Source organism: Drosophila sulfurigaster, chromosome 2R (genome assembly GCF_023558435.1).
Source record: "Drosophila sulfurigaster albostrigata strain 15112-1811.04 chromosome 2R, ASM2355843v2, whole genome shotgun sequence".
Classification (NCBI taxonomy): Eukaryota; Metazoa; Arthropoda; class Insecta; order Diptera; family Drosophilidae; genus Drosophila; species Drosophila sulfurigaster.
The window spans coordinates 7,141,414-7,242,724 of NC_084882.1; the positions used below are offsets into that span (position 1 = coordinate 7,141,414).

Consider the following 101,311-nt stretch of genomic DNA (forward strand, 5'->3'; position numbering starts at 1 on the left):
AACTGATATGTAAAAGCTAGTCGATGTAAAATAAAATACGGCACTGTGTCGACTTTAGAGAAGGGAGATAACGCATGTGGAAAAAAGTTGATTAATGCAATTAAAGAAAATTGAAAAAAAATAGATAAAGCAACATATATGGAAAGCTAACCTCCTGCCAACAGAAAAATCTTACAAGATTTGAAATGTGGATTTCGTGACTCGTCGGATTTAAACATTCAAGGGATGCTATCGTCGAACCTGGGCCATGTGTTCTGAAAACAAATTGACATGATAGCATGCTTTTTGGTTGAATGCGGCAATTCAATATAAGTTGTTAGTTGAAAAGCTAGTCGGGGATTTGGCTGAAACTAAACTAATTTCGCCCAAATCGAACAGCGTCGACACCCGTTTGGCTGGAGATTTTCCGCGTGTGTTCCGATTTTCCGAGTGTCAATTTTACTTTTTTTTTGTGTTTTCGCTCGTTTGTTGTCGAAACTTTGGCTCTTGCCGTTGTTTTGGCCTCGTCGTCAAAGCCGCAGTCTGCGTAACAGTTAAGCCAACCAGATGGCCCCAGAACCACACTCACACTTCCATTCACCATTCACCATCTACTGTCCACCTTCCACCATCCAGCATTCACCATCCACGTGGACACACATGATGCCCAAGAGGCAGCCGTGACCGACATTCGATGAATTGACCAATGCAACTTGTTATTTTTGTGTGCAACAGTGCGTTTCATTTGCTGCCCAGTTAGTGAAAGGGGATGGGAGAGGGAGGAAGGTTGAGCAGCGTGGAGCACGGAGAATGGTGAGTAGGTGAATTGAGGGGGCGAGGAGCACTTTAGAAAGTTTTCCGTTCACTTTTTATGAATTCTATTTGCCTGTTAAAGTAGTTTAAAGGTCTTTCAGTTATTGGTATGTGATATTGACTGTCCTCTTGAGCACTATGTATAGTCTAGTTTTTCTGCCATTCGACAGCCAACGTCTGTTTCACCTGCTTTGTTGCTTTTGCTGTTTTTGTTGTTGTTGTTTGTTTGCGTATTATTGCCTCTGGGTGGGAAATTGTTTGTTTGTGTCTTGTGCGTGTATATGAGTGTACGTGTGTTTGTGTGTGTGTGTGTGTGCGTGTTTTTATATTCGTGTGCGCAGGTGAGCATGAATTTAACGCTGACAATTGTGATTTTCATGTGGATGAAAGAGGCAATGGTGGCGTTGGGAGCACAGGGAGCCGGAGGCCCAAAGGTTTTAATTAGATTTTACTTCATTTTCAGCTGTCATTTAACCCAACGCGCACAACGTCCTTCCAACCATTCACAGTGCCAGGCTTATTCTTGTGCCTTTTGTTGTCGATGTGGTTTTTATTGTTAATCTTTTATATGCCGTATGTATAAAAATTGATTGAAAGCGGCAGAGTCAAAGAGAACAAGAGAGAGAGAGAGAGAGAGAAAGTTGAAGACAGCTCTGCATGTCATGAGTGAAAAGAAATTAATTATGTAAACGAAATTAGTTTTTATTTGCCGCTTTGCGGATTCTCTTATTGTGTTTTTGTATCCTATACAGTAAAGAAAAGAATGAGAGGACACTTGTTCGATTGGAATCATTGAAATTTCTACGATATTTGATATATTTTTTAAATTCTTTTAAATAAAGCTTTACATGTGTGAAGACTATGTTCGATATGAGCAGTTTTATTACCTGACATAAATTATGTAACACAATACAACGTTGCACAACTTTCCAAAGGGTCTTTCAAAAGCATATCCAAATTAAAAATATAAAGTGTCAAAAATAGTGGGATGCCAAAGATAAATAGAAAAACATTTTTCGAAATAAACCCTTACAAAAAATCATTTTTATGATTGATTAAAGATTGTCAGAACATTAATATATATGTTCGTATTGGATATATTACTATATATATGTTCGTATTGGCACAATTACGTAAATTATGTTTTGTTTAATTTGCAGCGTTCCAGAGGTTTTCGCTTAATCCGAATAACGTTTTATAGAATACAGAGGAATTTACATAGGTACATTATATAAAATATAATATTTTTAAGCACTTAAGAAAGTTGTCTTTTCTCACAAAATTCTCTAATATTAATCATAAGTTATCTGACACCCGACAAATTTAAATGGATGACTAACTTTTTTGCATAATTAATGGTATTGTATATTGAAAATATATTATTTTCCACTATGTAGTAATAGAATAACAATAAAGTTTTAATCCAGTGTGCTCGACTGTGAGATACCAGCTACTTATTTAAAATAAAAGCAAAACAATATACCAAATAATAGTTAAATATCCCATGGAGTACAAAATATTCCAGATTGTCAACCAAAGCAACTAAAACCCGGCTGCAACACCCGTTTTTGTCATATAAAAATATTTCTTAAATAACTTTTAGAATTTCTTCTAGACTTAGGTTTGAATAAATGCAAATAAAGTTTCATATTGTTGTCAGTTTTTTGACAATTTCTAATATTCAACGGTTAAATAAATAAAACGCACTTAAAACTCACATAGAAAATTGATTTTCTGCTGTTAATTTTCCCTTTTGTGCAGAAACTAACGAGATCCTTTCATAATATACATATGCTACAATTTCTAAGTAATGGTTTTCAATTTTTACTATCAACATAATCAGCTTCCGGTGGGCCTCTTAAAAGTCACATTAAATATGTTTGTTGTTAGCATTAAGTTCAATTATGAAGATGAATTGTTGCAGGTGCATCTGAGCCTGCATTGTGTGTGTACCTTAAGCGGTTGGCGTACTCATGAGTTTACCAGTTGAACTTTGCAGTCCACTCCTTCTTCACCATCCCCATTACCTTTCATGTGTTTGTTTTGCTGAGCTGCGCCCTGGGTTAAGTGCTCCTTAAGCTCTTTTGTAAATGTCAACCATTGTGAACCGCACATTGCCATGGGCAGCTGCTCCTCCATATACTAACAAACTGGTCTTCAATATGGGCTAGACGAACCTAATTAGTTTAATCGAAACTAATCTGTGCAGCTCACCATTTGAGGGGTTAAATTATTCTGAGCCACAGTTTAGTTTGGCTGAGATTTACTTTCTAGCCTCTGCTACCAATGGAATAACATTTAAATGGGAAGGAAAGATGGTTATTATATTTTATTCATATTAGAGAGTGATGTGACTGCTGCTACGTTTAAGCTTTTCGTAATATAATAATAGTCATATATACATGAGTAACGGGTATAATTATCGAATAACAAGCGTATTGAAGCTATACTCGATATTTTTGGTAAATACAATAATAACTACAATTTTTACGATTTCTTTTTTGTTGGTATTATATAAAAATTGTAGAAGTTATTTAAGAAATTCTTTTTTAAGGACAAAAAAATCTATGGACTTAAAATCTGGCATATTTTGCACTCTATGGTTGTAGTACTATATCAATATATAAAATGTAGCCTTTGATATAATAATGTATTTTATGGTATATTAATTCGGAATAAATACCGCACTATTTTGATAGCTGGTATCTCACAGTCAACGACACTCGACAGTAGTTTTCTTACTAGTTATTTTATTTCAATGACCAATCTATTTTTATTATCGGAGAGAGCAAATTCACATTACAACCTATTAACCGTATTTATTTTATACAATGCGATTTTTGAAATAGGTAATTTGAATAATTGGAAATAACATAAAACTGATCATATTTCGTATGAATCCTTATATAACATTGAACTATTACTTGAGCTTCTACCTCTAAATCATTCACAATTTATTGAACAATATTTGTAAAATATCAAAGTAGTTTTCTCTATTGAACAAAAATAATAAAATACAAACAAAATTGTATTGCAGTAATTTTATGTCGCTAGTTATACTACACTAATCTTTAATATAGAATCCAAATTCTAGCCTTCTTACAGTGATGGATAAGCAAACCTCTGCAGTTACTGGGCCAACAACCTGCAGAGCCAAGGGTCTGCCCTTGTGTGAGCCAAAGACAACCACATTAATCGAGGAAATAGTACCTTTTGTGAAAATTGAACATCCAGCTCCGGCGAAAACCTTTTTTTGTGATTGTGCGTTAGATGACGACTCAACAGCGTTGGAGGATGAGGATGAAAACAGTTTGAAAGAACCGTCGACCATTGACGATCAACTTCAAGTCGAGAATATCGAAGATGAGTTATCAAAACAGAAGCAGCGGGTTCAACTAATCGATAACATTTACGACTTGAATACACCATATTGCCCCATTGGGGATCCTTGTGTGGACATGGAGATTGAGATTAATAAGTTCAAAGTGCACCCAGAGATTCTTGAACTGCAGCGAAATAATCATAAGCTTCGACAGCAACTGAAGGAAATGCAACAATGTTGCACAGCATCGGATATCATTGTTAAAAGCCTACTGAAAAGTATAAGTAGAGACATGGAGACGGTTGCCCAACTGAAAAGTCGCTTTGGTAAAGTCGACTCCTTCAAGCGAAACTTGGAGTATGAACGGATGCTTTGCGGTCAGCGTTACCGGTACTTGATGCGAGAGATGTACGACTGGGATGAATGTAATTGGTATATTCAGAATAAACTGAAAGAAGCAGAGAAAGAACACGTGAAGCATGTTGCTCGGATCGATTACAAGGATCCGAAACATGAAGCTATCAATAGGCTCAATCAAGCGAAGCTGGACATCAAAGAAGTGCATGATGCCATGTACAAAAGTACATGGAGTCCAAGGAACAGAGAAAGCTCTGAGGTCTATCCCCAATTGGGGTCTGAAATTTCCGCGTTTCTACAGCGCAACGAACAGCTCTTTAAGGAATCGCATTAAACCGAAATCTGTTTGAAATTGTTCAATTTGTCATGAGATATAGAAGGGATGGGATGTAATGTGATGGTAGGGAAGAGGGGTTGGAAGACCATAAGGCGACAACGGTCGACCTACCGTTTTGGAGTTCATTTGCATTTGAGAATAAGTGTGTTGAAAGCAACGTGGGAGGGAGGTTGGTAGGGGGTACGACAGATTTTGGGGCAACAACACGAAACGCCTTGATTATCTTGTTGGCTTTGCTGGGCGTGCTTGACCAGTGGTTGCTGTTCGAGTCTCATCCACGTGACAGCAGCTGTTCCAAATGGCGGTTTTTATTTTGTTGTTTTTGTCGCTGTCCTCTGTCGGCTTGTGTTTGTGTTTCTGTTTGTGTTTTGTGTGTGTCTTTTCGGGCCTTACAGCAAAATGTATTTAGCATAAAAATTTACGATAATGATGCCAACATCAACATCAATGGACGCAGCAGCAGACGCAACCTCAAATGCCGTATGCCCCAATAGACAACAACAACATTGGCCAAAAATGGGCACAAAAGTGGCAACAGAGAACAAAATCTAACGAGGTACTCCGACTGCTACAAGTGAGCATTGTGATTGGGGGAACAAGCTGGAGAAGGAGGTTACAAGTGGAATAGTGGGGTGTTTGTTGCGGTTAGGGCAAATGTCATTGCTCTGTTAACGCAAAAAGTTAAATTAATATTTTTCACACTGACGAAAAACTTTGCGCTGATTTTTTTCCATTTAAATTGACGAATTTTGCGGTTTAACCGCCGCGTCAAAGTCAACTGTTGTCACTTTTCCTATTTTCATATTTCATGTTAGATTTTTGCTGTTTGCTGCTGTTGTTGTTGTTGTTGCTGTTGTCTGTTTGCGGATTTTTAAAGTAGATTAGTAAAGTTTTCGTACAGAGTCATTTATTTAAACTTTCCTTTGATGGCACCGCAAAACCAACAGAGCACACGGCATATCCTGTTAAATTTTGTAAACAAAAATTTTGATATCGAGATAATCTCATTGATATGTCGAATGGGTCGTTGAATAAACCAAAAGTGGGCTGAATAAAGTTTAAGCCCTCAAAGAGGGGCTGGGATTTTAATAAATTATTATGTAACGCACAGTAAGTGTAAATAAATGTGAGTGAAGAAAGCCAAGGTAATGTAAATATGAAAGTATATAAGGGAAACATGAGGAATTAAGTGTCTATCATATTCATAAATAATGTGCATTGAATTAAGTGTCAAACATATTTAGAGAAAAAAAAGTTATGCATTTTACATACATATGTATGCGATTATAAAAATGTTAAACCACTTTACGATATTTGCTAATCGTTGTAGTTGTTTAAGCATTTCAAAAACCAATCAACAAAAATTGATATTGGACAAAGAGAACTTTTACTAATGCTCATACTATTTTGCTACTTTGTGAGGATTGAGATGGGTCTTTTGATGGTAGTTTAAACAGCGCGCTGCAGCGGTCAAAATGAATGATAAGTGGCACTTTTTTAATCTTGATATCGATATTATCGATATGGGTTACTATCGATATTACCTTTTTATATCCGTTACCCATAGGGTACAAGGGTATTATAACTTTATGCCGTCAGGAAATGTATGTAACAGGTAGAAGGAGGCACCTCCGACCCTATAAAGTATATATATTCTTGATCAGTATCAACAGCCTAGACGGTCTAGCCATGTCCGTCTGCAGGTCTGTCTGTCTGCCCGTCTGTCCGTATGAACACCTACATAAATCTCAGAGACTATAAGAGATAGAGCTATAATTTTGTTTCTAGAGCACTTGTTATGTTTGCACGTAGATCCACTCCCGCAAATAAAAAAAAAAATCAAATAACAAGTTTAATTTAATGCAAATTTTGATGTTTACAATAATAACTATAGTATTTATGATTCCTGAAAATTTGCGATCAGATAAAAATTGTGGAAGTTATTAAAGAAATACTTTTGTATGGACAAAAACGCCTACTTACTAGGGGCTTTGGCCGATAATATATTGTGCCGTCTATGGTATGTTTTGAATATGGTACTACCATCTGGTAACGTTTGGTATATTTTTAGTATTTTTGCAGCATTTTCGGTATATTTTGAAAATAATACCAGAATATTTTGCTTTTATTCAAAATGGGTAGCGGGTATCTGGATGGCAAGCTTTATCATACAAATTATAAACATATGTGGGAAAGTAAATATTATTTTATTATTTTCTTTCATATTAAAAGATTGAAAGTTTGATGGTTGCATTCCACTTTTTTCATAATCTTTAGCTTGAGAATTACCCATTTCCAAAGCATTGTCCTATGGACAACGTGATAAGATTATTGCAAGGCAATATAAATATATGTATCACTAAGGATGCAATGGCAAAACGCAGTACTCTGGCATTTTATTTATTTGCCAATGCACCTGCATATCTGCCTTATATGTGTGGGTGAGAGATTGTATTTGTGCATGGCTTAGATACCATCCTAGTCTGGTCGTTCAGTTGAGCTGCAGTCGGCTTACGCGTCTTGTGACAGTTGCTTTTCCCCTTCCTATCTGGATGCGTCTATAAATTATTCATTTACTTCGTTTGAGATGTTTGATGTGCCCTGCCAGAGACTTCTTAAAGGATGCCCTACACGTATCCTGATCTTGGCTTGGCGGGATTGTATCCAACGACTTCGCAGCAGTAAGTAGTGTGGCCATGTGTAAGGGATGCGTGCTACTACCCCAACTCCACTTCACCCCACTTTACCTCACCACACCTCATTCAATTCATTCATTTTTTAGCAGCTTTACTGGCGTCTGCCTTGCCACTCGGCATTTGTCTTTCTTTACATTTTTCCATTGCTATTGAGGTTGTTTGTGCTGTTTTTGTTGCTGCTGCTGTTTGCCACAGCTTTGCATAAATAAGATAAACACAAGTATGCGCACACACCATTCAATGCCCTCTCTCTTTTTCATTCCGCACCTAAGACATTCTACTGCAGTGCCTTACAAGTTGGACTCGACTGCTGTGATTTATTTTGCACTCAGTGTTTGCCAAAGTAAAATTGATTGAAGCGTTTGTTGGCGTTCCAATTGATTTTCACTCCATCCCCATTGCCGTCCTCATCTCTATCCCAACCATCTTCCCATTTGACTCTACAGCTCTTCTTTGTGCACAGCATGTATTTCGTCATGTCTTAGCTGGCGTCTTGTCTGCATTCGAGTTGGACAACGCCGGGTCTTGTCTTGTTTACACTGGTTAAATTAACTTTGGTCAATTTGGTTTCTGTTTAGCTGTCGACGTTGCGCTGAAGCAAGTTTGTTGGTCTAGATTATTGTCCTGGTCTGGTCTTCGTGCTTTTCATGCTTTTTGTTGCAGCACAACTAAGCTTTGCTGCAGTTTGCGCTGTGCAACAATTGCATATCTCGACTATGAAACCAGGAAGACACGAATTTATGAAGTCTTATCAACCATTTAATTTAACAATTCAGATTTTTGGGAAAAGTACTCTTTTTTGTGTAAAAAATGTAAATTTTTCCATCGCTAAATCTTAACATTGAACGAAATTATAAGAAATTATAATTGCTACGGGCAATATGATAATCTTTGTGGGTTAAGATAATCTTTTATTGCTATTCAAAAATAACAGACTGCCGCTGATTACGTAAGAGGTTTATCGGATTCGTGTTTTTGATGAACTTTTAAGCCTACTTTTATCAATGATTTCTTTAATGCCTAGAACATTATTAATGGCAAAATTCATTATTAATGATTTAAATAGAAATATTAGAGTGACTACTTACTGACAAATAGAAGGAGTACGAACAAAAGCTTAAAGCTACAACATAACTTTCTGAAACTCTGTCTTATTATAACACTATCAGATTTTTATACCCGCTACCCATAGGGTAGAAGGGTATTATTACTTTGTGCCGGCAGGAAATGTATGTAACAGGTAGAAGGAGGCATCTCCGACCCAATAAAATATATATATTCTTGATCAGCGTCAACAGCCGAGACGATATAGCCATGTCCGTCTGTTCGTCCATCCGTATGAAACACTGGATCTCAGAGACTATAAGAGATAGAGCTTCGACAGCATTTGTTATGTTTGCAGGCAGATGAAATTTATTTCAAAATGTTGCCCCACTTCCGCCCCCGCAAATCAAAAAAATCGAATAACACTCGACCGTAACTTTCTTACTTGTTTAAACTATGTTGTTTTTAAAAGTGACTAAAGTAATTGAAATACTCCAAATGTACTGTAATGTCCAGCTCATGTGATGGAAGGGTATTGTAGCTACGCAAAAAATAAACTTGATGAAATGAAGAATTTTTTACTTGACTTTTTATTTCCAACCACATAAAGCATGTACATATATTCATAATAAGCATCACAGCCGAGATGAGATAGAATGTCATCTGATTGTCTGACTATCAGTCAGAGCTACAATATTTTTTGACAATACTTGTTATTTTGTTTTAGATTTTTCCACGTCTAATTCCGCCACCACCAATAAATGTCATTTATATATGAATACTCCTAAATTAAATCAAAGTACTCGATCATACTGCAGAATGTAACATATAACTTAACTAAAAACAAAAATAATTATTTTAAAATACTCGTATCTAGTTGTTATTCGTTTAGAATAAATTCTGTAACTTAGCATAATAGTAATTATAATGACAACTAAAAACCAAATAGCCTACTATTAAAGAAACATTTTGTTGCAGTTTTGCCTTGGCATACATTTCATATGCGGATGCGACTATCTGTCAGTCGAGTCCTCTCAATTTTTGACGAATGCCCAATCATGTTCAGACCCCATTATGTCTGTACTGATTGTGTTGGCAATAAATTTCAAATTGTTATTATAATTACAAAATGAGTTCAAGAAAGTCAATTTGTATAAGGAATGTACAGATCAACTTAATTTTCAATTATGAATACAAATACACTTGTCATTGCTCTATATGATGGCTACAGGGTATTTCGCAGCAAGTACTTATCCCCTACAAGATTTTTTCGTGTTTTTATTGGTACTGTCAATTGGTTTGTATGGTTCGGATAGTTGGGACTTAATTGCTGTTCGAGGCTTGTTAAATGCTTTCCACTTAAAAGCGTTGGCCGTCCGTAGCAAAAATGGCTACAATTCATCACATGTCGTGCTGTGATTTTATTAAGTGACGCTGATGGTGATTGAAGCACATCTGGCACATCAACACCTGGCAACGGCGCCAGTAGCCGCATCCCAGCAGTAGTTGATGCGACAGTAAGAGCTGTGAGCTGTGCAGGCCGCATAAATCTTGGCTGTCATGTGCAGAGAATCTAAAAAAAAGGGGGCCAATAGAACCAAGACAAATGAATGTAGAGCAATAAAGTGAAGAGTGAAAGAACAAACAGGTTACAAAGGATTCAATGGGTGGTAATAATTATGCAGCCATACTCTTAATCGCATACGATATGTAGATTTGTATTAGATATTTAACTTATTAAATTGGAATACAAACACGCAACAGTAATGCCATTCGTTTTTATGAATGAACATTTATCATAATTAAAAATTCTATTTCACCGGCAAGCAGTAGCAGTAAGTGGCATGTCGCAGCCACGGGGACCTAGACGGAGACGGAGACGAAGGCGACGGCAGAGACGGAGACGGCAAATGTTTCTGACCTAAGATATGCCGCAACGAGTGCGTCACTGGCACAACAACAAGGACGAGGACGTGCACGAGGATGACAGCCGCGCATTAACGAGGAGCCATTGCTCCATTGGCTTCATTTCGCACCGTTCAACAGCTGTTTGATTGGGACAGCTTTGGGACTCTGCATATGGCATGCAAATGAGCACACAGCTAACTGTGGCATTGGAAGACAGTGGCGTCAACTCGGCAACTTGACAACTCGGCAACTCGACGGTTCGGCAACTCTCGCTCTTCTTTTCTCTCTTTTGGCTCTCTTAAGCAGCCTGTTGGTGTGACGCTGTTGTTGAGCACAGAGCGCAGGCTCAGTCCCAAAGTCAAAAAACACACCCAAATGTGGACGCGCTCTTAAGTATGCTATGCTTTTTGCCATAAACCTTTGAGTGTCGCTTCTCTTTTACTCGGCTTTGGCATTCGTGTGCAACAGCTACTTCGGCGGCTTTTGGCACAAAGTGTGGCCGCTGTGTTTGTCTTGCCACTTCGAATGCCGTTGTCGTTGGCTTCAGTTGTGTCCAGGACTGTCGCGTGTGATTCGTTTGGTGTGTGTTTGTGTCTGGCGTTTAACTCGTGCCGTAGCGTGGCGTATGCTCAATTTAATCAGTGATTAAGATGCCGCTAATCGAATGAGCTAAGTGAATGCCTTGCGCCGAGTCATCCCACAAATATTAAGTGGCGCATGAATATACATATATGTACATAACTGGCTGATTGCACATAGTTCGCGGGCGAACATCGGTGAGGGTGAACGGTAGTCGGTAGTCAGCAGTCAGCAGTCAGCAGACGGGTGAAGGATAAAGTGTGACGTGAGCTTGGGCAATCTGAATTTTTTTGCCGCGCATATTCAGTCATGTGAATTTCAACAATAACAACAGATCCCACAGTCTCCCCATCAGATTATTGCGAGTTTGTGTGCGAGTGTGTCTGTGTGAATATGCGTGTGTACGCGCGTGTGCCAGCGTGTGTAATCCAAGAAAATCTGTCACGTGCTTTGGATATCTCTTTGTTCTACTACACACGCAGCGAATTTATTGAAAATAAAAGGTAAGCATCAGCAACAACTTGGATTACTCCTACTATACTCATGACTATGTACTATATCGTACATCCACAAGTACGGTATATAAATATCATATACTATATGCATGCAAATAAACGCGTACACATTTAAATCATTGCAATGCATTGGACCGCTTACGAGACGTGACATGTAAGCTCGAAAGACGGGAAAACGCTAAATATGAAATTTTGAAAAGCATAATTGTAGTAATTGGGTCAAAAAAATGTCCAAGCCAAAAATACTCTAAAATAATACAATTGTCAATTAACCTGTTGTAAGATCAAAGGTATTGTATTTATGATTGAATTGTCTTAACTATAAATCAGGTTAATTCCAATATGTATTTATACTTCTGCCTATTATTATTTAATAAGCTTAAGCTTACCTTAAATTATGAGCCTGAATTTAACTCGAAGTCTGCGAGGCTAAGGTTAGCTGTATTATGAGCATTTAGCTTTCATGGGCTTTAGTTGGCACTCAAATTAAATGACAAAATTTGATTATTTTCATACACGCGACAAACAAATTGGATGCCCTTTTTCCCTCTTGTGAAAATGCTAAGCCCAAGAGCATAAAAATAAAATGCTTTCCTCACAACGTACACAAATATGGAGAACAGGTGCCTGCCAAACTGGTAAAACTTTTTCCCCCAATTGTTTATTTAACAGCTATGAAAAAATCATTAGGAATTTTTATCATAACTTCAAAGGTGAAATTTCCATGAAAATGTTGAAAAAAGTTTTTAATGCAGCACGCTCCTCCTTCCTTGCCCTCGCTCTTCAAAAAAGAAAACTAAAACAAACCAAAAAAAAAAAAAAGAAAAACACAGATGATTTTGAATGCAAAATGAAATGACAAGCGAAAGTGCCGTACGCAGTTCGCCCTCGAATTATGCTTTATTCGTGCTTTACTTATACTTTACTTTATTATGAATTTGTCTCTGTTTTCCTGTTAGCCCGTTGTCAGTGCCGTCGCCTTCGCTTCAAGCCACGTTAATGAAATTTACGCTCGCACATTTTTTAAATTGGCCATGTTTTCTGGTTTGCCGCGTGTTCCAACTTTACTTCAAGTTCGTTGTGCATTAATAATGCAGTTGTCATTGATGTTGCTCTTCCGCTTGTTGTTGCCATGTTGTCGATATCATTGGCAAAACTCCTCTTCAACTCGTCCTCTCAATTGATTGCCACTTTTTTTTTGTTTTTCGTTTTTTTGCATTGTAATTTGATTTTGTCAAGTTTGGGATAGTGTTCGACTGGTCGATAGCTGTTTGGTCAAGAGTATGTAAATTGTGGCTGCAACTCTATCCATGTGTCCTTTTTCATGGTGCACTTTTTTGTTTTCCACATGAAATTTCAGTTGTTAATGGTCGTGTCTGGATACATATTCTCGTACCTGACACACAGTACAACAATATAGCTGCCCCGGAACATTCGACATTGACCACAATGCTCAATTTTATTGGTTAAAACAATTGTCAGTGCTTGATTCAATTAATTGTTGTACAGGTTCTTTAAATAACTAAGGTGTCAAGAGCCAATTTAAACATCGTTCAGAGCAGATGACAGTAACAAATATATTCATATTCAGTGCAAATCTAGTTTGACATTTGGTTTCAAATAAATAAAACAATATTCTATTCTTTCAATACATCGGTTTTCGCTTATAACTCTTAGCAACAGTAACAATCTGGTATATTTTGCATTCTATGGTATATTTTGAATGTAGTACTACATATATTAATATATCGAATATAGTCTTTGGCATATTTTTTGTACATTTTTAAATTATTGCCGCAATGTTTTGCTTTAATTCAAAGTGGGTAGCCGATACGCTAGATTGTAGCTTTCTTACTAAATTACTAAATTTATTATATACAATTGATTAGCTGTTAGCTTTCTTATTTGACTTGTTTCGTTCACAAAAAAGTATTTTTTATTTTACGATATGTTTATGCACAAATAAATAAATTTGCTAATAGTTGTAAGCATTTGTGTAATAATTGCGCTATCTCTATTGTTAGTTAAAAATAGTGTTCGTAGTTTTAATTTTACAATGTTCAGTTAATGGGTTTTCAATTGCAAGTTTTTTACTTATGAAATTGTTTCATCATAACATGACAATGTCGACAAAGGAGTAACAAATTTCATGAAAAATTATGTTGAGTACCGCTTTCTCTATTTCTCTTTTTGTGTTCATGTTATTTCCGAGTTAGTTTTCATTCTTGATTCTCGCCCTGTCAGACAGCTGCATTCATCTATCTTCCGTCAGGCGTTGTACAATGTTCTTTGCTTTGGACTTAGAACTGCAAATGCGAAGTTTTCAAAACAGAGAAAACGCGAAATGCACAGCAAGAGTTCTCTATTGCTGGGAAATTCAGAATAATGAGGAAACTAACGAGCCAAGACTTTTCCATTGTTTACTGGCGCAAAAATTGCACGATTATTAATTTTCTATGCTATTTTGTAGCTCTTTTGCCTGCTGTCTGCTGCAGCACATCCTGCCTTCGCCTTGTGCCTTATGTCTGTCCTCTGTCCCACAGACGATGTCGACACTTCTACTCCGTATTATTCGTACTTTGCCGTCGCGCCGTTTGGTCGAGTTTGTTGGTTCTATTTTTGCTGCCTTTGGCAACAACATTTTTAATATTTTGCAATATTTCCCACGATTTTCTTGTTTCTCTCTTTGCCTGCTCCTGCTGCGTCCTTCCGCAAGGCGGCGCACAAGTGCGAAAACTCTGTTTTCATTGCCTCCGCTTCAGCACGCAAATGCGCCATGCAGGATACCAGGATACCAAAAGAGGTACAGGCTGAATCTAGCCAGTGTTCGCCAACAGCTGCGAAGTGTTCTTTTTTGGCGGAGTTCATTACTTGCTAGTCAGCGAAACTCGTACTCAAATGCAAGGCTTGATGTCCTCGTAAACATAATTTTCGTAGCTTTACTTAAACTGACACAATTTCTCCATATTTTCGCAGCAATTTTAAAGTAAATAACTAGCGAATCGTTGTGAAACTTATACAAAATAAATTGAAATAAATGAGGCGGTTCCGTTGTCTGTTTTCGCCTTAATTTCTATGCTAATTGCTTTGACCTGCTCCCCAGAGCACGCTATGAACAGTTGAATGAATAAAACATGTCGAAATATCTAAAAAAGGGAAAAGGGACGCTATAACACAATTGGAACTGAACGTTTGGTTTATGTGAAACTTACAATTGAAAGTTATTGAATGAGAAAATTAATTGAACCTTTGGGTTGACTGCACATTCCCATAACTGAAATAAATTGTAATGTTAGAAGGGATACCTCGATCCGTGGGGCATAATACATACTGTAGAACAGCTGTTTTTTATTCAAACAACAATGGTCATAAATTGTTCTCTCTTCGTCGCATACTTTTCAGGTGAGTATTGCGGGGAAATATTGCCAACCTGTAACACAGAGATACACACCCAAACACAGAATCAGACCCAGGCTCAGATAAAATATATGTATGCACAAACAAATTGTCATTGGCGAACGTCCTTTCAATGTCCTGCGGCGGTCACATTCGTTTATTTGGCATTTACTTGTATGTAAATAAATTTTTAATTTAAAATAAACATGGTTATTAAGTTAGGCTTGGTGTGCGCGACCAGGTGTGTGTGTGTGTCTCTGTGTGTGTGTATGTATATATATATTTATGTATGAGTTCCAGGGTCAGGCAATATCCGCAGTGCTGCGCAAAAAACTGGGAAACTGGCATCAAATCCAATTAGTTAATATGAATTTTTGATGAAATCACTTCCGTTTCAAATGCAAAAAAGTTTTTACTTTGCCAGCGCTTAACATCATCATCATCGAGCACATAATCATCATGATGATGATGGACATCAAAATGATCATTACAATGCTGATGACAATGACTGTGAGTTTCACTTTCGGGCTGAAAACTTTAACGCATGCCCCTTTTTGCTGCAAGTCATCGAGTTCTTATTTTTTTCGGCTTTGGTATGAAATTATTTATTGTGTGTTTGGCCACAATAACCGCAATTTGCAACTTTTTGTGGCATTTTGTCGACGTGTTGTCAAAACGTTTGTGTGCCCCAAATATTTAAATATTTCATTTGTCGCACACTCACGAGCCACATTGGCCGTCGGGAGTATTATTGGGGCCAAGAACAAATTAGAGTACAGCTAATGTCGTCTATCCTTTTGTGCAGTATAAACTGCATTGGGTGGAGAGTTTATATAGTAAATATATTTGTACATATATATGTACAATACGGAATATTCCCATTCCGCGACAATTTTGAACCACAAGTTCCGTCAGGTATTTTATTCTTAATTTTCCTTGTTTTTCTCTGAATTTTTAACTCGTTTTTTTCCGACTGAATTTCTTGTTATGTTTAACTTTTTTAAAATGTTTTGCTTTTATTGTTTTCGTTCGTTGTGTATGCATACAGCAATTGATATAAAATTTTAACGAGCTGCGGATTGCCTTTTGTTTTTTGTGTTGTTTTTTGCCTTTTATTTTACAGCGTTTCTCTTTGCTTTCGCTTTTTGCTAAAAATGTCACGCGTTCTTTCATGTTATTTTTATACATTTTAGGAAAAATTGCGAAAAATTAAGGAATTCGAGTTAAAAGCAAATAAGATAGCCACAGCGGATTGAGAACGAACGTTAGCTTTTAAATTCTTTCTGGCTTTGGAGACTTAAAATTTGGATTTAACACGTGTAATTTAATATTGGTATATGCAATTCTACTAGCATATAGTATACATAAATACTAGTATACAAAAGTTACAGATTGAAAAATTGTGTAAAATGATAAATATTTTTTTCTAACTCAAAACTAAATTATTCTATAATATATACATTTTACTTTTTAATGTTAACTCATCCATTCATATTTTCAATTAGAGTTAACGCGCGGAAACTTATGTAACAGCCACAGAGGCCATCTCCGACCCTATAAAGTATATATATTCTTGTTCAACGTCAACAGCCGAGACGATCCAGCCATGTATGTCTGTCTGTCTAGTTGTCTGTCCGTCTGTCCGTATGAACACCTAGATCTCAGAGACTATAAGAGATAGATCTATAATACTTTTTCGATGGCACTTTTTATGTGTGTTTAAAATTTTTGACACGCCCATTTCCCACTTCAATTGGAATTAGAAGCGTAATTTTAAAACTGATGTCGATAGTTACAATAACAGTGATGAAACAAAAAGAAGTTATTTAGGAAATACTTTTGTATGGACAAGAATGCCTACTTACTATAGGTCTTAGTTGCTTTAGCTGACAATCCGGTATATATATTTTGCACTCTATTGTATATTTTGAATGTAGGACTATATACCTAAAATAGCCTTTGATATATTTAAGAATTCTTGCGGTAATACCGAATTGCTTTTATTCAAAATCGATAGCGGGTATTTCACAGTTGAGCAGTCGACTGTAGTTTTTTCCTTGTTTTTAACATACATGAGTAACACAAATTACAGTCGCTGTTCAGAACCATTCGTGGTTACGGTCAGAAACCACGCCCAATTCTATTTTAGAAAGGCAGAAACAAATAAGAGAACATTATTGTTACACATAATTTGCAATGTTGTTGAACATGAAATTAGTTAAGCTCATTAAATGGTAAAAACTATTTTAATTAAATACGGAAAATGTAACGAACTTTCTGCTAACTATTATTTGCTGAATATTCACGGGATGCTCGAAAGTGAATTTTAAAGTATAGGGAAGTATTCATTTGCCTGGATGCTTTGAAAAAGTATGCCAGCAAAATGTATGCAAATTTATACCATTTGTTGAGTTGAAATGCCAAGTCTGAAAAAAAAAACCAAACAATAAATCACCATTAAACAAATTATGTACTCTACTCAATGAATTTAAATGTCTTTCTACAGTGTTCATTTTGCACGAGTACAGACGAGTTATTCAAAAGAAAATACAAAAATTATGAACATATCGCTAAGTGAGAAAAAAAGGAAACAATGTGAGGAGTAAAGTAAATGAAAATAATGAAACTGTCGCACAGTGGTATTATTATAGATAATAGATTTATTCCGATAGTATAGGAACTGCTAAGTAATTTATGTATGTAATTTTTAGAGTATAAGATTATCATTGATTGTTTGTAATTAGTACTAATTTATATATTGTAAGTGGAACTAAGAAAAAATTCTTTTCAGTTTCATCCAAGTGTGCGGTTGAATGCACTGGTGTCCATTATGGTTATTACAGTGTCGGTTATCTGCGATGTCTGTGCGGCATCATTGACACGTTTTCTTGGCTCGTGCTCCTGTTTCTGTTTCTGTTCCTTCGCGAAACTTCCATCTCAGGTGCGACTACTAACCATACCCTCTAACAAGGTGTAAACATTTATGAGGGGTCTTTTTTGTGGCAACGTTGCAGGCGACACAAATTTATTTCTAAACATTTACGGCGCTTACTTTGAGCTTGTTTTTTTGCGTCTTGCGTCCCTTTGTTTTCATGTTTGTTGTTTGTTCCCTATATGCTGCTGCCACATGCCACATTTAGTATCTCACAAATTTTGGTATCCCAGCGCGACGGGGGAGCAGTTTCCAGGTCTTCTGAACGCCATCCTTGCATCACCTCCGATGCCACCAACAGAGCAACAGAGCAGGCACATTCTTTAGCGACCACAAATTTTCGTGTTGTTATTTTTCTTTGCTTATATTTTGCGATACCCTGCAAGGAAACACACAAAGACGGAGGCATGCAAAATTGTTCTTTATGGGGATTTACTTTTATGTAAAATAACAGTCGAAAGAACTAAAATTTCAATGAGCATATTTACAGGGTATCTGCTAATCAGGCATACCAGCAAGATGAGCGAGATCTAACTTGCTGTATTCTCTGCTTCTCGCTTAGTTGCAAATGTGCTATGTTTTATTTTTACAACTTCCTTTTGCGCATTGCCACGCCCTGCCCCAACACTATACCCGCCATCCCCCAGCTCCGCTCTAACGACGCCCCCAAGTGAAAAAGTGCCAAAAAGCAAAAACAACAGCTAAAATAACAACACAACAAACACACAAAAAAACAACACGAAAGCACAAAAAAAGTTTAGCTGCTTTTGCTGTTAAAGTGTTTCAATTTTTTGTCTTGTCTCTTCATCTGCATGTGAGTGCGTATGTCTGTGTCTGTGTGAATGTGAGTGTGTGTGTGTGTGTATGTTTTGCTCTTTGAAATACGAGTGTATCTCGATGTTGCTGTTGTTGCTGCCATTGGCACATCCGTCCTTCGAAGTGCGTCGTCTTCCGCTTTTGCTTTGGCGCAAATTACAACGCATAATTTTCACATTACGTCAGCGCATTTTGCATGAGCCTGTGAGTGTCTGTGTCTGTATATGTGTGTGTGTGTGCATATCCTGCTATTGCCTCATGTTTTTTTTTACCCAGACGACAATGCTTCGTTGGCCTCCGACTTTTGTAATATTGCGATATGGAAATCAATATTCCTAATGGCTGTCATGCGACGCATAAACATCGATACATACCTCAGTACATACTGGTACATTAAATTACATTGGACGCTGACATACATACATTCATTACGAATGTCAGGAAAAGCGGAGAATAAGCCTGAAGCATACTTCAACTAATTAAATCGTTATCGATAGAAACGACAGCATAATTATCGCTTATTATTCACAGATTTTATTTATTATTATCGTGATTCTTTCTAAATATACATTACACAAAAAGAGTTTTGATAATACTGAACTTCGATTCTCAGTTGCGAATAGTTGGGATCAATAGACAGATAATGTATCTGTTCAAATAAGCAATGCATATATGAAATGCCCCACTCCGAATGCTCAGCATTGCTCGATTAACGATTGTCAGTTACGATTAGTTGGGATCAATAGATAGATAGTGTATCTATCTAAATAAGCAATGCATATACAAAATCCCTCACTCCGAATGCTCAGCAAAGTGTAAATCTTCATAGTTATGAAGATATCAAAATTCGTCAATGTAAAGAGACACACGCGTTTGTCAGAGTCGATTTACGAACCTTCTCAAATGGTGCTAAACTTTTTTGTGGGTAAGCATATGCGCCCAAGTATGACCCACAACACGCACACACACACGCTCGCTTATTTGGTATTCCATAATAAACAAGTGGCAGAGTGGAGTCTGTTTGGTTGGGTATCCGAATTTGGTTTTGGTGCTGCATGTCGTAACACGCTTATCCGCTGATACCGAAGAGCTAACAATGATGTGGGCAATGGCAATGGCAGAGGGAATGCCGAATGGAGGCCGAGGCCGGCCGGAAAAGCTGAAAAGTAAACTGCGAGTCAAAACAAAGCGAAAAATCGCGGTAATTTGAACCTTTTTCCATTTGAGTGATTTTAACTGTGGATGCGGGTGCCGCGACAGGCAAAGTAGTAGTGCTATATGGTAGTGGGAGTGGTAAGCTTATAGCCAGCATAGAAATCAAATATCAAAGCTAAACTTTTGCTCTCTATGTGTGGGTTCGTTCTGCTTCTTCTCTAATGCTTTTTCTTTTTTTTTTCTTTTTTTTTGCGTGTTATTTTTATTTTTTTCTTGCATTGGGAGCCCCGGGTAATCCCCTAGCAACAGGTTACCAAGCTTTTATTTTGACAAGCCGCCTGGTCTGGCAATAACGAACCAAAATAAAGACTGCCAAGTTGTGAGGGGGACTGCCACAATCTTTGTCCCAAATTTCTGGTGAGTTGTGGAAGGGAGACTTGCAGTTGATTTACCAAATCAAAGTTGCATGAAGCAATGCCAAACAATCCGGTAAAGACATAGATAAAATAATGGGCAAAGGGCAATCGCATTGACAACACAATAAACGGCAACTTAGGAGAAACTTTCGAAAGCGTTAAAATAAAAGGATTTACACAATTTAAACAACGCAACTTAACGATTTCGATTGAAATAAGCTACTTTTTGCTGACTTTATCTGTCGCACAGTCAGACTGCCTGATGATTTGGGAATTGATTTTTATTTAAGGTCTCGCAAAAAAAAAGCCGGAGACAACGTACATGACGCACAAGCTCGACGAGATGTAATCTTTCATCTTAACTGAGATTTCTTGACTTCGTTTTAGTTTCTTTCAATCTCTGTTTTTTTCTGTTTTCATCTGAGTTTTCCGCACTTAATTTTTGCAAGTTTCTTTTCTTTCGATGTCACTTTTTCTATTCGTTTACCAATGCAACATGAACAGTACGCTACATTTTAGAGTTATTTATTCGAAAGTCGATGGCAAAAATCCTGCTTATATAATTATTTAAATTTTTATACGGAGTTTGAAGGGTTGTGACGGCGACAATTGTAGGCAAAAAGAGACATATCCGACCCCATAAAATATATACATAGATTCTAAAAGCCGAGACGATATAGATTTTTGCTACACATACTGCATAAGTTTGAGTCACGATTTTTGGTACACGCAATATTAACTTCAGAATTTATGATTCCTGATTGGTTGGTTTGGTTGCGATCACATAAAAATTAAAGAAGTTATTTAAGAAAGAATTGTATATGACACAAAACAGTAGTTTACGTTTTTATTACATTGGTTGGTAATCTGGTTTATGTAAACCTCTGTGGTATACTTTTAAAGCAATAGTATATTGATATACCAAATTAGCCGTCGGAATATTTCGATATATTAAATTGGTGTATTTTAAAATTAATACCGCAGTTTATTTGTTTTTTTTAATACGGGTATCGGGCAGTCGAGCATACTCGACTTTAGCTTCCTTATTTGGTTTTAAAAAACCTTTTATTTGTTTTTAAGAGTACATACAATATCCAATTGAAGACCAAATAAGTTTGCCCATTTTAATTCTCATCATTAATATTTAAAATTTGATTTAGATAAATGTACATAACAAAGTCAAACATTAAACAATCGATAATTAATTCGTGATGTGAATTGCTTTGGTGAGAATAAATTTGGCTTTACATATGGACTTATGATAATAATTTCATAATTTATAATAATAATTGTGGTTAAGTGTGCTTTCAGATTCAATTTCATAAAGATTATTTTTTTGCCTTCAATTACTAAAATCTGAATTTTTATTTTGTTGAATATATGCTTTGCTGAATTCTAAACCAACCAGCAAATAAAATCATTGAATTTTTAATATTTATCAATTAATTTATTTTCGCCAACAATTATAACACTTTTTTTTAATAATATTTTCCATTCTTTAGATATGTTTCAGTATATGGCTTATCCCACTTTAAATATGGGTCGAGTGTACTGCAAACAATATAGTGAATGCATGAGACCACTTTATACAAACACGCACACACACATACTCAGTCATTTACCTTTATTATGCATACATAGCCATGGCCATGTGTATTATTGCCATCAACACGTATGAAAATGAGTGAAAATAAACCAAAAATCCACGATGCAATAAAACCAGCAATGAAATTAAATACGTTTTCCCAGAATGAACGTCAAATAAGAGTGCGAAGAATGAAAAAACCAACCTACAGGTCCCCTCTCTCCGTCTCTCCATCGGTAGAGTAAATAACTAAAACATCCCTTAAATGCCGCTGCCTCCCACTCCCCACCTCTTCGCGCTCTTTTGGACAGCGGGAGAAAGACCCATTTAGGAGCACTCGCAATCGCACTCACATTCGCATTTGCATTTGAAACCAAAACCAGCCACATGGAGAAAATGAAATCGACGCTCGGCGAAATTCATAAAATAAAATAAAGGATATCCTAATTGCCAATTTGCATGCAGCCGCTTCTAATTTTTGCCCATTCGTCGGATAAATAAACTTCATTTTGCGCTCGCTTTTCTCTCTCTCGACTCTTCATGTCTTTTTTATGCTGCATATACCCTGTATTAACAGGGAAATGGGCTGGGTCACTTATGAATGCCTCTGCAGGATAATTTACTTTCTTTACAGTCACTACATATTTGTCCCACAGTTTACACACACAAATACGTTAAATTACTTGTATATTTTCAACTATTTTCTTTCAACGTTGCAAATCCCATATTTAAAAGAAGTTTTTCTTCTATTTTATTTCTATTTTTTGCAGCTAAGCATACATGTAATTGCAGGAAATCTTGCAGTCGGCTTCACTCGATTTGCTAATTTGTTTTCTTATTCTTTTTTGCTGCCTGCGCTCTTTGTTTATAAATTTGTTTATTTAGTGAGGTGGCTTTGCTTGCTGCTTGCTGACTTGCTGCCGTGCTGGTCGAATTACTGCTGTTGTTTTTGCTGTTATTGCTGTGTTCGCATTTCAGGAAATCTTATTTGCACAACATACTCCGGCCGCTTTCATGTTGATGGGGTCTTCGGATTGGGTTACATGGAATTCCATGCTCTTGTTCGGTTCGGTTCGGTTCGCTTTGGTTTGGTTTGGTTTGGATCGGTGCGTTGCATATGTAGCATATAGTATTTCTCGTAAAACGCTGGTGTTTTTTAATTTGCCCAATTCCGAGCAAAACAGTGGGCCACATGATAGGCCTGCCTCATTCATACATGCGAGATTATATATTTGCCCACTTCTCTCGTGTGTTATTTATGCAAATGTCAAACATTTTGAAGTGCCGCTGCCATGTAAACGAACGAAAGCAAACGGAAGTACATTATAAAGTTTCTGCCGTGGACGGTTCACCTCGCCAATCCACTAGCACTCTCTCTTTTCGCAGTCCATGCCAATGTTATTTGGCCAACCAACAAACCGAAATGTGCCCTAATACGACCAACCCAGTTTCACCCAGTGACCTGATGCCACCGTGCCTCATCTTCCCTTCCAGCAACTGCTGTAATTATGGTATTTTTGGAATGCCTAACATTTTGTTGTTGCTCATGCATTGGGATAGGTGGCAAGTGCCTAGTGGCAGGTGGCAAGCGGTAGATGGCATCAGAATGTGGGTGGCAGCAGGCGAAGCTTGTGATATTAACATCATCGTGTGCTCTGCTATTTATTCAGGAGCCCACACAGTGCATTTTTTAAATTATTGGCACGTTAGGTAAATTACTTCGCAGGAAAACATTTTTAATTTCAAATGCTAGTGGTTACGTGTCGTACGATGTATTTTCAAATTGTCTCGATTTCTGATTATTTACATTGTTTAAACAAAAATTAAATGTGGGTATGCATCTTTACATTGTGTTTATACCTCTGCCCAAGGAACAGATGAAAATAAGAGATAGAAATACAATTTTTGGGAAAATTATTTTTATTTTATAAAAATTGTTTTTTATAAGTCATAACGATAAGAACATCCTCCGTAAAAAAACATATTCCTAAAACAAGAATGTAAAGAAGGGGAAGGTTAACAATGAACAGATAATTAAAGCCCTCTACTGCCTTTGTCGCCTTTAGATGGGCAAAGTTGAAAAAACCTTTAGCCGCTTTCATTCCTTTTTGCCTTCAGCATTTTTATACCCGGTTTTCAAATGGTATTATAACTTAGTGCCGGCAGGAAATGTAAGTAACTGGCAGAATGAGGTATCTCCGACCGCATAGAATATATATGTATATTCTTGATTGGATAAAAAATTATAGAAATATATGCCAGCTGCAATGGGATCTTAGCTGTTTAGCTGACAATCTGGTATATTTTGCACACTTTTCTGTATTTTGAATGCAGTACTATATCAATATAAACAATAAGAAAGCTAAAGTCGAGTGTACCCCGCTACCTATTTGAATAAAATAAATATATTTTGCGGTATTTTTCTCAAAATATACCAAATATACTGCATGAATGCTAAAAATATACCAAATGGTATATTTGGTATATCAATATAGTACCGCTTTCAAAATATACCATAGACGGCACAATATACCAGATTGTCAGCCAAAGCAATTAAGACCCCTAATGAGTAGGCGTTTTTGCCCATACAAAAGTATTTCTTTAATAACTTCGAAAATTTTTATCTGATCACAACCAAATTTTCAGGAATAATAACTACTATAATTATAACACTTTTTTTTTAACAATATTTCCCATTCTTTAGATATGCTTATCCCATTTTAAATATGGGTCGAGTGTAATGCAAACAATATAGTGAATCCATGAGACAGACCACTTTATACAAACATGCACACACACACATTATTTTCAGGAATAATAACTATAGTAGTTATATACCAAAATTCGCAACTCTAGCTTTAAAATTACGCTTGTTATTCGATTTTTTTGAATTGCGGGGGCGAAAGTGGGCGTGGCAAAAATTTGAAGCAAACTTGATCTGCGTGCAAACATAACAAATGCTGTCGAAAAAAAAATTGTAGCTCTATCTTTTATAGTCTCTGAGATTCAGTGTTTCATACGGACAGACGGACAGACACACAGACGGACAGACGGACATGGCTAGATCGTCTCGGCTGTTGAGGCTGATCAAGAATATATATACTTTATAGGGTCGGAGATGCCTCCTTCTACCTGTTACATACATTTCCTGCCGGCACAAAGTTATAATACCCTTCTACCCTATGGGTAGCGGGTATAAAAATTAATTGTATAATTTTCAGTTACATTTCACAATCACTGATTTATATATTAATCGAGGAATCTAGGACCTTCACCCACATACGAAATAATTCACGACAATCTATACGAAGATTGAAATTTAAAATCGCGTTTCTTTTCAAATTTCAAATATTGTTTCAAAATTTTTTTCTTAAAAAGAAAAGTCTCGTAAGTTAAGATTTTAAATCTACAAGTTTTCATACTCAAGATTTGTTATTTAGTTCTAATGACAATATTTTTCCTTCTGTGTTTTCAATTATAAATGTGATAAGCATTTGAAAGAGTATTGTTATTTATGTTGTTTTTTTCAAGAGGTCTTCAACACTTGATTTAACAATTTGTTGGTTTCTTAACGCTTCATCAAGCATTGAACTCTTCTTAGTAAGTTTCACCGTTACCTCAAGTTAACTTTTCCGAGAAAGGATTTGCAGCTGATTCAGCCGCTTAAGCCATACTAAACGTTTCTGTGGCTAACATTCAAGCCACATTCCAACTTAAAACAGAAGTAAACACTCACACTCGCACACACCTACATACAAACATACATATATATGTGGTGTGGGCATGCGTGCGTGAGTATTGGCCAATTTTTTGTGGCGATTCGTTACGGCCGGTTTGCCATTCTATTTAAGATAGGCATCATGTGCAGTCATTAGATTGCTTTCGATTGACGTGACATGATAATAAATTCTTTCGTCTCTCTTCAACCCAATTTTTTCCTTCCTTTGACCAGTTTTTTCGCACTCTGTTGCCTACTTTTTGAGGCAGCCGCAAAGAGCAATTTGGAAACTGTGAAACATGTAATTTGACCAAAAGTGTTGACTGTTGATGGCAGTTGGCAAGTTTCGGTTGCTTGAATCATTTGTTTATGGCTGGCCATAATTACCAATGAAGCGGCCAATGTGCAGGTTATGGTGGAAGTTTTGCGCTCAAATTAACGCGAATAGCAATTAAAATCCACACGATATTTGCAAATCAACGAGAGTTGGACGACCCATAAAATAACTGGTTCTTCACTTTCATTTCAATTACAATTCCTCGAAATGCTACCACATAATCTCAATGTAATTAGTGGCAAAAAAGAAACTCACAGCCCGAAAGGGTCATAAAGACTCAACTGCTCGCGACGTTGTTTATGTCTATGCAAATACGAAAATGTTGCCTTCACTTAATGTTGATTTGTGTCCTTGACAGGTTGAAAAGGGACAACAAAGGTCATAGCTGAAATAACTATAAGATAAATAGGTATATCCATAAGACCTCTTTAATTATTCAGAGTGAATATTAAATTCGAATATCAACAAATAATGTCAGAATGATGACCATAGAAAAGAGGTAACAGAATAAGAAAAATTAAGTATAACACGTATCACGTATTATTACGTTAGTACATATCCAGTTGTCTACGTTTATCTATGAGAGTGAAATGAGTACGCCGGGCCAAAGCACTTTGACAACAAAATTGGCTGAAAGCACGCATTTCTTCCGCTCCTTTTCTTCCTCGGCTTGTCTGCTCGGGTGCTCGGCTCAACTTGACGCGCCTCGATTTTGCTTTTGTTTTGGCTTTAATTAATACGCGTTTTTGTGCCGCAGACTTATACACGCTTGTCAGTGTCCCTCATTCCATTTTCCATTTCCTTTTCCCTTCCTTTTATACACACTGTTGAACCCCGTCTACCAAACCTATCCGGTTTCGCCCCGCGCCTCGAGCAACTGAACAACTGACACGCAAATGCAATTTGTGTGCCTAGATTATATCGTGTCTCGGTATTTATGTCGTGGGTGACATAAGTAAAATTCTGAAACGTCTCATTTGTTCACTTTTTGCGTTTTTCATTTGGTCTTATAAAAATTTAATTATTGCTAACCGCATATTAGCTTCAGACAAATGGAATTAATTCTCTTTTAAAATTCCCGGAAGCAAAACACCCACATTAATTAAATACGGCAAAAGATCTGAAGTCTGCGGCCACAACTTTACTTTTCTTTTTAATATACTGTGGGCCATTAATCTATTTTTAGACTGCATTATTAAGAATTATTGGGTAAATAAACTAAAACTGCTAGGACAGAAAATATGATCTTTAATAAAGATTTACAATAAAATATACGTATAAGCAGTGCATTATTCTGGCCATCGTATACATATATAGCTGACCGGAATTCCGGAAATATTCGTGATCCATGTAAATACAAGTAATGAGATGTTTAAACCATTCATTGTTTTAAATTTCACATTGTGCATGGCCGCTGCTTTTGCCTTATTATGATTGAGTCCGTAATTTGTTGTTACATAATTAAAAAGAATAATGCTGCAGGGCATAAATATAATACAACAACTCATTAAAATTGTTATTATGCTGTGTGCCAATAAAATGGAGAAACAGCAGCTAGTTAATAAAAATAATTATAAAGGCAACCGAATACGTTATATAAGAATTATATTTAAATGTTTAAAGACTGAATTTCACTATAAATTCCACATTATTATGGTTGCAAAGAAATGTATTATGTATGAAATTACAATTCCAATGATAGGCTAACAATGGGATTTAAATAAATGAAATTATTAATTTCTAATCTGCATTTATTCATCTGTCGACACAAATTCACAACCTCACGATTCATTTTAAATTTCATTTATTTAATATCTCGCAATAAGATAGTCAGCCACTTGCCGTACATATGTACATACATATATCAAATGTATGCATTTCCGCTTTGACGCGCGGCTCTCATTTCCTGTCGGAGCTTACATATTTACATATGTATGTGTGAATGTGTGTCTAATTGCTTAGCGTGCTTGCTTGGCTTCTGAACATATTCATACATAATCGTATATCGGCTTGTGAATTTCATTCATGTTCAGTGAATAAACTGTTAATTGATTACCGCTTCCTTGTCTCTTTCACTCCTTTGCCATATGCGCACATCTTTCTGCCTCCCTTGCTCTCTTCACTCCTCCACAATGGCGACAAAATCAATTTATGTCTAATTTAATTAAAATTCTGATCTTATCAAAAGTCGAAACATGACAATAAATTGTTGTCCCATACGTTTTTGAATGTATGTAGTCAACTGAAAGGCTTCTCTGCTTTCTAGTAAAGTTTGATTTTGTAAAAATATTATTGTAAATCCAATGCATCTGAATATTGTTATAAGTTTGTTCCTTCACCCACAATTCCACCTCCGCCAATCGACAAAAATCGAATAGCAAACATTACTTAGAAGCTACAGTAATAACTAAAGTATTTATTGATTCTGAAAAGTTGGTTGCAATCAAATAAAAATTGTAGAAGTTATTTAATACTTTTGTATGGACAAAAACGTCTACTGAAAATATAATATATATTTGCTCTAATATAAATAATCAGTATGATAAAGATCGAATTCACAAATTTCTGAAAATATGAAAAAGTTAATAGTCAAATTGATTTGCTTCCAAGTGTAGCTTCATATTTCATGGAAAAATAGAAGCTAAGCTAAGAAAGAAACAAGATGGATAAATGGATAGGAATAATATGATTCTAACATCTAAATTTGAATTTTTACGGAGGATGTATACTTCAAATAGAATCTGTACGCCGGAAGCAGTAGTAGAAATATGCCAAAAGTGGGTGTAAGAACCAAGTCCACGTGCATGTAGAAAAATGCGAAAATATTGAAAACCCTTAAAAGATTTTCAGGCCAGAACACTTACAACGACTTTCGCTTTGCGAAATCTAATACGCTTATACATAGTACAAACAAGCAATTTGGATTCGCGGAAAATTTGCCGGTTGCTTAACAAACATTTTAAAATGCATTACAAAATAACAAGATAACGGGCAGAGGGAGAAAGGCTCAAAAAAAAAATGAAAAGCAACGCCCGAGCTTAGCATAAAATATTTCATGAATACAAATTAATGGCTAGAATTGGTAATACTCGCATGTGAAAGCAACAGCCAACGGCTTAAGGACAGTGCAAACATTTTCGCATGGATTTATGTAAATTTGTAATATACACATGTCGGCTTTTTCACTGCGTCAGACAAATGCTTTTAGCTTGCTTTAATTCCACGCCTACGATGTTGTTTGTGTAAGCAGTAAACATAATATTACGTATACGCACAACAAATTGCCATAAAATGCAAGAACAAACGGAAATTAAAACAATATGACATTTCGCTATTTAACAAAGTTATCGTTTGCAGCTGGCAAAATTAGGATGAGTAAGTGTGCAACCAAAATCCCAATCAGAAACCGTGAAAATGCAGACTTATCGCGTGAGCAAATAGTTGACTCTTGCATGGCTTCAATATGGCGTGTCCAGGCAGATGGTGTCCGTATTGCGTGCTCGCATGCAATCTGCTTGGGAAAATGCATCATTAACGAATAATTAAGGCTTTTTCAGCGTATTGACCGTTGCACATGAAGTTGACGTATACGTAGAGCGTAACCAGAATGTATGAGCTGTTAAATGAAATCAGTGTGTGGCAGACAAATGTGGCACGTATAGTGCAAGTGTGTAACATGAAACAGAACGCATTACGAGGCAGCTGCGACGCATTCCCAGTCTCTGAGTAAGGGTACATAATCCTCAGCCTTGGAAGTGCATTAGGCAGTCAAGCATTTGGAAATTAGCGTGCCACCAATGGCACTCGAGTGCACCGTTAAGCTATGCAGTCATAAATGGTCCACGTCTGCCACAGCCACAGCCACAGTTACTGCCACGACTTGTGCACAGCGTATAGCGCACAGAGCACAGTATGGTTCAATCTTGGCCATGGACGTCCGTTGGCCGGGGCCAAAAGGCCACTTAAAGTATTTATGCGGCGCGTGCTGCAACGTTAAGTTCAGCGCTGTGGCAGCAACGGCGACGGCGACGGCGACGGCAACAGCATCAGCTGGTCATGACTTTACCCTTCGCTTGTTGTTACTTTTATTTTTAAAGTTACTGTTGCACTAAGCGTCGGTGCTATCATATATGAAGTATTCGCAATAAAATTCACTGCAATAGATTATGACACGTTCATAAGTTCAAACCGTACATCGATTACGGTCTTTGGAGTTGACTGTCTTGTGAGTACAGCAAAGTTGCATACCCGTATAATCCGTGGAATGCACAGCACGCGCATTAAGCCAGCAGTAAACAGCACATTTTCAACGTCACTGGACTGCTGCATAGTGGGGCAACACTGCTAAAACTATCAACAAATTTTATTTTCTTTTTATGTCCATATTAATACAATAATATTTTTATTGTAAAACTGTGTGAGTTGATTTAAAAATTACATCAATTAATATTATATATATTATTTATACTATATTATTATAATTATTACTATTATTTAAAATATTATATTAGACATTTTCTTAATTTTACTTATCTTGAATTTATTACTTAATTCTTTAATTTCTGATAATAATTGCCAAATTGTCAAATCCATGCCGCAATTTCCTATATCATTTTTTGTTAACTACCAATAATCAATTTCACAACAGTTATTTCAACACTTCAAAATTCACTTTCCATTGAAATACTGAATGCATTTTCTAATTACTGCGAACCACTGTGCAGTGAGCATCTTCAGGAGTTGCTCGTGCCGTTGAACATTCTGCGGTTACCCCAGTGCGTTTATTATGCCATTCGCAGTTTAATAATGATAATAACGGCAGGATATTAAGCTTTTCCTGCCTGGTCTGGTGAGCAGAGACGACAAACGCTGCGCTGCGACTATGGCCTGGCTGGTGAGAAGACTAAAGAGTAGTGGGAAGGTTCTGGGAGGCGATGCGATGCGGTCGCCTGGGCGGCATTAAAACTATAATCAGTTTATGTAATAAAGTAAATTGTGTACGTAATGCGTGGTGATGCTGTCTTTTATTTATTTATTTTCTTATACGCTACTTTTTATTATTATGGGCCAAGCTTGCTTAGCGCAGTTAACGCCTTGGCGCCTTACAAGTTCTGTCATCGGCAGAACTGGCGGAGAGAGCATGGTTGGCTTTGGCTCTTCGGTTCTTCTCCGCTGGCTGAGGTCACGGGAGGCAGCTGGCGTCCCGCAATAATGTTCAATATTAATAAAAGTTTGGGCCAAGTTAATTAAATTTGCTTTTTAATGTGCAGCCATGCATGAGGCAAGCGCCAATGTAATAAATTGACCGTGCTCTCCATAATGCCCATATCCGGCACATCCTGGCCAAGGCTGACAGCAGCAGAAACTCAGAGGTCGAGTGGTCTTTTACATTTCAGTGGCCCAAAAAGTTTTTATTCAATTGTGAGAACCGCAAAGAGAAATGAACAACGCACTAAAAATTACTGATTTATGTTGCACCTTTCTTCAAATAATAGTTAATACAGGTTTCTATTGATGTCCTAGATCTTTGTATTAATAAGTTTAGACGAAGATTAGAAAAATTCCTCAATTTATCTTCTTTAATAAAGTGGTGCTTAGTACAGCTTTTCCACTTAAGATCTTTGCAAATATTCTAAAGTTTAAGCAACCGGCGGCCATAAGAAGCAAAGTTTTCTTTTTCAAAAGAATTTAATTGGGCGTTTTAATGCTTCACCTGGCACAAATTCGCGTTTGATGTTGTTCGTTCAACACACTCAGCACTTACTCCACCTCCTCGTATTGTGGATGTCTCGACTTTGGGCTTAATAAAGCACATAAAGCGGCATTAGAGTGGTAAAGCGACGATGGCAACAATGTCGCCATTAGAAGTTCTTTTGTGGCCTTTGGACCTCTTTGGGCGCGTCAATATTTAATGGCGCCCCGAGCAACCTCCCAGCGCCAACTGAACCATTGTTGGCCTCGTTGTCCCGACGGTGGAATGAAAGAATTTTATTTTTTATTTAATAAAGGTTCTCTTTTGAGTCCCAACTTAAAGACAATTTCAGTCGGAATTTTAAATATCGCTGATATTTAAATGGCGCCAATTATAGGACAACTTTCTGACCATCGGTTGGATTTGAAGTGTTTGCAAAGTGTCAACTTTGAGTGCACTCCAATTAATATAAATTAGAAGCACTTTGTCTATCTATTGGCCGCGCCCCACTCTCCGTGCACTCTAATCGCAAAAGTAATCCCTCCAACCCTCGATGTGAAGCCAAGTAAATCGAAAACAATCGAGGCAATCAGTCGAAATCATTGCGACTGGAACGAAGCGTGCACGGGATTTCCTGTGAGTTAAAGTCTTAAGCACAAGTGGGCGGTCGGATATTGTTGGGTTGGGTAGGGCGTGACCCAGCTAAGTTTCTGCTCATGCGGAGGGCAACGTGGCGTATGAGCGACGCAAGATGCAGGACGAAGGACGCAGGGCGCTGGGCGCACACGACATACAACACACGACTTTCTAAACATTTCAATTTGATTAAATATCTGTGGAACGGAAAGCTAATCCTCGGCCTGTGGCATCCAGAGTGCATTAGAGAGAATGCAGGAAATATGCGCATTTAATGCCGGTTTTAAGTGAAGCAAAATATAGTTTGTGAGCTGAGCAGCCCGAAATGTCGACAGATTTATGTCAAACTGGCCACAGTATTCTTGGAAGCCTGACAGCAAAACCGATCTGATAACATAATTTAAAGCTTCTTTGCCCACATACCGAGACGATAGCGAGTGCTGTTTGCATTGTATATATTTTACCATTTGAATGGTTTTAAGTAAATTACAAGCAGCTCTGACCACAAAGCACATTCTCTGCCTTCCTGCCAGCCTGGCGTTTGCCTGCCAATGTCAATGTATTGCACAGGATACACGGGCACACACAAGAGCGAGACATAAAGCTAAAGAATGCTTGGCAAAATTGTCTTGGCCCAGCCGCAAAGGAGGACACAGTCAGCCATGCGGCAAAATTATGTAAAAAAGTCAACAGTAAACACTGTCCAAAAGAGAGCAAAGAGACAGCAGAGTGAGTGAAGTGGAGTGGAGCAGAGCAGGGCAGAACAGGGCAAGGCAATGCTGTCAGGGCAGGTCACTGAAATTGTCTGAGCAGCGACAAAGTGAAAGCGAAAACCCCAAGAACATGACCTCCGGGGCTTCTGGCCCAAGTGAAGACGAAATTGTAACAAACTGAAAATGAACATGCGATAAAATACACACAAACACAAACACCCACACATAATACACAACAACAGCTGCCGAAGAATTTAACAAAATTGTTTGATGCCTGAGTGAATATTGAAATATATTTAAAGGCACAACTATCGCAAGTAAATTCGTAAATAGATATAAGGTTAATGGGACTCAGTTTGAGATTTCTTGTGAGATTTAAAGAGCTTTTAGACTTCTAAAAGGAAGGAATTACTTTGTAATTCGTCATTACTTGTTGAATTTCCTTTTATACAATATTCGATGGAGTAATCTAATTAAAAGATACTTGCAAGTTCAGAATTACACAAACAGGTTACTAAAATTTCGTTTATAATTTCCCTGTGGCTGTGTTTCGATTGCATATCAATAAATATCCAACCACAAGCCAACTCAAAATTAATTGTGCGCCTGTAGAGCATGAGAATAAGATATTTTATAGAGGTGTCTGGTGGAAGACAAGCACAAGGAAAGGACTTACAAATGAAAGTGAATTATGTGAAATGCCGTCGAGCGTCGAGTAATCGCAACTTGCTGCTAAATTATTAATACAGAAGCCTGCTAAACACCGAGCACACAGTGCGAACAACAAGAACAAAGGCATTTGGAATCTGCCAGTCATTCAGTTGGAGGATATGGCTACGAAGCGAAGGCAGCTTCAGAGCAGCCGCAGTTCAACCTTGACGCGAAGGTGGTTGAGACCCTAGAAGTGCCTTCCGTTCCAGAAGCCGTTCTCTCTCTGTTTCTCTCCCTCTACCTCCCAACGTCCTGGACTGTTAACAAGCGAAACGAATGACTAAACAGCGGCCTCAGCCCCAGTACTAGGCCCTAGACCCAGGCCTACCGACCATCAAATAGGCAACAACATGGCTCAGCTCAGAATGTATGCGCCAGTTGGGAACAAGAGAGAAGGGGGGAAAGGCGGTTGTCTAACTTAGACTGCATAATCTGCTGATGCTGGTGGTGGTGACTCTGCTGAGGTTAAGGTGAAATGTACATGGAATGAAGTGAACAAGGATGTTCGTGTGTGCGTATGTGTGTGTGTGTGTGTGTGTGTGTGAAAGTAACTTAAAGTTTGACTACGCAGCTGCCTTTAATTCATTATGTATGCTTAATGTTAACAATTTAGCAGCCATTGGTTTATCTTAATGAAGCTGTCTGCCCCCGTTAGCAGTTATCCAGCGAACGAGCCCAAAAATACAGACACACACACAGACATATATGCAAATACACGCTCACACACGCAGACACGCACACACGCAGACTTAGCCATTGACACAGTTGAGCGACCTTCCGGCCTGTTTGCCTGTCTTTAACTTTTATGACGCTTTCCAAATCCGCTTGGCGTCGCTTCTCACCATTAGGCGGAGTTTCCTTCTCATTCCCCTCTTCTCTCCTCGCACTCCTTTCATCTTGGCAAGAACATTCGAATCCCTCATCATATTTTACATAACGCTGTTAACTGGGCTGCGCTTCAGCTTCGTCTTTTGTCTTTAGTCTTTTGTGTGCCGTTTTGTGGGCCTTTTGTCTCGTTGTTTTGTTTGTTGTCTTTTGCATTTTTCAAGCAGTCTTAAATATTAAAGTGCTCATTGCGGTCGCCCCTCTCCACCCGCTGTCCGGCTAGCTGCCGCTTGCCCCAATGGACGACCGCCGTTGAAAAGTGTTGACACTCGTGGGAAAATGATTTAATAATTCGTGCAAAGCGTTGACAATGTGGCCCGAAGAAGACCCTCAACGCGAGACGTGTGAAAGGCTAAACTTTTATTTTCAGCACAATCAGTTGGTTACCATAAAATATGCAAATACCAATTTAGAATTCGCTCTGGACGACTGCACATACATACATATGTACTACTTATGTATATAAATAAATGTTAATGACATTTTATTGATAGCAGATTGACTTGTTTTAAATTTTTTTTATGTAAGTAAGTAAGATAGCTACCGTCAAGTGTGCTCGAGTACAAAAAAGCAAAACAATGCGGCACTATTCTTCAAATAATATAAATTAATATGCCGATATATTAATTTCGTATATCGATATGATACACTGTATGTAAGTTTTCATGCGGACAGACGGCAGGCGAAAAAACAGACACAACCACAACTTGGCTATACAAAAATATATACATTATTTGAATCTTTTCACCTACTACATACATATATTTCTTACTGACCCAAAGGTTTAAGGTTTCCATTCTACTATATTTCTGTAAATTGATTTACAGAATAATTCAACTAGACAAATTGACGAACTTTTATGTATTTTACAAATATACATATTATTAAATTCGTTAAAGTTAAAGAATTACTCAATACTATTATAAAATAATCTATTTTAAGAACTATATTTCTAAGAATTTATGAAAGAGTATTTTATAGTATAGCAACATTGGAAAGACTGTAGACATTGGAAAGACTGTAGACATTATGTTAAAGACTATTTACAGGATAAAAGAAAAATTAAATGCCTAACTCCAAATGTATGTAAAATGTTGTTGAAACTTGTTAAATTTAACTGATATGAGTGCTTATTCATTTACAGATGAAGGGAGGGAAACAGAGAGGCTTGGCAAATCCAGCAAATAAACACATAAATAAACACTGAGTGAAGCTATTTAGAAATTTATTAGCAAACAAAAGATTTATTAATGTGAAAATTTGCAGCATCAGCGCACAAAGCTGCCTCACTGCATTGCAATTTCTATTGCTGTTGCCGTTGTTACTCGAATTACCGCTGCAATTGTTGGTTGCAGCTTTGCCAAGCCTATTTGCATATGATATTGCCCCATTGTTGGCACTATTGCTGCTATTGTTGTTGTTGTTCTTGTGTCTGTTGTGCTAAGCACACAAATAAAGCTTAAGTTGCATCTACTTGAGCAAACAGTAAAGTTACACCCAGATGCATGCAATAAGCTGAATGTGTTTGTGTATGACTTGTCTGCATGCAAAAAGGCACTTAAATTAAAGTCGGAATTTGAAATTAAAAAATAGAAGTATTTATTACAATTTTCAGAATATACATTGCAGTTATGCTGCACTTAAATAGATAGCCGAAGGAGGTTCCAAAACAAATGGGAAAACTTCAGGTGAGAGAGTTCAACTGTGATACTCCAACTTCCAATTATTTAAAAATATAAAACACTTATATGACTGATGTATCCATTATTGTCTCTTTTAAATTGCTTCCTGTACAAGCAAACATTTCTAAATAGCCTATTTTATAGGTTTAAAACTAAATACTTTGAATTTTATTTTTATACCTGTAACGCATAGGATAGAAGGGTATTTTAACTGTGTGTCTTTAGAAAATGCAGACCCCAACAATACGTCGAATAGCATGCATAATTTTGAAGCTAGAGACACGATTTGTAGTACACACATTCAATAGTTTTTAAGATTCCTGCAAACTTGATTAGTCCAATGAAAATTTTAGAAGCTATTTAAGAAATAATTGTATACAACATAGGACGGCTGATGACAGGTCTTATCTACTTATGGTTGACAATAGATAACATATTATGACAATCAATATTACTATGTGTTTTGAATGTAATAATATTTTGATAAAATTTAGTATTTTTCCAGAATATTAAATTGGTAAATTTTAAGAATTAAAATTCAATGGATTAGTCGAGCACACTCGTGTGTTACTTGTTTATAACAAACTTTATAAAGCAAACTTAATCTGCGACCAACAGTATCAAGTGTTGTCATAAAATTCTGTTGGCTTTAGCTCTTTTAATTTCTCAGACCTAGGTGCACATTAAGGCAGACAGAATATATTTTCTGTTGGCACTAAACTGTTCCGTTTATAAGAATAAAGCTACAGTTGAACTGTGGATATACCCATTTTGAATAAAAGAAATGAATTTTCGGTATTATTCTCAAAATATACCAAATATACTGCAAAAATACTAAAAATACCAAATGGTATATGTGGTATATCGATATAGTACCGCATTTAAAATATACCATAGATAGCTCAATATACCAGATTGTCAGCCAAAGCAAGACCCCTAGTAAGTGGGCGTTTTGCCTATATAAAAGTATTTCTTTAATAACTTCGACAATTTTTATCTGATCGCAACCAAATTTTTAGGAATCATAACTACTATAGTAATTAGTACATACCAAAATTCGCAACTCTAGCTTTAAAATTACGTTGTTATTCATAAAATTGAAACAAACTTGTTGGTCGAAAAAATTATAGCTCTATCTTTATAGTCTCTCAGACCTAGGTGTTCACGGACAGACGGACGGGCAGACGGACAGACATGGCTATATCGTTCGGCTGTTGACGGCACTTTATAGGGTCGGAGATGCCTCCTTCTACCTGTTACATACATTTCCTGTCGGCACAAAGTTATAATACCCTTCTACCCTATGGGTAGCGGGTATAAAAACATGAATACATTGTAGCACAGACGCCGGCAGTGTTAATTGGTAATTTAATTGAGGCATTGCGGAGTCAGTCGAACTACACTATGCATTTCGAAACTAAAACCAAATTGTATTCCAGCACTTCAAAGGTGTCCGGCACAACTTGCGTATACGTAATTTCTATGGGTTGCCGGAGCACATAAAAAATATGTTTTTATTAAGCTGAAGCTAATAATTCATATTCATCACGAGTAGGGTTGTCAAATAAATGGACAACACTGATATTGTGCACAACATACACAGCAAATAAAGAATATGCTCAGTACTAAAGTCAAACTTTGTTAGCTACAGCCACCTGAGATGATTAAGTACTGGCAATTTATTAGCAGACGCACATTCACGTCTGTACATCCTGTGAGTTATGCGAGTGACAGGAACTTTAACAACTTTACCTTATGATACCCCACACAGTCATTTATTATTTGTTTCTAACAAACCCATAGATACCCGTATCTATTATTGTTTCTAACATCGGCAAAGCAACATTCGTATGAATGGTCACAAGAATAATTTTGGAAAATTATGTCGATAGCATAGTATATGTATATCTGTTGATTGCACTTCATTTGGGTAATCGTTGTCTAAGAAAGCAGCATCTTTAGCTGGCGGACCACTTTAGTCACAGACAGCAAACAAACCACAAACTGTCCCAAATATATATGTATCTAAACCTGAGATTTTTGTACTAGACTTTACACTGTTTGCTTTTGCTGTTCTGTTGCTCTGCTGTCAGCTGGCCGGGCTATTGTTCGTTAGATTGTGAACGTTGGCAGGCAACTGGTTTGTGGAGTCAATGGAGCAATATTTTCTTTTATAGACTTTACGTTTTCTATCCCAGTTGTATACATTCCAGCATTCCCCTTTACCTCTTCGGTTCTCTTATGGGCGCCACAGACATATTTTCGCTTAACTACAAAAGAATGTATTGCATTTATATTGGTCATTCCTATACACTATGCAAGTGTGTGCGTACGAAAATAAATATGTGTGTTGCAAAGGTTTCGAAAACGTGACCAAGGTTCAGCTGTCTGTGACCTGAGTTCAGTCATATGGATTATGAGAAAAGCATTCGTTCCCACATAAACAACTTGAGTTGGTTAAAGTATTTTTCCCGTTTCCTGATAGCATTGGTCGCGCTGCAGCGCACTTGAGACATTAAAGAAAATGTGCAATTTACTTTAAAATCTAAAAGAATATGAACTCCTATATAAAGGAAAACTTTAATCTTTGAATTTTTTTAATTGATAATTTGAGACAGTACAATGGGAGTCTGGAATAGAAGAAGCCTTTAAAAGAAGCAACACAACGTGATGACAGACATAGTGAAACACAGATAGTTGGACAGTCGGACAGATTGAACAAAAAGGATGTTAGATGAAGGAGGATGAGGAGTTGGAGAAGTGTCTTCTGCACATTGTTGTCTTCTCGTTGATGTCGTCGTCTCATCGGACAGTTGCACGTGCCAAGAGAGATGAAGGCAGAGAGAAGCGGGTTGGAGCGAGGATGCCCAAGAATAAAGTTTGAACAAAATTCTAGTTTGCGAATGGTCAGTCGTGCCAACACATGTCCACATTTACCATCAAATATATACATTCTCGTGTGTATGTAGATGTCTCTTTATACTCCTAGATGCGAAGATACTATACGCATCTCGTGGCCCTGTCAAAACAAGTTTCTTCTGCTGCTGTTGCTGCTGTGGATACGGTCGGGTCACATGGTGCGTCTGTGAGCGGGACGGAGGAAAGAGAAGGAAGGAGGGGACAAACATTAATTCAGTCGATGGTCAGGACATGGGGCTCTGGCTCGGGCTCGTTGTGGGGCAATGGGGTGGTTAGTCGATGGGTCTATTCGGATTTTTGGGCTGTCAACGCTCACTCACACTGCTTTGGCTGCCACACCTACTTTTGCCCCCCGTCTAACTCTCAGCGAAAACATAAAAATTTGTTGTTGTAAATCTGCTGAGGCAGTTTGTGCGTGAGAGTGGTAGAGTTTAATAGCTACTCACACACACACACACACACAAACACATACACTCTTACAGACTCTTGGTTAACTACGGCCCTGTACACGTAATCTGTTGTGTAATGTCTTTAGTTGTGTCAACTGCGCTGCGTGTTCTGCCACTATAGCAAATTGGGTGCGAGCAGCAGCAGCAGCAGCAGCAGGGTAAAACCCTGTGGTACAAGCCATAGCCAATATACGCTGCAAAAACAGATTCTGAGTGAGTGCGAAAAATGGATTCATGCAGAGTTCTCCCTCTATATACAGCTCCCCCTCGGGTTGCACACACACACATACACACAGCCAGAGTTGAAGTTTTGAAACAACATTTAGATAAATTTCCCAAGAGACCTGGGCAAAGCGTTGAGCAACAGCAACAGCACAAAAAAAAAAACAGCTTCTTCTGAAAGAATGATATAGTTTGTTGCGAGAACAACAATAATAACAGCAGCAAAAACAGCAACAGCAACAACAATGCGATTTTTCGATTGCAGTTTATATGTCTGTGAGCACTGTCAGTTGTTGAAATTGAGTAAACAACTTTCAATATTGTTTGCAAAATTGTATAAAATCAAGGAATTATTCAGTTCACTCCTGAATTGTTGCTTGTACTCGATTCGATTAAACAAATTACATTTACACTAAATGTGCATTTAATTAAGAATTCCCTTTATCGTATTGTATTTTATTTGGCCTTTTCATTGTCGGTTGGATAGAAGTGGCAAATCAATTTAGCCAGCTGTCAAACTTGATTAGAAATTCAATTATAACTTTATGATTATTAAAATTTCACTCAAATTATGGTCAAGACCATTATTTATTAATCGGCCTAATGGCAATAGACAATATTTAATTACAAACCTCAATTAACCTAAATGGCTCCGAGTAACTTTTGAGAATTCCTAAATAAAAATAAATTATTTAATAACATTTCATTAATATAATTCGATTATATCTAGAGATATTTTTATCTCCCCCAACTTTAAACTTTATAATTCTGTTTTTTTAATTTGATTTTATAAAATCAAAAAAAAAAAACCTGTGACTAATAAGTTTGTGGATGTAACTTTTTTGTTCAATGGGTTTTTGCATTCGCATTCACCGATGACACATACATTGCTACTTTTCAATTCACAAACTAAAAAATAGAGACTGTAAAAGAGTAAGAGATAGATAAAAAGAGCGAGAGAGAGTTCTACACGATGTTGTTTCAACTGGAATAAGTAAGAGCTGCTCAATTTGGTAGCTCAACTATGTACTTGGTGGTTTAGTCATTAAGCTATTATGGAAAACTGTGGTGGGTAATGAAACTGCTTGTTTTGATGGTATTTCGTTTTACCGAGCAAAAGGAAAAGGAAAACCAATGACACGTGGAAGAAGAGCGAGAGAGATGAGATGAATGAGTCAGAAGAGGAGGAGACGAAGGAAAGCATAACCAAATTGAGCAACATTTGTGGCATTTGGCAGAAAGTTGTGCAGCTCGAAAATTTCATCGAGCCAAATGTCAGGTCATTAATATTCAAACCGTAAACCCCACATTCCGGAACTCATGAAACTGTTTCGACTATTCCATGGAAGCTCAACAGCTCAATGTGTGGGCGACCGGCAAATAATATTTAATTAGAGAATTGTTTAGACAAACTTTTTAATTACGTTCATCTTCATACACGCATATGCGTGTGTGGGTGAATATTTGTGAGTGCCTCTGGATATCCTTTGGGTAATATGTATCTGAGTGTGTGTGTGTGTGTGTGTGAGTTATTAAGCGACCCGCATAAATCTTCAGATGTGGTTGGTGCTTCAAATTTTCGTGAAAAATGCACGCTTGACTGCCTCCTGCCGCCTCCTCGAGCATCGCCAGCTCGCCTACTTGTCGTTGCCCCTTCCATGAAGTAGAATGGATGACGTCGCCATTTCCATTCCACCCCACCCCACCCCACTTCCAGCCCTCTGTCGCTTTCCCTCTCGACTGGAATGACAGACTGAAAGACTGACAAGCCTGACAGCCGGGACGAGCTGTGACCGTCAGCTGCATAAATTTTAAGCGACAGCAACATTAAAGTCAACATTTTGTCAGTGGCCTACATTCAAGGCGTGGCACATCCTCCTCACAGCTGGAGAAGGGAAATAGATGGAGAAGGGAAATAGATGGAGAAGGGCAATAGTTACGTGCATGGGTACTGCAACTACTACTGATATGGTATGCTACTGCCATTTGGTACTGCGCCTGGGAGTGCTGTCCTCTTAGCACTCTTCACTTCGCTCTCTATCTCTCCACTTTGCGCCTTTCACTTTCGCTGACATTCTGCTGCTGCACTGCACTCACAAACCTACTTGTGTCATGCGTGCGACCGTGTCTATGTGTGTGTGTGCGTGTGTGTGTGTGTGTGTGTGTGTGCATATGCAGATGAGTTCCCAGTAACGTGTGGAAAATTATAAAGATGAAATTGTGTTTGTCTTTTTTTTTGGCTCTCAGCAGCAAAAAGCATACAAAAATAGCAAAAATCGTCAGCTACTCAAAGAGCATTCACTCTCGACATACAGACATACACAAATAGTAGACCGTTGGACAAATGGATCGACGAAAGTAACGTCAACTACAGTTGGTCAACAGCTGTTGTTGGCAGAGTAATAGTAAAATGAACAGAAGAAACACTGGAAAATATCACCCAGTTAAGTTAACAAAAATCAAGTAAGAAAGCTTTCCCCAAGCACGTTCACGATTCGAAGATAAATATCCTGGCCAGGCATACATACGTACATACATATATATATTTTCACTACATTATTGTAAAAACAAAAGAACAAACTACTCTCTTTAAGAGTATATATACATATATATATATATATGTAATATGGTATACTTTAAGATACTGCATTTATAAAACAAGTAAGGAAGTTAAAGTCGAGTGTACTAAACTGTGAGATACCCGCTACGTATTTTTAATAAAAACAAAACAATAGGGTATTATTCATAAAACGTACAATTAAAATATTAAGATATACCAAAGGCTATATTTTGTATATTAACATAGTACTACATTTAAAATATACCATAGAGTACAAAATATACCACATTGTAAGTCCATAAATGTTTTTGTTCATATAAAAGAATTTCTTAAATAACTTTTACAATTTGTCTCTGTTCGCGACCAAATTAGGAATCATAAACGACACAGTTGTTATTCTATGTACCGAAAGTCGCGACTCTAGCTTAAAAACTACGCTTACCCATTCGATTTTTGACAAGCCTGTTCTACGTGTAAACATGAGTGGTGTCGAAAAAAAACTATATCTATGTCTCACAGGGACAGATAGACTGACGTCTAGACTGTTTACGCTGATGAAGAATATACATATTTTATATAGTCGCAAATGCCTTTTTATGCATGTTACATACATTTCCTGCAGGCACAAATATAGCACCCTTTTTCCCTACGGGTGACGGGTATAAAAAGTCGAGCACAGTGTCGTCTTAATTGTTTTTTGTTTTTAAATACGAATAACTTGCAAAATATTCATTAAGATTACTCTAAAAAAGATGGATCAATATCCGATCACAGATAAATCACTCACTTGTGTCTGATTCAACTGTGATCAACATTACAAATAGTATTCATGTTTAATTAGATGGCAAGATACGGGGGATAGGAATGCATTTTGCTGATACTATGGACTGTGGTATTGAATACAAATTGCATTGGCAAGGACAGTGGTGTAGTGGCAACAGGAGTGGCATGTGGCTCGGCCAATTGGGGGCACTAAGTCCGCAAATGGCGTAACTTGAGATAATTAATTGAGCGCAAAACTAAACACGAAAGCAGTAAAAGCAATTATCTACAATAACAATGGCATCCTGGCACATGCATGGAAGCTGATTACGCGCACACAAACATACAAACACACACAGACACAATCAGAGAAACACACACAAACATAGTAGAAAACGCCCAAAAGTAATAGTGAAGGGATAACAAAGAAGAGGGAATCAGTTGGCATTTAGTAGTCGAATATAAATCGATTGTCTATTAACGGAGCATTAAAAATCGTGATTGCCTTTTGTTTCATTCCAGATAAATGTGCCTGACCCACAACACAAATAAGAGAAGTTCGCACCAAAAACCAATACGAAGACAACAACAGTAACAACAGCAGCAACATCGAAACCAACGGATAAAATCAAACCCGAAACTTACTGCATACAACTGACAGATGTTGGCGTTGTTGTTTTAACTGCTGAGTGGCTCAGGGAAAACACAACTCAAGTGAATCGAGGAAAGTACAAGAGAACGGGCCAAGGGACTGGACCAGAGACTAGAAGCATGGCAAATAGCCAAAGGTTGTTTATGACGAAACAAGAGGAAAGCTCATAAAAATACATGAAGAGCTAAGCAAAACAAACAAGCAAATGCATCATCTACTCAAACTTAAATAACTCGATAGATAGTTAAATCAAACGATTGAATATGCAAAAATCCAGTGTGAAAACATTTCGCGATCAAATTGGCAATAAAAACCAAAACCGTCCCACATAAATCGTCGATTATTGCAACACAGAAGAACTCCATATATTTTATTTGCCCCGAAAAGTTGTTATCTAAAGAAGCAACGGATAGTAAAATTGCAAACGCTTGCAGAAATCGAGATTAAAAACAAACCAAATATATCGCACCTCGCATTTATAGCGTTGCGTTGCGTATACGTCACATGTGCCCCAGTGACATCACGTAAAGGCGTCGTTCACTTTCAGCAAAGAAAACAAAGAAGGGAGAAAAACACAATATTAGGGTGGTGTTAAATGCGTTTACATATCTGCGACGCGGCAGCTGCCGCTCCCCCTGGTGGTGCATCGAGATACCAGTGAAAGTGCTGAGTCTCGCATTATTTCTGCGTAGGTGAACATTTATCGCTCTGAGGAAGCGCAGCATGCGCTTGTGGAAAAATCGATCAAAAATGCGAATAGACAGAACAGCGAAGGTGCACACCGCACCGCACTACCGGCCACAATTGGCACAGTTACTTATCGGCGGCATTCTCTACATGACAATTGGTAAGTACTTTTATTAAATTTAGCGAAAAGGTGGAAAATAGGTCAACCGCAGATTGTAAGAGACCCGCCGCATTAAGTCCAAATTATTATAGTACAATACATATTTAAAATGATTTCATAAATAAATTTAGTGGACTGGACTGCATTGGGTATTTAATGTTCTACCTTTCGTACAATTATACCATGCTTAAAACAAAGTACTTTGGTAATTTTAGTCAAACTCATACAAAAATAAAAATATTATACAAGGCAACCAAAATAAATAAAACAGCATCCAGTTTTAGTTGTTATCAAAAATTCTACATTAAAACAAAAAGAAGGACATGGTTTGATTTACTCGTCTGGTGATGCTTATTCAGAATATGTACATTTGCAATAATAACTCATTCTTATTTTTAGCTTGGTGGAATATATCGAACTATAGTTATTTTGTCATTGCCTAATTAGACTATAACTTAAAGATTTTACACAAAATGTCAAATTAAATTATTAGTAAAAGATTGTAGCTTATAGCTATTAGCTAAATCTTAACTGTAGTGATTAACTGCAAACCAAGTGCAACAAGATGTTCGCATATCTTTCGCAAGAGTCATGACTTTTACAATTTACCTCACGAAAGTTTTTTCAAATTTAGTTTCAGTCTATGCTTTTGGGTTAACTTTAACTAAGGGATACAAAAAGCCAATGAACTGGCTGTGAATTCAAATAAACTAGGAGTCCAATTGCCAAGTGAAATGCATGTGTAATTCAATGTACATTAAAAAATGAATGAGAATCTGTCTGACGCTCATGAGTTTGTTGATATTACCGTTGACATCGACTGATGTCCTGAAAATATTCAACCAGTTGGATATGTGATATTCTGAATCTAGCAATTTGAGACTGGTAAATATTCATCACAAACTTTAATGATGACAAAAATTGATCAAATGCAATCCAAATATTTTAGCTACATGTAATATATTTTGAAATTCTGCCATGAAATTCATTGTTGCATACATAACATATGTACATCCATATTGCAAATGACTGAATATACTAAGTGTATGGACCTGACAGCTGAACAAGGCACATAATTAAATATACGTTGGTTCAGTTGCCACAGTCGATTTACATATTATATATGTATGTAGATATACAAATCAAGTATACTCCCCTTGTGCATCAGCCTCTCAACTGGTTTTCAATGCAATCACGCACACTTATGCGAATGTGTACTCAAACACACTTATAGATACTTAATGTCAAAGCAGTTAACTCGCCTAGTCGACGGTCGAGAGTGAAGAGATTGAAAGACTCGTGTGCTTTGTGTGGCTTTTCACTATTGTAATTTCGTGATTACAGATTATTTTGCTAATTTCATACAAGGCCAAATTGCAATGCATAGAAAAGCTATAATAATCTATAATAATACACCTTGTATTGTAAACTTATATGAATACCATATATCAAAACAGGGCTAAAAATAAAGAAGAGAAAAGTATAATAAAAGGGAAAAACTAAATGAAATAAATACAATAATGTTTGCTTGATTTCGCCCCATTGCTGTTATATGTTATAAGAAGCTATTAGCGTATTTCTTGCTGTCGACATCGACTTGAAGCGCTTCCACACAAATGGAAAGGAAGTGAAAAAGCAAAACATGGAAACATAATTCATGAGCTTGGAAAAAAATGTTGAATTGTAAATGATTAGTCAGAGGCAGATAGCCACGAGGCAAAAGCAAACTTTAAACCCTAAAGAGCACACGAATATATTGTAAAACAAGTAAAAGCTAAATATGCTGCTGAAAATTTTGAATAAAAGCAATATAGTATTATTCTCAAAACATACCAATTATACTACAAAAATACTAAAAATATAGTATTATTATTAAAATATACCAAATATACTAAAAAACTAAAAATACCAAAATATGACCCCTAGTAAGTAGGCGTGTTTGCCCATACAAAAGTATTTCTTTAATAACTTCGACAATTTTTATCTGATCGCAACCAAATTTTCAGGAATCATAAATACTATACTTATTATTGTATATACCAAAATTCGCAATTCTAGTTTTATAATTACGCTTGTTATTCGATTTTTTTGATTTACGGGGGCGGAAGTGGGCGTGGCAAAAATTTGAAACAAACTTGTACTGCGTGCAAACATAACAAATGCTGTCGAAAAAAATTATAGCTCTATCTCTTATAGTCTCTGAGATCTAGGTGTTCATACGGACGGACGGACAGACGGACAGACACACAGACACACAGACACACAGACGGACAGACGGACATGGCCAGATCGTCTCGGCTGTTGACGCTGATCAAGAATATATATACTTTATAGGGTCGGAGATGCCCCCTTCTACCTGTTACATACATTTCCTGCCGGCACAAAGTTATAATACCCTTCTACCCTATGGGTAGCGGGTATAAAAATATCTGCTGAAAAGAGAGCAGAAAAAACATAAATATGTTAAGCCCAGTGATTGGGGGTTAAAAAAATTCCGTGTTGGAGCTTAAGCTTTAACTATTGTAGCTGTTGCTGCTGCTGCTGCTGCTGTGTTGTACCAAAAAGAAAGTGTAACAGTTGACCCAGCTAGCAAGACTTTCACGTACTTATAGAATATTATATTGATTTTCTCCTACTGCATGGGGCAGTAAGTTTTGCCGTTGCTCTTACGAGTACATTGTACTTCAACTACCGTCGACTGCCTCCCACCCAGCCAGCTTCAGTGACTTTTACGCCTGCTTCAGTTACTGGTCTGGCGTAAGATTGATTTATTTGCCATTTCGTTGGGAGCTTCGTTTTATTTTTAAACATTATTCATAACTTTTTCATGCGCTGCGGCTTTGTTGTAATTTATTTCGAAGGAGCGTAAAATAAATTGGCCGAAATTTGTTAGCATTTAAAAATGATTTGCATTCGGCTAAAACTTTGGTCTTTTTTTCGCTTCGATTCACTTTCTTTCTATTTGCTTTCTCCTACTCTATATTTCTTTGCTCGTTTGATTGGCTCGGCATTAAACGGCTCTATTGGTAGTCGAAGAAAAAGAAAGTCCAAGACTATGTCACTTAAGTACTCTAAAAGTGCTCCAAATGTCTTGTGTATGTTGTACCTTATGTACGTTACGCATACGCAATATTGTCCGGCCAAGGATGCGGATAGCTGCTCGGCTGCTGCACGCATATAAATTATGTCAATAAAAATAAAATCAACAACGCTCTCTTTCTTTTTTGTGTCTGCGTTTTGCTTATAATTTTTGACTTTTTTGTGTTGAAAAACTTTTCACTTTCCTTTTTAGGTTGGGACATTATTTTTCTGCTTTCATTTCCGTCTGTTTGGTTTTATTGCAGTTTTTAGATGTCATGTTGCTGCTGCCCCGCACTCCGACTCCGTTTTTTCTTCTTGGTCATCCACTTACTGTTAGTGCGCTCGCATTTTTTCGCGAAATAAATATAAAAAAAAATCCGTTTCCAGTTCCGTCAGCCATTTTCACGAATTTTTCTTGTGTAAGAGAGAAAGAATTTTGTGACCGTTGCCTTCTATAACTTTGGCTTTTCGAAGGTTTATCCATTGCATTCGCGAATTTTCCCACGACGCCAAATGAATACTGAACAAAAACGTGGAAAATAACAAAATAAAACAAAACAATGAAATGAAAAATTATAGCTGACACCCTGTGCCCATCTTTCTGACTGCAAATGTGTTTTTGCCATCAATTTTTATTGCGAGCAGAGTGTATCAATAAATTTAACATTAAGTGCAGATTTAAAACCAAAACTGAATCATCGTTTATATCTCTTTTCAAGCATAACTCCTCTCACATGCTTGGTGGCTATCTGGAGCTTATGAAGCCATTTAATCAGTTTATGAGATTTAAGTTTGCACACAATTTGGTTCCACTTTTTCTATATTGTTGCTTAATTATCTAAAATATAACGATAAAGTTATTGAACTCTTAATTCTTCAGTTAAAAGTCTTATGATATAAATCGCAGTGTCCTTTGATAGTTCAATGAGTGGCTTCCAAAAATCAAAGCCCGCTATATATATTATATGAACAGCATAAACAACATCAAAATGCTATATATCAATATTAATGAAGTTTCAACACACATAGTACAGTACAGCAGAGAACAGCACACCGGTGAATGTAAAAAAGAGTGTTGACAGCTGCTTTTATTCACCTGTCAGACACAAAAGCCGCTAAACTGTTGATAAGCTGAAGACAGGGTTGGCATCATCAGAGTGCTGGGGCTGGTCCACACAACCATCCGACACAACAGCAGCCAGCTATGCATTCTACTATCTCAGTTAACCAGGAGGGTTTGTCCATGCCATCAATTCCAGAGAGCCAAGCTGGAGACAAGCCTTTTGACAGTAAAGCCAATAAAAATCCTTCACAATCATTTATCAATAAGTTTCAGGACAGTGCGGCGATAGAACGCCCTCAAACAATGGCCATCCCTCTCTTGACGGCGCCGTTCAAGGCGAGAAGTATGAGAATGTATAAAAAGAATGGAAATATCAAAGCAGTATGTATAAGTATGTATATCTGTAAACATATATGGGATGTCCTTCCTTATTTGGGGCGCCTTAGGCTGGTTCATGTCCAGAGTGGTCAGTCCTGTTTTCTGTCAGCCTCTATAAATGTCATAAAGTTCGACCGATTACAAATGACAGTGAATATTATTATTCAGTGAAAAAAATACAACATGTGAATCAGATGTGGAAAACAGCAAATTGTGGTAGCTTAATTCAGGAAAGTTGCTTTAACAGCTTTACATAAACTTATTGATTACTCATTAAACAAGTCATTTAAAGAATTTTAGTAAAACGCAGAGATATGAAACAATTCAATGTACATTAACTTCTCTAAGTTAGCTACAAAATTTTCAACATTTAATCAATACTTTAAGATGCAGACCAAATGTAAATATTTGTTGAAATTAGTTGAATGGTTTTAGGGCTCCACTCGTATTATCTTATAATTACAATGCAATAATATTTTGTTGGCTTTACGCTTAAACTGGCATCCGAAAATCGCATCTTCTTTGTCACAAGGCCGACAAAGAATTCAAGCGTGAATAAAAAAAAAACTACTCAAAGCAGTTGAGCAATTTTTGAGTCTTAGCCAAAAATAATAGAACGAAGGAGAAAAATTGAAAATAAAAAGTAGAATCTGCGGCAGACATGGATAAAAATATTTAATTAATTTTTATCTTTGCTGTCTGTCTGTCTGGACTCTTGGCTTGTGACGGGCCTTTTACCATAAAGTACTCGTAGAGCGAAAATGTAATTCAATTTCGGCGGGCAACAATGGCAGCGGCAGCGGCAGAGATGAGGAATGAGAGATGAGTGTCGAGGGGTGAGTGGCAATGGTTGGAGGTGGCGAAGCCATTGCAGCTGACAGTTCAATTCGGAACAAGTTTTTCTGAGAGTTATTTGCTGTCGCCTTACTTTTGTTTACAACGATCCTGAAGCGGTGAGCGTCCATTGCTTTGCAAGGCAAATGAGTGCCAAGTGGCGCACTCTCACAGCCAGAGCCATAGCCAGAGCGAGAGAGAAAGCGAGACCGAGAGAGAGAACGACAAGCAGAGTCAGATCCAAACTCTCAAACAATATCTGATAAGCTGCATCATGTATTTGCATACTTCCGGCAATTTGTTTTTGTGCGAACCAAACGAATCGAGACAAATGCAATAAGCGTTGAACAACAAAAAAAAAGGAGAGCGCAAAAAAGAAAAGAAACAAGGAAAAAATGACACAAGGCATAAAGATAAAACCGAACGAGTGGGTGAACTGCCGCATGCTGCATGCCGCATCCTGCTGCATGTCTCTGCATTACCAAGCAGCACACATAACAGAGCACGAGCTCCGCTTGCATTGTGCATTCAAATTACGTTGCCGCATTGTTCCCTTTCCTTCCGCAGCAGCTCCACAATCTACAATCCTCAGTCCCCCAATCCCCGATCCCCGATCCTTTCATGCATCCCAAACTCCGGCCATGAGTAACGCGTTGTTTATTTACGTTGTTTGCCATTTGTTGTGCGTTTTCTCTGCTCTTTTTTCCCCATTCGCCAACTTTCGTTATGCTGTTTCTTCGACCCTGCATAGTTTTCAAAAATATTGTTAGCCATAAATTTGGCGACACGAGAGCCAGCTGAATACCCAGCGGCAGCCATCGAAAGCTGCATTGCATACTCCCAAATGCTGGCATTTGTTTTGAAATAGTAACTTGCCATTTAACATCAACTTGGTCTCAGTTACATGACGTTTCCCACCGGTTTTTCAGCTTTGCACTTAAAACGATATTTACAAATTAGTCAAGAAATTCATTTAATTCATTTAAAAAAAAATGAAACACAAACGGGAAAATCATTTGAAAAATTATGGTTAGTCATGAAATTGTTGGTTACTTTAAATTAATTTTGATGTATTTTTTTTCAATGCATAATTAATATATATTTTTTTAATTTAATGATTTTTTACTAGTCTCCGCCATTTGAATTGTCAAGTATTAATTAATACATAGCAAATTTAATTATAATTGGATACATTAGTATTTCTGGGTTGTTCTTGGCATTAAATAAAAGCTATGGTAAATATTTGATAGTACAAAATACCAATTGGCTTTTCTAGAATCCACAACATTCAATGACAACGCAAACGAATAGATAAAAGTTATTACAAATTGAAACTGGAAACAGTCGAATAGAAATACGTTCAAACTGATGCCTCTAATAAAAAAAGACATTTCCATTACTGCGATTAAATCGTCGGGCAGTCAGATAGATAAGAACAGCGCTGAGACCAAGGGAGGACAGGAATAAAAGTGAATATAAAGAGAATACGGCATTGGGGGATTTGCATTGTAAGCCTTTCACATCAACGCCGTTGACTGGACTGCAAGGATAAAACTGAATACGCTTTTGCTATTATTTCAATTGTTATTGTTTATATGCATTGGTTCCGACAGCTACAGTGTGCTTTTGTCCATTAAAGTAAAAAAAATAATAATAAAAAAATGTGTAGACCAAAAAATAAGCGAAGGACAGACAAGAGGGCAAAATCAAAATATATCCCATAAAACATTTTGGTTTTGATGTACATTTTTATGGCGCATAATATTAGCCTGACATAATTATCAATCTTTACGGCCAGCTCGAATGGCCTCATAAAATGAGAAATAGAAAGACACGAAAACATAGGGCGAAAAACGTTGCGTATGCGCAATGCCAAAAAAACGTTTTTCGGCGTAAAGGAAGAAAGGATTATTACACGTGCACACACTGATCAAATTAGCAATTCTAAGCCATTTGGTGGGCAATATTAGCAGCAGATATATTCATGCCGATTGCCATATGGAGCACAGGGCGTATGAGTGTTGAATACTCGTACATATTCAAACACACACACACACACATTCACGTACACCGATGCAAGCTGTAATGTTGCAGCAGTGAATGCTGCTGTCAGAGTGTTTTGTGGTTTGGCCCTGCCTTCTAGAGACTGCTGTCAATGGCAATGTACAAAGAGCTGTGGTGGGCGCGGGTGTCGGACAATTCCTATTGCCACTCCCACGCAACATGCACGTTGTGCCTGTGCCTTCGCCGCTCTGCGCTCGCTGATGCTGTGGTGCAGACCTCAGGACGCGTGTCGAAGCATCTCAGTTGGAAAATGGGTGACAATTCATGACAGAGCAATGCGCGCAATTTGCATATATGGTCGGATGGTTGGGCAACTCAACTCGTTGGCTCCGCTGGTCGTTTGGGTTCCCAGGTTGCTCTTTTTGTGCCAGGCCGCAAAATTCTCTCTAGAATTCGTTACCCGCTTCGGTTTTGACTTGGCTCAAATACCCAAACACACATACACAGCCTCACTTACCCGTTTGAGTGTCACCCACTTAAGGACATTATGCAAAAATTCATTTTCAGTGCATTTTAGCATCAAAATAAAAACAAAATTCGTTCGAATTTTAAATGCAAATGGCACCCAATGGATGCTGGGGACTGGCTGTTGTCTATGGTATATCATGGTTGTCTATATCTAAGCAAGAGGTCAAAGGCAAATACCATATGAGGAACATTGACAAAGTTAAGCACACAAAATGTGGTTCGAACTGCTGGACTTAAAACAAAATTGGATTTCTTTCAATAATCCTATGCAAGCTGGTAAAATCATTTAAATCGAGAGAACTAAAAATGAAGATGAAAATATTTTGTGAAAATGCAAGTTTAGTCTATATTCACATAAACTTCGAATCTTTCCTCTCTTTAAGAGAATATTGGCACACAAATTGCATTAAAACGTTTGAAGCTGATTGGCTTGAACGGATTCAAGGTATCTGAGGGAACTTCTTCAAACAATGAACGTTTCGGATTTTGGGACTTGCTAATGCAAATTTTATTTATATTTTTCACCTTCTTTTATTGGAAGATACTTTTTCGTGTCCGTTTACGATCAAATTAAAGTTATTGTTAAAATAATTTTGTCTTTGTACTTTATAAACAATTTTTGGAGCCTTGGTTAAGTAATGAAATAATGAATAATTGTCTGACAAATAAATAAAAATTTTAATTTTCTTTTGATGCGTTTACTACTTTTACTTATCAACTTCTTCAGAGAATTAGCATACGTTAATTATTTTATGTGTTTACAAAATATATTAACATATTTACTACTGAATCACTCAAAATACTTTAAAATATTATTATGGTTAAGGGCGGAGAGTGTATTTTGCATGAGTGGTGAAAGCCTGCAGGAATTGTGAGCACAAATTTTAGTGGGCTCACTGCACAGTGAAAATAATGGCACTCCAAAGAGTTGGCGGGGGAAAACAAATAAACACAAGCACGCGATGCGAAGGGGTTTAGTTTTATTCCTTTTATTTGCTGGCAAACAATGTGAAATACTTGCGGTCTGAACGTAAGACGAAACTCGCTGAAAAGTATGCTGTACGAACCGGATATGCTGGCCGTTTTTGACGCTGGCTTTGAAATCTATAGGTAAACATAAAGGCAACCCGCGGCGTATAATAGCAACCCAAGGCTGCGCGAGCAACCAAGCAGTGTTCCATTTTCTAAGAATTGACAAACAAAAAACGAAAAGCGAAAAAAAGAAACCCAAGAACTTCAGTAAAGTAACAACAAAAACAACTGCAAGGCAGCTGCTTCTGCTGCTCTTTCTGTGGCTGCAGTCGATTCATGAGTGCAGGAAATGCTTTATGAGTTGGTCGTCATTTCCCGTGCCCCATAAACAGCATGCAGGCAAATTGAAATTTCTCTTTGCCTCCCCATTGAGTCTTGGTAACAAAGCTGCCCAAATTCATAACCAAAATAGAAGCGAGTGCTGCTTTTTGCTGGCTCTCATCGTCAAGACGATGCGCAGCCAGAATGGCGTCGTCTTTGACTCAATGCGAGCACAGCAGCCAAAGGCTCTAACTGCTCATAATTTATGCTAACGGCAATTTAAACTTCGCCCGTTATTTATTAAAACCACGCAAAGTTTCCCCTTCACTTCTCTTCACTCTGGCAATATAGTACAATAAGGTCGCGTTTTCCACTGACAACTACCAAAGCAAAGTTCGCACAGTGGATTTTAGCTCATAAAAAAGAGTTGAGAAATTTGAAGATATCGTTAATCATTTATTATCTAGTTATCTAAATAGTTATTTTTTACTAACGAAATGCTTTATTATTGAATCATATGCTTCGAATTTATATATAAGTGTTACATTAAAGAAAAATTTAAATGTTGCCAGATACATAAATTACATACATTAAATATTGATGGAGAAATTTATAAATTTGTTAATAGTTTGTTAATAGTTATACAATAATATTAAAGTATAGTAAATATTATAGATAGTAAATATTCCTATCAATACACAAAGAAACAGGAAAGAAAAATTTGAAACACATTTGATCTGCCTGCAAAATAAAAAAGTGATGTCAAAAAAGAATTTCATGTTTATCTTATATATACTCTATATGAGATATAGGACTGTTAATAAGAATATATTTACTTTATAGGATTGGAGGTGAAGGGAAAATTATTTTAAAAATTACATTTGATTAGTTTTAAAGAATAAGCTTAAAGATATATTAAATTGTTGTTAAGCTCTTTTCGATCAATTGCAAGTACATTTTCTTTCTTTAATGAGACAAAATGGGGACAAATAGAGCAAAGGTACAAATTTATTTTAGTCGTATTTATTTATCCTTTTTCCACTGTTTGTTATTGGCACCCAGATGGAGTAGCATTTGGCTACTGTCTGTTGCCAAAAACTGACCCAAATTTACAGCCAGCCAGCGAACGCTGTGCCCTGTCTGCTCCTGCTCTGTTGCTTGTTTGTTTGCCTGGTAGTCTGTCGATCTGTCACTTCGACCGTCGGTCCATCAGCCGGCTGGTCGGGCAGTCAGAGTGTCGCACAGTGCCATCAAATTGAAGCTGCCACAGGGCAAAGAAGAGCTGAGATGGGCCAAGCACTCTGTCTGGGTAAGTAAACCATGTGTGCGTGTGTGGGAGTGTGTTTGTAAGTTGTGTGTATTTTGGTTTGGTTGGAGGCATCTCTGGTACGTTCCACGTTCCACAGTTTGAATGAGTCACCGTCAACAGCAGCAGGGCAGCAGGGCAGCATCATGAGGTTCAGCTTCAGCTTCAGCATCACCATCGTTGGATGCCGTCGAGTTAAGTGTTTTATATTTTCGTTTAGCAGTTGAAAGTTGCATCCTTTGCTGAAGCTGACGCTGATGCTGACTCTGCTGCACTAACTGCTGCCGGCTTCGTTGTTTTTATGCAAAAGTTAAAAGGCAGTTTTGTTGCTCCTGCAACAACATCAACACATTCTACTCGAAGCATATATTGCAGCATCCTCGAACTTGGCCACAATATGGAGTTGCGACGCTTTTACTATACTTTGCCATTGCAGTTTAAAGCGCTTTCGGCTGTGATTCAGCAGCAGTTTTATTGGTAAATTGGACAGATTGAGGTAAAGTGATATTAATGTTGACTCCACTGAGGTGAACCGAGCTTCAGCAAACTGAGCGAAACTTTCGTGTCTGTCCATAAAAAGTTCACATGCGCAGTTAAATAAATTTGTTAGCGCTTTGCATTTTTTATGGTACTTAAAGGATGTCATTTATCTTTTAATATCTTGCACCTAAGTAAATTAGACGACAACCTACGTGCCAGCATTCTTGTAACAAAGTTCAAAGCTTTCGAGACATAAAGACAGGATGTGTCATATAGAAATAAGTGCAGCTGGGAAGACATGCTCCATGTATTTTTAAACTAAATTAAAGGCTATCTCTCGAGTGCACGTCAACTACTTTGCATTTGTACAGCACTTGTCCTCGTGTGTATCTGCCAGATACTTTTGCAGCAACAGCAATTATCTTTGAGTTATTTGCGCGGTAGTCGTGCAACATTCTACACAAAGTAGTTATGCAGTCCGCATAATTGACATAAGAAACAATTCCCTTTATTATAATTTGCATTTACGTTTGAATTTGCATTTGCATTTGCACTTTCTTTTTAATTTTATTTTTATTTTTTCGCAAAACGTGTTTAGAGCGCATTACATTTTTCCTCATGCATGCTCCACGGACTGCAGTCGTAGTTGCATCATTATGGGAGCATAAAAAATATAAACTACTCTCAAATGAAATTTCAGCTGCTATCAACAAATTGCGCTACTTTACAGGTTAACTGCAGCGGAACAGACAAGGTGTCCGTGACGATGGCGAGATGAGACGAGACGAGACGGGACGGGACGGGTCGAGACGAAACCAACTAACAACTACAAAAGCAACAATAACAACCACAGGCAGCAACAACTTCACTTGATGTGCATGACTTGCAACAAAGCGAGTTTCTCTGCCTGTGGCTGGTCATATCTTTGTGTGTGTGTGTGTGTAGTTGATTTCTGACTGTTTAAGGGGTGCGAAGAGGGGATGCTAAAAGCTTCGAGTTTACGACGTGTTGGAATTTTTATGCGTTTTAAAGTATTTGCAGAGCATCCGGCAATGTTGTCGCTTCTGACTCCTGACAGCGGAACAAGAAACCGAGGGGGTGACACAAAGAATGAGAGGGAGAGAGAGAGATGGTATACTCCGGAGTCCGGAGTCCGGATGCTGTGCAGTGCCCGTAAAACTGTATTAAGCATAGAAAACTAAGTTATGCGACATACAGTTGAGTTACGGCCAAAGTCGGTCAGCTACGTGTGAACATCGCATGCCCACACAACCAACCATACAACATCAAATACGAGTAATGTACACTTAACTATTATGATATGGAATACCCTGGACTATTATTAGCAGTTGGGTATACCAAACTTATCATTGAAAAGTTTTTCAATTGACTTTATATTGTTATTGATAATATGCAGATATCAGAATATGGCCAACATTTTTGTAGAAATTCTTTGCTGGCAGTTGAAATTAAAGGGTATACATGTATACGTGTTGGCTGAAAGTTACTATGCATTTTATGATCAGCAGATGAGCTGGTAGAATGACGGAAGGGAGGCACTGTATACGAGCGGCTTGAATGGCACGTTGCGGAAGTTGTGGCTTAGTTAAAATGTTTGTAAAAAAGGTGACAGCCTTTGCGTCGGCAGTCGGGAGTCGACAGTCGACAGTCGGCAGTCGAGAGTCGACAATTTATGTCCGCAGTATGTGCTGAGCTTAGCTCAAAAATACGCCAACTTGTTTGCTCAAAAGGCATAAAACATAAAAAATACTTCAACCCCGGCAATACCTCAATTTCCCCTCAACTGCTGGTGCACACTCTACACTTCACTTCACTTCACTCCGCTTCAAGTGGAAGGAGAGGTGCGTGCTTTTATGTCACCATTACCGCATCATAAAATCCTTTTTTGTGTTGAACTAATGATGGATGAATGTAGCCACAGGTGGAGATTTACACCTACACATGTACGCTATGTACTATTCGCCGTACTCGTAAGAGTGGGTGTTATATTAAACGCGCGGCGGGAGAGTGCTATTATGTCTGTATCTAGAGCACTCACGTCAGTGTCCATTAGGAAATTACATAACGTGGAGCTCAACTCGAATTCTAATACTAATTCGCCCACAACTACAACAACAACGAAATGAGTGGTAAATGCAAAATATTCTATTTCATTCGTTTCATTCATTATCAAATACATTATGCGGATTTGCCAAAAATTTAGTTAATTCCACCAGCATTCACATTACAGCAATTTGTTTGCCACTTGCAAATTGAAAACGAATGTTTTTTTGCTTGCAACATGTTACCAGCGACAAATCGGTGAAATTAACGTTGCATTTCATTCATAATACATCATTTCCACCTACCACAAAACACGAGAAAACTGTATTTTTCAGATAATTCAATTTTGAATACAAGAGCGAGAGAGAGAGAGAGAAAGTAATAATAAAATAGTGTACATTTCATAGCTAATTATATATACCTAAAATTAACCATTCATGATTGGTGGCAAAAACCGCATTCGGAAAATAGGAAACAAGCGGAGCTGAAAAAGAAATTTAAGCGAGCGGTCAAATCTGTTTGCATACTTGTGTGCGGTCAAGACTGTCAATTTTAGCTGGAAAGCGATAAACACATAATTTGTTGTATAATTAATAAATAAATAGCATAATAAATGGATTGAAACAAAGCGACAAATGCAAAATACGTGATAATCGATGCTCCAAATGCATTTCTGATAGACACTCTTTCAGTCTAGTGAGGCGCACAAATGGCAAAAACCACAGACTATTTGAGTTTATTAAGCATGACCTAATGGTTGTCAGTGTTCAGTGCTGCAATGTTGTTGTTCTTCATGTTTTTGCTCTCATGTACAACTCTGTGGTTTTTTGCGTTTCATCATAAATATATTTATTTTATTATTTAGTGCGCTTTGCCATTGAAACGCGTCAAACGCAGATGGGCGTGCAATGTGTGTTATCGTAATATAAACCCAAAATATTGGTCATCACGTTTATCTGAAGTATAATTAAAATTTGTTGCTAGCGCAAAAAATGAAAACATTTTAGCATTTGGGTCATGCTGCATTCATATTAATTCGCAACAAATCAAATATTTATGGAAACTTGTGGCAAATGTGTCTGTTAAAGTTTTTTTTTTTTGATTTCTGAACCCAATGCAACTATAAATCATATCTGTATATGTCAGACTTTCTTAATAGTTTGAATTCGGATCGTGAATAAATTGTATTAAATCAGTATGGAATCTAAATTAATTGGATTTAATATATGCAGTTGTATTTATTAGTAAATTGGATTTTGCTATAACTCAAATATTCTAGTGTTAGATATATTTGTTAACAACTTTAAGGATTTCAATAAGTTCCATTCATAAAGGACTTGAAGATTAAATTTGATTCCATCTTTGACCGAAATTTTCAGTCAGAAGTTTGTCTTTTTTGTCAAAGTTGTCAGCACCCTTTGGGGACAGCAAATTCGTTAGTCTACGGCCAAGGTGAAATAAAATAAAATACATTCGAGGTACACATTGAGATTGAGTGAACTGAATGGTAAGGAGCTACCTTAAAGGGGCCGTGCAGGCCACGCCCCAAGGCCACTGTTGAGCTGACACACAGTACATAGCAAAAGAGTGCCTTCGTGGGGAGTGAGGAAAAGCAGACTAAATTGGATTTGCCATGTTACATGGTGTAAACATACGCAACGTACACAAACATGAAGACACTTTTTGTGCTTTTCCTTTTCACAAAGAAAGGGATTCGAGGCAGGCGTTGGATGATGATATGCAAATAGGTTTCTGGACTCACGTCTACCTATGGAGAATGTTGAACGAACTGATACGATAGATTGCCAATGCGAAGCGGCATCTAATTTGGACCCCATGCGAGTGTATTAGCATGTCAGCATTCAACAGTATTATAAAAAGAGTAGAGCAATTAAAACTGTGGTAAAAATAGGTGATAACTATAGAGTGGCAGAAATAGAGGAAGAAAGACAGAGTGAAAGAGTGCGTTTATTACAGAGTTACTCACATAATTGCTGCCTTCCGGGCTTTTGAAAACTCATTTCCGGTTTGGCTGCTCCAGCTGATGCTGCCTCCATTTGTGCGTCGCAGCAGAATGTAAATTGTATGCCAATTTGTCGTTAGTCAATATCTGCGAATGTGAATGTGTCTGTGTGTGTGCGTCTGTGTGTTTTTCTAACATTAATTAACCCTAATTAAGTTCGCAGTGGCTGGACCCTGGCATTCGGTTGAGAAGAGTGCTATGTGTATCTGGAGAAGTCATCTGCAAATGTATCTGTATCTGCTGGATCCGTATAGTATATGCACAGAGAATGCTTATGGCCATTTTTCAGTGAAATTGTTAAGTAACTGCCGCAGAATTTCAAACGTAGTTACTTAGTAAGTGCTGGGAAAAGTCTGCGGGCAATTTTGCGACATTTAACAAGCATTTATTTAAACTTTTGCTTCGCTTGCTTTGCTCTGTATCTGTATCTGTATCTGTTCAAGTTTCCCTCTCGTTCTGTATATGTAGATACATATTCGTATATCCAACTGTGTATTTGTATGTGTGTATGTACATCTGCAGTGTAGAATGTTTAATTAAAGTATGCAAAGTTGTGTCAGCTGCCGCTGACTGCAGCAGCTGTAAATAACATCCGGTTATGCGAGAATACGAGCATCTCACAGAATCTTGTAGTTGTCATCGTTGGCTTTGTGCGTATCCCCCGAAAAAGCTTGTAAGTATTTTCTGGTACTCATCTTTGTATTTGTATCTCGAATGTGTATGTGTGTTGTATTTCCTTTCGGCTGCGTGTAGATGTTGTTCGTTGTCGTGTAGTGGCCCTGTCATGTTGCTGAAATTGATATTTTAATTAATTTTTCGTACACAAAGTTTTGTTTACTAATTCACATAACTTTCAAATGACCAACTTTTACCTGAGCGAAGGCAATGCAAAATGTTTCATCACATTCTTTCATTAATATCCTGCCAGAAGCATTCCCCCAACAACAAACAACGTTGAGCAAACAAGACTGTCTTCAATATGTGGGACATTTCCTTAAAAGCTAAATAGTTTTAAGTAATTTGAAATGTAAAGTTCATTTAGTATTATTTTTCTTTTTTAACTGACTTTAGTTATATGTTGCCACAAACTAAAACAAGTAAGGGAACGGTAGTAGAGTATCCTCGACTTCTAGATACTCGCTACCCATTTGTATTAAAACTATTTTGTAAAAATATACCAAATTAATACCGAAGAATACTAAAATATACCGAAGATTATATTCAGTATATCGATGTAGAAACAAATTGATATTGTCAACCAAAGCAACTAAGACCCGTTTTCAATAAGCGTTATTTGCCATACAAAAGCATATCTTAAATACAACTTAACTTTTATTCAATATTTATCTGATCGCTATCAAAATTTCAGAGCGCATCAATACGATTGTTGTATGCACTAAGAATAGCGACTCTCTCTAAAACTACACTTTCTATTCGATTTTTTTTTTTTGATTTTCGGGGGTTATAGCAAAAAATTTAAGCAAACTTTATCTGCGTGCAAACATTACAAGTGATGTCGAAAACAAATATAGCATATAGACTCTTAGGTCTAGGTGTTAATTCAGACGGACGGACAAATCGACGGAAAAAAAGAATATTCACAAGTTCTTTGAATTACAATTTTCTTTTATTGCTCAAAGTGTGGATGTCTTATATCAATTCTCTAACGGGTCATAACGAATATATATGTATGTATATATATAGATCAGTAGTATTTAGTAGCAGGACTTGAACAGTTGCTTAACCGATTGACGACGATCAGTGGGTTAGCAGCATTTGGATCCGCAACATGGACTGCAGCAGGGTCCACAGCAAGGACCACAGCAGGAGCCGCAGCAAGGACTGCAACAGGGCCCACAGCATGGTCCACAACATGGCCCACATTTTCCACAACAACTGCCACAACACGGACCGCAGCAGCTACCGCAGCAGCCGCTGCAACAGCCACCGCAGCAACCTGATGAGCAACACGGTCCACATTTACCACAGCAACCACTGCAACAGCTGGGACTACAGCTGGGACTACAGCTGGGACTACAGCAGGGACTACAGCAGGGACTACAGCAGGGACTACAGCAGGGACTACAGCAGGGGCTACAGCAGGGGCCACAGCATGGGCCACAGCAAGGGCCACAGCAAGGGCTACAGCAGGGTTGACAGCAAGGTACGCAGCAAGGTTGACAACAAGCGCCAGAACTGCACATCTTTAATCCGTCAACTGCATAAGCGATTATATCATTGTGAAGGATTCTGATCAGTATAATTCAATGGTTTCTTACCTTCAACCCGTTAGAGAATTGAGTACAGCTTTCAAAATTTTGAGAGTGTGTATATAATACGTTATATAAACTGATTAAAAGTACTGAATTTCATTATGATAAGTGAGAGAAAGACACATTGATTTACAATTTTATCATACGAATGTTTAGGCATGAAGATGAGGAACTTACGAAGGGACACCAAGTTAGCCTTAGACTGATTTAATACATCACCTAATATATGGTTATTTATGGATCATAAAAGCACATGAATTGAAATTTAAGATACACTTCATACCCCAAGAATGAATGTGGAACATGAGCGTCACATATAAAAATAGAAAGTGTTCCTCCAACCTAGGAAGGTCTGATAGAATTGGGAACTATTCTTAGTTATAAAAGTTTAGGATTTAAATAAATGAATATAAGTTATTTTCGAGAATTTCAAAAGTATAGTTGAAATAGAGATCCAAATAGTTTTTTTAAGGCATGTCCTTTATTTACACATACGAAATATGTAATTTCCTATATTTATTTTCGATGGTGATAATATTTGAATCAGACTTAAAAGGATACTATTATTCATCTTGTTCCTCCTTATTGTATTCTTTTCCGTTGCCCTTTGCCTGATTTCGCTTGAATTCTATGCCAAATATGGCACATTTTCTCTCTTCCATCTCTTTGCATAATTGCCAGTTTCATTGTGGAAACTGCAAATGTCACAAATTTCTGCCAGCGGCACAGTTCTAGCCTCAGTCATAGCTGAACAGAACCCAGCAAAAATTTTATGAGTGCGAACTGTCCCAGGGGCAGGACAAATCATGGCGTGCTTTGACAAATCACACGCTGCTCCTATGTGTGTCGCTCATCCAAGTGCTGCGAACCCGCATTTTAGCCTCCCACATTGCCATCCTGCCATTCTTCTATAGCCCCCCACCCTCTCCCAGAGCACCTGCGATACTCTCAAGCTTTCGTCACTGACAATTGAACGGCTTTGATCTTTTCAACGCGTCTCCAATTTTTGCGTGTCGATAGCTCTGCATGTGTGACTGTGTGTGTGTGGGGGGTGTAAGTGGTTGTGTCGCCGATGGCTGTTCCGTGTATGTGTACGTGTATGTGTATGTGTGTGAGTGTCAGTTGTGTATGTGAATGTTATGTAGGCACTCGTGCGTATATTTGTCAGTGAGGCAGCAGGCAGACAGACAGACAGAGAGTAGAACGTTGCGATAGGACGCTTGCTGTGGCATTGGTTGCATAAAACCTTTTGTCAATTACGTTGCTTCCACTTTTTGTGGCACTGCCACACACTGTCAATGACAGAGCGTTCATTCCTGCTAAAGGCTGAAAAGCAACGCAAAAAAAATGGGCAAAGATGAAATGATTGCTGATTTCTGGTACAGACGGAGTCTCCTCCCTCTATCTCTTTCTCTTGCTCTCTCTTCGCTCTCTATCTCTCGGGGTGTCCCTCTTCAGTCAGCTGCCGGTAGCCTGCCTGGCATATGACAATCTCTGGGGCTCTAACCTGACGTCCTCAAACCGTCGCAGTTTTCATCAAAAGGTCGTTGCAATTAAATTGACATGCGAGTTGTCAAGCTCGAAGTCATTCGCCATTTTAATTGGAGCACAAGCTCAGATCAAATCATTTGCCCAAAAGGCAGACAAGCTTAAATTTACAGATCTTTTCAGTTGTTATGGTAAATTAAAAAATAAATTGAGTGTGAATAGAAAATTAAATTACTGGAAGTCTGCCAAGTAGTAGACATATAATAATCTGCGAAGTAAAATGTTGAAAGAAGCGACACTCATTATACTCACAGACCACAGATACACCCATTCCTCGCTTAACTACAGCTTAGCATTTTATATTTTTCACTTAGCATCCATTATATATTTATAATATATCAAACATTCGCTTTAAAGCATATTGTTTAACGAATTACTTTTTTGTGCAGAGTAGAGTGTTAACTGAGATGTAGGTGTACAAAACAAGAATTTTTGTACCCGATACCTATAGGGTAGAAGGTGATTGTAACTGTGTGACCCTGCCAATCGTTATAAATCGAATAACAAGCTAGATAATTTCGGTACAGACAATGATAACTGTAGTTTTTATGATTCCTGAAAATTTCGCTGACATACAATACTCGTATGTAGAAGTTATATAAGGAATACTTTTGTACGGGCAAAAACGGATCTTAGTTGCTTTGAATGTAGTACTATATCAAAATACCAAATATAGCTCTTGGTATAATTTTAGTGTTTTCCGTATTTGGTATAAAATTTGGTAATTGGTAATATGGTATATTTTAAAATTAATACCGCACTGTTTTGCTTTCATTAAAATGGCTAGCGGGTATTTAACAGCTTTCTTATTTGATATTAACTGAAATGTTTGCGACAAATAGGCTAATGGAATTTGTATTGTTGTTTAACATTCAGTACTGAATTGATTTTATAGTACCCTGGGGATCGCGGAATGAATTACTCACTGGTTGGTTAAATACTCCAATTAGTTTCAGCCGTTAGTTCAATGTACATTTCAAACCGCTCATCAAAGATTATACGATTACAAAACATATACATATTTATATATTTCTGTGTGTGTGTTGGCAAATGCAAAAGCAAATATTTTTCCCACAAGTTTTTTGATTTTTTCAAAATTGCATTTCCAGGTGAATGGGCATTGGGGTCAGGGTAGAATAGATCCCTATTTCAATTGCCATCCAATCGAGAGATTCAAAAGTTGATGGACGCGTTTTCAATTTAAACAAACGTTCATCTCGATTCACAGCTAAAAATAGAAAAATTAAAATAAAACTAAACCCAACTGAACTGAACTGAACTGAACTGAACAAAAAATCAAGTGAAACTGTCATCGGCAGGCGACAGACGACAGTCAAAGTCAAAGATGGTAACAAAAGCCCTGTTTGGGGCCTCGGAGCATTACGCAAAATTCGAATTTATACCAAAAAGTTGCGCTGAGTGCGGTCGGAAGTAAGCAAATCACGGCGAAATCGCGTAAAAATCAATGGAAATTTTAACGGAGAGAGAAGGGGTGAACAAGTTGATGGGCGATTTAGCCGAATAGCATTTCATTTGGAGAAATTGCTGGTTAATTGGCGATTCAGCAAATATCATGCGTAGCAACAGCGATTGCCAATGAGCCTCACTACTGACCTCTCAACCGTTCAAGCGCTGAGCAACTCATCCGTCTGACCCGCCACACAGATGAGTGGATTGGGTCGGAGGCGGACTGAGTGGAGAGTGCGTATCGCCAAGTCATCGGCTGTGGTGACGCCGCAAACAACAATCAATTTTAATGAACGCCATTCATTAAAAAAAAAACCTTTGCAGCGCGAAAATCACAACACGACTCCTAAAGCAATAGCTGCTTCTGTACGAGTATGAGGGCGGTGCTTGATGTGTTGTGCTGTGATGTGGTGATGATGATGATGGTGTTGGTGTTGGTTGATGCAAGTGGTGACGACTCGTAGAAGCCACTTAAACGCCGTTGATTAATTCGAAACCAAAAACTGACAGTCGCCACAAAACAAAAGCAGACACGCCATCTGCCGTCACCAGCAGCTACGAGTTGCGAGCTGTGTGTGTGTTTCTGATGTATGAGTGAGTGTACGAGTGTGTTTGTGCGTGTGCGAGTGTGCATGAAGGTGTGGCAGGTCCTCATGTCAGGCTGACTGACTTGGCGGTATAGCTGTTAGCTCACGCTGCGGGTTTTGTGTGAATACGCGTCATGCGCATATTTGCCACATCGTCAATTAATGTTGTTAGGTTTTCGGTATTGTTTATGTTGTTGTTAAATCTGGGGTGTTTGGGTGCTTCTCCCGCTGGGAAGTCATCGAGCTCATTTTGTCAATTTCGACAACGAACTGTGAAATTATTTATGCATTAACGTCAATAAAATTAGAAAATGTATAAAACGAGAGCCTAATGAGCTTTAACGATATATTGGATATTTATATTAAAATTATAATTTATTTTGTAGTGAGTGCTTTCAACAAAATAAAATTTATATGTATATAATAACGAATCTATTGATGAAATCGGTAACTATTAAAATTCTCAGTTAAAAAGAGAGTACTAAACTTTAATGTTGAATTCAATTCATATTAAATTTTTAATATATTCTGTTGTGAAGAAGTTTATCAAGATTATATTCAATGAGTAATGACTAAGTAATAAAATAAGTAAGCAAATAGTTGCGGATATAGTATGAAAATATGATAATAATAAAATGACAAAAATGTCAGTAAAATTAGAAAATGTATAAAAATAAGGGAGACTAATGAGCCTTAACGATATATTTAAATTTTCAAATTGATAATTTATTCTGTAGTAAAAATGGTAATCAAAATATAATTAAAGATTATCTTCAGTGAAGTAAGTAATCAAATAGTTGCACAAACTATTTGAAAATCTTAGCTTTAATGTAGACAACCAAGGCAGATCCTTGGCCTCCAATAACCCACACTAGCACACACACCTTTGAGTCCCACGTGTGACATGTACGTGACAGAAGCTTTGCCGAATCGTAGCTCAAATTGCCATTTCGATTAACAAGAAAACAACTTTCTTTTCTCTGTGGCCAAATCAATTTCAGCATCACATCCACAGACGACAGCAGCCACAGCAGTCACAGCCGCCGCCAATTTCGATGAGAGCGGCATGGATTCATCATCCTCATCCTCCTCGGCTTCGGCTTCGGCTTCAGCTTCAGCTTCGGCGACATCATCAGTGGCGTCGTCAGCGGCCGCAGCAGCATTTGCGGCGGCTCAGAGCTCGTCTCTAATGCCCGAGGTCGGCGCCCTGCTGGCGAGTGGTGTGCTGGTGGAGCCCTATCTGGATGGCTATGCCACATCGAATGTAACCACACAGATCGGTACACATGCTTATCTGCCTTGTCGGGTGAGTTCAACCCTAATCAGTCGCCTTATTATCTGACTGCTTATGCGGCACAAATAATTCTCCATAGTTTTGGCTTTATTTTATTTTTATGACCAGATATTTCTATTGCTTTGCGTGCTTGCTGTGCTTTTGCCCTTGCGTGCATGTTTTTATTTGTAATTATTGTTATTCTCTATCCTTCCCTCGCCTCTACTTTCCTCCTCCCTTCTCCCTCCACCCACCACCATCGACCATCGACATGCCATAGAAAATACATTAAATTTTATTGCGTAAATATTTGCGAAGCAACTCGAGGCTCTCAACCATGAGGTGTGACCGCATCGTGTATTTAACACAAAGCTCAAAAACAAATGCCACCAAATTATGCCCCTCGGTCATCGCGTGGACACAAAAAGGGGAAAGGGGTGTAGCAGCAGGTGGCAGGTTCGTTTTCTGTTTGCGCAGGTGTTTAAAGGTCAACTTTGACCGTCGAACATGCAAATTGTTTGCTCAGAAGTTGTAAATATTGTATTGCGTTCGCCGAAAACCGAAATTAAATTTAAACAAATTAGTTTTATGGCATTACGTGCTTGCCACATCTCCTCTCCTGTTCGCCTCTTTCCCTTATTATCACGCCCGTAAAGTCGACAAATGCTATAATATCCCTCGAGAACTTTAAAAAGAGGCTCACGTAAAGCAATTCCAATGGAATCCCAAATGTATTTCACTGCCCAAATTGAAAATAAAGCTTTGGTTTGCTGAAATATTAATAATGAATATTCACGAAATTATCATATTGCTTTTTAATTGACTATTGTTTGTGTGACCAACATAACTACAATTCATTTTCATCTTTTAATATTGACTCTTAAATAATACTAATGAAAACATACTCAAACTAAGCTGTGCCGAAAGCTTTAATCCTTATAAGTAGGAAATTTGAAATTTGATTTATTAGCTTTCTATTTTTGGATCCCAAAATTGACAAAAGTTTTCCGCCATGAAAGAAGAGAATTTTTTTAATTTTGCTGTGAGAAGTGCACTTAAAGTTGAAGGATATTTCAATGTGTCTCTGTCAATATAAGAAATTTGCAAAATGTCTGCTTTCAAAGCCAATTATCACGCCTGAGTCGCATTTATTTATGGAACAAAGTCTTCACTCTTTAAGACATTCTAATTTAGGCATTCTCTTGATATTCGGAGCAAAGAGCATGCCCAGTAATTGGCCAAATAACACACAGCTCGACGGCAGAATGAAATTCAAATTCTTGTGTGGCTCAGACACAAAATTGTTGGGCCATAGCTATTAATCGCATGGCAGCCAGCAGGCAACCGGCAAGCGGCAGCTGGCAGCTGCTTCAGCAGAGAAATATTAAATGTATGGCCGTCGTCTCTTTTGCGCTGTAATTTCCCCGTTTACCATTTTTCCCCAACTTCCATTTCCACAAAAGGAACAATGTTAATTTTTCGTTGTCATGGTCAATTAAGTGGCACAATTTCAACGGCAACGGCAACGGCCGTTGCTTCCTCTCCCACCTGCCGCCCTCAATAGTGAAGAGGCAAAGTGAATAGCTTGCAACTCAATGTTTGTCAATTACGAGTACTCATAGTCGTACTCATGCTCGTTCCCTTTGCACTTTATGTCCAGTCCATGCTGCTGCGGCTGGCATACCGTGCAGCTCTTTGTCCAACTGCCGCTTTAAGTGGCACAGTTGAATGACGACTTGGCTCGGCTTGGCTTGGCTCGGCTTGTCCCTTTTCCATCGCCATGCCAAATGCCTGGCACAGACCCAGGCTCAGGCCCAAGTGAAACTGACCGAATGGAGCTCTTTTCAAAATTGGTCTCACTTGTTCCATTCCATGCTAACGTCGTCAGGTGAAGGACGTTGAGCATCCTTTTGACTTCGTTGCAGTTGGCAATTGGCTTGTTTAAGGCATACCTTCTTCAAGTTCTTTTCAGCAATTGTCGAATGTATTAAATTAAGGAATATATTTTGCTGCTCCTGATGTTGCTGCTGCTGCACTACCATAATTAAATCTGACACATGCATCGAGTGCCTAATGAGTCCATTACATTCAAATTAGAAAGCAGCGACAAGCGCATTTAATGGATCAACTGCAGAGCCAGAAATAGTTAGATATCGGGGTTGCGGGGTATGCCGAAGGGAAAGCTAGTTCAATCTGTTCCAAAGTGTTGAATACACAAAATAATTTTCATGTAAATGTGGATACCAGAACGCATTCACAAACGACTCTCTCTGTGTGACCCCGTCTGTATGTCTGTGTTTAAATGTATTTTAGATTTACTAACTACGACACATTTCGATTATATCAGCTAGAGAAGAGTGTGCGTCTATGGATTTCCCTAACTGTATGTGTGTGTGTGTGTGAGTTTCTGCTTGATAGGTTCATGTTCATTTTGGTATTTAATTACATTTCAATTTTGTTTCGTCGTGTGCGTCTGTTTGCAAAAGCGTTGCATACATTTCGGTGCAGTAATTTGCACTCGGTTAATCTGTGGTAACTTTGGTATGCCTCCATTTGACTTTCTTCGACCCCGCTCCTCTTGAGCTACTATAATTGTCACTTGTTGATTATAGTCAGTACTTAGGAGCATTGAAATTACATTTTCGGTTACCCATCCGGGCAAAATCTTATATACATTGTATAAGAAGTAAAAGTATGTAATATATATTTTAGTTTCAGACATCAACACATACTAATTGCAAGATTTACTGCTTTTTGAAAGTTTATTAATTTAATTTTCTATTAATTTTCATAATACTACATCATACATTTACAATTTAAAAGTTAGGTTTTAAATTTTAGTTTTATAACTTCATAAATTGTTATTATGTATTTATTGAACTGCATTACTAGTAACTGACAACTGACTTTTGTTTGCCTCAGGTTAAGCAGCTTGGCAACAAGTCCGTGTCCTGGATTCGACTTCGTGACGGACACATACTCACAGTTGACAGGTAAGACAACAAATGATACATATGTTATAATAACTATTTTACATGCAATTAAAACGTAAATTAGATTTTATTGAGTGGCAATGAAATTTGATTCATAATAATTACTACTGTTTAAAATACAGCAGAACTCCTTTTTTTGACGTTTCAACCCAATGTTAAGTTTCTTATGCTAACAACATGATACTTGCAAATTGTAGCTTTTAAATGACAACATCATTCTTTAAATTGTTTTTTCATGAAGATGGATACGTAATAACACATAATTAAATACTTTGCTATTATATTTCATCAAAAATAGAGAGTCATCGCCATCTTTATAAAGTTAATATTCATTATAATAAGTTGCCAGGGATACCAAGCATGGGCTTGTTAAACAAAGCGAAATAAATGTTGAACAGCACTCATTAATCGAAAACCGCGAACACTTAATAATACGTTGGAAAACTAGCGAAATAAATTTAATAATACTATACCAATAGAAACAAGAAAAATATTTAAATATATATATAAATAATATATAAATATTGTGGTATTAACGTTTTTTGGATGGTTTTTTGAATGTTATTATAAATCTCACACAGAGTGCGGAAGGGATTATAGCAAGCATAGTTATACGTGGAATAAAAAGAAAAAGAAAGTTCCTAGTGATGCTGACCGAAACAGCCAAAAATTATTTGGCTTAATAGGCCCGAAGAATCTATTTTATCATTAATAAGTCTCTGAATAAAAACATCACCCTGTAGGGTTCTAGGAAGGAAGGTTTACAAAGTGCGTTCCAAAGAAAACAGGACTTTTTGTATCTACCGCCCCCTGGTGTCTTCATCTAGATGTCGACTGGTGTGTTAGAATCTGCTGTCTTTTGTCGATTGTTCAGTGAGAATTTCATGACATTGAAAGTGAAGTTATTTAAGTTATTTAAGTGCCAGTATGTTTGTGTTATCGATGTGTTTGTGTTATGTTGAGCTTCGAACAAAGAGCCAACATTAAATTTGGTTTTAAAATTTATTTACCGAAACGTTTCAATTGATGAAATAAGTTTATGGCGATGATTGCCTATCCCGTAGAATACTGCATGAGTGGTTTCCACGTTTTCAATGTGGTCGTAAGGATACAAATGACAATCAACATATAGGCCAATCAAAATTCGTGGTCATTACATAGAAACTTTGCGTGGATTCATCAAAAATCAGCCGAAATTATCACTAAAATTGATGGAAATGAAATGGAACATCTCCAAAACATCGAATTAGATTTGAATATACTTCAGTTGCTTCTATTTTTTGTATCTCTTAGATGACCAATCTCCACTTGAGCGCCGCCTCATGTTAAATAACTTTATTTTAATTGTATGTTAGTAAGTAATCATTATTGATCGTAAGCATTTAAGTATGTTTGAAAGATAATCGGCTTGAGCAAACATCTTCAATGTGAATTTATATTTTTTCCCTAGAAATTGGATGTTGGTCATAAGTTGCTCAAACGCTACGTTTAAATAAAACGACATATACGGAAGAAACTGAACTAAAGTGTACATATAAAAAGATAGGTAAAAGCTTAAGCTGACAAAGAATACTCAGAAGCTACCTGACAAGACTGTGAAATCCTCTTGGAGTGAAAACAATTTACTTGAAAATGAATTAAGTGTGCCAAGTGGCAACATGTATTTCAATTTCAATCTGCGTGTCCAATAACAAGCTAACCATTTCGCCAGGTGGCTTTCTCGCTCAGAAAAGTTGCTTGCTGCCTGCTGACTCTGTCCTGTCCATATCGAATTTGTGTGTGTGCGTCTATGTGGCATGTGAAGCGTAAACTCAAGTCTGCAATTTCATTGCATTTTTGTGAAATTCTGCAAAACTTTACTTGAGAGTGTGTCGCATGCTCGTGTCTTCTTCTATTTTTATATATATTTTTTTCTCCAGACTCTGTGCTGTTTTAGCCAACGTTTGCCATTTGTGCTGTGGGATGAGGGTACAAACATTTCCAGCTTATTACTTTGATAGAAAAGTAAAACCAATGAACCTTTCACATTAGATAAGGCGCTGCCTGTTTGTCTGCCAAACGGATGAATGGCTGGCCCGAATGAATGACTGTCAACATAGGAAGAACTGCAGCTGCAAAGGTGTAGCGTACAATATAGTATTGGAGTTGAGCTTGACTCTGAAGATGCAGCAGGAGTGGCAGGTGGCAGGTGACAGGTGCACCTGCTGCTGTAGCTGAAGTTGAGGTTGAGGCTGAGACAAACAAAGTACCATTGAAATTAAGCCCAGATAGTGTCCTTACTGATTGCTTCCTGTATGCTAGCCATTGCAGTCTGCCTTCCTGCACAGCCACTTCCGTTGTCTTCTCGGTGCTCGCTGCTCGGTCTCGTCGTGTCAGTTGATTGTGTCTCTGTGTGTGTGCGTGTCCTTCCAAGCTCCAATGTCTTACGTCACATTTATCTAGAAAGTTTTCTTATTCAGACTCCCTAACGAAAGATGTCCTCGACATCAAACATACACACAATGGCAATAGATTTCAAAAACTTTTAGCTACTGCACGTTGCACTGTCCACTCCTCAAGTAGGGAACAACAGAATAGGGGCTTTGGGCAAGGGAATGTGTATTGTATAATAGCTCAAATGATGTGTTTACACTATCATATAAATGTCACATGCTTGGCGCCCTTTGTTTGCTATCTGTTGGACGCAAAAGCAACCCTTTGTATTTATAGTCCCGCTCACACAATAGATTATTTCTGTTTGCACTTGGCCTCAAGTGCGGTCAAGACAGAACACATACAATGCTACAAACATCTCGCTTACGTCCTGTGGGCAGGGTAATTACGTCAGGTGTTGCTGCTGGTGTCAACTTGTTATCTATTATCTTTGCACTTGGGATGCGTGTCATTTATTACCAATGGGAGCACTTGCTATAATCAACCCTCAAATTTGACTTTGACGTTTACCCCCAAGGCTATAATATCTCTTTCATTCGATTCGAATTGAACAGTTTACAATAAAATGTTGGGTCATTGACAGATTGTTCAAAGCCCTTAAGTCAGAATTTTAAACATAAATATTTAATTGGGATATTTACATATCTAGCTCACTGATTATTTTTCATGAAAGCAGTGTCACTGCTCCTTCGTCAAAAAAGCCACACAATTTAATACCACTCCTAGGTTCGGACGTTTCACTTCCTGACGGTAACGTGCATTTAAAACCAGTCCATAACAATAGAAATATTTATGGGAAAATGAGGGGCAATGTTATGAAAATATGGAAAATAATGTGGAGAAAAAGTCAACAGAATAAAGCGAAACTTAAAATGAGATGAAAATTATAAAGTAACTACAAAATCTGGATAAGAAATACGGCCAAAGCTCGGGAGTTGGTGTAAAAGTTGAATAGTGAACAATATGGATGGCGGAGAGGTGTAGAGAAAGAGAGCAGTGCAAAGCATTGCAAAAAAAAAGGGGAGCAAAGGAAATGGCAAAAGTCATAAAATGTCGAGTTTTACGAGTGCAAAACGCAAGGGTCTAATCTGGGTTTAGTATCAAAACTTGTTAGTGCAAAAGGAAAGTAGGGGTGGAAGTGGAAAATGGGAGAGGAAGGAGTAGGGAAGAGGGTAGCCAAAGAGGTCCTTTAATAAGCAATGTCAACGCATACATATGTGCGGGGGTCAGGCGGGGGAATGGGCTTGGTTTTTAGTTGCTGCACTTTTCTGCTGGAGACGGAAGCATTTTTGCACTTTGTGCAAATGGCCGAGGAAAATTTTGCAGCAAATGCCGTACAAAAATATCGCAACAATAACATTAAATGCAACTTATTTCAGCAACTCCGTTCCCTCTCTCTCTCTCGTTTTTTTCTCTCTTGCCGCACTTATTTGCATGGCGTCACTTCCCACTGTTGTTATTGTTGTTGCAACATACACAACATTGTTGTCGACTCGCTGGGAACTCTTCCTGCCACCTCCCCTTCTGCCGTCTGCCACCATCGCTCGGTCACTAAAGGGGAAAGGAGGTTGAGCTGTTTAAATGCCGCAACTAAATAACTTTGAGTGGCCATTAGCAACGGAGCTTAGCGCGTAAGTGGGCCTGTTTTTATTGCCACTACTGTTGCTGTTACTTTTTTGTTGCGGCCATTGCAGTTGCCTTGAAAAGATTTCCTCGTTGCAAATGAACAAGTTGAAATGTTACTCCCATCCCCATTTGAGCATAAATTTACCAGAATAGTCGTTGCATTTTACTTTGTTGAAGCTCTGATTACAAAAGATATATTCACTTATCCTACAAGAGATGAGTAAGTCTATCTTTTAACAGGACTCCGAATATTTGAAAATTGTATTTACACGTATTAAAAAATAGTACTTTAGTTATAATGTTTTTAATTATGTTAATACCCGATACTGATAGAGTTGAAGAGTATTATGACATGATCCTTCACTAAATGTATGTAACAGACACAAGGAATTAACTTCAATATTAATATTAGAGCATCGATTCGATGATGATATCAATATATAATTTTATGTAATGTTTTCAATTTATATAATATATATATTCTTCAATTAGTGACTAAAAATCAGGCAGGAAGAAGTAGAATATCAAAGGCAATAGAAGCAAATCAACCAAATATTAGCAATTTAATCAAATATGCGACACTGAGGTCATTTAAAGAGGTATAAGTATATATCAATTTTATTTATTATTCATCAATTTACTCTTCTTATTTCCGCTTCACATCATAATAAGCAATTCCATCTGCAACGATCATATTCCAGTACAAACTGGTCAAATTGATCGTCTTGGCTATTTTCCTTGAACATTTTCTACTTCCTTTCATTTTTTGACATTTGCTTTTTTAGAGAATTGGAAAGCAATTTGAAATATAATATTTTGAAGGCGCCAAAATTTGCAAGTGGTATTATTAGTTGATATCGCACTTTTTTCGATAAATATACCCAATATTAGCCAAAATACGTCAAAAATTTCAGAATCATTGCCGTATGATCTTACACCCAACCGATCGAAAGATAGAGCGTATAACGAATTAATACGATTCGATATTTGTTAATATTCAAATAATAATTAATGAGCGAATCTAAACCAAGCTTATTCAGTTTGCAGCATTTATTTAAAAATACTTTGCACTCCTATGTATGTACATCTCAGAGACAATTACAGATATAGCTTTTGTTCTGATTGCACCCAAATAAAATTGTATATCAAATTTTTGACACGCTTCGAAAATCGAACAAACATCAAATAGCATGAATAATTTTGTACCTAGAATCGCGATTTTCGACACATACAATAACAACTACAGTATTTATGATGTATTTGTGTACGTTTGTGTGGCAATAAAAAACGGGTCCTTTGACAAAATGGGTCTTAACTTAACATATACCAAATTAAACCTTCGCTATACTCAGTATTTGTGTAGTATATTAATTTGATATAATTAAGGAATAATACCGCACTGTATTGCTCTTATTAAAATGGGTTAAAGATATCTGAGAGTCGAGCACATTCGAGTGTCTTGGTTAATATACAAATTTATATACAAATTAAAAATTGCTTTAACCCATCGATTATAATTAAATACTAAACTAATTACTACAATATTTTGTCATTGCAATGTATATCCAATAGTTATTTTATTATAATATGGAAAATGTTTAATTTTATATAACTTTATTTTAGGGCTGTCTTCATTGCGGATCAGCGTTTCCTCGCACTCAAGCAGCCAGACAAGTACTGGACACTTCAGATTAAATATGTGCAGGCGCGAGATGCTGGCACCTACGAGTGTCAGGTCTCCACGGAGCCCAAAGTGAGCGCGCGTGTCCAGCTGCAAGTTGTTGGTAAGTCACGGTCAGGAGCAAGGATAAGAGCGTGAATATGAGACTAGTCCTTGTACTGCAACATGGCCAGAGCCTTTGAAGTGCATGCAATTAATGCATAATGTCAAAGGTCAAGTGGCAGTAAATGGATATACACACACACACTCATACACGCATACACCCACACGCACACACAAACGAACACATAAATGAATAAGAAGCATGCATATGTGAAAAGTTTTTAGTCAGACAACACAACAGGGGGGGGAGAAGGGCATATTTGCATACGTGTAGAACTTTCATGCGGTCGCTTTGCTTTTGCTTTGGCAATTGCTCACAAAAATTGCATTGAAATTGTGGTTTTGCTGAATGTTCATTGAAAAACATCTGAAAACTCTTTCTGACCAGCATAAAGAAAAATTGTACTTCAGCTTTAGCAAAAGTTTTTTTTTTTTAACGAGAAAACTTTTGTGTATGTATTCTTAGTTGGTTTTGTTAAGGCTGAATTCTAGTTTGCTGGCCAAAACGAGTTAATTAAATTTCATATTTGCCCGCAAAATATACACACATCCAGAAATTACCTATTTGGACTACAAACTTCATTTGTCAATTACGTTATTTTTGAACACACTCGAGTATTTTGGTGAATACGAAACATTAGCTGACCAGTCTTATAAATATCTAGAACTATAAGCTTCCTAGTATTATATTTCGTTTGCCAACTTGTTCGTAAGCTACTAGTTTTTGTGATGTTTAACAAATGCTGAAATTGAATAGAATTTCAAGCGAAAACTCTTGGATTTGTATGGCAGATAAGTAAATCAGTCTTAAGACCAGAGAGAATGTGTGGCATGCAGCTGGGTGGGAGACGCCACCGCCTGTTGCGAGGAGAGCGCAAACTCGATAAGGCGCTGCCAAAAAGTGATTTTCGCATATCCGCTTGAGCTAATTTGTATGCTAAGCACTCGTGTGTGCATGTGTCTCGTCTGTGTGTTTGTGTGCTTGTGTGCTCGTGCTCATGTGTGGGTATTAGGCATGACAAAGAGCAAGACGGCACTGTAATGTTGAATAGCAAGAGGCGACAGTGACGTCCAACAGGTAGTCAACCGAATGAGAAACTTGTATGAAATGGTAACAAGGGGTTTGATTGAAGCAGGGGTGAGAAAGGCACAGCATGTCATGGAGGGGGTAAATTACGTATGCGCGGCCACAGTGTGCGTTAATCTAACGACAAGTTGAGGAATAAAGGATTTCAATGCGTTCGTTGCCAACGGAGAATTCGAATACAATAGATTTTTGGGCCCAGGGATATTTTTTGTCAGACGGCGGCTGCGGCGGCCTGCAGGCGTTTCTCCATTTTTATTTTCGAGATTTTTCTTGGCCAGAAACAGCATAACCGTTATTTGCAGCCATTTGGCACACTGCGCCGCCAACTCGAAGTCTCATGTCCAACTTTGGCTTTGTCTGTTAAAATGGTGTTGGGTTTGAGTTCTGAACTGAATCTGAAGCTGTCGCTGAAGCTGAAGCTAGAGCTGGTTATGGTGTTCACTTGGCTGCCATAACCATTATCGGCAGCACCTAGTTTCCCTTGCCTCCGCGGCTCCCCACCTCGAGCTCCATTGCTATTCCATTTTCAGCTTCCTTTTCTTTTCTCATTTTTGTGATTTTGTGCCCTGCCATGTAATTTGTATTTATTGCATCGTTTTGTCTGTGCAAACGACTAAAACTCCCTTTGCATGTTGTCGATTCTCGCCTCTCGTCCTCTCACCCTTCCCCCGCCTCCTCTGGAGCCCCTTTCGCAGTGTCCTGCTGCCTGCTGCCTGCTCCATGGCATCGCTGTCCGATGCCAATGTATTTTATGTTAGGCTCTGCTTCTGCCTGATGCTTGATTTCTGAGCCCTCTTGGCCATTGCTCGTTGGGATAATGGGATCGTAGTTTTCGGTCAATTTGTTATGCCAATGCGTGCTTCCATGTCTCTAGAACAGTGTGTGTGTGTATTTGGGTGTGAATGTGTATTTGTTTTCTTTGTTGTTGGTTAAAACGTCAGTTACTCTGGTTTTTGATCATTTACTTGATGTTTTGCTGCACAATGGTAGGAAACGTCAAAAGTGGCAAATGCTAATGACACGAACTGCTTCAGCTAAAATAAGCTAAAATATATGTTCTTACATAAAGTATACAACAATATGCAGATCAAACAGTTGAGACACCAACGGCACTAAAGCTGCACATTTTTAATCAATGTAATGCTTTAAATATACTTAAAAGCTTTCTTCCCAAAATAATCAATTTTCGACCATTGTCAGTTCCACACATCCAGAATGAATGAATTTATTTTTTTCTGCATCATTGAACGACAAACTAGATTTGGTTTTATGAGATTTGTTTTCTGCTCGTCTCGTTTGATTTCGCTCTCCATCCCCTCGCCTCATCCTTTGCTCTGCTCAATTCTCATTCATTTACAGGATTGAGCTCGGTTCGTCTGCTTATTTAATTTGCTGCTAATCTTGTACAGTCAAAGCCCATTTGTTTTTTTTTTGGTTTGGTGTGGAAAGCAGCAGTCGATGGTCGGTTTTTCTTTTGGCGGGCGCTTTTACGTTTTATCTCGCCATCAAAAGTGACAATTTTGCTGAGATGTTTATACGCAGCCTCTGCACCCTGGCTGCACATTTGAAACTTAACTAATTTCCCTAAAAGCATTTTGCCATAAACCCAATTAATTTAAGTTGCCCTCATTTGTTTCACACTAATCCCCATCCACGCTTCCATTTCCTTTGTCCACTTGGCCGCATTCAGCTGAGAATTAGCTGAAATTGTGGTTACCGCATTGAAAACTTTTCGACTCCGCACTTAAAGTTTCTATGTGGTTTTATTTTATGCCATGCTATCTTGCACTTTTATAATTTGATCAAAACTCAACCTTGATTTGCTTCAACGGAATATTTTATAAATGCCATACGAAAAGAATTATTTTCTCTATACATTTTTGTATCTTCCACCAACATACAAAAATGTTTCCAAATCCAATTTAAGCTGTCACCTAATACTAGCCTGAAGTTTTGTTTTTTTTGGCAAAATATTTGAAAATAAATCGAGTATAGTAACTGGGCGAGGGACCATGGTGACAGAGGTGGTGTCAAAGAGGTAGAAGCAAAATAGTAAGGGGCAAGGGTATTGGCTAATAACATTGCATACGCGTTTTGGTGCCGCGTGCATCGCGCATCCTTAGTCAAGCAACTGGAAAACTAACATGCACAACATGACGATTTTGACAAGCTGACACAGTTTGGTGTCAAACCAAAAGCGAAGAGGCTCACACACATGCACAATTGTGCTTTTACATAGAGACACATGCGCGCTGAAATTTTGTGCAGAGTTTTGTGTGTGTAACAGAAGGGAAAACTCGTCGTATACGTGATTTTGTCGAATTTGAAAGCGCACGTCGCACGTCGTACATCCAACATCGCACATCGCACACTTCTGGCCAATGGAAGAGTGGGTAGAGTGATGTGAGAATGTGTGCGTGTGTGTGGCAACAATTTCAACTTTCGCCCATGTATTTTTTATAAAGGTTCTCGCATTTTGACACAACTTGTAACTTGTAAATTGTAACTGTAACTTGCAACTGACTGAGGCATACATAGTTCGTTATGCCAGCCAGTGCGTGTCTGCGGCGGCAAAGACAGCCAGCCAGCTGGCAGGGAGATGGAATCAGTAAGTGAAAAATTGAAAAGTGGATTTTGCTAGTGCCAAGCGAAGCTCCGCTCTGCTTCGCTCTTCTCTGATCCCTCCCAAAAAAGGTGCACAGATTTACGTGTGCGACGTGACTAGCAGCTGTTAATTCAATAGATTAGCGCCAATGTCACAATTTCACACAGACACGCGCAGCGTTTCCCATCGAATTTCCCTTATCAACATCATCATTATCACCATCATCATCAGCAGTACAATTATGAACATCATTATGTATGTATGTCTTTGCAGTTCCTCGAACCGAAATTCTGGGTGAGCCCGATCGCTATGTCAAGGCTGGCAGCAATGTCGTCCTACGATGCATTGTGCGTGGTGCCTTAGAGCCTCCGACGTTCATCATGTGGTACCATGGCGCCGAGCAGTTGGCCGCCGATTCGCGTCGCCATCGCACACAATTGGATCCGAATTTGCCAGAGGCGAGCGGCGAGGGACAGAGCACGGTGAGTCACTCCCCAATTGTTCCCTTGTTGATTTTAATTTAATTACACTTGATTTCGAATTGCGCCTCGCATTCGTTCGTGTGCCCACGTCCGTCTACCGTATCCTGTACGTTCTGTGCCAGGACACAGCACACAACACACAGCAGACAGCACACAGGACGCGTCAACTTCGCCAAATTATAATATTGTTTCATGCAAGTTTCATTTGCGAGGCATTTCAGTTACCAAATTGCCGGAAACGAAGTTCGTGCCGCGCCCAATAAAGTCCGGCAAAAGTCTTTCTGGGCAAATATTCATAATGTCTGGCCATTGCAAACGTGTCACAGGCACACGATAAATATTTAGTTAATGTGCCACAGATACATACATATATTGTAAATGAATATCTTCCTCACCCACTTGCTCGATGTTCTTGTACTTGTTTATCTTTTGCCTCGAGTTCTGAAAAGTTGTTGGCTTTTTGGCAACATAACAACATAAAAAGCACTTTAGTTGACATTTTCTTCTTGTTCTCATTCTCTCTCTTTCGTTTTTGCTTTCTCTTTCTCGCCCGTCATTTCTTTCTGCATATCTTGTGAACCTGACTGAATCGCAGATCGGCTCATTAATCATTGAGTCAGCCAAGAAGCGTGATACTGGCAATTACACTTGTAGCCCCTCAAACAGTCCCAGTGCAACTGTGACGCTCAACATAATAAATGGTAAGTTTATTAAATAGTATAACTTTACACAAAATTTCGATAAATTTATAGAAAGTGCATCACACACTTGCCTTGTCTCCAATTCAATTAGATATTAAATTTGGATTATGTTTCGTTTTAGGGGAGTCCTCCGCCTCGGCGGTTACGTCATCGGCTCCTGTAACTCGGGCGTATACTTTATGTGTCCTGGGATTGCTGCTGAGTGTCATTGTCATCAGTGTCGGACACAGGACATGACATGTTGAGGCTGGGCAGAAAGAAAAGCTGATTTAATGGAATGGATGTGAATGGAAGCAGAGCCATTGGTTAAAGTAAATAAAATACTCGGCCAACAAGATTAATAGATGCATTGAAAAAGACACAAAAAACACAAGCAAATTGATAAGATTAATTTAAACAAAAAATATATATTTAATTAATATGCCATACGAAGTATAATCGAATACATGTTGTATGTTATGTGTAAGCTAGTTGGTTTTGTCTACTAGCTAAATTACTTAATAAGTAAATACAAGAAAATTCGGAGCAACTGAGATTAAAATGCAACATTTTCTCCACAACTTCGGAATTTTAAGCAACTCATGAAATTGCCAGTTCTGCGAGCTCTAAGCAACTAGTTGTTCAACTTTTGGACATAAGCAGTCAACGTGTTCAAGTGTCCAAGAATTCACATTTATCTGACTTTGCATTTTGTTGCAGTTCTGTGGGAAATGGAAAGTCCGAGTGGGAGTCCTCGTATGTTTACATAAATACATAACCGTAAATATTTATGCAGCATGAAATGAAATTGCATCAATATTCTTATCAACCTGTGCATAGTCGTTCTAGTTGTGTAACAAACTGAATCACAAATGAATTTTGGAATTGCAATAGAACGCAAGCAATTGGTCAACTGAAACAAATTGGAATTTCTAGATACCAAACTGAACATTTATGGTCGGAGTTCACACTCGCTATGCTGCATTAATTAAACAAAAATATTTCATTTATTTATGCCTGTTTATCTTCGGTATTTCATTTATGTCTGTTTCCATTTTATCCGGGCTTTACATTTATTATACCCCGTGAATTCTAGGGAAATATTTCAATCATTTTTTGCTTTCTGATTAGTTATGTTTCTAACATTTCTTAAAATATGCAATCGATCAAATAATTTTGATGATTAGAATTCTTTTCAATTTGAAATATCTTTCGTCTATGACCTGTGAATATTATTACAACTTCTATCTACATTAATTACTAAATTCTAAAGTAAATATTTTTAAATTAATCAATTTTCATTTGCTAATTTGAAAACATATTTAAAGTTCTTCCAGGTGGGGAAAGAATATATTTGCAAAATTATTTGTTTTGAGAGAAAATCGCATCAGTTTATCTGTTAGCGTAGACGTAAGGCGGAAACTGTATATAATCGAAACAAGGATGTAAAATAATTAAATACGAAATTGTCAACAAATAAAATAGAAAAAAAATATGATGTTCAAGCATTTGCCCATGGGCTGAGAGTATTAAAAATACTAATAAATTGCATTTAAAACCATATGAAAAGTAAAGGTAACCTAGTTGAATATAGTATAAATCTGTATGTAAGCAAGCAGCAGTCGAAATGCACGAGTGCATGAATTTATTTACACACTTGTATCGATTTTAAATAATTAAATACATAAAAAACATACAACGTGGAAAGCAACTACAAACAATGACAATGTCTGTTATAATAACAATTGCTGCTGGCCTTGTCTTTCATTTTGATTCGAATTCGTTTGATTTCCGCTCACAGTTGCAATTAAGTTGAAATCGAAAGGGAGGGAAAGAGAGCCAAATAAAAGCCAAATTGTTGACACAAATGTAATAAACAATAAACGCTTAATTGCAATTAGTTGCAGCGAATTAACTTAAAGTTCAATTAATCGAACGTGCATTGATTGCACTCAATATTAACGAAAAGCAAAACGATAAAGAATAAATATAATGCCAAATGGCGTCACACGGCGAACGATCGAAATATGTACATACATAACATACATACATATGTGTGTATGTATGAGTTACTTGTCGGTCATTAATAAAATCAACCACAATCACCGGAGAGAACATAAATGGGGCAACACTGTGGTCAGCAGCCTGTGGCGCCTTGCAACATTTTTTAAATCCCATTCTGTCTCCTATGATAAACACGTATCAAATGTTTGCGGTCGTTGTGGTCTGCCAGCAATCCTTGAGCCAACCCTTCTCGACTATCAACACATTTATTTTGAACAGAGCAATTGGATTAATTAAACCCGTTTCCATTTAATACACACACACACTCAAACACACACATATAGTTAACTATTTAAGCAGCATTCGTTGAAATGTTGAACAATGACGAAATTTAGATTATAAGTGAATAGTGAAAATACTTCAAACGAAATCAAAATACATTTCTAAGCTCTTAAGTGTTTTTCATATGATTAATTACGAATACTTACCGACGTGACGTGAAAGGTAAGCTTAGTCACGTATTAAATTTAATTACAACTTTAATAATCGTACATTTAATAAGTATAATCAAAACTGACAATGAAATGAAAATCGAAAATCGGATAAAATCGTTTCATCAATAGCTAAAATGTTGAAGACCTTCTATGTAAATAAATGCCACAATACTACTATAGTACGAACGTAGCATGAGATTTATTTTAAATTCATATGCATAATTACACCTACACCTACACTATACATATACATACATATATACAATTATAGCAAAATTACCGTTAAGTACCAACTAATAACTACATACTTATATGGAAAACCCGAGCATAACATTATGTGAAACTCTCAACAGAGAAAATTTATTGCATCAAATAAATAATAATCCAAATAACTAAATCAACTTTCTTTCATTGACTCGCATGTGAATAAACATATTCTATGCAATTAAAGGTAACTAAATAAAAGGAATAAAAGTGGCAAGTTAGCAAGGATATATTAAATAGTAATTAAAACCTCCGCTGAAAAATTAAATGCAAGGTCATGGTCACTTAAAAAAAAAGAATGCGAAAACCCCATGAAGTAACGAAAATAAGAATAGAACCTCTTTTAAATATATGTTGTTTATTAAATATCATATGATTTAGGAGGAAAATGTTTCAAAACTTATTTTTTTTACACAGTTTACTTGTTCCCTACTGTATTAAAAGTTATATTGTGATAATAAATAAAATGAGTTCGTGAAATTCGTTAAATTTCGAGTTTCTTAACTAACAAAATGAATGCGCTTCAGCGTCAACAGCCAAAACGATAAAGCTGTGTCTGCCTGTCTGTCAGTATGAACACCTAGATTTCAGAGACAACAATAGTTAGTGTTATAACTTAATGCCTGCAGGAAATGTATGTAGCTAGCAGAAGGAAGCATCTCCGAACATATAAAGTATATACATTTTTGATCAGCATCAACAGCCCAGACGAGATAAAGATATAATTTTTGACAGCAATTGTAATGCTTGCACGCAGATAAAGTTTGCTTTTTTATTCGAAAAAAATCAAATATTAAGCTTAATTTGGAAGTTAGAACATGTCCTTGTGATTCCTGAAAATTTGGGAAATCGGATAACCACTTCAAAATTTAGTGCAATATTTATATACCAAATATAGGGTTCGGTATATTTGTTTGGTATATTTTTAGAATCTGGTTGTATTTCAAATAGATAGGCGTCGAGCATACTCGACTGTAGCTTTCTTACTTGTTTGTTGCCCCCAAATCGTAAAAAAATTAAAAAACGAATAGCACGCGTAATTATAAAGACAGAGTACATTTTTGGAATATATGATAACAAAAATCTTTATGATTCCTGAAAATTTGTTTACATTCAGATGAAGAACTAAATCATGAAATAATTGTGTATTACGAATAATTAATTACGAAACCCGGTTCTGCACTCGACATTTTTACTAAAAAGTATATTTTACAAGTAGTTTTATATCAATATGTCATATATTTCCAATACATGCCATATTTTAGCATGTTTTGGTATATTAATTAAAACTGCACTAATTTTACTTAAATTTAATAACCTGAAAGGACACTTTTTTTGTGAATCTGCAATAAAAAGATGATCAATTGATCGCTTAACCACTTTTGTGGCAGAATTATAGGGATATTTGTTACTTAATATTATTCTTCATAATAAAAGGTAACAAAAGTTTACATAAACAATTCTTCCTAGTCGAACAATTAATTTTGATAAGAATTAGTACCGGAACAAATATTAAATCAACTTATATATATTTAACTCTTCCACACATATGAGTACCTAAGTAAATATATGTATGAATATATATGTTAGATACTTTCCACTGGACATTGTCACTGACTTTCTCGATGCCTAACACTCTTGATTCGATTTTTTAGTGATTTTAGTTTTTGGTTTTTTTTGTGACAGAAGAAATCAATATGTAAATTTTTCTTAGACCCTTTTAGACTAAGAGATACCAAATTATGTACTAGAGTTTCCTTATGCGAATTCATATGAATGTTCATGCACCTACAATGCACAAATCTTTTTCGACCAATACCATGGACCAATCTAGACAATGATTGAAATTATATATCGCAGACACCAAAAAGGCACAAGAGATTATTTTCTAATGGTTCGAGCATATCGTAGTTACTATGGGTAATAATTTTTTATCACAATAATTCGTGCTCTAATGCATTAAACCATTCAATAAAGAGTATCTATTCGATAGAATATTTAACTAGTATCTAACCGGTTTGAATACCATATTGATTAGTTTTTATTGATGCAACTTGCTACAATCTTCATCAAAGGAGATTATTTTTGTGTTTTGAATAGCAACAAATGTTTAATTTAATGCTAAAAGGTTTCTTGAAGCCGTACTCTTACACGAATAAAACGAATTTATTTAGAAGGAATGCTCAATTAAGGTAAATTCAACTCATTCAGTATCAAATGACTTTTTATTGAATTGAAATTAATTAATTAACAAATTCAACAGCCTTTTAGAGAGTAGTTGCCTAAGTAATCAAGGAAGGAAGGAAACGAGCCAAAGTGTACAAATATTTGAATTTCTTTTATTGAGATCATGAGTAATTTTATCACCTATAATTTTCTAGCTTAAATAAATCGCATTAATTGATGTCATATTCCTGATTTAGTTTGATTACTGACACACAGCATTTTCCACTTGCTCAGAGAGCCGCAATTGATGTAAATCACCGCTTACACCTCAATGAGTCCGAATCCATAGGAAGCACAGCATTTTATGATGGACTTTGACGTGACAGCATGCAAAAGCACGAGGAAGCTGACAGAGCTCGTAAATGAGAACTAATGAGGACGCATTCAAGCAGAGAAAACTTACAGGAATACTAAGGTTATCACATTTGGGAGCTGGCTGGGAGTAAGACGACTGAGCTGGCTGAGATCTTTTGTGTTTTTAACAGGGTCAAAGCGAGACGGAAATGCAAAGTGCATTCACATTTTGATTTCATTATTGCTATTCACTAAGGACGCCACTCTACAAATCCGACTTCCGTGTTCTGGGCTTTTACATAAAGAGAGTGCGGGCTACATTCTATGGCGCCTATTATGGTTACACATACACACAAGCACAATTCCATCACAAGATAAAAGCATTGAAATGTGCCTGGAGGTGGCAACCTGGACGTGAGCTAATGTCTATAGAAAGCAAAACCGGAAAAGTTCGCCGCATCCAACGAGCTCCTTATGACCGAAAGCTCGTTTCAATGCTTGGCTGCTGAACTTTTGGGTGTTAAAGTTAGTTGGGCCCTTTGAAATAATCGTGTGGTTTTCCAAAAGAATGTTTGCTTGCAGAAGTTACACCCAAAGCGATTAAAGAACCAACAAATATATCTTTTCCCCGATCTTTATGTTTTATACCAATTAGTCGCTCTACTGCAGTTCCTAACCCGATCTATGAAACCGCAGAATCTATGCTCTGTAAATTTGTGTTAATCCAATATATTTCTTAAATAAAATATTAAGTAAGTGGCTTGCCCTAAGTAGTGATTAAAGACCACATATATGAACATAACTTACAGAAAAGTTTTTATTATCACATAAATTACTTGAAGCCATGAAAGTCAGCTTTCTGTGTTTCTTGCCAAAGTATCGTAAATTTAGGGAGCGTTGAAAATGAGATTGAATTGAAGGTGGGTCACAGAAGAGATGTCAAAAGGTGAAAATATGCAATACCGCCTTTGCTGTAAGCAAATAAAAATGATAGCAAAAGGATATGCTTTGAAGGTCGCGAGACAGAATACTGAATTTCCGTAAAAGAAAAAAGTTGAGTTCAAAAGTTCTGCATCAATGGAAAAGGGATTTAAGTTTCTCGCCCAACAAGGTTTGGAGCATCTCGCATCTCAGCTTCTTAAAAAAGGGTGCCGAACGGAAGCTCCAAATGGTGACACCGGACATGAAATAATTTCAATTTTGTGCATTTCCTTGAGCACCAGATTTCTTGAAGAAGGCACAAGTCAAAGAAAATATTAAAACTGAATTTAAATTTTTAAGAAACTTTTGCCACAACTTTCTGACTTTGTCTTCCCTCTCTGTGCCATTCTCTTTCCGACTAGTTTCAGTTGTTGTGGGTAAAAATGTACGACGGTTCTCCCCGTTCTCGCCCCTTTCTCAACCGCTCCCTATGTCCACGTTTTAAAAGCCGCAAAGTGGCGCTGCCTTTGCTCCTGGCTGGCTCAAATGTCCTCTGGGAACGAGGCGTCATTGCTTTACACTTTTCTTCTAGCGCTTTTCATTCATTTAATTTTGCCCCCTGTTTTTAGCTGCCACTCAGGACAAAAGAGAAGGGGAGGCGAACACTGGCTGGGTATCCAACAGATGGCACTTGGGTATTTAACGTTCGCTAATGCCCCCAGACGCTGCCGCTATGCCGCATGCCGCTACTGCGGTGTAAATGGGGCGTGGCTTTTGCCGCAGTCGCAACGCCCGCCCGGCCACCAAAACGAAGGCGACAGTTGGCGGCCGTTTCCTAATTACAAATCAGCGGTGGCGCCCAGAAAGGAGACCAAAAAATATCCACGCTGCACAAAAATAAAAAAACATACAAAAACGAAAAAAAAAAAAAAAAAATGGGAGAGAAAAAGAGAAACAGAAATTACATTTCTGTTGTTGCTCTTTTTTGTTGTTGCTTTCCTTCGACTTTCTGGGTCAACAATTATGCAAAATACTCTTATTCGCGGCACAGACCGTCGCATTTATCTGTCCTTTTGGTTTTGGACCTTAAACAAAGCGCCTCTCACCCATTCCTGCATTATTCCGCAACGTTCCCGACTCCAAGGGGTCGCATCCGCTTTATAATTAGTTCGCAGCCCCGCAAAACACAGAAGTAAAAAAAGAGAAACAGAAGAAAACCGTTTTTAAACGAGTCTTAAAGATTTAATTGCTTGAAATTTTGTTGAGTGCCTTGCCCGATTATATCCTTTCTTTTATCATTGCCCTGGGGATAGCCTTGAGTTTGACTAATATGATTATTTACGAATTGGCAATTAGGCATTAGATATTGCTATGGATAGTATTGTTCCTAAAAAAAGTGACAACACGATTCTCTTATTTTTATGTTGACTACATTCGAAAATTTGTAGATGTTTGTTGAAAATTATTGTTTTTTTTTTATATTCTTGAAGCGTAATGTTATTTCCAAAATACTAAACGGATAATTTAGTGATTTGTAAGAAATAAAAAAAATTAAGTTATAATTTAAAACAAAATATATCAAATAAAATCAGGATAAAATTGAAAAATACTGAATATATGGTATCTCAAGAACGACCGTGTGTAACTCATACAAGACGAAGAGCTTAAGATATACAATAATTTCTTTTAAATTTTAATTACTTTGGACTTTGGATCCCGCTTCCGATCTCAAAGAACCTGCGTCATTCTCATTCAGGCCGAATTATTAATTCAAGTGCCAGTCTCACGCCATACTTGAATCGAGAGCGAGCGAAAAAAGAAGTGTGACCAAATCTAGTCTCAGTTTTCTACCAGAACTAATACATATCTCCCAACTCGCAAAACAAATATTCCACTGCATTACATTTTTCCCGACACATACATTCAATAGTTGTTGGATAATAATACGATTGCAGAAATGTTTTAGTTTACTTGTCTAAGCATTTATTTAACTAAGAAATTTCAAAATTTGGAAAAACAAAAAATACAACTACAATAATTTAAGGAGACTAAACTGCTTATCCACACACAGCAACAACATCAATTTATCTACTTATAACAATAATAAATAATCGAATAATAATTTTGGATATATTTCCCAAGCATTTAAATTAATGGTTATCTTACACCATCAATACTTTAGAATATTTATATGAGCAGGTTGATTGTGAGTACCTTATAGCAGAGAATACTCGATAAAACCACGCCCAAATTGAATTTTCGATCACTGAATACGTTGACTTTCAATGACGCACGCCAAAATAAATAATACATTGAGAATAACTGTCAATATTAAGATGGAGAACTATGCTTGACCCAAATTGAGGTAGTTATTGATTAGTTTATTCTATATTTATGAATAACTACCAAACACGAACTTATCGCATTGCAGCTCAATTCAAGTTTGTCAACTCTTGAAGAGGTAATTTAATCCATAGATTCTTCCTGCTTTAAAGGCGCTTGTGGTTTTAGAAAGAAGGTAACGAAGGAAGGAATGATTTGGAGCAGTGTTTGCAGGATCTTTAGGACTTGTGAGTTCCTTTCTACTCATACATGACACGCTCTATTCTGGTCTGGGTTTCTCACTGTATGGTGGCCTACGGCAAGTGCAAGTGACATCATTAACTTTTTCTTTGGCTTTTCCTCCATTTCTCTGAGTTGTCTGGGATACATTATGGTCTTGCACTTTTCCGTTGCACCTTCCGCTTTGCCGGCTTGCCACCAGTTTGCCGTTTTGCCAGATGCCGTTTTTCCTGGCGCTGGAAATCAGTAAAAATAAAATGTCTAAAAACTTTCTCGAACCTAAAGGCAGCAATGTGGCCAGTCAACCAGTTTGCGGTTATTGTTAAGGTTGTACAAGCTTCCCTTATCCTATCCCCCATTCACTTCGCAGGCCCTCGACCGCAGCAAGCTGCCTTTGTTTCAGCTCAACATCAACATCCTCGGGGTGTTTATTGATTTGTATATTGAAACTGCATTACAAGTTGAGAGTTCCTAGCCGTAGTTTATTTGAACTTTTTCATTTGGTCTGGCAAACTTCTCAATGATTTTTTCTTTCTCTTTTTTGCTCCTTCTGTTTGCCTTAAATTTATTTGTTGCATGTATAAACTTGTTCATCTTTTGGAAACTTAATCATAGAATGCAAGCAGAATGCAGCACCTACCTTTCGTACACATGGAGTACATACACTCGTTTCGTATTTTTCTTTGCATTCCTACACTACGAAAAGCAAAAGAATTCAACGAATTTCTAAAAGCCAGAGAAATGATTTGTTTGCCAAGTCTATGGTAGGGATAGCTAACAGGGCAATTTCTTTAATAGAATCACTAGCCTAGCAACAAGAGCTGACAAAAAATTGCACGCAGATGTTGAGAAAACTATTTTGCTTATTCCAGAATGCAAACGCCTTGAATGAGTGAACCCCAGTGAATTCGTGGCTGCTTGGCTGCTTGACTGTTTGGCCCAAAAAGCCAACCAACGAGACATGATTTTGAACTTGTGCGACAAAAGGGCTGCCGTTGCCACGCTGCAACGTTGAGCTGGTGGCATTTGAGGCTGACATGCAAATACCTAAATGCACACATGTCGACTGCTCGCGGCACATTTCGGCTAGTTGGGCGCTGAGCATTCTCGCAGTTGCCGCCCATAATAATTCTTGGCCTGGTCTAGAGATGCGGCCACCCGCCTTTCCGTAACCTCAACCTCATTTGTTGCACATTCTCGACAATGGTCGAGATGAATGAATTGTAGTACTCATAATTGAACCAAGGGAAATGTTGATTGACTGATGCATATATTTGGATTTTATTTATTTGCCGCGTGCGACACTATTTACGGGAAGAAACGCAAACTGAAACCATTTTAAAAATGAATATACGTTATTCTTATAGCTCTGCATTAGCTCTACGTTTAGAGCTAAGATTTACTTTAAGAACTTTCTCTGTTTTACGAATTTTATGCAAATTCGTTCATTTTTTTGGTTTGCAATCTAATTCCTTCATTTGTGCAATTATCGTAAGACAGAAAAACAATCTCTAGCCCTAAGTGCTATAAAATAGATCCTTACTCAAAATAAAAAAAATGTTTTTTCCACTTTAGATTAGACATTTTCGCCAGAAAATTACCCATACCCATATGTTGAAGTTGGTGGTTTAAAATTCGCTATTATAAATCATGTATTCCTTTTATCATTTTTTTTTAATATTGTGTAGGTGTTCTTTGAAGTTGATGTCTTCTGAAGTTGTTCGACAATGCGACTTTAGACTATTTTGTTATTTATACGATTAATCGTATTATAATATTTATTCATTTATTGTAAATTTATATATTCTTCAAATCAATTTTTTAATAGTATGTTTTAATAATATTAGAGATAAATTATTTTGCATTTATTTTTGACAAGAAATAGTTTTCATGTCGTCCGTGGTACAATCGTAATATCCATGCTGGTCCCCTTGTCACACAATTTCATTTGTTGTTATGCACTCACGGGGTCGTCGAATACGTCTCCGTCGAGGTTGCAGTTGCAGTTGCATGATAACTCGCCCTCTGTCGCCATCACCACACGTGCCGCACACGCACTCACTCCTCCATTTGTTGTCTGTTACAATTCTCCCGCCCCCTCGCATTGGCCCGTCTCACTGGGTTCGCTTCGTCTGCCCGACGCATCGCAACAATCACAACATATGTATATTTTTGTTGTGCCCAGCGGCGGTGCATTCCAAAGGGAGCAGCGAAAATCTTACAGAATCCATGTATGTGTTTCGGAAGGAGGGTGCGGGGAGGAACTGCCGCTTAATCTGACATCGCTGCATATCGAGGTTAAAACTTGACAATAGTTCAACTCGACTTGCTGCACTCCCACGTCTTTATTGTCCTTAGCCGTTTTTAAGTGCAGGCTTAGCTCAGAGGTTGCGCTAACTTGTCGTCGTCGTCGTCGTCGTCGAGTCTCCCATCCCTTTTTACGCAAAGGCAACCCACATGGCAGGCATCTCTCGACCAACAACGCCCCTCAACCTGCCCCTCGCGACCCTGTGCAGATCGTGACCCAAATTATTTGCACAAATACAACGTACAAGTAAGTGTATGGGTGTGTGTGTGTGTGTGTGTTTGGCAATTGTGTGAGTGCATGTGTGTTACAATTGCAAGTGTCTTCAAGTTGTGTGGCAGACATCCTGCCCTCTGTCCCTGCTCTCTGCCTCCCCCCCCCCGTTACTGTCAAAGCTTTACTTCATCTTCTGCAAATCGGCATTTTGCCTGTGCGCAGATTTTCGAGGTTAATGCGTGCGAAACTTTGAAATTAGTAAATTTCCTTTCTTGCATTCGCAATGCTGGCAACTTGCTGCAATCTTTCCATTCCCTGCACTTCTCACTCCTTGCCCCTTGCTGCTGTTGCTGCTGGTCGACGGTTTCTGGATATAAGTGCATCTAATTTATTTGTATTTTGTGTTTGTGTTACAGTGCGTATACGTGATACTTGCTTTTTCCACTGCCGCTTAGAATATCTGCAAGAGCAACATTGTGTAGGCAACGGCAACGAGAACGACAAACGAAAAGGCAACAGTGGCACTCGTTTAAATTAAAGTTTTTGACCCAAATTTATGTTAGAAGTTGATATTTTCTTTAGCATTAGTTCTAGTTTTCCTTCTACTGCATCTCTCTCGCGCTCTCTCTCTCTCTCTCTCGTTCTTTCTCGTATTGCTGCGGAAAACACTGCAATATTCTAAAAAGCGACATACGTGACAGTATTTTGTAATTTTGCGTACCAGCAACGAAATGAGTTCGTTCATTTCAAGTTTCGTCTAAGGAAATGCACTTGACTCCCCCCCCCATACAATCTCTCTCTCCTTCTACCTTCTTATTCCGCATCCCCATGAGACTTATGAGCAGATCTACAAAATCCTCGAGCTGTGCAGAATTTTGTGCGACTTAAGTTGCAGTAATAACAAAAGTAAATTCTTAAAAATGTGCTCTCATGTTCCAGAATTGTGGGTGACCACGTGCTGTTTTTGTTTTCAATTAAATTAGATTTAGAACTGAGCACAAACTCAGCACCCCGATGAAGCTTTGCTTACGTTCAAAACATCTGCATTAGATGATAGTTCGTTAGTTGATTTTATTTCTGTTATTTCTTTTTCGTAAATGTGACGCTAAAAAGGAGTTGTGCTCGAGGTGCTGAAGCCAATAAAAAATGCTTATTATTCATATAAAAAAAAAAACGGTTTGAACTACTTAAATATTGATTAGCATGAAAATTGCGAGCTGCTTTTGTGCAACTGTAATTAGATTTCACTTTCTGTTCAACAGATTGTAGCACATTTACGAGTAACAGTATCTTATCTTGGCGCTTAATTAAACAGCTAGCGATGCGGGAAGCACGGGATGCGGGGGCTGTGGGAGCGGCAGCCTCGCAAATTGTTCAAAATGAGTTAGTCAAACAAGGCGCAAGGCCAGGCCTCCGGCTACATTGCATATAACAGAGAAGCGAAAGCGTAAGCAAAAGTGGAAAAAAATTGAGAAAGCAAAAAAAGTGAATGCAACAAGCTGGCAGTTGAATACACTACACTTATGTTTAGTGATTACAGTAGACATAGAAAGCATTTCAAATTAAATAATAAATATAATTTTTCAAAATTACTTTATTTATTCTTTAAATTACAATCTAAAGTAAAATTTAACAGTCAAAATAAAACAGTAAATACTTTGTAGCTCTAAAGCACAAAACAAAACTTTATAATCAAATAAAATGTATATAGAAATAAATACAAAATAACGAAAATCGATTTCGATTTCGAGCATACACAATCACTGCGTCACATATCACTTAACATAGCCGAGTACATTTCGAGGGTATTGAAAAAAATGCCTGGCAATGTGGAAGAAGACAGGGATAGAGGCACGAATAGGGAATAGGGAGCTTTGGACTCAGCGCATTGCCTGTTCATGCTCATGAATAAGTGTGTGTGCGAATATGTGTAAACGTATAGACGTGGATGTATGTGTGAGCCAGTGGACAACTATGTCCGCTGCGTGTTGGTTGCTGGCCAGCGTCGCGTGCTAATTATGATGAAAGATTTCTGCATCTTTTAGCGTTAATCCATTTGGAAAATTAGAAATGAAAATTTAATGAAATTTCCACCAACTTTGCGAGCATTTGCGTATTTTTTCCACACTTTGTTCCACCATTTACTTATTTTTTTTTTGTTTTACAACGTCCAGGCAATTAGAACGTTCACGCCATGTCTCTTGAACACCCATTGCGAAAACTAATAATTGAATGGACGCAGAGCAGAAATGAGTCTCGAAAAGTTATTGGTGGAAAGTGTCAACGAAATTTAGGAAAAAGTTCAACTTAACTATTGACGTTGCCAGTTGACTAAAGTTGTGCGCACTGCAGACAGAGTTCATATTGTCGATCTCTATGTGCACCATTTCTGGTGGCAAACATTTACATATATATTGCCATCAGTCACTCATTTGATTCAATAAAATGTTTTCAAAGGCAACATTAATTTCTTGCATAACCGCAGAGCCAGTAATTAACGCGTTTCCCTATACCTAAAAACACAACTCCTCTTTCAGAGCTCAGCACGCAATTGCTCCATAACATGTTTTTAATTACCCATTTTACAGCAAGGACAAAATAAATATATATGTATATACTTGTATATAAAGAGAGAGAGAAAGAGAAAGAGAGAGACTGAGAAAAAGAAATTTGTAGCGTAATATGACAATATCGCAATGTGACAATACGACAATAAACGAGTGCGACTTGAAAACAATTAAAAATGTCGTAATTGTCGCATTAATGTTTTTCTGATAACATTTTTGCACTTGGCACGTTGCCGGCCCATCCAGAGGCCAGAACAGTAATTTGAGACACAATTCTAATTGCAAGCACGCAAACTCCAACAAGCACAATAGCATCAACTTGAAGGAAATTCAATAAAAATTTAATGAATGTCGTTCAAGCACACAACATTTTAATAGTCACAAAAATACTTACCAAGTATTCATGTCGAACTAATAAAAAGAACAAAAAAACAAAAATGAACCCAAAAAAATATGGTAGAATTTTAAAAAAGGTTTTTGATCAAAGCTGGCACAAACATGCTTCGTGGCCATAAAACATGGCAGCGACTGTACATAATGACCAATCCAATGGACAGGCGAGTGTCATTAAACACACTTGTGTCTCCCATCGACAGCCTCAGTATGGATTCATATCTGGGAATATCCATTGTTGCATGCTTAAATGATTACAACTATCTTTTATCTGAATTAACCAATATTTTAATAATTGAAATATATCTTAGTGCTGATATAACATCGGAAACTTTAGAGTACATAGAATATCCAATAAAGCTACTTTAAGTTACTGATTAGATTTATACTATTACTATTACTACGAGTTGTTAAGTGTCAAGAGTGTAGCAGTAAGTTGCCAAAATAATTTAATCAATAATATGAAATTATCTGGGAAATAATAATCAGAACTTCTTTTACTTGCATTTATTCTTTGTGGAAATTTAAGCATATTTGAATTCTGATCAAATATTGAAGTTAATTTAATAAAATTACATACTACACTTTAATATTTATCATTCTTAATTGCTAGTTCTCTAAGTCAAGTGTGGAACAGTAAGTTGAAGCATTTTCCTCGTTTCCATAATAAATATACATATTTCAATCTTAATGAAAATAGTTACATTTCAGCTGACTTCAATAAAGAACATTTCCTTACTGTTAATGTAATTACCACAGCATTTTTCTTTAGCCTCCTACACACACACACACACACACACACACAGGGACACTCGCACATGTCTGCTATTCTCTGACATGTTGCCAAAGGACGCTCGCTTCAGAACACTCTGTATCTGGCAGTCTCCGGGAAAAGAAACTCCTTCAATTGGCGCAATGGCAACGCTTCTGATGAGGATGTCCTGATGTCCTGTCTGTCTTTCAGAAAGTCGTTTGGTATACGTAGATATATATGTGTATATACATACTATATGTATTCATGAAAGAGTGTGTGTGTGCTGCTGCTGTGCGTGCCCCTACGTAGACTCATTAAAATTGACCAGCCATTATTACAGGAACGTGCCTTCTTTTCTGAGTAATTTATTCGTTTACCAACCGCTGGACTCGACTTCTTTGATGTGCGACGCTTTTGTCTCCCTTTGACATTCATGGACAGTGAATGATTTAACAGTTACACTCAATTATTGTGTTTACTTGCTTATATTTAATATTTACAATATCGTAGAGAAGTTCAACGTTTCTATTAATAGCCAATTGATAATAAATTTGTTTCCTTCAATGCACAGTTTGAAAAGTTATAATATTTTTATTTCTTAGAATAAGTAAAATGGTACAATAACGTCGCTATTGTTTGATTTGCCAAAAAGCTCAAATTGAACGCCTACATTAGGGCTGACGTACGAGTGTCTGTATTCAATGCCATTGAAATTTTATAAATCATGTGCAGATTCCCTCAATCTTTTATTTTTCATATATATATTATAGTACTTCTTTCGCTTTTCCAATTTTTTTTTGTAGTGTTTTTCTGTCTTTTTGATGCTCTGCGGCGCACATACGTTGAAGAGCGACCGTTTATGGAGCAAGCGAAAAGCCACAAAATACATTCATCAAATCCGCAAAGTCATTCATCATGGGTAATATATTTGACATTGTCAGTGATGGATAAATACAGCGTAGACCCAAAGCGAGAGCCCATTGGGCGAAACAACGAGTGCAAAAACAACAACAGCATATGGCAACAGACACAACGACAACAAATACATGAAATACAATAACTATGGTGGAGAAAACCAAACTACGGCTACGGCTCAAGAGGATAAGATATTCGTTGGACATGGGGAAACCCGGAAGCATATCGTCTGCATGTTAAGCTCGAATTTTTCGTTTCGTCGCATGAAAATTGCCTTGAAATTGATTTTTCTGTTTTTCTTTTCTGGTTGCTTTGAGAGCACAGGTGAACTGCAATAAACGATGCCAGCTGTAAATGGGATAAATCTGATTGTGTTCAAATATAAAACATTTATATGCAAAACAGTTTTCGCTACATAGTATTAAATGAAATAATTGCAATTGTATATCCAAAAAATTATGAATGAAAATTCAATTACAACAAACTATTAATAGGAAAACCCTAAAATTAATTACACTATGTAAATATATGAAACATATTTTTATTTAAATTTAATTTAATACATTTTATTGAAATGTTGATCAGTCGATTGTTCTTAATTGCTTTCAATTAAATATACAAACACAAGAAGTACAAAGATCAACTCCAAAATATTTTGAGCTTCAATGGGGCATTAATTAAACGTTACTAAACAAATGTTTACCTAATATTACACATACTTTCTGTATACAAAAGACTTTCTCTAAATTGCAATTGTATATTCATATTGAACAAATAAGAAAGCTACAGTCGAATGTGCTTGACTGCTAGATTCCCCCCTACCCATTTTCATTAAAAATAAAACAATTTGGTATTATTATTCTTAAATAATACCAAATAAATATATGTTGAATAATAATAATATGTACCGAAGGCTATATTTAATATATTCATATAGTGCTGCATTCAAATATGCGTAAAATTATTAAATATGCCAAACTTTCAGCCAAAACAACTAAGATTCTATTGCTGTAGGCAATATACTATTACACGATATACTATTACACATAATAGATAAAGAACAGAATATACCAGATTGTCAACCCAAACCGATAAGACCCGATTGCAGCAGCCGTTTAATGCTATATAAAATTTAACTTTTAAATATCATCTACAATTTGTATCCGATTGCAATCAAAGTTTTTAGAAATCATAATAACTTTTATTATGATTGTGTGTACATCGTGACTCTATATTCAATATTGAACTGTTCTTTATATTTTTAATTTAATATATAAATAAATAAAAAAAGCAATAAGGAAAAACTTTAAAATATTCTGAGCCTCAAATGAAGTGTCATTATATTTATTTATTTATTATTGCACATACTTCTACCAATTATGCAACCTTCCATTAGACTAAATGAATGTAAATAGAGTTGTGAAATTTGTTTCTTTTTGAGCACGAAAATTAATTTTTCGATTTTATGCTTGAATAGTTTTTTTGTTAGAGTATTGTTATTAATGGCTAGTGACCGTATGAACTGACCAAGTGCTGGCATTTTGTTAAGTTCTTTATTTCAATTTCCGTAGTTTTCGCGCAGAACGCGATAAGTTGCCATTTGGTGACTGAAGCGAATAAAAATGAGAACAACCTAGAAAGAAAGTCTTGGAGAGGGGAAAACTTTTGGAATAACTTCAAATGCGCGTAGAAAAGAAAGCGAGAAAAATAGGCATAAAGAAAACTCAGAAAAAGTGGCTTGAGTCTCTCTTCTCCTCTCTCCCTCTCTCTCACTCTCTCTCTCTCTCTCTCTTCCCCAACCGCCTGTGGAGGCAACTAAGCGCGAAAAGTTTCGCTTTTCGGCTCGTAAGGACAACAACGAAGATGCAGACGGCGTCGACATCGGCGTCAGAGATGGTGTTCTAAATAAAATAAATTCGATTCGCATTTGCTGAACTGAGCTGAAAACTTGCCTGGGCACTGGGGAGCTGCCCAGCTTCGGGCTCTGCCTGGCCAAAGGCCTCTTTCCATTCACATTCATCGCTCGGTTTGTTGTATTTTTTTGCCTCACTTTTGCTGAACAGTTGGCTTCGTTTTTTCTTCGTTTTCGCCTTCAAGACTCGCTGCCACATTAATTTCACTTCTTATAAATCTCGTAAGAATTTTTACAACCGACCAAATTTGGTGCACATTTTGGTTTTAACGCCGTGGCACATACATAAATTGTTTGAAATTAAAGCCCGACTGCCACCCAGTCAATGGGAGAGCGACTGACGCGACGCGCTAGGCATCTTTTGAATTGCTTTAAAGCACCGACATAAATCTCATATTTCATTTCTTATCAGCTCAATTAGAGAGCGCTTAAATGTTGCCTCGCCTTCTTTTCAATTAGTGTCAATATTTTAATCGCCCTCCATTAATTTCGCATGGCAGCGCAATTTTTCAAATTGCAAAATATGTGTGTGTTCTCCATTAATATTGACAGAGGTGTAATTTTGGCCATGTTTTCCAATTACGATGAGATTAAGAACACGTTCATATATTGCAAACTGTCACGACACCAAAAACATTTTTTTTCTAGATAAAATATGCTAATAAATGTACACAATAAAGGTATTTAAAGGTTATCTACATAAAGGAGAGTTCACATAAAGGCTTTTCAAAATACTGTTTAAATTGAACGATAGTATACCCTATTTCAAGGACATTTTGAGAGGGTATTTTGCTAATGCATAAATCGAGTAGTTAGCCATAAAAATAGGGGCACATAAAATGCGGCAAAATGTAATGAAAACAAACAAAACTATAAATTCGAACTAGCCTATAAAACTTTATTGGCAGAGCATTTAGTGTGGAAATAAATATGAAAGTTTCATGCCTTTTTGTTTTTGTCGTCAGCATTTGTATTTAATTATGTTAAAAGCTAAATTATGCAATTTGTCTGGGAGGAAGACAAAAAAATTATTGTTTATTTACCTTGATTTTTTTGCTGACAAATTGCAATTTATAATAAACATGAGCATATATAAATTTGTTAAAATTTTAGTGAAAATTTATTACAGAAACGTGGAATATGTAAAGATGTGGGTAAATGTTTGCGACGAATCCAATTGTTCAGCGAAAGTCAAACAAATTTATCGATTCGTCTACACAGAAATGCTAAATCTTAAAATTCGCAATTGTCATCTAACATGCTGTCGACTTATTTCACTAACGTCTGTAAATCGTTGTTGCCTCCGATTACATTCATTTTAATGTAATAATTTAATTACCGCCTTTTAATTATGAAGCATTTGAGTATGCAGTAAACATATTGATTTTTTTGCCTAATGTTTCGACATTGTCTTATGCTAATGTCTTTTAAATTTACATGTGACTCTAGTAGAAACCCAAGGCACACTCAACACAGCCAGGCAAACTAAGTCAAACAGCAACAAGAACAATAGCAAAACGACCTCAACAATTAAGCCAAAATGGTTGCCTGTGGTTTCAGGGTGACCGTAATTATAAGTTAAGCTGCTATTAATTATGGCGCCTAATAGAGCTCTACGATGAGGGGGCGGCGTTTAGCAGTCATTTGCCCCCAAAAACTCACATATGCTCAACCTTAACGTCACACACACACACACACAATCAGGAACTCTCAGAGTTATCGCTTTGCGTCTGGCATCAGCAAAATTTATCAGTCCCGGCAATAAGCTAATCTGGCTGACAGCTTGAAGTCGGGAGTTAGGGGTTGGATGTCGGGTGTGGGGGCGCAAGTTCATCTCCTTCGCAATTACCTATGACACGACCCAAATGAAATCCAAATTAATTTCCCAATAGCTAAAGTTTTGTATCAAATTTGCATGTCATCCACGCCCCGACCCACACTCACCTCCTACACATTCGCACATCATTTAATAGCAGCTGTGCGTGGGAACTTTCGTTGCTAATTAGCAATAAATTCGATGTTTGCATCTATTGAAAATACCTGCAACTGAAATATGGAATGGAATATTGTAACCGATATGCGGGAAATAGATGGAGATTGTGTGATTCGCGTGTTCCAGTTGATAGATACAATGCTGTATCAATAGTAGGGTTAATTAGTTGGAACTGGTTGTGTTGGCAATTTACTTAATTGAAGCCTACACTGAAAGCAATTTTTCCACTTTGCTTACACTCCCATTTCCCTCAATTTATGTGATAACAGCTAACGATTTCAAATATAATCAAGCAGATTCATTCCCTCCGTCTTTGTCTTTTTTTAGTCAACTGGAAGAACGGAAAAACAAAAACCTTGAACAGAAAAAGCTGCATAAATCAATTTGAAATGAAACTTACACTTCATGTACTTTATGTCCGCTTGTCGTAGCTTTTATTTTGCTTTATTGGGAACTGCCTTTCTCCGCTCCATCATCGTCCCTTCGCACATGCAAACACACATATACTACTATACATTGTATCTGCGTAGCTCTACATAAATTTTCCGTGCAAAATCTGCATAAAATCAACGCTAACAAGCCCCATCCGCAGTCCTCAGTCAGCCAACATCCACCATCGAGCATCTTCGCCGCCAACACAGAAAAGGGAATTCGACTGACTGTTGTTCTTCTTTGGAGGCTTGGAGTGGGACACTAAAATCAGTTACAAGTAACTACAACGTTGCAATCTTCTTTCTCTCGGCAGTCGAAGTTGTTGCTGTTTCCCAGGAAATCGACCAGCAAAGATATTCAGTTCACTGAGCAAATACTGAAGCAAACTGAAGTCAAGAGTGAAAACTAAAAGACAACGCGGGGCTCTTTAGAATGCTTATGGAGTACTGCAATAAACATTCATATCTGCATGAACTATGAAATAATATCAAGTGAAACTACTCGTAATCGTCTGTGGTTTCGTTAAAATAAGC

The 101,311-nt window shown here is 37.3% G+C and overlaps 2 protein-coding genes and 2 long non-coding RNA genes across 5 annotated transcripts; 2 read left to right on the forward strand and 2 right to left on the reverse strand.

Annotated features, from left to right (window-relative positions):
- Positions 1-3,751: 3,751 nt before the first annotated feature.
- On the forward strand, positions 3,752-4,823 carry LOC133838241 (uncharacterized). The gene has a single exon (XM_062269280.1). The coding sequence runs from the start codon at positions 3,900-3,902 to the stop codon at positions 4,803-4,805; it is 906 nt and encodes a 301-aa protein (XP_062125264.1). The 5' UTR covers positions 3,752-3,899; the 3' UTR covers positions 4,806-4,823.
- A 6,164-nt stretch (positions 4,824-10,987) lies between these two features.
- Positions 10,988-81,848, forward strand: LOC133837361 (hemicentin-2). Its single transcript, XM_062268095.1, has 8 exons — positions 10,988-11,538; positions 43,659-44,635; positions 66,566-66,870; positions 69,760-69,830; positions 75,513-75,673; positions 79,638-79,846; positions 80,442-80,547; positions 80,669-81,848. Exons 2-8 carry the CDS (start codon positions 44,512-44,514, stop codon positions 80,782-80,784), a joined length of 1,092 nt encoding a protein of 363 aa, XP_062124079.1. The 5' UTR covers positions 10,988-11,538; positions 43,659-44,511; the 3' UTR covers positions 80,785-81,848.
- LOC133838762 (uncharacterized) lies at positions 14,154-15,111 on the reverse strand. The gene is made up of 2 exons (XR_009893989.1): positions 14,763-15,111; positions 14,154-14,696 (listed from the first exon to the last, which is right to left on the reverse strand). It is a non-coding gene; the product is annotated as an uncharacterized LOC133838762 (long non-coding RNA).
- LOC133837362 (uncharacterized) lies at positions 17,630-60,671 on the reverse strand. 2 transcript variants are annotated; one of them, XR_009893802.1, is made up of 4 exons: positions 60,562-60,671; positions 59,654-60,479; positions 17,999-18,257; positions 17,630-17,909 (listed from the first exon to the last, which is right to left on the reverse strand). It is a non-coding gene; the product is annotated as an uncharacterized LOC133837362 (long non-coding RNA). The 2 variants fall into 2 exon arrangements; XR_009893801.1 differs by having other exon boundaries at positions 17,630-18,257.
- Positions 81,849-101,311: the final 19,463 nt, after the last annotated feature.

What these genes read in the sequence shown, in the direction of transcription:
- LOC133838241 (XM_062269280.1), top strand. Translation starts at nt 3,900, where the DNA reads ATGGATAAGCAAACCTCTGCAGTTACTGGGCCAACAACCTGCAGAGCC.
- LOC133837361 (XM_062268095.1), top strand. Translation starts at nt 44,512, where the DNA reads ATGCGCTTGTGGAAAAATCGATCAAAAATGCGAATAGACAGAACAGCG. An exon ending in CATTCTCTACATGACAATTG is followed by an intron (nt 44,636 to 66,565) that starts GTAAGTACTTTT and finishes AATCAATTTCAG; the next exon opens with CATCACATCCACAGACGACA. An exon ending in GACGCTCAACATAATAAATG is followed by an intron (nt 80,548 to 80,668) that starts GTAAGTTTATTA and finishes GTTTCGTTTTAG; the next exon opens with GGGAGTCCTCCGCCTCGGCG.